This window comes from Anguilla rostrata, chromosome 2 (genome assembly GCF_018555375.3).
Source record: "Anguilla rostrata isolate EN2019 chromosome 2, ASM1855537v3, whole genome shotgun sequence".
NCBI classification, from domain to species: domain Eukaryota; kingdom Metazoa; phylum Chordata; class Actinopteri; order Anguilliformes; family Anguillidae; genus Anguilla; species Anguilla rostrata.
In genome coordinates, this window is record NC_057934.1 from 27,181,153 (window position 1) to 27,325,331 (window position 144,179).

A 144,179-nucleotide genomic window follows, 5' to 3' on the forward strand; every position below is an offset into this window, starting at 1 on the left:
ATTCGCCTAATGAAGACCCTGTTGGATTGAAACGTTGCTTTTTAGTCAATAAAGTATTGGGAGCTGTAATACAGTGTGCGGATATTCATTTCCTTCAATCATGTTGATCTGACAATCATGTTGATTGGCCAAAGCATTTTTCTCAATAGATACATGAATGAAGTCTAGTCTGTAACATGTTCACCTCATATCAATGTGAAACACATTGTCTCCATATAGTTTGTCACCCTTGAGCAACCTGCAAAATTCAGGACCTTTTTGTAATGCAAAGCAATGAATTGATTTGATTGGCTTCTGAAGGGCACATCAAAATAACAGCAACACAATGAACAGCCCCCACCTTACTTGTCATTATTAATAAGTCCATTACCTTTGGTCCTGTTCCTGATTTTATTTTATTTTTTAATTTAAAGCAAGCCATGGTCCAGCCTCTTTTAACGAAACCTGGCGTTGATTCATGGTCCTCTCAAATTATAGACTGATTTTGCTTCTAAGATCTTTTTTTAAAGGTTATAGCTCAGCTGCTTCATTGGGAGGTACTCAATGACATTTTTGATAAATTCCAATAAGTTTTCCGCCAGATGCACAAAACTAAAACCTACTCTGCTTAGAGTTACTAATGACTTGTGCGCATGGACGCTGGTGATATCCACATTTTAGTTCTACTTGATTTGAGTGATGCATTCATTACCATTGATAGTCTCATTTTATTGGATAAGCATACGCATTGGGTTCATATTTCTAGTGGGGCCCTTGAATCCTACTCATCAAACAAAAGTTGTACTGTGTGTATTGGTGGCTGTGTATCGTCCTCAGCAACTCTTTCATACAGGGTCCTTTAGGAATTGATTCTGGGCCTTATCTTGTTTTCATGATATACCTCCCCTCGGACATGTAAGTTCAGCTCCATTCCGTACCACTGTTATGCGAACAGCACATCATATATATCAGTTAAGCCAAACTAAATAACCTGCCTCTTCTGTCTGGCTGTTTGGCTGCCATCAAGAACTGGATGAGATTTTGTTCTTTGGTCTTAAGAACCTAACTAGTGATATCTGGAAGTATGTTGGTCCACCGACAGGTTATATAAAACCCTCTGAAAATCTCGGTGCTATTTTTGATACCCATTTTTTTTCTCACTCCATGTTAAAAATCTTGTGAATCTTGCTTCTTCCAGCTAAGAAACCTAGCTAAAATCAAATCTGTTATTTCCAGCAAAGCTACTATTCTCTCAAGGAAAGAAAATTATTCATGATTTTATACTTCCATGTCTTGATTATTGCAATTCATTACTTACCTGCCTAAGTGTCTCTGTACTGTTGAGACTCAAATTAGTTCTAAATGTTGCCACTAGACTTCTGACTAGAAGCCATTGCAGGTCTCATATTACCCCTGTATTAGCTTCCTTTCACTGGCTGCCAGTAAGATTTGGAATATATTTTAAAATTCTTCTCATTACCATTAAAGCATTGCCTGGCCTGGCTCCACCTTATATTTAAAAATGACTTACACCATACATCCCCTCAAAGGCACTTAGATCCTCCAAAAAAGTCACCTAGTTTCCTGCTCTAGATGTGCCACAAAGGGTGATCATGGATTTGCTGTTATAGCACCCACCCTTTGGAACAACCTCCCATTAATCAGTAGATCTACTGAATCTGTTTTGCATTTCAAAAATATGTTAAAAACTTATGTTTAAATTAAAATTTAATAATTGCTTGTTTATCTACTGTATTTGATTTTATTTTAGTATGGTCATCAATATTTCGTTTCTTATTTGCTCTTAAATATTTTTAATGTTTTACTTTCTTTTTTCATTGTTTTAAATGTTTTCTTTGTAAAGCAGTTTGGATAAGTGCTATATAAATCAAGATTTGTTATTATTATCCCTCTATTGTCAAGTATTTGAATAATAATTCTGTTGGCTATACTGCAATACCATAGATATTAAAATATTCCAATCAATGTGAGGAGTCAGCAACTGGTGGACCTGAGCTAATCATTTCTAGCTAGCCAATAGTCTCCAGTTTTTTTATTTATTTATTTTTAATTAAAAGCTCTCACATGATAGTAACATTCAGTATCATGTGAAAGCTTTTAATCATAAAAACTGCTTGCAAGATATGATTAGCACAGTACTAAATTTGGCACAGGATCCACCAGTTGCTGACTCATAACCTTTAACTTTGTAACTGAAAGACAACAAAGAAATCAAGAAAATATGCAGCATCAAAATGAGGCAAGAACAGACTATTTACATCATTGAAATCTGAAGTGCACACCGAATATGAGGTTGATGAAGGAAGGAAAATAAAGAATTACAGTTGCTGGATTTAGATATACTGGATATTCATTTGTAGAACATTGTGACACAACCTGAAACATTCCAGGGACGGCTGTTGTTACACTCCATTAGACAATACATTTCAGTCAATTCAGTTAACTTGGACTACGTTTACGCAATGTAGCTTGAATATTGATTCTCAAATGCAAATATAAAGACTTACATGCCTCTTGCATGGTTTATTCATATCAAAGTAAAATAATCTGATGGAATCAATGGATTAAGAGCTTCAGAATGAAAATTACTGTCCAACATAAAAATTACAATGCAAAACAAGTAAATCATAATATTAGACTACAATGGAGGTACAGTTGAGGCCAAAAGTTTACATACACCTAGGCTAAAGATATTCACAACTCCGCACATTTCATGTTACCATTACATTTCTTTTGGCAAGTCAATTAGGGCATCTACTTTGTTCACATCAGAGGTAATTTTAAAACAATGGATTAGAAACAGATTTATTTCAGCTTTAATTCACTATAACATAATTCCAGTGGGTCAAAAGTTAACATACACCAAGTTGACTGTCTCTTTAACAGTCTGGAAGATTCCAGAAATTGATGTAATGACTTTGTAGAAGCTTCTGATTGGCCTATTGTCATAATTAGGAGTTAATTGTCACCTGTGGCTGTATTCAAGGGCCTACCTTTAGAGCCACTGCCATTTTGCCCTTGATACTATGGGAAAATCCAAGTAACTCAGCCAAGACCTCAGAAAAAAAAAATGTGGACGTCCACAAGTCCGGTTCCTTCTTAGGAGCAATTTCCAATCAATTGAAGGTACCACGAGCATTTGTACAAACAATTGTATGCAAATATAAAAATCTTGGGACCACACAGACACTGCATTGTTCAAGGAGACACAAATGAACTCCCAGGGCTGAACAAACCTTAGTCCAAAAGGTTCAACTGAACCCCAAGACAACAACAAAGGAACTGGTGAAGGAGTTGGAGGCATCAAGTACCAAAGTATCTACATCCACCATTAAGAGCGTATACCTCCAAAGTTGTAACAAAATGGCTTAAAGACAACAAAGTGAAAGTACTGGAGTGGCCATCACAAAGCCCTGTCCTGAATCCCATTGAAAATTTGTGGACTGAACTGAAAAAGCATGTCCGAGCAAGGAGGCCCACAAACGCAAACATTTTGCGCAAAAATTCTGGCAAAGCATTGTGAGAAGGTTGTGAAAGGCTACCCCAAGCATTTCATTCAAGTTAAGCGATTAAAAGGCAATGCCACCAAATACTAACAAGGTGTATGTAAACTTTGGACCCACTGAAAATCTGATATAGAACATAAAACCTGAAATAAATCTGTCTCTTAGCTATTATTTTGAAATTACCGCTCATGGAAATAAAGCAGATACCCTAAATGACTTAACACAGGAAATGTATGGAAACATGAAATGTGTGGAGTTGGAAAAATTGAGTTTGAATGTCTTTAGCCTAGATGTATGTAAACTTTTGGCCTCAACTGTAGCTGCCTTTATTCTTTCCTGTGAACAATCATCATAAACATGCACTTTGCAAAACAGAAACAGCAAAAAAAAAACTGGACACATTTTATTTAAGATACTATTCATACACCTGTTTACAAAAAACATTTATAGCAGAAATGAAACAGTTCCAATTTTATTTTTTAAAAAGTTCACTCTACCTCAAATGTACAAGGGAAAAAGGGGGCGAGAAGTGTCAGAATTAGAGCAAAGGTAATAAATATAGACATGTCTGCTGTAGACATTAATGATTCTTAACAAGTTTCAAACCAGGAAATGAGATTAAAAATCTCAACGCTGTACCACTTTATATTGACTTTTCTTTACATTATCCAGTATCTATCATAATTAAAAATGTCAAAATATATTTTTTTCAATTTCTCTCCCTAAATAAGATCCCCCCCGCTGCATTATGAATCAGTGACTGGCCAAACCCACACTGGAAATTATAGTTTATAATTTATACAAAAACAGAAAAAAATAAAAAATTATTTACAATAAAGTGTACAAATTGATATGTGAAAATGTTTCAAGTGAACAGTTTATCATTTAGGTGTGGAAACAGTTCGGTATATAAACAAACTGATCAATACAATTAAAGGGGCAGTTCACCCAAAAATGAAATAAAGCTACTGTATGTTTCCCCTTACCCAGAGTGCTATCTATCCATCCAGATAGTTTCTGAGATTTGAAGTTTTAGAGATATCCACCCTGAAACAACATACCTCAACAGGACCAAGTTTTTCTGGCGCTCAAAGCACCAAAAAATTTACATTCGAAAAACTCAACAGCATCATCTTTCCAAACATAAAATGACGATAACTCAAGAACATCCACATACCTTGTTGTGCATGGTTTCATTGAAAACTACTTGCTACCAAAGTACGCCAACTGTGCATACCCACAAAAGTCTCAACCAAAGCATGGCAGCATTCTGAGGCGCAGTGTCAATGTTGTTTAAAAACATTGTTTAAATATTGTTTTAAAAATGCTGACACTGCTGCGCTGGTGAGTTATTAATGTACATTTTTAGTGTCTTGAGTGCCACAAAAACCTGGTCCCGTTGAGGTCCATTGTGTCAGGATAAGCTGCATCGGATATCTCGATAACTTGTAAAATTCCAGCAAAAGATAGCATGCAGATAGCTTGCCGGGTAAGTGAAAACAGCGTCATTTCATTTTTGTCCCTTTAAAACCCAATTTCAAAACATCAGCTTCATTGTAATGGGACACTCACATAATGTGTTGTGGACAGTGAAGAGATGTCTTGGATCTACAAATTTTGTGAGGCAAATGTGGAAAGAAAATAGATGGTCTAGTATGAATGGCAAGGAACACACAACTTTTGCAAGACCCACTGCACAATGATTTTTTTTTTTCACCATGGGTGTTAGCATAGCAAAAAAGTGACACTCTGTCCTCTATAAGAAACCTGATATACCACTATCTCTCATTGAAAGGTCCAAGGAGTCAGCTGAGCAAGAAATTAAAGTTTAAACAAATGCAATCTGGAAAAGTATTTATGAACACAGATGGTGTGATTTTTTTGCACAACAGTCTGCATATTTGACCCCCCCCCCCCCCCACAAGTTATTTACATCTTCACAAAGTTAATATGGCTAAATGTGGTTCTTTTTTTTGTTTAAATTATATTTGAAATAATACATTAGTATGAAAAGGGGTGATGTTTGTGGTTTATCATTCATTTAAAAATGGAACTTCACTGCATGTAAATTTGAAACATGTAAGCTCTTACAACTCCATTCAACAAAGAACAACCAGGCATAAACTATTTAGACTGGTAAATTGAGGGTAAAAGCAGTAACTGCTGCTTTGAGAGTGACTTTCATATTGGAAGTTAATTTTCCTCCAGGAAATAATCCAAATTATTTCTCTCAAGGACCAAAATGAGACTGTGGCAGTCGGTCCACCAGAAAGGCGGATTGGTCTCGGCCCCGAGCTGTGGAGAGCAGCACACCTTTAAGCACCTGGGCTGATTAGCTAATGCAGCCCAGGTGTGTGTGCTCTCTCGACCAGCCAGCGCAGCTGAGACCAATCCACCTCTCTGGCGGACTGACAGCCACAGTGTCATTTTAGTCAATGAGACCACCCAATCATCACCTCTAATTAAACATGTGCATAAAGTCTTGCTTTTGAATAAATGACAGAATTAATGAACATCACCAGATCTAATTAGTGCAGGCAGATATAGACATGTCCAACATTACAAAAAATAAAGCAATTCTACAAAAGCTTTTCTTAAGAATAAACAATCTCTTTAAATACTAGGTTCAGTTTATCTAAGGCAACTTGTAATCGATATAAAAACTAATCTAGTCTCATTGTATACAGCAGGAATGAGCTATACAACATCATGTTGCATTCTTCACTTCCAAAGTCCATAGTTCATGGCCTTCATATCTCGCTTAGCCAACTTAAATTCTGTTCAGTTACCTGTTCAGTTCATGAATGTAAATGTATGCACACATACTTTTTTCTCTTTAAAGGCCCCTCTAAAGGTGTTTCAATGTGAAATTGATCAAAATTTTTATAATAGTGCAGGTTTTTTTTCTTGTTGCTGCATCTGACTGACAAACTGCACTTTATACTTCGCAAAGAAAAACAGTAAATGTGTGACATACTGGAGTGATTGATATTATGGATATAATTCAATATTAGGACATAATCAGAACAATTTTTAAAAATGGAAAAAAATATTAGTAACAAAGTACTAATGTTTTTCCAAAAATGTTCCAATAAATGTAACAAATAAAGCACTGACTGTGGCCCTGCAGGATAGACAAAAAAAAAACTATTGTCAAGAAAATTGGGTAATGCTTTTCATGAATGGTTCATCATAAGAGCTACACAACGCCTCCATAAGCGCTACATAAATGCACTAGTCATTAACTGTAAATAGAAATATGGTGTTATATCTCCACACATTACACCAAGAGGCATTGCCATGACATACCAAGTCACATACACCATATGCCAACTTGTAGTTATTGTCATTGATGAATTGATGAATATCTATGTCAATGGCAACCAACCCGTTCCTGGAGATCTACGGTCCTATAGGTTTTAATTCCAACCCTAACAAAACACACCTCATTCAACAACTAGAGATCGTGTTCAGCTGTTAATTAGCAGAGACTGGTGTGCAAAATTATGGTTGAAATGAAAACCTACAGGATGGTAGATCTCCAGGAAAAGGGTTGGTTACCACTGATCTGTGTAATGTTTATGAAGGTTCTATGTTATGTTTATGCAGCTGTTATATACTGTAGGCCTTATGAAGGACCATTCATAGTAGGTGTTCCTGCAAATAATAATCACAATTTTGCCCAGGGAAGGAGGGTCGGAGTGACTCTTGTAGTCAGTAAGCTGCATGCAGCCTGGCTGTGCCAACAGTACATTAATTGCAATCCTCCATTTGCGAAAACTGTGGTTCAGCCAGAAAACTGCAGATAAAACAAATGCTTCATTCCCCCAATTTGATGAGTGATGGGACAGGCCTACAAATACAGTTTGTCATTCCAAAATGATAGTGAAAGAAAAACTGCAGTAAGTTGTTTGAAAAGACTGGTAATCATGGTAACCAATAGAAAAAGGAAAATGACCCCAACCACAAAGTCTCAAAAGGATGGTCACTTAATTTGTAGCAGAACACATCTTCATATCCAGGGCAGAGCTCACTGGATAAGGGGTATGTCCTTTTCAAAATAAATGGACACATGAAACTTTAACTTTTTAAAAGAATCAAATAGATTACAGTTTACTCAAGAAGGAGTTACCCTTTGGTTAGTAATATATGTTTGTGCAATCCGTGTGCAAGTCCAAAACGTATATTGGAAATATTGGGCACAAGTCGCCAATATTGTATTCAAATTTCTTCTTTGAAGGGGATACAAAGCACAGAAAAAGTACATGCACACACACATTCACACACACAAAACACATTACTAAAACTGTGTCCTTAAACCTTTGGCCAACTCAACCTGGGAGAACATGAGCAAGAAGTCAAGACTATTAAAACCTACTTTTCCTGCCAACTTTCTTCAGATGTTAACAAGACAATGGAAAAAAGGAGGGAGGCTAGACTGAATGATTGGTGGTGAAAAGGAATCTTTCAGAATCTAAGGTAAGCCAGCGGATTCTCCAACAGGGGCCAGCACTGTGGCCAGATATGTTACTGGGATGGAGATGCTAAATTTTAGTGCACCACAGCACTGTCACCGGACATGTTGCTGGGCTGTACATACTGAGCTTTAAAACACTGCAGCAGTGTCTGTTGCGCTGTCACATACAGCCCTCTGCGGAGAAAGAATGCCATCAAACAAAAAATATAACAAAAAACAACACTGGAACAGTTCAAGCCTGAGGGGAAGGCCTAAGCAGACCAAGCAGGCCTAACTGTGTATAGCCGGAGTGCATTTCGGTAACACGCTCCCATGGGACACCACCACTTCTGTTTTCCAACCCCTTAACAGAGTGTTGAAGTTCATGAGGATGTCCATTTCCAGCTTTGCATACACCACACTCGCTGATGCAGAACACCGTTCTCACAAATTCTTTGTATTTATGTGTGTCTTGTAATGCTTGGTGAGATGATCACTCCTCATGAAGCGCTTCTGGCACTGTGTGCATTCAAAGCGTTTGTCTCCTGAAAGAACAGAGACAAAAAAATTATTATTCCAAATCTCTTCCCATTTCAACAGAGCACAGCATTATCTCTGTTAGGAATGGGAATATAATGACATAACTACAGACAGGTGGCAAATCAAAGGAAAAACCTGAATAAATGACTGGAGAAAAATAACAAATGCAGATGCTTCTATACAGGTGTACCGTATGATACAATTAAGAAATTAACATCCTATCATGCTTTTTGGCATAAAAATTCTGAGCAGGCCACGTTGACCTCGATTTTGAATCAGGATGGCAAGAGGAAAAGATTTAAGTGACTTTGAAAGAAGGTTCATTATGGGGGCACTAATGGCAGGTGCTTCAGTCACAGTCAAAGACTGACAAGTGGGTGAGTGCATGTGTGGCGTGCACCAAGAGAATGGTACAGGCCGGAATGCTTGACCCCTCCAGTGAGGGGCTCTGGCTGGCATTTTCCATCATAGTTTGGGTCCACTTGTCCCCTTTGAGAAGAGTCACTGCAAATCAATACAACATTTTTCTGAGTGACCACCTTTATCCTATGATGAAACATTTCCATACAGATGGAAGTGGTCTCTTCCAGGATGACAGTGCCCCCATCCACAGGGCACAAGGATTCACTGAATATTTCGATGAGTTTGAAAATGATGTGAATCATACGCTTTGGCCTTTGCAGTCACTCAACTGAACACCTATGGGACCTGTTCTCCACCACAATCATCAAAACACCTAATGAGAGAATATCTTTTGGGGGAATAGTGTTCCATCCCTCCAGTGGAGTTCCAAAGACTTGTAGACTCTATGCCAAGGCACACTGAAGCTGCTCTGGTGGCTCGTGGTGGTCCAACACCTCACTAAGACACTTTATGTTGGTTGTTCCATCAATTTGTCACCTGTCTGTATATTTCTCAGAAGAAAAATATTCATGTTTACTATACGTCATATATTTATATTATAGTCATTACTAAAATAACTGGCTGTTACGCTTCAGCGTTGGTGAACTACCTATAAAACTGAAGAAGAATAATAACCAGTTACAGACATAGGGGGAAAACTTCTTATTCTCTGACACTCAGTAAGCACAACAACATAAGATTTTTTTTCCTCTACACTTATTTTCTTTTTAGCATTTACAATTTTTATTGTTTTTGTTTAAGTAAAACAGGATACACAGAGGAGAAAAAAGATCAATACATTACATCATAGGTGTTCACAGGGTGCGCATACCAATTACAATCGGTGTAAAATTAGGCAAAATTAGTTGTTCATTTTAAATACATGTAAACAATGCATAATCACACAGAATCAAATGCACAGTAAAGGGAAGTACATTCAAGCGTCACAGGCGGGACCCTCAAACCTAGGGAATGTAGGTATATTCTTTCTAAAGGTAGTTATCTCATTCCAAATAGCATGCTCATTGTTATACAATTCAGATAGATTCGAGGCTGCCTTTTCCATTAGTAAAGATTATAGAAAAGTTTGAAGCCACTTGTCTCTTGTGATACTATCCAAACTTTTTGAGACTAACACTCTCTTGCCCATCATGCAGCCTATAGAGATAATTTGTTTAACATGTTTTGACCATAAGTTGACAGGAGCAAAATTGAGAAGGCATAATAGTGGGTCACTAGGCAAGGCACAATTCACAGTCTCCCCAAGAGAGTGAAGGTTATTGTCCCAATACCCCTTAATAGCAGGACAAGTCCACATCATATGATAAAAGGTGCTTGACTTATGTTCACAATGCCAGCATGAATCTGTCTGTGTAAAACCCATTCTCTTAAGCAATACTGGAGTGAAATATACACAGCAAACAAAGTTATAATTTATCATCCTATTATTGACCAATGTAAATTTTCCAAATTGAGGACCATTCTTCTGGTTCTAGAGTTCTTTACATATCCATTTCCCATAAACCCTGGAGTGCATACCATTTGTGAACTGGGCATTGTTTAATATATTGTATACCTTTGAAACCTGTTTCTCTTTACTTGAGACTATCTCTTCAAATTTTCTTTCCATTTTCAAGACCTTAGGAACAGTCAATGATTGACCTAAAAAAAAGTAGATAACGGACCTAATCCAAGTATCCTCACTAGGCATGAGCTGGCCAATTTCTGGAATTTTCTGCACATAAAAATTTTCTTTTACATAAAGAGCTACACCCCCTCCTCTCTTACTGGATTTGTATTTCCTAAAGATTTGCACCCTTATATATTATATTCATCCCCATCCTCCTCCCCACTATTCAAGGCAGCCTCAAGTTGTAAAAACATATTTTTTATACATCCAGAATTTAAACAAAGACATTTCAGATTATTACTTCTACACATCCTTTCCCGTTCCCTCACCCCCCGACGTCCTAAGCCACCCTTACTACAATTTTGCTTTAACAAGACTTCATTAGTGTTCAGACTATTATAGGAAGCCCTGACAGCTTCCATCCCGGTAGTCTGCACTTCCCTACACTTTTCACTTTCTGGCCTCACTGCTCCCCATATCTCTAGTTTAAATAATCCAGTACTACCTTAAGCATAAACTAGCCCAGTGCAGCAGTACCCCTCCGGTTCAGGTGAAGCCCATCGTGCTTGTACAGGCCCCCCCTGTTCCAGAAGAAGTCCCAGTGCCCCAAATAACCTGTACCCCTCTTTCCTACACCAGGTTTGTAGCCACATGTTAAACCTCCTAATAAAACTTTGCTTCCCTCTGCTTGCACGTGGTAACGGTAGTATTCCAGAAAAAACTACTGTGGAGGTCCTGCTCCTAATCTTTTCTGCTAGCTCCACAAATTTGTCCTGCAGAAACTCAAACCTACCCTTACCTATGTTGTTATTTCCTATGTGAACGATAACCACTGGATCCCTCCCTGTTCTGGCCAGGAGCTTGTCTGCATGCTCCAGATTTCCTACCTGGGCACCAGGGAGGCAACACACCGTATGGGATTCATTTTTGTGCAAACAGACTATCTCTCCCTGTCTGTTCTGAATTCTCACCATGTTCCACATTGTAAGCAGAATGAGTTAGATACTACTCCATTACTGGACACATTAGCATAAATTAAGTGAACAAGTTGTATAAAAGTATCCCCAAAACCAAAGTTCTTAAGAGCACTAATTAAAAAGTACCACTTAAGGTGGTCAAAGGCCTTTTCGGCATCCAAAGACACAGCAATGGTCGGAGTATCTGAGGCTTTAGCATAGTGAATTGTGTGAATCCACTTCCTCATGTTGTCTGCTATTTGTCTGGATCTGACAAATCCTATTTGGTCTCTGTTCATGAAATTTGTTAGAACATGATCAAGTCTGTGAGACAGGACCCTGGCAAATATCTTCTAAAGCATCTGAATTTATTAAAGATATCAGCCTATAACCTCCATACTGTATCGGGTCTTTGTTAGGCTTTAATAAAAGTGTGATAAGTGACGATTGCATTGTATCTGGGAGTTTTTTTTTTGTTGTGCTTAATTGAAAACCCTGAGCAACTTGTCGCTCAGTAAATTGTTTTGTAGAAATTGATACTGAAGCCATTGTCCCCAGGGACTTTCCCACTGGTCAAGGAGTGAATTGCTAGTAAAATCTCTGACTGAGATATCTCCTGATCCAATTTTTCTCAATCTTCCACAGTAAGTGAGGGTAGTTTTTTTTCTTATGCCAATAGTGCATCGAAAGACCCAACGGGGTCTGAGAAAAATAAAGAGAGATTTGGCCCATGGCTGCACTGGTGCACTTTTGCGTTCGAGCCTCTCATATTGCATTGAAGTTACCCATATTCAAAATAATATCTAGCTGCTTAGTGGTCAGGCATAATGAAATACAAATATAATCACACTGTTCGAGTGAAAGACACAAGCAGTTCCATATGCTTATTTAGACAGCATTAAAACCAAAAGAGAAGCTGGAAGTAGCCTTCCATTCGAAACTTGCCCGACACGTCCATTTCATCCTTAGCGCTATGACCTAGGAATCAGCCTGTTGATTTTCTTCTTGGCCTGCTTCGCTGTCGAAGATGTGTTGACTCCTGTTGACACCCGTTGTCGCTATCTTGAGCCGAGCCAGGAACATCATAGAGTATAAAACTTTCTGTCATCTTAAAGCCACTTTGATATCTTTGTACTCCATTCGCTTCTGAACTACCTCCTTCGCAATGTCCTTGGACACACAGAAGCGGCGCGAGTTGTGGAAGAGCTGTTCTTTCTTCCTCGAAGCCCCTAGCAGTCGTTGCTTATCACCGAAGCAAAGCAATTTCAGCAAGATTGAGCATGGCTTGTTGTCGCCTGCATCCTTTGGTCCCTGCTGGTGAACTCGCTCCACTTCTGGGCTCGTGACTATGGATGTCCTGGATCTCTTTCAGCAGGTCAGTGGTGAACTTCAGTATATCCCTTCCTTCTACCCATTCTTGGATATTTGTCAGCTTCAGATTATTGCGGCTGTAATTATTATTATTATGGCTGTAATTTTCCAGCAATTCTACTTTCTGCGACAACCTCACTATTTGCTCTTCATGCCTCCCCAGTCTGCTCTCCAGTGGGGTAACCTAGTCTTCTGTATCAGAGACACATTGTTCCAACTCAGCGATGCAAGTGGCTATGCCGGTCAATTCAGACTAAATCTTTGCCATGTTACGTTGAATTGCCAGGAGGCTGGCTGTGATTGCTTCTTGAACCGAGTTGAGATCATGCATAATATTTTGAGCCCAGGGAAGAGGACGTTGATCTTTGTCATTTGTATCGTCAGCAGCTTTGTTAGCTCTGGTAGTTGCTACGCCATCTTGCAATGGCTGTGCCGTTTCAACTTCCAGTTTTGTTCTGTTGACCGGCCACTCTTTCTTGCTTGTTTTTCTTTGTGTCGTTAGACATGGTGACAATTATTTGAGCAGCAAATTAAGATGATAAATGAGTATTTTAAAGTTTAAATCATAATAAGAGCTCGACAACGTGCGAGCTCACTCCACCAAGGTCATCACGTCACTTTCATAAAGTAAGATTTCATTGTACCATGGCAGAAGACAGAGGTCATACATAGCCATAGCAGGAGATAATATTACCAAATACAATGGTAACATTACCTGCATGTTTTTTTTTGTTTTTTTGCATACAAAATTAGAAATAATGCTAAGATATGAGCACTTTGAGAACAATAGCACTGCACTTGTTAAACCATCAAAATATCTTAATCTACACTTGTCATGTATCTTATCACACCTGCCAGGATTTGAAGTCCCTGAAGAGAATGGGGTAGATGTGGGCCAGATGCTTTACTAGGTTGGATGTGTTGCCTCGCTTGGCAAAACCTTTTAGCATTTTTCACTGGCTTTGTAGGCAAAGAACTGGCATGGGGTTGACAAAAGTGGCATGCAAGTACGCAAGCATAACGAAAAGTATGGCAATGTTATGTCATGAATAGCATACCTAAAAATAGATTGAATAAAATTGTCACGCATCTGTCCTTTAAGGGAGGGGACTGCCTTGTTATCTCATGTGTTATATCTTTAGTTTTTTTTACCAATAGAGACAGGGATTTCTGCATCAAAGTGCGAAGAGTCTTTACAAGAGTCTAGGTAAACGGGTTATAGGGCTGCACCTTGAATCAATGACAGATAAAAGCAATAATTTAATACTAATGTTATTGTTAGATGCTGGCATCTAAAAATAGCCATTGGAGTAACAACAATTTACCTGGCACAGTACAAGGCTGTATTCCTATTTTACAGTAGATAGTAATCACTGTATATTTACACTGTATGTAAATATCGCCATCATACTATCATACACAAATTTTGCCTCCATCATAACTGATTATGATTATTAATTATAAGTATGATGATTATGATTATTAAACAATAAAAAAGTAAAGATGTCTCTTTCAAGATTCAGTGGTCATTTTTGTGGTCTTGAGCAATCGATTTGAGAAATAAACAAGCAAATAGAAAGCGAAGGTAGGTGGTATTTATGACGGCCACGCACAAAACCCAACTTGCTGTTTAGACTGGTGTAACTCTTTTAAGTTAGTTCTGGTATGATACTTCTCTCGCTTTCTAGAGGCTTTCCAAAGCTTTCCAAAGGTGTGTGGCATGTTTCATTTGAAATTTATTGCGAAGATTGAGCTCCCCACAACTGAATGAGTGGTTGCTTCAGCACAGCATTGTGCATTCAAATGAAACATTCTGCAGCAATATACAAGCACTCATTGAAGCGCAATTGTTTTTTTTCCTTCAGTGTTCGAAAGATTTTACTAATTTAGCCAACTCATCAGCATCAGTAAATTCTTGCCATAGATTTGAGGAGTGGGTCAGAAGAAAAGGAGGAAACATGAAGTCCAGCTAGGACGAACATGCAAATATTACTACTTGTAACATTTCAATTATTTACATTGTGTCAAATTTTTTGATATTGTTATATTGGAGACAACAATTAGCCTTTCCTAATAATGTTCAGAACCTCTGTATTGGGGGCTAACTAATAGGTCTAACTGTTAGTATAGGGGCATTGTTAGACTATCCTGGGCAGTGTCAGCATAGTGTAGTGGTTTGTAGTGGCCTGTTTTGTTAGAAACCACACCACTCACAATGAATTTAGTGTCTTTCAATAGGTTTGCACTATTCTCGAATGTGGGCATTTCACATACAGTAGTGGAACGGTGCATGCCCACTGCAGCGTCGAAAGCAGCGTGATTTGACACCTCCCATTCATTTCCTATGGGACAACCGCCAATCTGCCCCGCAATGCATTCTGGTAGCGGCGCGCTGAAGCGACGGGGAGCAGAGCGAAAAATGAATCCGTCAAGCGCATTCCATTGAGCCAATCAGGTGAAGGCTGTGCTGCTGTTTCTTCAGCCAGCTAGCCAAAATCTTGTTTGGTAAAAAAAGTTCCGCGCATTTTGAGGATGGAGGAAAAACTGATCATTTCTGTGGCTGCATTCCCGGTGTTATACGAGGTAGAGAGCAGCTATTACTAGCTTCTAGTTGCGGTCCATGGCGGGTTTGCGATATATTGTGATGTTATCTGGATTTAAAATCGGCGGCGGATTATCTGGTTTGATATACGATAGATAGCTAGCTTGTTAACTTGGTACTAACTCTGCTAGCCCTAACCCAAAAACTTAAATTTAAAAAATTGAGTCAGTTATACTTGGAGAGTAATGTAAATTTTATTCTGGTTATTCCACTCCTTTGCAAGCTTATTAGACAAAGTATATTGTGATGCTCCTATATTTATACACGTAGCATGAACGGGAACACATTTTCAGCAGGACTTTGTTACACCCACCAGCGCCCACCACATTTTTTTTTGACACGCGATGTTTGACGCCGCAGTGGACATGCACCGGAAGCGTTCATAGGTGGGTCGGTCATGTGTTATGTTTGGATTAATGATTCAGAACATATATATATATATATATATATATATATATATATATATATATGTGTGTGTAACAGATATAACTATTAGAGCCCGACCGATATATCGGACGGTCGATATATCGGGCCGATATTTGCATTTTTGGACCATATCTGTATCGGTAGTCAAGGAAGACATGTGGCCGATATGTAGGACTGATAATTAAAATTTTTTTAAAATTTATTTTAACACTGACACATTCGTGACGCCTGGGTACCTTCCAAAATAGCTGTGTGTAATACCACGGGTGTTGTTTACGGCATTGTCGTCCTTTTTAGTATAGTCTGGCTTGATTGACAATCCATTTATTCAGTAGGTGAGAGTATAAGCTTTCTAACGATGTATAACGTCTAATTTTGCTTTTGGAATAGCGTTTTATAGGTCAGCGTAACAGAAAATATTCTTAGCATCGCATTGACTTACGCATTCACTCTGTGGTAGGTAATTCCTTGGAAAATACTACTATTATTGAGGACTTCTGGGAATAGCTAAGCCATATACAGTTGAGGTCAAAAGTTTCCATACACCTGCAAAGCAAATTTATTTCATGGCAGTTTTGAGGTTCCAATTGTTTCTACAAGTCTTATTTTTCTTTGATGGAATGATTGGAGCTTAAACTTGTTTGTCACAAAAAAAAAAACATTCATTAAATTTGGTTTTGTAATATATTTATTGTGAGTTTTCTGAAACAAAAATATACAAACAGGTTCAGAAATAAACATACAGCGCTTCTAATATTTGGTTGCATGACCTTTAGCCATCTTAACCTCAAGTAGACGCTTTTGGTAGCCATCCACAAGTTTCTGGCAAGCTTGTGGTTGAATCTTGGACCACTCCTCTTGACAAAATTGTTACAGTTCGACTAAATTTGTTGGCTTCCTGATACGGACTTGTCTCTTCAGCAGTGTCCACATGTTCTCGATGGGGTTGAGGTCGGGACTCTGTGAAGGCCATTCTAAAACCTTAATTCTAGCCTGGTTTAGCCATTCCTTCACCACTTTTGAGGTGTGTTTGGGGTCATTGTCTTGTTGGAAGACCCAGCTGCATCCAAGACCCAACTTTCTAGCAGATGGTTTCAAGTTGTCCTCAAGGATTTTGAGGTAATCCTCCTTTTTCATGATTCTGTCTATTTTTTGTAATGCACCAGTTCCACTGGCAGCAAAACATCCCCAGAGTATAATACTACCACCCCTGTGCTTGACGGTAGGGATGGTGTTCTTGGGGTTGAAGGCCTCACCTTGTTCCCTCCAAACATCTCTCTGGTCATTGTGGCCAAATAACTCAATTTTTGTCTCATCTGACCACAGGACCTTCCCCCAGAAGGTTGTATTTTTGTCCATGTGGTCATTTGTAAACTTGAGTCGAGCCTTAAGGTGCTGGTTCTGGAGCAAGGGCTTCCTTCTTGCACAGCAGCCTCTCAGACCATGGCGATGTAAAACACGTTTGACTGTGGACTTTGATATCTGTATTCCATCAGCATGCAATTCATTGCAGATCTGCTTCTTGGTGATTCTTGGTTGCATCTTGACCAGCCTGACCAATTTTCTCTCAGCAGCAGGGGAGAGCTTGCATTTTCTTCCTGTTCGTGGCAGTGACACAACCACTCCATGCACTTTAAACTTAGAAATAATGGTTTGCACAGTAGATCTTGGTACCTGTAACAGCTTTGCAATGGCTCCGAGTGACTTTCCTGACTTGTTCAAGTCAATGATATGCTTTTTCAGATCCATGCTGAGCTCTTTTGACCTTCCCATTGTAGTGCAGGCTGGTTGTGACTAACGAGCCCTTTTTAAATTGCCTCAGAGAAGTCATCAGCTGTAGTCAATCATGATCACTCACAAGGAGTTAAGGGGCCATGCCACAAAGGAAATTTGATTGTCACAACTTTCTACATCATCAAAATAGATAATTTAAGTTGCTGTATGTTTATTTCTGAACCTGTTTGTATATTTTTGTTTTCAGAGAACTCACAATAAATATATTACAAAACCAAATTTCATGAATGTTTTTTGTGACAAACAAGTATAAGATCCAATCATTCCATCAAAGAAAAATAAGACTTGTAGAAATAATTGGAACCTCAAAACTGCCATGAAATAAATTTGCTTTGCAGGTGTATGGAAACTTTTGACCTCAACTGTATTTGCTGATAGACCCAGCTGACATCACTTTCTGGTGTAAGACAGAAGCAGATAGAAATATATCATTGATTTGCTCTGTCTCTGTCTCTATCTATTGAAAACAGATAAGATTTCATCATTGCTACGTAAGTATTACTGCTCAAAATATTTCGGTTATATATGTTATTTTTTACATTGAGTGTCTTTACATAGGTTAGTTAGGGTGGATATTTGAGGAGATTTCACACTGTAATGTGAGCATTAGTTAGTAGTGTAATAGTTTTTGTGACCCATCATGTCTTTCTATGATTTACCATGCAAAGCAGCTAATGTTAGCTAACGTTAGCAATAAAATGCTACCTCAATGTAGACCACTTGGCACTACTCACGGTATATTGTTCATCACTAGAACTGCCGGGTCAACTGACCCCTTGCGCAGTAAAATGGGATGTATTTTGTTTATGTTTATTCCACGTCTGTCATTACTTGACTTTTTCTAAAAACTTGCACTTCAACTATCTATGTAAATAGAATTCTAAAACAACACTCAGAAGACTGTTTTTGGGGTCTATCTGCATATGACATGGTAAACGCAGCCTGAGCAAATATGGCTATATTTCCATTTTATTCCCGTTATTTCCCGTTAATTCCCATAAATTCCCGTTAATTCCCATGGAAAGATTCTATCCTTGAATATTCCAGGAATTTTGCAACCCTACCTTTGACCACCAAACTCTAACTCTAATCAGTTCATCCTTGAGTCCAAGTGGACGTTTGTGCCAAATTTGAAGAAATTCCCTCAAGGCGTTCCTGAGTTATCGCGTTAACAAAATCGGGACGGACGGACGGACGGATGGATGGACAACCCGAAAACTTGATGTCATTCTACTGTCAATATCTGCGACTAAATATGGAATAAATATACAACCTTATCATTGGTTTTACGCGTAGAGATGTCCCTTTCCAGACGGAGTGGTCATGTATTGTCTTGGACAATCCATTTATGAAATATACGATCATTTGTGATGCCTGGGTACCTTCCAAAATGGTTGTGCGTAATACCACATATTTCTTTCGGTGTTGTCGTCCTTTGTAGTACAATCTGGCTTGATTAACAGTTACTCGATCCAATGGATGACAGAATAAGCTTTCTAACAATGCATAATATGTCTAATTTTACTTTTGGAATCGCGTTTTATCGCTCAGCGTCTCATTATAGCTACATTACGCATTCAGTCTGTGGAAGCATTAAAAGACACTGCACCTGGAAAAATTTTATTGATGTCTTTCGAATTGAAAAATTCTGAGCATGGCTAAGGCATATGTTTGCAGATATACATTATTATATACATTATTTCTGAAGTGTCTTTAAATAGGTTAGTAGTATTATAGAATGAGGATATTTCACACTGTAACGTAAGCGTTAGTTAGTTTGCTTGTATTTAGAGTTTAATGTATGTACCGGATATGATCTCAACTGGAACATTGCCAAAACATGGTGGACAGTTGTTTTAATGTCGTCCCATCCCCATACAAGAAAACATCTCATACTGTAGAGTACAGAAAAATATATGAGAGTTAATGATTACACATTTAGGTACTGTACCACAGTGTGATAATGTTCTTGCATTATTTTTTTTAATCTGATATCAATGTTTCACCTTAAACCTTCATAAGGGGCACATGTATATGCTTTATAATGGACAAAAAGCATTTTATTCATTTTTGGAGAGATATGTTTCAGGACCCCTAGATATTTTAAGCCACTGTACTGACGGAAAGTTTGTAATTCCCACTTGAAAATGATGCAACAGTGAGTTTCTTCAGTCAAACAGTTGATTTGTAGTGAAATACGTGATTATGTTGTGATTAACAGCAATGCATAATTTAGATGTTTTGGATAGATTTGGAGACACTGGGTACACTGCTTACTTTTTGATTCATATATCTTTAGTAGTTCTGCGTATCCAAATTTAGACTTGACGCACTTGTGGTCAAGGGGTTTTGAACCTGCTGTACTGTATATTTGCAATCTCTCAGTATTTCATTGCAAACTAAACAAGACCAGGGCAAAATCTAGTATATGGCTGGACCGAACTGGCCGACCAATGGTGTAACTTCATCAGTCAGTCACTCAGTCACAGACATGCGCGGTGTAACTTCATCACTCACTCAGTCACAGACATTCGCGTTTATAGGGCTGGCCCCGCTGTTGTGGTCCAACCAAAAACAGCAAATTCATTTTTGCTTTTTTGCCTAGACAATTGCACTAGTGGCGCTTTAGTTTATATTCATATTTTAGGAAGAAATTATTTAAGTTAGTACTGTAAATGGTACACCTGTCTTGCTTCATTTAAGCCATTTTTCAAGTATCTGTGATGCTCACACCTGGAGTTATAAAGCTTTAAATAGGGTACCCCCTTAATGGGAAAGGATTGGCCAGATTTTGCATGTGCGCTAAGGGATTAATACTGTTCTAAGACTATCAACTTACTTCAATAATTATTGAGATTATATTTTCTATCGTGAAAATGCTGGCCAATATAATCGTAGAAATTTTAATATCGACACATGCCTAGTCTCTGTGCAGGTGAATCATAGTTACTAACATTTCACAGTAATTACAACTTGAAAAATATTAATCGTTTAAAATGGGACTCTGGCCTGAGTGAGTAATTGTTGGTTGGCTAGACAGCATGCACAAAATAATACAGTTATTGATGTTAACTTCTAAGATTTATTTTTAAATACCCTGCTGTTCCTTTGCAAAAACAATGGCAAACATGGACCGGACACTGACCTGTATGTGTCCTGGCGTGTCGCTGCAGTTCATCGCTACGTGTGAAGCGCTTCCCGCAGAAAACCCAGTTACAGACGAAGGGACGCTCCCCAGTGTGTAGGCGTACATGTGCCCGCAGCAATGAGGTCTTGCGGAAGGTCTTCTCACAGCCTGGGATGTGGCATATGTGCTTCTTCTTCCCCATTTCCCCTGGTCTGCACAGACACATAGTCAGACCAACCTACAGTGCTACCTTAGGCTACAAGAGTATATGCTCTTCACATTTACTTACCTTTTCTCACTGTCTTTGCAGTTTGGGCAGGTGCAGGCCATACGTCGTTTCTTCTCACCGGGCTGGCCCTGGATCTCCAGTGTCAAGGCTTGCTCCACTTGCAGCTGTCCCTGGGAACCACTCACCCCACCCAGCTGCAACCCACTACTCTGCACAGTCTGTACGGTGAGGTGTTGCTGACCTGGAACATACAAATATACAGTGAGCTCCCTAATGTTTGAGACAAAGACATTTTTTTTTCATGATTTGACGCTGTACTCCACAATTTTAGATTTGTAATCAAACCACTCACATTTGATTCTTAATTGATTCCCATCTTCTTTTATCTTAAAGTATTTTTAGAAATTCTGGTTTCACTATGTAAAAATTACAGCACTTTTCATGCATAGCCCCCATTTCAGGGCAGCATAATCTCTGGGACAAATTAATGTGACATAAATCTGATGAAAAACATGTTTTCAACTTACAAAAATGGCAAGTTACTCACACATACAAAGCACTGTCTATATGACATTAATTCAAACTAGCAAAATGTAGGCCTGCCATTTGATAACAAAATTACGGCAAGTTACAAGAAATAACATTGGCTATTTTAGCTCACACAAATTAAACAAGCTGTATTCCAAGGCATTGCTAAATTGTTTCAAGTAACTTGACCATGTGTACAAGCATAGAGTACATTAATGGGGCAAATATATTCATGGATAGGTTTGTAAGATCCAATATTCATTTAATATGCCTCAATAAGTTTTATCTGTATTCATATATTTGCCTGCCCCAGCCTTTCTGTAGAGTGCATGATTGTACATTTCTTGGTATAAATGTCTGCTTGTACTGTAAATGTGAATGTTATAGGCTGCTAGGGAAATGTCTGCATGGGAATAATGAAGTATTCTATATGTGTGTGTAGGTATGTTATGTCCATCCCTTTTATCCATTATCTATACCCACATATCCTGAGCAGGGTTGAGGGAGGTTCTGGAGCCTATCCCAGCATGCATTGGGCAAGAGGCAGAAATACACCTTGAACAGGCCACCATTCACTCACACTCATTCATACCTATGGGCAATTTAGAGTCTCCAATTAGCCTACCTGCATGACTGTGGGAGGAAATCGGGGCACCCAGAGGAAACCACTGCGAACGCAATGAGAGCATGCAAACTCCACACAGAAAGGCCCAGGCCAGATTTGAACCCCAGGACCTCCTTGCTGTGAGGTGACAGTGCTACCCATTACACCACCATGCCATCCATATCTGTATTTATTGTATTTATTTTACGTTGCAAACATACAATTTGTGGTACATTTTGAAAAATGAACTTGATCCCCAAGTATAAACAAATCATTTGTGGAGGAACATCCTTTCTGTAGGGTATAAATAACAGCACTTTTTATATGTAGCCCCAACCCCCTACCCCCCACCCCCACCCATTACAGCGTGACGCTCTGCCAGGGCTGTACAGCAGCTATCAAAAACTCCTGTTTGTTTTGGGGGCTAGTTGCCTTATGTTTTCTCTTCAGCAAATTAAATAGGATTCAGGTCAGGGAATGACTTGGCCGGTCAAGATTTTATTTTATTTTTTCCAGTTTTTGGCTTTTAGTTTTGCTTCAGCAGTATGTTTTCGATCATTGTCTTGGCTATAGGATTGAAGTGCCTTCCAATGTGTTTGGAGACATTTGCTTGAACTTGAAGTAACAAGATGCTAAGAAGAAAATCCTGCACTTTCTGTGCTATACTGTCTCCAGACAGATTTCTAACAAGAATACAGCCAAGATAGTTTACAGATACCTTGTTACCAATTAACATGTCACCATCTAAAACTTTAGGGCAGTTCTTTAGTCTCATCTTAGATCCAAATAACTATTGACTCTGTCTTCCCAAGGTGAAGAGAAAGCTTATTGTCAGTTAATCATCTACTGACATTCAACATTTCAGAACTTAAAGTGTGTTCTATGACACTTTTGTCTTAAGCTGGCAGTATACTCAGTAAAAAGAAAGAACGTCAGGATTGAGAACCACCGGCGAACATGTCCACGAACACTGTTCTCGGTATACTCAGTGAGAACACCGTACCGTTTAAAGTAACTCCACGCCGTTGGGGCGTGAATAATTACGAATAATTACGAGGCAGCTATTAACCGGGGCTGGAATCTCGCCCAGACCTCCGTCTCGCGGCTACGCCATGGATGTATAAAGAGAAGGGCTACACAACACAAAACAAAACAAAAAGTTTAAAGTGTTTAAAGTGGCTTTAGTTTATCTAGCTATGCAAAAGAAGAAAAAAAGGCGAAGGAGATGGTACTCTCGCTCTCTAAATCAGAGTAGGACGGAGAATGGAGAGTTTTGTCTGTACATTCGGCAAATGCAGAGTTTAGACGAGGGGGTCCACTTTCTCTTATTTCCGAATGTGTGCTAGGCGTTTTGATGACTTGCTGAAATGAGTAGCATCATTCATTAAACTTGCGGGAACTCACAGAATTCCCATCTCTACAGAAGAGAGATTGGTGTTGACTCTCCGTACATTAGCATGTGAAGTCTGCCCTCTGAACTCTCAACCGTGACATAACCAACCATGTGATATTTGGACCAATAGCTGAGAGGGGGAGGTTGGAGAACAAGAAAGACATTTTATAAAAGTTCTCCCTGGAGGCCGTCGCACACTGCACCATGAAAACACACAACACTGCGTCTTTTTGTTCTTCAGTTGTTCTCATTGCGTCTTTTTGCTCAAAAAGTTCAACTTCTTACGAAGTATACTGCCTACTTTAGCTTCAGCTCCATCCTTAATCCCTTCATGCAGATGCCAAATCTGGCCAATCCTCACTACCTATGCAGTGTCCTATTTAAGGCTTTGTAACTCCAGATGTGAGCATCACAGAGACTAGGAAACTGTCTTAAATGAAGCAAGACACTTGTACCATTTATAATACTAAGTTACTTAGATTAGTACATACTCATAATTTAGGCCAAAGTAATGTGCCACAAATGCAAAAAAGAAAATGCAAAAATGAAGTTGTTCTTTAGTTTCAAATGAAATACTGAGAGCCACATATGTAAAACAGGCAATACCATACATGTCCTGGATCATATACTTCTTGACTACCACTGTGCAAAATCAAAGGGTGATATTTCACTACACATCACCTGTTTTGGCTTATGAAACTCACTTTCGTACAATTTTCAATTGGGGAAATTCTATCGTATACATTTGTCTCTTATGATGATTTAAGATGAAAACATTGATATCACACTGAAAAATAATGCATAAACACTGTGACACACTATATTAAACATGCCTAAATATGTAATCTTTCACTATTGCATGTTTTTCTGTACTCTACTGAATATAATCTTTCATTGCATGGGGATGGGAAATTTCTCGCTAATGTGTTTTACAAAAGGTATTATTTATGACCACTTCAAGGGAAATTTCACATTCATCTAGCACACATCTGCACACAGTAAAATTTAATTAGTATTTTCCATGCCCTAAGTGACTATGGAGATACTAATATCTCACGTTATGTACAGTAATATAATATTTTGCATCAGTAAAAGTTGAAGGGTCTAGCTTCATGACAACCCGGTGCATGAGACATGACACGTCTGAGCCACTTATGAATGCTTACACTACAGTATGTAAAATGACCACATTAGAGAATAGCCAAACCTCTTGAAAGACACTAAATTTCATTGTGAGTGGTATGAATTCTAACAAAACAGGCCACAACAAGCCACTACGCTAACAATACACAGGGTACACTAACAATGCCTGACAGCTATTAGCTATCCAGAAATACAAATATGATGAGGATTATTAGCAAAGCGCAGTTGTCTATTATGACCAATGTGAAAACGAAAAAATAAAAAATATGACACGTCTTCACCATGCTGGTATGTACACTCCCTAGACTTCATGCTTCCTCCCCCTCTTCTGACTCACTCCCCAAATCCATGTCAGCAAGGTAAAAATTTGCTTTAGCCATGCTGATGGGCAAGCCAAATAAGTAAACTTTTCCCAAAACCAAAGGAAAACAACAATTATGACTCAATAAATGCTTGTGTATTACTGCGTTACATAATGCTTGAAGCGAACATTTGTGCTGTTGTGGTGCAATTTTAGAATGGTTTCTTTAGCTAGACACCACAAGACATTTGTCTACTGCCTTTTGATCTTCCCGGTCTTCTGCTGTTAAAATTACTGCCCATCAGCTGGACCTTTCTGAGTGTGTACTGAACACTGCATCTGAAAATCATAACCCCTTTGCGCACATGCCAACTCTGGCCAATCCTTGATTTAGGGGGTACGCTATTTAAACCTTTACTGAATAACTCCAGATGTGAGCATCACAGAGACTTGAAAAATGGCTTACATGAAGCAAGACGTGCACCATTTACATTTAGATTAGTTTATATTCATAATTTAGGAAGAAATAAAGTGCCACAAATGCAATTGTCTAAGCAAAGAATCAAAAATGAATTTGCTCTTTTTCTGTTTGCAATGACATACTGATAGATGGCATATATTACAGCAGGTTACACTATACATGTCCTGGATCAGAAACTCCTTGACCACAAGTGTGTAAAATCTAAGGGTGGATATGCAGAACTACTAAAGTCTATGAAGCAAAAAGTAAGCAGTGTCTCCAAATCTATCCAAAATGTCTAAATTATGCATTGCTGTAAATCCCAACATAATCATGTATTTCACTACAAATCAACTGTTTTGACTAAAGAAATTCTGTTGCATCATTTTCAAGTGGGAATTACAAGCTTTCCGTCAGTACAGCGGCCTAAAATATCTAGGGGTCCTGAAATATATAAATATATTTATCCAAAAATGAATAAAATGCATTTTGTCCATTATAAAGCATATACATGAGCCCCTTATGAAGGTTTAAGATGAAACACTGATATCAAATTTTTTTAAATAATGCAAAAACATTATCACACAATGTGATACAGTACCTAAATGTGTAATCATTAACTCTCATATGTTTCTCTGTTCTACAGTATTTGATGTTTTCTTGTATGGGGATGAGATGACATTAAAACAATATTCAACCGTCCACCATGTTTTGGCAATGTTCCAGTTCAGGTCATATCCGGTGTATTAAACACAAACACTGTTTAGCAAACCGACGAACACTTACGTTACAGTGTGAAATACCCTCATTATAAAATACCACTAACCTATTTAAAGACTCTCAAAAATAACATAGATAACCTAAATAATTTCAGCAGTAACACTTACATTTAGATGATGAAATCTATCTATTTATGTCTAGACATAGACATAAACAGAATCAATGCTGCCGTTCCCCAGTTCAAACTTAGTCCAGAAAACAGTATATCAGCTACGTTTATCAGAAACATATGCCTTTGCCATGCTCAAAATTCCTCAAGAATAATAATATTTTCCAAGAAATGACAAAAGTCATTGATAAAATTTAGCCAAGTGCAGTGTCTTTTACTGATATCGGACTGAATGCGTAATGCAGCCATAATGACACAAAACTTTCGTAAACGCTGAGCTATAAAACGCAATTCCAAAAGTAAAATTATACATATCACACATCATTAGAAAGCTTATTCTGTCACCTATTGGATCGAATAATAGTCGATCAAGCCAGATTGTAGTACAAAGGATGACAACACCGTAAACTAAGTGTGGTATTACGCACAGCTATTTAGGAAGGTACCCAGGCGTCACAAATGAGCGTATACTTCACAAACAGATTGTCCAAGACAATATATGACCACTCAGTCTCGAAAGGAACATTTCTACACGTAAAACCAACGATAAGGTTGTAAATTTATTCCATATTTAGTCACAGATATTGACAGTAGAATGACACGGTATAATTTTTTAAAAATTTCTCATTTATTTCAGTGTTCAGTAAGCAAGTGTTTTTCACAGCTGTACTGGCATACCTTCGGCTATTGTTGGCTTTATATTGTTGCTACTATGAAATACAAATTTTTTAATGTATGGCCCTAATTGACACTATTGTCCAGTGTGTTATGAGTGGGGGTGTAGTTACAGATAAGACTGCAGGGAGGGGGTGCTTAGTAAATGGACGACCAGTGCGACAATGGTGGCACTTAGAAACTCCATCTTTGGCATAGTTGTCCTGAATCATGTACTAACAATGCTAGAACACAGAGTTTGTGTTTTCAACTCATAATTTGGTTGCAGGAGCACAGAATGTCTGAATTGTGCAATCTAGGCACACCAACCACTAGGGGAATTGCGCGAAGAGCTTTGCAAGTTCTGAAGGGGAATAACCTCGCCACAATATGTTTACTTGGCCCTGCACATCTAAGGCTAACACCCCCTTCGCTGCCATATTTCTTAGAGCTTTCATATGCCTGTTTTACTTACACTACAGGCCAATGGTATTAGGCTACCTGTGGGTTTTTAAAAATTTAAGAGATATGATCCCTCCCAACCCCCATTTGCAAAATGACTGGATAGACTTCCAATAATCTGTTTAATTGTAATTAAAGGAAGCCAAAGGAAGTTATTTGAGGAAAGTCATGTCTAAGATTATTTTTAGGTAAAACTAATCTTTTTGTGTTATTGTAGGTAGAAACTTAAAAAAGTTTGCACTTTGGTTTGTTATTCAATAAATGTGCATATTGAAATTAATTAGGGCTGTCAATCGATTAAAATTTTATATCAAATTAATTACGATATGTAATTAATTTATCAAATTAATTGCAATTAATCGCATATTTGGTTGGAAGAGCCCCAAAATGAAGATATTTCAACTCAAAAACATTGCATTATTGTGGCACATGAGTAAAGCATTGAATAGAAATATCAAAACGGGGCATTATAAATCAATAAATTGTTTTATTTCCAATGATTTTTCCAAATACATGTATCATTGAACATAAGTCTATCACTTAGCCTAAAATGTGGCCATTAGTTTTTTTATTTTTTTATTATTATTTAATATAAGCTTATCACTTAAGCACCAATGTGGCCATAACAGTCTTTTTTTAACTATTTAACATACTATTTACATGCTAACGCACTGACCGGTTGGAATTGTGCAACGCACGGGGTGTTTCTCAATACCAAGAACGCAAACTCCAGACTTGAGATCTTGTAAAGTCCGTTCTTGTGGAAGACCGCACATGTAAGCTCACAAGGACAGAGAACACTGTTATATGTATTTGAGATACCATGCGCGTTTGTGACATGTGGTTATGCTACCTGACAGTCAATGTCCTCGGTGTATTCTAGTTTCTTTCAAATGCTGCTTTACATTGGTTTGGGGTATAGTTTTATTTAAATTGTAAACTAGTGTTAATTGTAGGCTATTTAAAATATAAAAGGATAAATCGATGCAGCCAACCAAGCGTCACCAAGTTAGCCGAGAAAATGGCTGACAGTGTGGGAAAAATTTGACTGTTGAGTTATTTGACAATATAGGTAGTGTTATTCAACATGCAGGAACTTACAGCAACATTGGTACACCAATTAATTAACATAAATATTAAATAATATTATATGCGCTGTTTTTTTTAACGCATTATTTTATAATGAATGAATTAATCGAAATTAACGTGTTAATTTAACAGCCCTAAAATGAATTATTCACTGCCTTTAAAAAAAAAGCACAGGTAGCCTAATACTTTTGGCCAATACATGGGCTAGTGAGAAGCTTTTTGAAACTGTGGAAGTGCAGTTTTTGTCTGATGTTGTGTTGCACAAACTAAAGCCAGTGACTGCATAGTAGGGAAAAGGGGGGGACCCTAATTTCACCATGAAGCTTGGGTCGGGTCCAGGTCATACACTGAGCACATATGATACAGTGATGTGTAGTCAAGGAAACAGCCCCCCAATTCATCCACAAAATGCTAAAATATTGTTCAAATAACACAATAACACCTTTGTATTTTGACCGTATTCATACCACTGATTTACATTAAAATGGGTGGCTGAGAGACCTATACTGGAGCCAACCACATTGGTGTTAGTGAGAATGTTTCTTAACAAGACCAGGAAGCAAGCTTCAAAAACTAAGCCATTTTTGGCTGCTTGGCTCAGCCTTGCTTACTTTTAATTTATAATACCTTAAAGTGTTTCTTAATGCAATTACCTTTAAAATATCATCAGTCATCCAGGGTTCAGTTCTTTGCTTGATTCTGACATACCTCACATTTTGAAAACATAAAAAAATACCCCAGGCTTTAACTGCTTTAATACATCGCAGAACCCTAACAAAGCACACCTCATTCAACAGCTAGAGATCTCGCTGAACTGCTAATTATTAAAATTAGGTATGCCAAGTTAAGGTTGAACAGGACAGTAGATCTCCCGGAACAGTGTTCGACAGCCCTACCCTACATCAGCATTTCAAGCTAGCTCAATGAACTAGCCTCATTGGCTTGTTAGGTATACAAACACACATTTAATTTATGACAACTCAATAGACTTGTGGATACACTGTCAATGGTGCTAAGCCAACACTTGGAGTCGTCTTTATACATTTTTAGACAAGTATTTAACAATACTAGGCAACCACTTGCAGTGACAATCACATTTTCCTCAATCTCGTTTAAAAATACAAAGAACTGAAAGCACATCCCTTCTCACACCAGACTAGATCATCTCCTATTGGGCTGCTCTTCCTTAAAAGTTAAATCCCGGTGAATTGTTGCTTTGACGGACCACCACAGGCTGATCCATGTCGTTCGCCAATGCATTCCTCTCACGGAGAACATTAGCAGGTGGTGTGTTTTTGAGAAATTTCATATGGCAGTGTGAACAGTTTCAGAATGGAAAAAATCCCATCATTGTGACTGTGAAACTGATGTATGGTTGTGAACCACTCTTTAAAAAGGAACAAGCATACATTTATGCATGCAGTAATGTAAATGCACCTTCAACAATGTTAGGTATGTTAACTATGTGTCAGAGATATTAGCTTTCTCAAAAATTATCCAAATTGTAATCCTATGAATACTGATTTTGACTGTGATTTTGGGCCCATATCTTACTTTCCATACCTCACTTACTATCCCCCATGGACCCAGCCAAAGTATAAGCAAATACCAGTGTATTCTTTATTGGGCTTTCTTTAACCACCAACATTTTCATATTAGCCTAGTCCTATTTTGAGGTATTGACATGTAAAAGCACATAGAATCTTACCCCCTGCATTGGTGATGGTAACAGGCACTCCCTGCACTTGCACCCCGTTGATATTGATGGTCTGCACTGCTTGTGATGCTGAGGACAGTTGGGCTGCATTAAGTGCAATCAGACCTCCTGCTGGGGCAATCTTGGGAAAGGTTCTTTCCTTGCGCCCCCCAGCCAACATCCTCTTGCATCCCCCAGCCGAGGGCAAGGCGACAGTGCCTGAGCTGGAAGTGGGGGGTGGTGTGGACACTGTGGTTTCCTGCAGCTGCACTGTCTGCCACTCTCCTGAAGCTGTTTTAATTAGTACCTGAAAAACACACACAACTACAGGGTTGTACTATATGTCGTAATCACTGTGAGGCAGATATTATATACTAGGGGAGTGCAAAAAGTGTTTGTCTTGGATATGGCTATTTCTGGATTTAGAATCCAAAGGAATGATTTAGCATAATGTTTATTATCAACAGAGATAGGGAGAACCATTAGTTGACATACATAATTACATTAGCCTTCTCTCCAGCGTTTCAATGTTAGAATCTGGTTTTGGGATTTTAGCTCAGGAGGTAACTGTAAAGAAATACAAGCTCTTGCTGGGATTAAGCTTGTAATGTGATATTGGGTTGAGTTCTCCGTCATACCATACTACAAATAAATGGAATTAACTTTGCAGGCTTCTTTGCTTGAGGTCCACATCAGATGATAAGTCTAAACTGAATATATGGCTGACCTGTTGACTATAATGTAGAAGCAATTTTGAATAATGCTACAATAATTGTCAAATATTCTTTCCTTCTTTTAGTATGCATAACATAGGCTGTGCACCATTAGCTATCAAGCAAAATAAAAATAAATACTGACAGGTTGTTTTCTGACTATCTAGCTAGTTACAGAAGCTAACTGGTGGGCACGGAATACTTTAAATATACATTCAGCCAGTCAATGAAAAATAATAGTTCATTCATTTACACATTGAAATAGGCCCAGTATACATTTCAACAAAATTATTGATGTTCCTGCTTGCAGTTACAGAACTGTATTGAGGCGAAAAATGCTAAACATCTACAGATATGCAGAAAACAATGTCCAGATGTGAAATGGTTTGGCATTGCCATGCCTGAAAAGACAATTAACTGGAAATTGGATTTCCTATATTCATCTGCACAGGACAGTCTTCATCAACAGGTGGTGGGTGCGAACTTGAGTGAGAAACATGTTTAAAAGTCTAATATAGCAGTCATTTGGAAGAACACCTTTAAATAGGCTAAAAGAAACATCCAAAACTGTGAAATTGTACAATAAATCCCTATTATTTCTTGGTTAAAATGCAGTTTCCTCTTTATCCAATACATGTGCATTCACTTGCAGGTAAAGGACAATTTTGGAGTGCAGAGTCTAAAGCATGAATATACACTTGAGAGAAACTCCCAAGCAGCTTGCACAATGACATTATGCCTCCAGAGGTTGTGTGTGCATATTACCCAATAGGGGTGTTTGATGATCAATCTTTCTTTGTTACACATTCACGTTGATCAAGGTTAACAATAAAAGATTTATTTTATTTTGGGTCTTCTAACGTTACACCCCTCTATTGGAGAAAACGTAATGATTGAAGTTGTCAACTATATTGTTTTTGTATTTCTTTTTTTCTTATTAAAACAGGACAGGAGTTGGAAACTAGCAATAGCTATAATCTATGTATTACCTTAATCTACGGCGCTAGCTATGCTATTTTTATTTCTCAGCAGACTAGAAAATATCCTAACTGGATTTGTCAACTTAACACAAAAAAGTCGTAACGTTGTATTTTAAATCTAATCAAGTGTCACTGTTATTTGTAGTTGTCTAACAAGCTATATTGTAATCCTCTGGGGCAAAGCAGGAAACATCACATTAGTGTTCAACCAATATATCAGTAAGTTTAAATATCAGACCGACATCGGTCACTTTAAATACATTGGCTATGGCCACCAATCTCAGCCAGCTGCCCATGTGAGGAAGCCTCCCTGGACAACCAGGATCCCACAGCGACCACCGGAGGCCGCACCTGCAGACGCCTCCCTCCCTCCGTCCCTGACTAACTTTCCAACCCTAACGACACCAGATTCCTTGTATAGTCGGTGGTGGGCGAATTGGCTGGTTGCACGTATTGCTTAAGAGCTGAAGTTATGCTTCCCTCTCCGGCACTACCGGGAGCAATACTCCTTCATAGCTGAGTGAAGTTATTTAGTCACGCCAGTTACACTGTACATATATAGACGCGTCCCACACAAACACGACCAACATGACATTTGCCCTTCCCCCTTTCGTCCTCAGACAAAGGGACACGTGCGCACACATAACCGCACACATGCACACCCCTACCTTCCCGTATTTAGCTGTAGTGTAACCAAAAAAATTAGAAAAAATGGTTGGTCAGTGGCTGCACGCAATGTTATTAAGAACCATAGGACAAACTAATTAAGTTGAAGAAATCACATATAGGCTACTTAATAGTGTGCAACATATAATTTTATTAAGCAAATCCAACAATTTTATTTATTTTGTAAATCCAACTATTTATTCTTTAAGTCTACTTAATAAAACAGCGTACAACCACTAGCCAACATTCTATATCTAGTGTTGGGCAGAGCTACTAGCTTAATCGGATATTGAAAGAAAATCCTAAAATGGACCAGATTGTGTCACCACCACGATTGCCCTGCGCCAACTGCACTGACAAAATTTGTTACTATCATGTGATATATAAGCCAAATTGTATAGAAACCTATATTGGCATAATTGTAAAATCATTACACTAATATCATATCTGGACAAAATCCCAGCTTTTAGATTCACGCCATTATTAGTTGGATATTTAAAGTGAAATTCCCTTCCTAAAATGAACCTGCTTTATTGTGTCACCAGAACTGCTCTGCCCATATAAAATGCAAGTTATCGTGTTTCTGTCACATAATATATGACATTCACGTGACCATACCACGATTGAATGGACATGCTTAATGTAACTCAAGTTCTCAACAGCAGCAGATTGGACACATTTCACATCAATCAAGCGTACCTGTCTGTCAGACAGAAGCCGTAGGCAAATTGGAAGAAAATGGGAAGAATTGTACACATTTTTTTAAATGACATGGCGATCTACCAGCATGGCCTCTGTGATCGTGATCAACGTATTGGACACCCCTATATTAGAACATGGCAGGTATTGACCTGGTGGTGGCGCTATAGAGCACGTGCAAAAATTTCCAACTTTGAAGAGTCATAACTTTGGAACCGTTTGACCTACAGACACCATTAGAAGCCCCTGTTCAACAGGAAAAAATGATATTTCTGGGCCAAAATAATGTGCAGGCTACGATTTTTCTGCGATTTCAAAATTTTTGAAAATCACTCAAAAATAATGGATGGTTCTTCTCATGGACCATGATGAGTCTTTGTGTACTGTGCACAGTGTCAAAAAGCCTTGGGTGTATCATAGCCCTGATAATCGTCTGCTATCAGATAGGTCTTATTGTAAAACTTCCAGCAGAGTACCAAATTCGGGCTTGGAGTATCACGTTACTGTTAGTCTAGGACAAAAGATAACATTAACCTTGTTGAACATTTAATGTAATTATATGAATACAATTTTTTGTTTGCTAACGTTAGCTATCTCGAACCAGGTAGATAGCTCACTTTCTATATTGTACATTTTTCTATATTTTTTATTTTTATTTTCTATTCAATTATACCATGTCATTCTACTGTCAATATCAGTGACTAAATATGGAATAAATATACAACTTCACCATTGGTTTTACGCGTTAAGATGTCCCTTTCAAGACTGAGTGGTCATATTATTGTATTGTACGTATGTTAAATATACACTCATTTGTGATGCCTGGGTATCTTCCAAAAAAGCTGCGCGTAAAACCACATTGTAATTACGGCGTTGTCATCCTTTTTAGTACAGTCTGGCCTGATTGACAATTATTTAATCCAGTAGCTGTCAGTATAAGCTTTCAAACAATGTATAACGTCTAATTTTACTTTAGGAATAGCGTTCTATAAGTAAGTGTAACCGAAGGTTTTGTCTCATCATCGCCACCTTATTGCTCTGTGATAGCAGTAAGACACTGCACCCAGTGAAACATTATCGTTGAGTTTCGTAATTTTTTGTAAAATATTACTATTACTGAGAACTTCTAAGCATGGTTAAGGCATATGTTTGCTGATAGTCCAGAAAGTCAGAAGAGGAGAACAACAGCATCGATTCTCTGGAGGAGAATGCCTGTTGAACACAGATAAGATTTCATTCTTGATATGAAAGTATTACTGCTCAAAATATTACCGTTATATACATTATTTTTGAAATTGAGTGACTTTAAATAGGTTAGTGCTATTTTATAATGAGAATATTTCACACTGTAGCTTAAGCGTTTGTTGGTACTTCAGTCATGCTTATGTTTCATGCACCGGATCTCACGTGAAGCTGGAACATCGCCAAAACTTTTCGGTGGGCGGTTGAATATTGACGGTTAATGTCGTCCCATCCCCAGACAAGAAAACATGACATACTGTAGAGTACAGAAAAACATACAAGAGTTAATAATTACACATTTAGGTACTGTACCACATTATGTGACAACGTTTTTTGCATTATTTTTTAATCTGATATCAATGTTTAATCTTGAACCTTCAAAAAACATTTATATGCTTTATAATGGACAAAAAGCATTTAATTCATTTTGGAGAGATTTTGGATATGCTTCTGGACCCCTAGATACCCCACTGTACTGACGAAAATCTTGTAATTCCCACATGAAAATGATTCGAAAGTGAGTTTCTTGAGTCAAAACAGTTGATTTGTAGTGAAATACATGATTATGTTGTGATTTACAGCAATGCATAATTTAGACATTTTGGATAGATTTGGAGACACTGGGTACACTGCTTACTTTTTGCTTCATAGATCTTTAGCAGTTCTACATATCCACCCTAAGATTTTGCGCACTTGTGGTCAAGGAGTTTTTGACCCAGGACATGTATGGTTTAACCTGTTTTATATATGGGATCTCCCAGTCTTTCATTGCAAACTAAAAAAAAAATTATTTTTTGCTTTTTTTTCCCTAGACATTTGTGGCACTTTATTTCTTCCTAAATTATGAATATAAACAAATTTAGCATCTGCTCAAAGGGGTTAATATACTTCTAAAGTGAAATAATTTTTAATGATGTTATCCGTAGCCTTTTCAAAGTTGTTAGCAGTTTTGTTAGTGAGGTTGGCTACAGGTTACATTAGCTAGATGATGCATGCTGTATCAAATTAATTTCCCAAATGCAGTTGTATTAACAAGCTAGCTATGTTGCAACTATAAACAATAACAGCAGTTCCCATGGGGGAAGACACCTTGATAGAAGAACATATTTAAATACAAAAACTACCCAACCTTGGCATCTAGCTGTGTAAGGTAACTACCAAAAAGTAACACTACTTACAGGCCAACTCCACGTTGCTTGGCAAACTTCAGTTGACACTACCAAAGAAAAGTAATTCCAAGGTTGTCTCTAGTTGTTGAACGAGCCCTGTCGGCTTGTCTTTTTGCTCTATCTAGGCTTATTAGGATCTGCAATTGCAGCAAACTAGCAACAAACACGTTGTTAGAATCTGATCCCAAACCACAGGCTCTGTAGCCACGCCCACCGCTGCCCACACAGAAAAGAGCCTAGAAACGTCCCAAACACATTTTAGAATAACAAATACAGGTAAAAGGTGCATGTATTCAGCAAGACATAGATTCCTCAAGCATCATAGATATGTCTTAGCATGGTTATTTTATAATATTTTCAAGTAGAAAACCCTGCATAATCTGCCTTTAATTCTTCTGCATTCAATGTTCAGAAGAATGTGCCTTTCATTTCAGAGCATTTTTCAGAGCCAAGCCTGGAATAAATCAAAAAAAGTGCTGTGTCTTATGATATGCTAATTTCCATATACTGAACGGTTCAAAAGTTATGACTGTTCAAAGTTGGAAATATTTGAATGCGCTCCACCACCAGGTCAATAGCCGCCATGTTTTAATAGATAGCAAATTTCACGCATCCAAAAGAAAGTGGACACCTGACATCCAACATCTCATCCAAAATTATTGCCATTAATATGGAGTTTGTCCACCTTTGCTGCCATAACAACCTTCACTCTTCTGAGAAGGCTTTATCAATAGATGTTTGAGCATTGCTGCAGGGATTTACTTCCATTCAGCCAGAAGAGCATTAGTGAGATTGGAAACTGATTGGGTGATTTGGCTTGGCTCGCAGTTGGCTTTCCAATCGATCCCAAAGGTGTTGGATGGGGTTGAGGTGAGGGTTTTTCCCCACCGTTCTAGAAAAAAACATTTCTATATTGACCTCACTGTGTGCCCAGGGGTACTGTCATTCAGAAATAGGAAAGGGCTTCCCCAAACTGTTGGGGAAGCCCAGAATCGTCCAGAACAGTGGTTCTCAAATTGTGGTCAGAAGAACTCCAAGTGGTCCGCGAGTTGATTTGCTCAACTGCTTGAATTGCTCAACAAAAAAAAAAAAGAAAAATGTGAAGAAACACATGTCGAGGGGGGCTTCACAGTTTTTTGCATTAGGGGAAAATGTGAAGGTTATGGAGGCTTCATACAGGCTTCATACACTGTTAATCACAAAAACGTGAAAACCTCACTCCATAGGGGAGAATTTAGTCAAACCAGCTGCAAAGACTACGGCTAACATAGGGAAAAAGGAAGTGATGAAATGAACAGGGTCACTCCAATGACATCGTCCAGCGTCAAATAATATCCATGGCTGAAAATGTTGAAAGTTAGCTGGTGACACGCTTACGACAGAGCCAGTATTTTTCACTACAATTACAACCCCAATTCCAAAAAAGTTGGGAAAGTATGGAAAATGCTAATAAAACAAAAAGGAGTGATAATGTAAATTCTATTCACCCTGTACTATATTGAAAACACTACAACAGAACATTATTTCATGTTTTACCTAGTTAATTTAATTGATTTTTGAAAATATACACTCATTTCAAATCTGATGACTGCAACACGCTCCAAAAAAGTTGGGACAGTCGTGTGTTTACCACTGTGTAACATCACAATTTCTTTTAATAACACCTATTAAGCGTTTGGGCACTGAAGACACCAGTTGGTTAAGATTAGCAAGTGGAATTTTCCCCTGTTCTTCCATTATGCACGTCTTCAGCAGCGCAATTGTTCGTATTTTGCGCTTCATAATGCGCCACACATTCTCAATTGGAGACAGGTCGGGACTGCAGGCAGGCCAATCTAGCACCCACACTCTCTGCTTATGCAGCCATGCACTTGTAATCGGGGCAGAATGTGGTTTGGCGTTGTCCTGCTGGAAAATGCAGGGACGTCCCGGGAGAAGACGTTGCTCCAAAATTTGTGCATATCTTTCTGCATTAATGGTGCCCTCACAGATGTGTAAGTTACCCATGCCCACACCCCCATACCACGACAGACGCTGGCTTTTGGACCTGCCGCTAATAATAGCTTGGATGGTCCTTTTCCTCTTTGGCCCGGAGGACATGATGGACAGTGTTGATGTATGGCTTCTGCTTTGCATAATAAATCTTTAACTTGCATCTGTAGATGTAGCGGCGAATGGTGTTGACTGACAAAGATTTACCGAAGTATTCCTGAGCCCGTCATGACATCCATTACAGACGCATGACGACTTTTAAGACAGTGACGTCTGAGGCATCAGAGATCATGCGTATTCAGAAGTGGTTTTCGGCCTTCCCCTTTACTCACTGAGATTTGAACGGATTCCTTGAATCTTTTAATTATATTGTGCACCGTAGAGGGTGAAATGCCCAAAATCCGAGTGATCTGTCTTTGGAGAACGTTGTTCTCAAAGTGCTGGATTATTCGCTGACGCATCTATTGGCAAATTGGCGAGCCTCGACCCATTCTTGCTCATGAAGGACTAGGGCTTTCTTGGTAGCTCCTTATATACTGTAACACGATTGCCTCACCTGTTTAACATGATCTGTATCATATCACTGTGATATCGTTATTAGTCCTAAATTGCTCCTGTCCAAACTTTTTTGGAACGTGTTGCAGGCATAAATTTCATAATACGTATACTATATCAAAAAACAATGAAGTTAATTAGGTAAAATATGAAATACCTTGTCTTAATACTGTTTTTGTTTGAATACAAGTCAAAGTAAATTTACAAATATCTGCTTTCTGTTTTTATTTGCACTTCATTTACCGTCCCAACATTTTTGGAATTGGGGCTGACATAGTTCACCGACATAGGGAACAACTCAAATCTCCTGTGTCTCCTGGTACGTTTATGCACGGGAAGTACTTGACGATTTTGATTTTCTGTTGCTCCCTGCCTACAAACACAACAGGAGAAGCTATATTGAACTTATGCAACAATTTAATTGTGCAGAATAACCTTGATTGCACACAAGGTGTTGGTGTTTGCACAGACAGTCCAACTGCATTGACTGGAAAACAGAGGGGGCTATTAGTGTGTGTACTTGCAGTTGCACCATTCGCAACAGTGCCTTTTTAAAGCTCTGTGTGAAGAGATGGGAAGCGAACACACAAAATTTAATTTCCATTACTGATGTTCGCTGGCTGTCGTGTGGTAACGTTCTCACCTGCCTGTCTGAACTCTGTGACGTGGTGAAGTTATACTTGCATGATAGTGACCGAATACATGATTTCCAATGGCTTGCAAAATTGGCATACCTGGCTGATGTTCTCAGCACCCCAAACAAGTTTGATTTAGTGCTGCAAGGAAGAGCTGTCACCATCTTTAATTTCCAGGACAAAACAAAGACTGCACGCCTCAAGATGGAATTACAGTGTGCCTGTATCAATCGCCAAGAATTCAAGTCTTTCCCGAAGCTCACAGATTTGCTCCTCACTGTGGAAGAGGAGCTAGATGGCGACACAGTTGCGGCTTTCAAAGTATAGCTGCAAGGCCTACGCTCGCAATAGGGGAAACATGTCCCAGAATCAGATGCAGGCTTTGAATGGATCAGAAATCCATCTGGGGACAAGACACACATCGAAAACATCAGCGTCAAGCTGTCACCAACAGTGGATGACAACCTTGTGGATATTTCATTGGATGGGACACTGAAGATGACTTTCAGAGAGAAATGTTTGACAGACTTTTGGGTCCAGCCTGAGAATCCTGGGCTGGCTGACACTGCTCTGAAGCAATTAATGCCGTTTGCTACAACATACAACAGTGAAGTTGGATTTTACACACTTGTTGATCTGAAAACAAAAAAGCGAGGCTAAGTTAGGCTATTTCAAGTAGGTTAATTTGTAGCCCGCTGTTGAACCATTGTTTTTAGGAAGTAACAATAGTTTCCCCCACATTTGTGGAGTTAGGTGGTTCACAACCTTTTTTTTAATGGCTTTAATGGCTGGTCCTCCACCTGAAAAAATTGAGAACCACTGGCCTAGAATATCATTGTATGCTGTAGCTAAGGGGCCATGCCCAAACCCATTGGTAGTACTATCCATTCATTTACATGACTGCATTCTAGAGGTTGAGTGATTCCTTTGGCCACAGCTCCGTTTCTGATTGGTCTAGAAACTTGCTTCCCAAATGTTTCAGTAGCCTGGAGTCTGCACTTTGGATAGTTTTATGCTTGTTTTATGTTAAATAAAAATGACAAAAATATAGTTAAAATGTTACAGGCATCTTTCTCTGTGCAACACAAGACCTTTACGAACAAAAATAATTTGACACAAAGTTCTAATTATGATATGTAAACTTCTACTTGGTCTACAGGCTTAATGGTGTTACTGTGTGGAAGCTCCAAGTCTGCACTTCCAACAGGTTTTCCCCTGCTTGTCCTAGGAGCAAGAAGCGACTGTATGCATCCAGAAATAGCATGTGTTGTTTGTTACAGTCAGGGATAAAAAAATATCAGCAAAAACTATTGCTTTATTTTAATGAATGGGGTACCGCAAGTCAGAAATCAACATTCTTAGTCCCCTTCCACAGAGCCATTCATGCTAAGTATCAATGCAGTACAATAAACAAACCTTGGCCTTTTTTCTATATTTCCAGTAAGTAGCCTTAATTGTAATTGTAAACCGGGTAATTCCACTGGATGTGTAGAGATACCTGTGTGGGTTCAGCTGTGGTCATCTGATGGCTGGGAGTGGGTTGTCTCTGTGGGACAGGAGGGAGGGTGGCAGAGGCAGCCTGTACCACTTTGAGGGCCTGTGGAGGTATCTGCACCACCTGCTGATCAGGCTTCTGCTGGACCAGTTGGACCTGTTGTACCACGGCTGGCTGACCTGAGCCCTGCACGATCAGTAGGTTGTTTCCTGCCTTTGAACACAAACAGCAAAAAGATTTTAAATGACACACATCCACAAGAATATTGAAAAGATATTGATGATGCATATAAAGTTAGATTAAAACACTGTGACCTTGGTCACAGATTAAGTATTGTAGTCCTGCAATGGATTTGTATTGTGGCGTTATTGCTTTCACCCATGTGGAGGCCAGTCAACTTCTTCCGCACCGTTCTTGACAAAACCTTTTTTTATGGACCTCGCTGTGTGCCCAGAGGCATTGTCATGCTGAAACAGGAAAGAGCTTTCCCCAAACACAGCATAGAATTGTCTAGAATGTGATTGTATGCTGTAGCATTAAGATTTGCCTTCACTGGAACTAAGGGGCCTAGCCCAAAACATTAAAAAAACAGCCCCAAACCAAGGGGTGTCCAGATACTTTTGGTCATATGGTCTCTTTAAATTGCAGACTGCCTGCTGCACCATCCAACCGCACCAATACGCCACCTTGTATGCCACATCTGTTCAAGGGTTTTTTGGTGCATTCCACCAAGTCTGTGAAAAAAATTCTAGGGAAAACACTGATATTTCAGGAATGCACTTTCAGTTGGAAGAATGCATTTTTAGTTGGATGATTGTGAAGAAATGTAAAAAAATAAATAAACGTTTGTTGCATTACAAACTTTATTGCATTACTTTAAAGTTGTATAATTTAAATTGAATTTATTTTTTAAAAATCAGTATTGGCCAATGTTTTCTCAAAATAATTGGAATTGTATTGGTCAGAAATTTTCATATTGGTGCATCCCTAGTGCTGAGCATTATTAGCAATGGCTAACAGTTGAATCTTACAACCAATGCAAATAAAAAATGTGTCAATAATTGAAATGTTACAAGCAGTAATATGTACATGTTTGTATACATCCTAGCTAGACTTAATAAGTCCTGTTCTTCTGACCCCCAACTCATTTGCTTTAGCCATGCTGATTCGGTAAAATTAGCAAAATCTTCCAAAAACCAAAAAAATAAATAAAAATTACACCTCAATGAGTGCTTGTATATTACTGTGTAATGTTGCGGTTGAATGCCTAATGCTGTGCTGAAGCAACTACTCATGCGTGGGGCTCTCACTGTGTAATAAAATTCAAATGAAACATGCCATACCATTGGAAAGCTTGCACTGTAAAATAGTTATAAAAAAGGAACAAACTGAAACTGAAAGAGTTACACCGGAGTAATCTGTAAAGTTTTTTTCATGTGACCGCTGCAAATACCTATCCCCACTTTCTATTTGCATGTTTATGTCTCAAACAGATTGTTCAAGACAATTAATCACAGCTGAATCCTGAAAGAGACCATCTTTGCATGTAAACTTCCATGTTAAGATTATATATATATTCCACATTTGGTAGCAGATACTGATAACAGAATAATGAGGTACAATTCCACAAAAATCCCTCATTTATTTTGCAATTCCGCAAGTAGTGATTTTCACTGCTGTACTTGCATACCTTCAGGCTATTGTTGGCTTTATCTTGTTGCTACGGTGGAATACAGATTTTTGCTAGTGAAATAATTTTTATGAACTCCAGGATGGATGCTATTCTTCTGTGTGTCATGCTTGGGCGGTATAGTCGCAGATGAGACTGCAGGGAGGAGATGCTTGTTAAATGCATGACCTACATGGCAATGGCGGCACTTAGAAACTCCCTATTTTGCATCATTGTAGTGCATTGTGTACTAATAAAGCATAAAGACAGAGTTAGTTGTTTCTAGTTGTTTCCACTAGTTGTTTTTGGTTGCAGAAGCAATGAATGCAGAAGTTCAACAATCTCGGGATATAGGCATCCTGGCCATTAGAGGGCTGACCTCCCCTGATGGATTAATATTTGCAAAGGACCGGATATTGTTAGTTCAGCTCAGCTTCATCAGTACAGGAAATTCAAATGGGAAGCCAGAGCTTGAGGAGCCTCTCATATTATTCGAGTCTCCTCTTTGGGAACATGGTTTCCCAGTGAAATACAGTAACAATGGACAAAGAATGTTGGACTGGATGAAGACAGTATGCCGGCATAATGACACTGGCTGCATCCACAAAGGTGGTTCTGGTGTACTACGACCCCTTATTGGATACAATCACGATTATGTACTTCAGCACGTTGTTTTACGCATGCATATGTACAAGTTAATGTTACGTTAGTTAAATTGGCACCCTTGTAGACAGGTAGCTAACAAGGCTATCTACCAAAGACAGCTAACAGTCATGAAGATACACTACACTATTAGCCATGTAACTAGCAGTTGTTAAATAGTCAGCTACCCAAATATAGCTAGCATGTGAGATGATAAAGTCACGTTAAATTCCGTTCAATTCATACCGCAGAAATGTTTTTTTAATGGAGATGCTTGCACTGTGAAGATTCAGTTGCGCTTATGTACAATTACCAGTACGTCAGTTATTGTATGTTCCTGCTAAATAGTGCTATCTAGCTAGATGACCACCTAGCTAGAGATAGCAACGTACCCACAATAGAAAGCTAGAAGGCAAGTTATTAGTTAGCTTGCTATCACAGTAATTGCAGTTTCCAATCAAACATTAGTTATAACCCCAGGACAATGCTGTTTTGCCAATTTCATCTTCGCGCTACCATACCATGCTTGCGATACAGGCCTTTCTACAGTTTCAACTAGCTTCAGCAAACTACTACTACAGCACTACAATAACTTCTTTAGTCAGCAGGCTAATAATGGGTAAGAATATCCTACATAGGTCCTATGTGAATAAGCATATACTCAGGCATGCGACAACCTTAAATCCAATAAAGGGTCAGTACACCACAATGGCACCGGAACTGGAAACAGAGAGTTGCAGCCACCGTTGGGGATGCAGCCAGTGTTGCTACGCCAGTATAGAGTGTTACAGTGATGATGCCTTTCTGTAGGCCAACCTGGACGTTTCTTCCGCCATGGGTTCCCTCGGCAGATTTCCAATGCTTTTTCCCATAGGGATTTCGTTTTCTGTCAAAAATAAGGCCTGTGGTTAACCTATGCCTAAGAGACAGTTCATGTTTTGTTCTACGAGATAAATTACACCCATTAATATCTCAACCATGAATTTGGAAGCCGTTATGTGCTTTAAAAAAGTAAGTTGCTAACAAGTTGCTGTATTGAAACTATAACAGTTGTCGCATGCAGGTTCCAGAATGCAACCATTATTGTAGTAATAATATAATATTTAAAAAAAATTTTGCCATCTTTCTCAATTTAGTTATACCAATACCCCGTGTGGACCAGCCACAGTCCTGGTCGATGCACTATCCTCTGTCGGTCTGGGGAGGGTATAGAATGCCACATGCCGCCTCCAATACATGTGGAGTCGCCAGCCGCTTCTTTTCACGCTATCTCCCCCGGATCGCCTCCCCGCTGGACAGGCGCCCAGTAGGACCAACCAGTAGGATGCAGCAATCAGGACTCATACCCTCACCGGTTTCCCACCCGCGAACGCTGCCAATTGTGTTCATAGGAACGTCTGACCAAGCCGGAAGTACCGCTGCCGGGAATTGAACCTGGGTCTCTGCGGTGGTAGGCGAGTGCTTATACCTCTACACTACACAGACGGCCCAATATTTAATTCTTATAGATTTTTGTGTACTGTTACACCCTACATACAACATTGGGCTGGCAACTGAAACCAATGTGAAGTCATACAACTACATGGTTTACATGTTCATTATTCACCAATATTGTTTAAATAATAATATGTTAGTGTAATATTCCAAAGTGCTTTTCTGTTATGTCACCCACACTATACTTAATCTCATTTTAATTTAGTATGATGTGGTGCTGAATCAAATGGTGTTCGGAAATTCAGTGGGCATAAATACCTTGTAAATGAGAGAGGTTGCAGGAGAATAGGCAGACTTTTTTAAGTTACCAGAATGATCACAAATGCTGAAATAGCTGCTGTTTACGAAAGAGGTGTGCAGAGGAGCAACTTTAAATGCACAATGTGTGGAACCTGGAAGCAGATGGGTTACAGCAGCGGAGAACCATATTTTGTCCCACTCCTGTCAGCTAAGAACAAGAGGATGAGGCTGCCATAGTAATGTGATCACCTAAATTGTCGCCCTTTTTAGTACAGTCTGGCTTGATTGACAATTCATGTATTCCGTGAGAGTATAAGCTTCCTAACAATGTATACCATGTCTAATTTTGCTTTTGGAATATCGTTTTATAGGTCAGCGTAACAATGCATTCACTTATGCATCCACTCTCTGGTAGCAGTAGAAGACGCTGCACCTAACGAAAGGTTGTCAACGATTTTTCGTAATTTCTTGGAAGATACTATTATTATTGAGGACTTCTGGGCATAGCTAAGCCATATGTGTGCTGACAGACCTAGCTGACATCGTTTTCTGGAGTAAGACAGAAGCACCATTGATTTACTGTCTTTGTCTCTATCTACTGAAATCAGATAAGATTTAACCCCTTAGAGCACATGCCAAATCTTGCCAATCCTTGTCGATTTACCTTATTTAAAGCTTATAACTCCAGATGTGAACACCACAGAGACTTGAAAAATGGCTTAAATTAAGACATTTGTACAATTTACAATACTAATGCAGATTAGTTTATATTCATAATTTTGGAAGAAATAAAGTGCCACAAATGCAATTGTCTAGACAAAAAATCAAAAATGAATTTGCAATTTATTAGTTTGCAATGAAATAGAGAGATTGCATTTATACAGCAGGTTAAACTATACATGTGCTGGATCAAAAACTTCTTGACCACAAGTTCATAAAATTGGGTACACTGCTTAGTTCTTGCTTCATAGATCTTTAGTAGTTCTACATATCCACGCTTCAATTTTATGAACTTGTAGTCAAGAAGTTTTTGATCCAGGACATGTATACTTTAACCTGCTGTATATATGCAATCTCTCAGTATTTCATTGCAAAACCATTTTTGTTTTTTTGTCTAGACAATTGCATTTGTGGTACTTTATTTCTTGCTAAATTATGAATATAAACTAATATAAGTTAGAACTGTAAATGGAACAAATGTTATAATGCTTAATTTAAGCCATTTTTTAAAGTCTTTGTGATCCTCACATCTAGAGTTACAAAGCTTTAAATAGGGTACCCCCTAAATGGACAAGGATTGGGCAGATTTGGCATGTGCGCAAAGGGGTTAAGGTAAAAGATTGTGATGCTTGTGTTTTGTGTCCATTATTAATTCACTAAAATTGCACCAAAAAAACCTCTAAACAGTGGCATGCAGGGTGGCATATTGGTGTGGTTTGACGGTGCAGCAGGCAGTCTGCAATTTAGACCATATGACCAAATGTATCTGGACACCCCTTAGTTTGGGAATGTTTTTTCATGGGTTGGTCTAGGCCCCTTAGGTCCATAAAAAAAGGTTTTGTCGAGAACTCTGCGTAAGAAGTTGACTGGTCTGAACTCAACCTCGTCCAACACCTTTGGGATGAATTGGTAAGCCACCTGCAAGCCAGGTATAACTGCCCAATCAGTGCCCGACCTCACTAATGCTCTTCTGACTGAATAGAGGCAAATACCTGCAGCAATGCTTCAACATCTAGTATGAAGCCTTCCCAGAAGAGTGGAGGTTGTTAGAGCAGCAAAGGGTGTACCAACTTCATTTTAATACCCATAGGTTTGAATAACATGTTGGAGGTAAAGTGCCCACATACTTTTGGCACGTAGTTTATGTTACTAGTTAAAGTTACAATCTCGAAGATTTCCGTTTCGTTCTCTTTGGCGGTACCAATGGCGAGAAGTAGGAATTGCAGGTGTGTTTTTGGACCTCACTTCCCAACTTCCAAACAGTGTCGCCTGTGTGATGTCAGTCAGTTGGCACCTGGGCCACGGTAACTATAACACTTGCTATTTACTGAATAAAAAATGGTTGTTATAAAAGTAATGTTATGTACATACTCATTCATTTTCTAACATTAGGCTAACTTAAGCTGTCTTTACAATGCAGAGCCGGGTTAAAATGCTGTAGCAGACCTTGGGTAGAATTAGTGATGATCAATTTCCACAGACATTCTTTATCCACCTTTTGCCCAGTATGAACATCTTTACACTGCAGAGAAGAATCTGTGGGATTCGCAGTGGCTTGTGGAATTATGTATCTCGTGCACAATAAACATAGTCTTTCTCGTGAATGATTGTTGTGTGATATTTTTGAAACTGCCTTGCAAAATGTTACCCCTGGTGTTTTTGGTTTTGCAAGCTAAACTGTTTGAGAACAAAGCTGACCTGGGTGTTAAATCAGCAATTAGATCAAGAAGAATAAAACAAAAACAAAGGAGATTTCATCAAAAAAGGGTATCAAGGCTGAAGGAACATATGATGAAGCGTAATAAAATAATAACAACACTAATCCATACTGCCGTATTTTTTAATTTAGTTTTCTCCGGCTTGATATCTTTACATAGAAACCAGACCCGGCTCTGCTCTGCTCCCCGGGGGTTAATGCTCTGTTTAAAGACAGCTTTATTCTGATCATTATAATATACTGATGAAATTGATGGCAATGTAAATAACAGTAACGTTAAGGCCAGTTCAGATCAATGATTCGCAACGAGACGAAACGGTTTTAGAATGTTGCAGAGAAAATTGCAGCGGTGTGAACTGGTTAGTTGCAAAGCATCTGAAGCAGTTGCCTGGGGTCTCAAAAGACCCATCATGTCAAATCGTCAAGTGCAGTTTTAGAACGTTTACAATCAGACATCTTGGAATTTTGCAAGTTGCATCCAGTCTCGTTGCAAATCACTGATCTGAACTGGCGTTTAGTTAGCTACATTGCAACGTTGCAACAAAGTAGCATTGCATTCGAGAGACGGTTTGTGAGGTCGGTAGCGTTAGCTAGCATTTTTTCTAATTGTTAGCTGACATTAGATTATGTTAATTACATTAGCTAGCTAGCTAATGTAATGTTACCTGATATGAGAGATGGATACTGTGCGCAACGTTGTCTAAACTAATGTTGGCTTTCTTGACATGGTCCGGTAGCTAGCGTTAGCTGTGAAATTAGCTATGTAATTTAGTCATCAAATGTAATACGACATCTACATCAACAAATAATATGACCTCTCATGTTACACAAAAACTTTTTAGGGTTCCATACCGCCGCGCCACCCCCCCCCCCCCCCCCCCTGTTATTGTAATGCTAGCAGACACCGGAAAAAAAAAACAGTATGCTGCTCACACACAAGAGAGTTGAAGAGTGAGCCTACCCTCTCTGGTGGACCAACCGCTGATGGGTAATGGAAAACTAACTGTGCGCATCTTGTGATTTTTTCCCGGGAATGTCGCCACAGACACCCAGTTCTTTAATCATAAATTATAATAATAATAATAATATAAATTATTATAATAATAGGCTCAATCACCATTGTGTTACCTAATTCTGCGATAGTGATTTAACAAACATTTTTTTTAATGAAAATCTTAGAGATTATTACTTTAATGTGTTAATGGTTATTATAAACGTTCTGTGTTTTACAATTTTCTTTAAGTAGGCTCTAAGCTATCCACAGCACTGCATTAGTCTTAATATACATCACGCACAGAACAGATCTTGCACGTGATCTATTTTAAATATTAACTGGTTAAAACTCGGAATGCTGATCCTAACAAACACACACCGATAACCGAACGGGTATCCTTAATTTGTTTGGCATGCTTCATGCACCATTGTTTCATCACTAGCTCCAGCTAGTAGTTTCAAACCTCCCATTGTTCATATGCCTCCATTTTGTTTCTTTGTTCTCTTTGAACACATGTCTGTGGTGCGCACTCACTGTGCTGCACAACCCTACACGCAGGAGAACAAACAACACTCCTCACATGCTAATACAAACACACGCACACATGCACTTGCACATAATTTGTTGTACATAATAGTAGTGACTAGTGCTTTGCTCCTTTTCGGTACTTTGTGTTCAATAAACTATCCAATATTGTCTGTATTAATATTACTCGTGTTGAATTAAGTCAGCCACTGCTAATCAAATATCTCCTAGAATATCTTAATCTCTTAGCTGAATCATTAATATTAATTTGGTATTTGCTTAATATACAATATTGTGAGTTTGGTTAAGATTGACTTAATTGAAATTGCCAATTTATAGTTTATACAATTCCTTAATGAAACTGATTTATTATCCTTATATTATGCCGCCATTTGTAGAAAGATGGTTAATTATATCTCCTGCATTAAATGGTGCCCTGCGTGAATAACAGAGTCATTTCCCCAACAGTATCATAACTCACACAACTAATGCTCATTCACTGACTGACAACCAAGGGAGCCAATAACTGCACCTACTGACAAACTGCCTATTCCAGTGGTGTTATAAACACTGATTGATTTTCCAACCCCCAGAAGGGTGAGGAAGAGAGCAGTGACTAGACCCACCTGGATAATGTTGTCAGCTGTTGTTTCTATCAGCAGGGTCTCCACTTGCTCAGCCACAGCCACAGCAGGGGGTGGAGACGGTGCTGGTGGAATAGGTTGTGAGGCAGTCACAAGTTTCTTGCGACCCTTTCGTGCAGCCTTGGCGGGAGAAGCTTGAGCAGGGGCAGTCGTAGTTTCTGCAAGGATCTGAGCTCCCCCCACCTCACTAGCAGTCACACTGAGAGGAAGAGTGAGGCCCCCAGGCAGCCGCACCACATTGGCACTGTTCTGTCGACGCTTCTGTGGAAAGGGCTTTATGGCCAGGGACTTCTGGGTGGTGGCAGGAACAGGAGGGGCTGGGACTGTCACAGGGGAAGTGATGATAGCCTGATTGGTGCCTGGGATTATCTGAATCTGCCCACCCTGGGGCATCATCTGGATAGTCTGCCCACAAGCACCTTGTAGCTGTGGCACCACCTGATACTGGATATTGGTGGCAGCAGGCCGAGCTGGGTTCTGGATGGTGAGCAGGATTGGACCACTGGGGGTGGAGGAAGGAAGGCCTGCTGAGAGCTGGATCACGTTACTCTTGGTGGACAGGAAACCCAGGTTCTTTGGGGGTGCAGGGGCAATAGGAGCAGGCTTAATAGGTAACAAGCGGCGGGTGACAGGCTGGGTAGGAGGGGTGCTGACAGGCGCCTGAGCTGCAGGGGGGCCAATCTTACTGCAGGTAGCAGCCAGAAGAGCCAGTGGGGAGGGCTGTGATTCCTGTAAAACAAGAAAGACATAAATCACTGTGCTACATAATTATCTAAATCTGTGGAGTAGACAGTAAAAGTAATAAAATACTTTATTCTTTTTTTATTTGAATTTTTCAAATTTTTAAATGGATTTACAATTTTGTGCTCATGGAAAGGATGGTTTGGAAAAAAAATTTCATCACTTTTAGCCTGTCAGGGCATGGAGTTCAACCCCCCCCCTCGGGAAGTATTCAGACACCTTCACTTTTTCTACATTTTGTTACGTTAAAGGCTTATTCTAAAATTGATTCAATTCATTTTTATTCTCATCAATCTACACACAATACTCCATAATGACAAAGCAAAAATAGGTTTTTAGAAATTTTTGCAAACGTATTAAAAATAAAAAAACTGAAATATCACATTTACATAAGTATTCAGACCCTTTGCTATGACACTCAAAACGGAGCTCAGGTGCATCCTGTTTCCATTGTTCATACTTGAGATGTTTCTACAACTTGATTGGAGTCCACCTGTGGTAAATTCAATTAATTGGACATGATTTGTAAAGGCACACACCTGTCTATATAAGGTCCCACAGTTGACAGTGCATGTCAGAGCAAAAACCAAGCCATGAAGTCGAAGGAATTGTCTGTAGACCTTCGAGACAGGATTGTGTCGAGGTACAGATTTGGGTAAAGGTACAAAAAAAATTCTATTGAATTGAAGGTCCAGAAGAACACAATGGCCTCCATCATTCTTAAATGGACGAAGTTTGGAACCGCCAGGACTCTTCCTAGAGCTGGCCGCCCAGCCAAACTGAGCAATCGGGGGAAAAGGGCCTTGGTCAGGGAGGTGACCAAGAACCTGATGGACAATCTGAAAGAGCTCCAGAGTTCCTCTGTGGAGATGGGAGAATCTTCCAGAAAGACAACCATCTCTGCAGCACTCCACCAATCCAGCCTTTATGGTAGAATGGTCTGATGAAACCAAAGGTGCGTTCAAATTCAGAGAACAAGGCGAATGTTTGCAAACTATTTCAAACTTTTTTCCGTTAGCTTTGTGTTCGCCGCAAACGTTTGCAAACATAAGCGAACAGTCAGAGGTGCGTTCAAGTTCAACGAACAGAGGCGAATATTCGTGGCGAACATGTTTTCTTTGAACAGTTCAATTTGAATGGCTTTTTACGAACGTTCCAAATTGTTTGCATTAAACATAAACAGACATGGCGACGAGAACGTTTGTACTCACAGCCGCTTCTGTGATCATCGATGATAAAAAAACAATAGCTAGCTAGCGAACAATAATAACATTGGCCAGCGTTAGCAATAACATTATTGAAAAAACTGATCACACTTAACGGCATCTTCAATTGAAACAGCCAACCCATCTGGGAACATTTCCCTCAGTCCAGCGTCCATTTTTGTTCACCGCAAACTACCTGGAACGTTAATAAAAAGTCGTGCAAATTTAACTGTTCAAAGAAAACATGGTCGCCACGAACGTTCGCCTCTGTTCACTGAATTTGAACGCACCTCAAGATTGAACTCTTTGGCCACAAAGCCAAGCGTCACGTCTGGAGGAAACCAGGCATCGCTCATCACCTGGCCAATACCATCCCTATATTGAAGCATGGTTGTAGAAACATCTCAAGTATGATCAATGGAAACAGGATGCACCCGAGCTCAGTTTTGAGTGTCATAGCAAAGGGTCTGAATACTTATGTAAATGTGATATTTCAGTTTTTTATTTTGAAAACAATTTTCCAAAAATTTCTAAAAACCTGTATGTCGTTATGGGTTTTGAGTGTAGATTGATGAGAATAAAAATGAATTTAATAAATTTTTTAATAAGACTAACGTAACAAAATGTGGAAAAACTGAAGGGGTCTGAATACTTTCCGAAGGCACTGTATTTTTTGCATGTAGGTGTGGTTTGTGCGGGTGGGGAGACTTCACTGCATCTGTCACGAAAAACGCGGTAGTCTGCGGTGGGCATTTTAGGATGGAGGATTATATCCCCGGGGATATGATGGAGTTTAGGATGGGATTTTGAAGAAAGACTATGTGATACTGATACCAGGTGCAGTCCCATCTGTTCGTTCGAACATCTATGAACATCAACAGCCTCTGCCACAGGCGCCGGTGGGAAAAGTTCTTGCAGAGCCAACACACATTCAGCTCAAAGGACACGTGAAATGTATATGGCAAGTTATTACACCTAGCTAGATATCTACCAAATAAAGGAGTAATGCTTAGTAAATGTTTATTTACTGTTAACCTAGCTAAACCGACCGATTGGTAGGCATCATAACTACCTTTAGCCAGAAGTCATTGTAAGTGAGGTAACTTATCTAAGTAGCAAGCTAACTAGCTTTTGTGTAACTTTAACTATAATTACAAATGCTTTTGGGATTTGTGACTTCTATTTTCATGCAATGTCAAGTCATGGGAAATAATGTGAGCTGTTCAGGGACTGATGCGCCTAGAAGCCCAGTGTTTGCAGAGCCAGGGCAACAGTTCATCAATTCTCTTTCAAGAATTAAAAAGAATTCCTTGTGCGACAGCCTTTCAGGCCATGGCGATCTAGGATTCTCTCAATAGGGGATGTAGATACTTTGGTATCTAATGCCTCAAACCCCTACACCAGTTCCTTTGTTGTTATCTTGGGCTTCAGTTGAACCTTTCGGACCAAAGTTTGTTCAGCCCTGGGAGTTAATTTGTGCCACCTTCATGAACGACGCAGTGTCTGTGTGGTCCCAAGATTTTTACATTTGCATACAATTGTTTATACAGATGCTTGTGGTATTACATTACAGGCATTTAGCAGACGCTCTTATCCAGAGCGACGTACAACAAGTGCATTAGTTCAAGGTGCAGAGGTGCAAAAGAAACACACTAGAGTGAAGTAAAGATCGTAGTGCCAGAAGTGACCACATAGATCAGGACTCCAACCCTGTAGAGTAACCTGTTCAGCAAACAAACAATCCTGCCAAGTACAAACTAGCACTGAAACCACATTTGCCTAATCAGAATCAGACAAAAACAATCCTGCCAAATAAAAACTAATGTGATGGTATTAGCCTAACTAGGTACATTGAGCTAAACTATAGGCTAGGGAGGGGTGGGGAGAGGTGCAGCCTGAAGAGATGAGTCTTTAGTCTGCGTGTGAAGGTACCTTCAGTTGTTTGGAAATTGCTCCTAAGGAGGAACCGAAGTTGTGGAGGCCCACAATTTTTTTTTTCTGAGGTCTTGGCTGAGTTGCTTGGATTTCCCCATGGTATCAAGGGCAAAAAGGCAGTGGCTCTACAGGTAGGCACTTAAATACAGCCTACAGCTTCTAAAAAGTCATTACATCAATTTCTGGAATCTTCCCGACTGTTTAAAGAGACATTCAATTTGATGTATGTAAACTTTTGACACACTGGAATTCTGATATAGTGAATTAAAGCTGAAATAAATCTGTCTCTAATCGATTGTTTTAAAATGACCTCTGATGTGAACAAAGTAGATGCCCTAACTGACTTGATTAGTAGATGACCTAACTGCCCTTATCTGAACCCGATCCCACACATCCACCCTTCACTCAATCAGCACAACCATGCTCCCACTTCTTTCTCAACCACCCGCCCCTCTTCAAACAACATAAGATGTGGACCTTTGTTAGACAATTTTTGGGTACTTAATAGCAGCCAGTTGACATGTGTGCAGTGGACATTCAGAGGTTGATATCTACTGTTGTCATCTGGGGAATCTGAACCTTGAATGTGGGCCTGGTGTTTCTTGGTGTCTGGTGTGCGCAGAGTCTGATGTTTTCGTCTTACAGTAATCTGGCATTTTTACATTTTCATCACAGGCTTTTTGGAATATTTGGATGTCTTTTGGTTTTTGAACTTTGCTCTAGGTTTTCTTGAGACTTTCAACAACAAGCTTGGTATTTTCCTTCATTCACTTTTTTTGTCACTATAACCTGTCCATGTCTGTAATATTTGTTATTTAAAGTAGTTGACCTTCGTCTTTAGACGTTGAATAATTTGTTGTGACTATAATTTTCTCACTTTTAATCTGGTTGTGAGTTGTACATTCTGATAAAGGCTGATCCAACAGGTTGCTCTGCCTATCAACAAATTTGACATAACAGTAGTCAGGAGAACCCCTCACCTGTGTGGAGGTGGCAGAGGGCTGAAGGTACTCGCTGGGACTGACAGCAACAGTGGTGGCCATACTGTTCTGTTGATCTAGGAAAAACAAAGTGAATGCACAATAATAACAATGAAAAATTATCTGTATTGTTTCAAATTATCACCAGGCACAGACACATGACATCATTAAAATCAAGAGGAAAAATTCTGACTCTGAAATTCTTGAGCTGGACAATACTTCTTTATAATTGACCAGGGATATAAATATGCATTTAATTTTTTGGCAATGGAAAGCTATGACATTATTGTACCCTATCAATTTTCTTTATTACTTCTTCTTAATTAAATAAAACCTAACCTAATTGCATCAAAGACATTCACATGAAAATTAGGATGTAACTTCATCCATGTCACATTGCTGGGAAAATACATTCAATGTATTTACACCCAGAAGAGGACTTAAAGGCACAGTTCACAATTAAATTTTAAAGTTTTGTGTGCAATGAAGGATATTTACAGAAGTTAATGATAATAAAGAGGTCACCTGCCAGTTTCATAATTGCACACAACAAAACAAATAGATTGGTTTGCAGTGAACCAGGGACATATTTGTTGCATTCCATCTCTGATAACTATCTAGATGTCACTGGCACATCCATGTTTCTCTTTGTTCACACTTCCCTTAATAACCGTATGATAATCCTGACTTGCATTCACAGGTATTTTCTTCCTATCTTTGATGGACATCTCATTGTGTCAACAGTGACATCTTGGTTGAAACAGTGGTCACTTGCCTCTCAAATCTCATAGTCAGGAATCAGTTTGCAACTGGTTTTAGAAGAGGGCTTGACAGTAAGGGCTACCAGGTGACAAGGCACGATTTACCTCCCACACAGGCCAGTAAATTGTACATACCACAAAAATATAATTTGCATGCAATTTGTAAAATTCTTGTTTTATTGATTTACCTCAACAAAACAAGCAAAAACAAAAAGCAGAGTTGCTTTTGAGCTGCCTCCTCAGGCTGCCTTTGTGTTTGTCCCACACATAGTCTCACTGCCCTTGTGCTGGCTCACTGAGCACACATTCCTCCTGGAGGTTAGCTCTGGTTTTCAGGATGAAAGTTTCTTGGCAAGAAAAACTCCAGAGCAAGCTAGTCAATGTATACAAACTAATAACTGCATTAGTGCAGATAACATGAGTTGACAAGCTGTTTTCTAGCCCAAATGTTAAAACAGTTTCTACAGCCTCCAAAGCCAGGTCAGGCACATGGAAAGCCTTTTAAAACCAATAAAAAGTTGAGTAAGGATAAAGTAAAAGTAAAGGGTACAGTCTGTGGGGACAAAAAAAGAAAAATAAGGTCACACTGGCCAAAACTGGCCATGGCTTGGTCATGATGGAGACAGAATAGCAAGAATAGCAAGAATTACTGTTTTACTGTATTACTTTCCCCCATGTAAACAGAAAAGTAGCTGGCTAGTTTGCCAATGTTAAACGACTACAGAACTGAGTTTTTCCAGGGCTGCTGGGTGACTCATCCGGTTAAGGTTGTAAAGTTTGTGTCTGCCTCTCCTCATCCCGAACAAAAAAGTAACTTTGACCATTTAAGTGTGCCTGGTTAGATTTTTTGCAATTTTTAATTTTTGGAAACACGCTTAAACAATATATTTTTAAATTAAGAAATTCATGAAAAATCACTGTTGTCTTTTAGACATTTAAACTTGCTGTAGTTATCCATTTACTCATAAGGAACATATATCTTTAACATATATTAGCCTATTTTCCACCGCCACCTTGGACTGCTGCCATTTTGGCACTGCCTGGCTACTTATTAAGTGGCATAAAATTGTCAGTGTGGGCTTGGACCCCATGTATTGTTGCTTGCAGCTATATTTAGGCATGAAGTGCTGGAACCCTGGTTCATGTGTTGGAGTCATTATTATTATTATTATTGTTGTTGTTGTTGTTGTTTTTGTTGTTGTTATGAAATCTTCCAAAGTTTCACTCATTTCTGGCAAGCGTGTCTGATGACTTTTAACAAACCTTTGCACAGTGGTCAAATGTGGCATGCATTAGCTACACCATGAGCGATGCACCAATTGGTGCTACTGTGCTCATTTTAACATACAAAGGGCATAACTCCCACCCCACTTAGCCAAGACACATTAAACCAAAGTTCATTGATGCCTTCCCTCAGAAGGAACAACCTTTGATCAAAAACATATCAGGTAGATTTTCCACTATTCTGAATAAATTAAAAACATAAACATAGACATTAGAAAACATATCTTTCTATCTCCATAGCTAGGTAGCGACATATCTCTGTCATTAGCTAGCCCAATTAACCCCTTAGCGCACAAGCCAAATCTTGCCAATCCTTGCCCATTTAGGGGGTACCCTATTCAAAGCTTATAACTCCAGATGTGAACACCACAGAGACTTGAAAAATGGCTTAAATGAAGCAAGACATTTGTACAATTTACAATACTAATGCAGATTAGTTTATATTCATAATTTTGGAAGAAATAAAGTGCCACAAATGCAATTGTTTTGACAACAAATCAAAAATGATATACAGCAGGTTAAACTATACATGTGCTAGATACGCACCCCCACTACTCAGATCATCACAATGACAGCAGATGGTGCCACTATAATGCATCAGTTTATGTATTGGCTAATAACTGTGGATCCATGTCGTCTAATAGCTAAAATTATTTTCCCCCCAAGATTCAATAGCTCAACCCCAATAACAGAAATAACGCCTCGCGGTTGTATGCCTCCGCCAACGAGCAGCCAGTTTAGATATAAAATGTCATCACTTTATCAAGGCTTCATGCATGTGATAATTTGCTCCTTCCCTGGTTCCTTTTCCTGGCTAGATCAATGACTCTTCACATATTATAATTTCTAGTCACCCAGGGTTGTTTTTCAATGGCTCTCGGCACCTAAAGCCGCGTTTCCACCGCAGGAACTTTACCCCGGAACTAGGAACCTTTTGAGGAACTCGCAGGAACTAGGGTCTAAATTTAGTTCTGGGGGCTTTATTTTACCCCCCAAAAAGTTCCTGCTCGGGGGGTAGTACTTTCCGAAAGTACAGGAACCTTTTGGGTGGAGCTTGCAGCGCTGAACATTTCTGATTGGTCGAGTACTCGCAGCATTTTTTTGTGTTTATTTTCAGCCGCCATGTTTAAAAATATTCAGCCGCAAACCTATTTATTTTCATAATAACTTCAAATCAAACTTGTATGTTATGCGGCGCAGTAGCCTAGTTTTGGTTATAGCCTGCCAACGTCTTGGAATTATAACGTGTGCTCTTCTGTTCTTTTCTTGCTTTAGTATTCGTTTTATAATTTTTTTTTTATAAAAAGCATTCGTGCTGGGACAGCATATTACGTACCAAAACATTCAAACTGATTAATTCGGTTGCTGAATATTTTCTTCCGGATTTTCTTTGTTAGCCCGTTGTAATTGATTATAATATGTGAAGAGTCATTGATCTAGCCAGGAAAAGGAACCAGGGAAGGAGCAAATTATCACATGCATGAAGCCTTGATAAAGTGATGACATTTTATATCTAAACTGGCTGCTCGTTGGCGGAGGCATACAACCGCGAGGCGTTATTTCTGTTATTGGGGTTGAGCTATTGAATCTTGGGGGGAAAATAATTTTAGCTATTAGACGACATGGATCCACAGTTATTAGCCAATACATAAACTGATGCATTATAGTGGCACCATCTGCTGTCATTGTGATGATCTGAGTAGTGGGGGTGCGTATCTAGCACATGTATAGTTTAACCTGCTGTATATATGCAATCTCTCAGTAGTCTATACCTTTATCATGGCAAGGATTCATCAAACAAAATTAGTAGTAATTTTTAGTCCAAAAACCTGCTAACTCAGAGAAACATTGATAGAATGTCAAATGTTAGCAATTCTGCTGAGGAATTATCATTGCCATCCGTTTTTGGCATTACATACACGGCAGAAGTATTGTGTATATGAATGTTACTATCCCTGGTTTGTTTAGACTCTCTGAAACAAGATGAGCACACCAAGAAGCTCCTCTGACAAGTACTGGCCAAGCAGTCTCTCAGTATACAGGGTCTCCCCCAGAAAAGTGGTTAGGCCCAGTGGCAAGTATCTTTTGACGGGGGCCGGTGGCCCGGCGTGGGCCGGTGGCCAAGTGTCTTTTTTGACAGGGGCCCGGCGTGGGCCAGCGACAGACTGATGGCAGCATAAAGGTAGGGCCCTATAGTTTCTGTGAAATCAGAATCACGGACAAAATCACAGAATTGGAGAATTTTAAAAAGCTGTAACACAGATTCCATAGGGCCCTACATTAAGTCATTGCTAAAAGCTGACTGGACATTTGAAAATATGACTACGTAATGTGAATAAATAAATAAGTCATTTATTCAACACATATTTAAAAAAATCAACAACTATTTACAGCATAGCAGTCTTACAAAGAATCTGACAACAATGTACAGTCTTGGAATGCTGTGTTTTCAACAATAACAAAAGAAACTAAATTAGGCCTAAATTAAATAATATCAAAGTTTTTGCACTCTACAAAAAACGTGAAAAAAGTTCTGATTGGCTACTGATTCTTACAGCCTTGGAATGCTGGGCACATTTCAACAACAACAAAAGAAATTAAATTAAATTAAAATAGATAATATCAAAGTTTTTGCACTCTACAAAAAACTTATATTCAAGTCCTGACTGGCTACTGAATCTTACAACAAGCCTTGGAATGCTAGGCACATTTAAACATTTAAAAAACTGTCTAAGGTTTTTTGGCTTTTACCTTTCCTCCTTGACATTATCCCTAAATGTCACAAAGCAAGTATCTGTGTTACTGACTGTTTGGCTAGCTAGCTAAGTTAGCTAAATGACCAAGTTGTCATAAAATTTTTCCTGACTGTGAAAACTGCCTGACTTGTTTACATTTTGGACAGATGTGGCTCCTGAGTAAATCTATCCTTGTTTCCGTCGCAGCACTTTCGACACAAGCAATATCGAAATAAATCCTGAAATTTCTTCTTACCGTGAAGAGTGCCTGACTCTCAACCATAGTGTTTTTTCTCCAAAGATGGTATTTCTAGATATAGCCTAATTTTTCCAATGTGTTAACACATTTCTATGGTTACCGGTCAGGCACTCTCTTCACCGTGGTGACTGGTCAATAATTCAGCGACAGTGAAGGTGACTGATAAAGAACTACTATAGCTGTTTGAGAAACATAAGGGAAATGAAGGTGGGCATAAAACGAATTAGATGCTGCTTGTTTGGCAGGTATTATTTAAAGTTTTCATTTTTTATAAATTGGAATTATGGATATTGATATTCAAACAAACTCAATAATATAAGCTAAGTCTGAAGGAATTACTTACAATTTAGGACAGTTCACTGAGTTTTACTTAGTAAATAAATACAGACCATTCCTGCCATTTTTTTCACACCCTCACTGCCAGACAACAGTCAGGTTTTGATACCTCTGGCCTGCTATTTAGCAACAGAATGATGGAGGAGGGGAGAAGTGTAAGGGTAAATATTGGCTGTTCTAGCCAAAATTCCATTGGTGTACAGGACTGGGGTCGTAAAGATCAGAAGGCTGTAAACACAGCTAAAAAGACAATTGCCGTGGGACAGTCTTGCGACCCCACCAACACTTCTGTCTGTTTTCACATCATAAAAGCACCCACAGGCACTGTTGGGTCAGACGGGAACCTGGTTGACCATTACCCATGCCATGGATTCATGAAAGCATTATACAGTTGGGGCCAAAGTTTTACATACACCTAGGCTAAAGACTTCAAACTCAGTTTTTCACAACTCCACATTTCATGTTACCCTAATTGACTGAACACAGGAAATATATGGTATCTACTTTATTTCCATAAGAGGTCATTTCAAAATAATAGCTAAGAGACAGATTCATTTCAGCTTTTATGTACTATATCAGATTTTCAGTAGGTCAAAAGTTTACATACACTTTGTTAGTATTTGGTGGCATTGGCATTTAATTGCTTAACTTGAATCAATCGCCAGGGGTAGCCTTCCACAAGCTTCTCACGATACTTTGCCGGAATTTTTACCCATTCCTCCTGACAGAACTGGTGTAACTCAGTCAGGATCGTGGGCCTCCATGCTCAGACATGCTTTATAGGTTCAGTCCACAAATTTTCTATGGGATTCAGGTCAAACAAAAGGTGATCGTGCCTTTGAGGTTGTGGCTCCGACACTGTGGAACGCTCTTCCTTCAGACATATGTTCTGCGGTCTCTGTTGACATTTTCAGAAGGATGCTGAAGACCTATTTATTTAAACAGGCCTTTGTTTCAATAAGTACTGCCTAGGATGTGTAATCTTTTAAGGTGTGTGATACTTTTTACTGTTTTCTTGTAATTTAATTTTATTCAATTTTCATCTTTTAATTACTTTTAATTGTGAAGCACTTTGTGACTCTGTCTGTGAGAGGTGTTATATGAAATAAAGTTACTAATTATGTTTGTGTCCGGGCACAGTCCTCCATGCTCTGCTCTACAAACACCGGCTACAAGAGGGAGGGGTTGAGGGCCAGCTCACACAGTAAAACGAGAGTCAGCTGTATCTTGTCTGTCACATTTAAAATAAAAAATAACAAATACAGAAATATAGTATGTGGCCTATAGAAATAAGCAACTAAATACCAAAAATCTTTATGGGCAGGCCACCCAAATGAATTCAATTTATGGGAAACATGGAAAAGTGTTTTAAAATGGCAGCAAAAGACGACAGCTACTGTAGGTATATAGTTTTATATAAACACCCATGCTCTTGGCACTTTTTTGTAATGTATTATAAGTCTGCACACTATACATTTTCCATTCACCTTATGAGTTTGTAATTTCAAAATTTTTACAAGCTAATTATTTTTCTTAATTAGATAAAGAACACTACATTACATACCTGATATATTTCTACATACCTATATTTCTTCAAGCAATAGACAGCCACAATTGCAATGAAAGAATTTTGTGTGATTTTATGTGAAAAAAAAAAATTGTATCAAAGCGTTGGTCATTCAGTTGCTAAATCACATGCCAGAGGAGAGAGCGACTCATTTGCACCTGGCCAGCTACCAAATCCTGCTGCTTATTGTCTGGCAGGGATTGTTTGTGAAGAAAATGGCACAAACTGCCTGTATTTCTTTATGGATTTGATTTTTTAGAATTTTTAAAAATGCAGTAATTCTTAGGAAAAGTCATGGAAGGCGTAAAGTAGCTAATGCGTTTACAGAGTTGGAGCAATTTTATGTAAGAAAGAGAGAAAAAATCCCAAGGCACTAAATCTCCAGATTAGCAATTTAAAAAGGCTTTATTATTTTGGGCTAACCCAACGCATATCAGCAGTAACTGCCTTCATCAGGGGATACAAAAACAGCACACACAGGTCCAAGATATAAGACGTGAGGGGTGCGGCCTAAGCCAATCAACAAACAGCAATTTGTCTCATTCAAGGACCGATTAGCGGAACACAAACACCGCGTTTCCACCCAAAGTACCCAGAACTTTTAGTCCCAGAAACTACTTTTCAAGGAACTAAAAGGTTCCTTCAGCCCATCGTTGTCTGCGTTACCACCGCGGTCTAAAGATCCGCGAAGATTAGGCAAATTAGCCCACTGACGTATGTAAAAGCGACGTCTTCGTCTGTCCATCTGTCCTATGATTTTTTCTATAACCCCATACTACCACCGAAGTATATTATTTTCCAATAACCGGGACAGCCGAAGGGGTTTATTCCACTTATACAACGGGTTACCAACAATGACTATATATGGTTACTTTAGTAGCTATTTATTGATTTTTATCGACTTAATCACCTGAAATTGAAATATTCTTCCGCGGCCGTTTGGGCATATTATTTTACCGTTGTCAAGCAAAACTCTCGTCGGTAGTTCAACTTGGACCGTTGTTATGCAACAAACAGGATATAACAGGCCAATATACAGATTGTAACTGTTTTTTTATCCTCTCAAACACATTCATTATGCTTTTATGCAAACATTCACTTTCATGTCTTGACATCCGAGACGACAGAATGCATTCACATTCTGCAAATAACTGGTAACAACAGCAGAAAACAAGTAGGCCTAGACGTCGTAAACAATTTGCTGTTGAATTGATTCATTTGACTCTTATCGTCATTTCCAATATAGGCTAATCGCAAAATGACAAGAATAAATAGAATGAAAACTCGGACTTGCATGAAAATTAAAATGAATATTGCAGTGGTACAGCCACCGTTTGCTTTCCTTGAAAGTTAGGCTACTGCTAGTGGAGCAGTGAAGTGTGCCCTCCAGATGTGAACCATGCACCATAAATACTCTAGTCTTCCTGGTCTTTTTGTGGAATTGAAGAATCGCAGAGTGAAATTACGGCAGTCTGAAAAAGCAAAAGGGACGATTACTAGAATTAACCTGTTATTTCACCCTGACAAAAAGTGCGGAAGATGATTTCTAGTTTGCTTTCACTGTATCCCCAATGTAAATTACGCAGAACTACCGCATACCTCACGTAACTGTGTCAAACGTTTTGAGTCAATTACAACGGAATAACAAAGAAAATCCAGAACAAAATATTCAGCAACCGAATTAAACTGTTTGAATGTTTTGGTACGTAATAGCCTATGCTGTCCCAGCACGAATGCTTAACATTTTATAAAACGAATACTAAAGCAAAAAAAGAACAGAAGAGCACACGTTATAATCCTCAATCTTAATTTCTCTTCTGTTCCATGACGTTGGAACGCTATAACCAAAAGTAGGCTACTGCGCCGCATAACATACAAGTTTGAATTCAAGTTATTATTATGAAAATAAATCGATTTGCGGCCGCAGATTTTTAAAATGGCGGTTAAAATAAAATACTGCGAGCAGTCGACCAATCAGAAATATTCAGCGCTTGCGCCCCACCCCAAAAGTTCCGGTACTTTTGGAAAGTACTACCCCCCGAGCAGGGACTTTTTTGGGGGTAAAATAAAGACCCCGGAACTTAATTTAGACCCTGGTTCCTGCGGTTCCTCAAAAGGTTCCTAGTTCCTGGGGAAAGTTCCTGCGGTGGAAACGCGGCTAAATATGCCATAAGAACGGCAAACGAGAACTACACAATGGCAGCGCATTATAAGGAGGCTGGACATAGCAGCGCAGATTCACTCAAAGCTAGTGTCATCGAAGTGGTTACTTTAAACAAACGGGGAGGGGACAGGTTAAAACGCCTGTTATGAAGAGAATCGTTCTGGATTTATTCTCTAAAAGCCAGTTAGGCCGGGACTGAACGAAGAATTAGACCTGACACCTTTCTCATAATGTATTCTGTCTTTATTCTAAGGCTGTGCTTGTTCTATTCATGCTGTTAACATTATATATTAATGTCATTCCATTTTTATATCCTCATAGAAGGTTATATTCAATGTGTCTGGCTTACCTAACAGTGTACCCCGGGGTTACATTGGGGGTGGATGCGGGTGGACAGCGTCCACCCACCTTTGGTAAATAAATAAATAATTTTGACAGGCAGTTTTACAAATAACTAGGACAATCCAGTCCATTTTTCATATGCTTCAGTCCATGTGTTCCCTCTAGCCAGTTACTCGCTCAACCAATCAAAAATCAGAAGAAAAAAAACTCAGGAGGAACAGTCGTTTAGCCTATATAGACAGGCACAGAAAGAAAAATATCGTTGATTGTCTTGATTGTTTGGAAGCGGACGCGGTAGGTAATTTCATTAACATGTAATTTCATCTGTGCAACATTTTAAAGAGAGATGAATAAACAGCCCCCACGAACACCAGCTATTATTAACAGCAACTTTGATTGCTTGAGCAAAATCAGCAGCTTGCAGGTCAGCAGCTAAGCTAGGATTGAATATTTCCCACATACATAACGTTTTATTCAGCGGCGACTGGTGAGCTGAAAATTGGTGGGGCGCAAAACTTTCCTTTAAACTAATCATCGATCTCAACCTGTTTTCATTCGTAATTTTTCCTTTATTATCAAGTGTGCCAACGATCGGACTAATCAAATGGAAAGTAGCCTAACACACAGCGTCTTCGTACCGTGTTAGAGGGATTAAATCATAAATTCAATTTATCCGTTAAAAATCCGTTTTAATCACCAAGTAGTCTACACTTAACAAACAAGATACACCAGTCTGTTATATACTGTGTTAGCTTTCAGAATAACCAGCAAAAACGAAACCTGCACTTCAATTTTGTTCACAATCTACGCATCGCAGATATTTGCCATGAATTTGAGTGCGGAGAAAGAAGTCCATGTATCCACAAATAATGTTGATTAAAAATGTGCACAATTTCGTACTGCAAATTAAAATAAATGTAGGCTATAAGGCCTAGGCTACTTGCTAAAACTGCCTATTTGGGGAGAGCTGACTATATATGATAGTATTGCTATTGAGTAGCCTATTTTGTGGATTAATTGCATTGATAATCAGGGAAAATCAGGGGAAGATTCCACCACTGCTTAGTGATTAAAACTGATTTTTCTAAATCGCATTTATCATTTAATCTCCCCAACACAATGCGAAGAAGCTGTGTGTCCCTTTCCAATTGCGTAGTCAGATTGTTTGCATGCTTGTTAATCACTGAAAATTAATTAAAACAGTTTGAGATCAATGATTAGTTTAAAGGAAAGTTTTGCACATCACCAATTTTCAGCTCACCAGTCGCCGCTGGTTTTATTTTGTTTCAATTCGACAGTTTAAGGAAGATGGATAAAGGAGGAAGAAAGGGAGGACAAAAGAGAAGGATGACTGATTTTTTAGTGGGTAAAAATAATTCTCAGCATTAATGACACTCCATAAACTTGAAATATTTTATGTAACAGCTTGCATCAATAGTATACATTCTTTTTAAAACATTGTTTTCCTTAATTACAATTATGTGCACAATACATTAAAGGCTACAACTACTTTGAGCTGAGACATTCATTGATTTGTACCTTTTTTCACCCACCTCCCACCGGATCTCAGGGTCCACCCACCTCCCAAGTCCCAATTTAACCCGAGTGTACCACCAATACATTTCATTTTTCATTTTTTCTTCGTTTTGCTTTTTTCTTATTTTGTTAAATTATATTGGCGCCAGTGTTCTTTTTTTTTTTTTAATTCACGATGTGATTGTTGATATTGTACATGTGTCATTTGTGAATGAGACTAATTGCTGTTTGTTGATTGGCTTAGGCCGCACCCCTCACGTCTTATATCTTGCACCTGTGTGCTGTTTTTGTATCCCTTGATGAAGGCAGTCACTGGCGATACGCATTGGGTTAGCACAAAATAATAAAGGCTTTTTAAATTGCTAATCTGGAGATTGAGTGCCTTGGGATTTTTTCTCTTTCTTACATGGACACGAACCCCACCTCGCAATGAGCACCTCTCCGTTTTAAAACATTTTTAAAGCCAAGGCAGCATTCTTTTTCCTTCTACAGTTTGAAGTAACTTTAATTTCAAAGTCTACACGCCCAATGGCAGCACCTCTCGCCTTACTAGTGTTAAAGTATTTGCTATCCGATTGTGTGGGAGAACAGGATCGGATGTGCCCCATTTAGTTTTTTTAAGTGATTGCTAAGAAACCACTTTCTCAAGAATGACAACATTTTCAAATGAACAACTTGATACTGTCTATTAACTAGTGCTGATGATTTCATTCAGTCGCTAACGTGAAAGGTACATTTTGACTTCAAACAGAATATGTTCAAAGGAACAACTGCTCCTCGGAGTCACTTGTGCCCTTAGATGTGGTCAGTTGTGTCCCTTATCTTAAATTAAACTAAAAGACACAATATGTGATTTATGACCATTTCATAATCATTGCACACGTTAAGACACGTATTTCCATTGACCTCTGCCAATAAAAACAGTTGAATACAAAATATAACAACTAATTTTTATTCGAAAATATTGTGGCGTCAGGTTTAAATTTCCCCTCACTCGCTTGGTGCTGATGTCTCATCTGCACACATCTTTACTGGTCTCTCTCAAAGATGCCAAAAAAAAGTATTTTCTACACATCTATATATTTAAAAATAATTATTTCAATAATTCCCTAAATTGTTTATTTCCCCTATTTGATAAACAAGGAACTAGACGCTGACAGGTGAGACAACAGGCAATTTACCTTGAATAAATTCCAAATTAAAAACAGTTTCACTGTTGCAGACATAGGGAAGAGCTGGATGTAACAGTTTTTAATTTTTCTCATTTGCTCAAAAAATATTTAGCCTAGCACTATAAATTTTCTACCTGAAACAGCTCTGACATGTCAGTAGTCATTACCTGTTTCCATTACGTTCATAACTTAATCAAATAAGTTATGCTGAATATTTAATTCCATTACTGTAAATTACTGCATATAAAAACTTCCAAGTAGCTAATGTCAAAAGTTATGCAAAATAACATGAGGACCTATAGTGAACTGTGATTGTAGTTATGTTTATTGTGATACAATATTGCTAAAGGAAGTATTAATTTGACAGCGGACCATTTCATTTCGAACAAGATTAGGCTATCTTACATGAAATACATGAAAAGTTAAATGAATTTTGCCATTGCCTATTTATGCATTAACCCAAAACCAAATAGCAAAAACGAATAGTTGACTGTACAGACCAATCTGGCGTGTGCTTATTATAAACGCATGTGACCAGGTGGCTGTTTCTTTTCCATTAATTCCATTAATCATTTGGTAGAGGACTGAATTGTGTGTGTACAATCCTGAAATGGCTACTGTAGCAGCAGTGTACAAAACGTTATTGATCGTGTTCCATTTATGACGCGTTACATTTATACCAACTCTCCCATATATCCTAAGTGAAACTAACATGGATGTCTCAGGGACCCATAATCCTACCATTATGGATTTACTTTAATTTTGAATAACTTAAAAAATGAAAAATCTCCTCCCTGAAAATTCAATCAAACTGCATGAAACTTCAGATGAATTAGAATGTGGGCTTAGCTTTTCACAAAAAAAGTAAATAAACCAGTCAGACATACATTGCTGAAGCACGGCGTCAATTGATAATTCAGTCCTGAGGAAACCACAGAGCTGAAAGATTTTTAATGGAAATTATGCAAAAATATCACTGTTTTTGTGGACATGTAGAGTGAAGAATCACCTCATTAGGCATATGAGCAATACATGCATGCCTTGGCTGCTTCCCAGGACAGTCTGATAAAGGCTAACTTCCAACCACCACTGACCATATTTGGTGCTGATTGGCCACATGTACGCTGATTGGTCACATGTACACTGATAGGCTTACTGCTGCAATTTTTTACATAGCAAATAAAAAACAGTTTATCCTATTTACATTCATTCATTCATCCATCCATCCATTTATTCAAACATTTTTAAAATCTCAGAGATGCAGGGAGAGACCCTCATTTACAATGCCACAGAGTTACAATAGAACAACATCGCACAAAACAAGTACAAAAAGATGCATTTAAACTTAAAATGAAGTTCTGAAACTGTTTTAATGACAGCAATAAGTCCGTCTTTAGTGTATTTTCTAAAATATTCCATGTGTATGAGGCACCTAAGTAGAATGCAGATCGACCCTGACTGGTGTTAACAGTAGGAACTCAGAACAAGCCAGTCCTGGGAACATGTATGGTGGGATTCCAGACCAGAAGTAAGGATAAATAAGAAGGTAGCAGTCTGGGCAAGGCTTTAGAAATAAAAACATACCAGTGATGGTCACATCTTTTTGACAGTGAAGACCAGAATGAATCTTAGCATTCAACATCTATAGACCAATCTTTCTGAATGCTGCACTGATTAATTGGTTAAGCAAAAGCCAATGAACAGGCATGTGGGAATGGTTTATTTCAAATAGAGCTAATAAATTCTAAATGGCTTGACATAAAATGATGGCACAATAGAGCTCCAAATATGACAAAAAATATTCAAAATCACTTATTTTACCAATATTCCAAACATACCAAAGCCACATAATGTACATGTACAGAGCCAATTACAGCCATTTAGATTTTTTCTTCATAATAACCCAAATTCTGCAGGTTGGTGACATCCCATAAATGAACACAAGAAATTCCAAATTAATTTGGCATATGAAGGCGATACAGACTACAGTTAATGCTAGAATTGATATGCCTAACAAATATTTTAATTAATCTCGCTACAATTACAATTCACCAAAACAGTTAGGCTATTTCCCATTCCTCATTGACATGTTAATTATATTAATTCTTCAATTTCAGCATAAAGCAGTATTCAAGGTGAACTAATTGTATAAATACTTGTTGTAATCATTTTACATGAACATGTTACTTCATTTGAACACAGAAAGTTAGAATGAATTAATTTCCCTTACATGCCAACACATAAACATTGACCATGTGTTATAGTTCATTTTTGGCCATAGACTTCCACCCTGTGGCCATTTGGCATAAATGCACATATTATGAAATGCATTTTGGCTAAAATGAGCCATTTAGTTGCAAGCACATAGGTATAGAATAGACAACACACCTCAACTCTTTCAAACTTGGGCTCTCTCAAATGATCAATGTCTCACCTTTGGTACAAGTGAAGGATACAATTTAGAAATCACAAAGCACACAAGTTCCATATAACTAAAGACCTACTGCACAGACAACTAAGGCCTCTATATTCAAATAACACATTTCCTCTGCAAGCATAAGAGTGATGTTTTTACAAACTTCAGTAATATCACTACTACACAATTACATTATCTTTACTCATACAATTTGTACAATTTTTTGGGATATCTTAAAGTATATTCAAACTATATGATGTTTCAGATTCAGTACAAGTTATTTCTGGACACTATTGTATTTCAAGCGTTTTCAGAAAATTAACATCTAAACAACAGCTAAAACAAATAGCCTACCATAATATAGCCACAAGTAGCAATAAATGGGGCCAAGCACTACAAGCACCTCCATGTTACCAATTCTGTTGGTTGTTCAATTTAGACCAATTACTGTAATGTTTCACCCAAAATTTAGTTTAAAGTTACAATCTCGAAGATTTCAGTTTCGTTCTCTTTGGCGGTACCAATGGCGAGAAGCGGTAATTGCATGTGTGTTTTTGGACCTCACTTCCCATAGATCCAACCGGATCCAACCAGTGTCGCCTGTGTGACGTCAGTCAGTTGGCTCCTGGGCCACGCCAGCTATTATACTTATTATTTACTGAATAAAAAATGGTTGTTCTACAAGTAACGTTGTGTACCTACTCATTCATTGTCTAACATTAGGCTAACTTAAGCTGTCTTTACACTGCCGAGCCGGGTTAAAATGCTGTAGCAGACCTGGGGTAGAATTAGTGATGATCAATTTCCACATGATCAACATTCTTTATCCACCTTTTGCTCGATATGAACATCTTTACAGTGCAGAGAAGAATTCGCGGGATTCGCTGTGGCTCGTGCAATGATGTAGCCTATCTCGTGCATCATCATCGTGAATGATTGTTGTGTGATATTTTTGAAACAACTGCCTTGTTTCTGGTTTTGCTAGCTAAACTGTTCGAGAATAAAGCTAAGCTGGGTGTTAATTAGCAATCAGAACAAGAAGAATAAAACAAAAACAAAGGAGATTTCATCAAAAAAGGGCATCAAGGCTGAAGGAACATATGAGGAAAATATAAAATAATAACGCTAATCCATACTGCCGTATTCTTTTATTTAGTTTTCTTCGGCTTGACATCTTTACATAGAAATCAGACACGGCTCTGCTCCACCTATACCCGGCTTATATACTGATGAAATTGATGGCAATGTAAATAACGGTAATGTTAAGGCCAGTTCAGATCAATGATTCGCAACGAGACAAAACGGTTTTAGAATGTTGCAGAGAAAATTGCAGCGGTGTGAACTGGTTAGTTGCAGAGCCTCTGAAGCCGTTGCCTAGGGTCTCAAAAGACCCACCTTGTCAAATCGCCAAGTGCAGTTTTAGAACGTTTACAATCAGACGTCTTGGAATTTTGCAAGTTGCATCCAGTCTCGTTGCGAAACATTGATCTGAACTGGCCTTTAGTTAGCTACATTGCAACGCTGCAACAAGGTAGCATTGCTTTCGAGAGACGGTTTGCGAGGTCGGTACCGGTCGGTAGCGTTAGCTAGCGTTTTTTCTAATTGTTAGCTGACATTAGATTGTGTTAATTACATTAGCTAGCTAGCTAACGCAACGTTACCTGATATGAGAGATGGATACTGTGCGCAACGTTGTCTAAACTAATGTTGCCTTCATTGACATGGTCCGGTAGCTAGCGTTAGCTGTGCAAATAGCTATGTAATTTAGTAACGTTACATTGTCATCAAATGTAATACGAAATCTACATCAACAAATAATATGACCTCTCATGTTACACAAAAACTTATTAGGGTTCCATAACCCCCCCACCTTTAATGCTAGCAGACACCGGAAAAAACAGTACGCCGCTCACACACACCTGTTGCGTTAGCTCCGCCTACCCTCTCTGGCGGACCAACCACTGATGGATGATGGAAAACGCGTCACTATCTATGCGCCGCTTGTGATTTTTTCCCGGGAATGTCGCCACAGACACCCAGTTCTTTAATCAGAAATTATAATAATAATATAAATTAGTATAATAATAGGCTCAATCACCATTGTGTTACCTAATTCAGCGATAGATAGTGACTTAACAGACATTTATTTTAATGAAAATCTTCAAGATTATTACTTTAAATACCTACTTTAGTTGGAAATTTGGTGCCAATATACAAAAAAAGTTACAGAAATAAGGCCACTGATCCTTTAAGACACCTTCACCTACACATTCACCGGTATATTGTGGCCAAATGGTTGACCAAGCAACTATCTTCCAATCACTCTTACAGGTCATGGGCCAAAAACACAATACCCAAAACTGCAGCTAGATTGGGCAATAGCTCAAGAAGATGTCTAAATGGGTTTTTGACAAAAATCCAAGATGGCACAAAAAACGAATTGTCTCAACCCCAAGGTCGTATGATTTCCCAGTTAGGATCCCTAAAAGAAATGAGCAGATTTCCTTACAGAGTAATTGGCATATAAAGATTTTTCTTGGTATAGCACATCACAATTATCATATTTCATGCAACTTTCTGTGTGCCCTGGCACAGAAGTAGAGCCCGATCGATGCCAGATTTTTGGGTCCGATGCCGATCCCGATTTTGGAGCCCACCTATTACCGATGTTTTGACCGATATTTTGTCAAAGAGTGCAACATTTTCAAATCACTTCGAAAAACTTTTTTTTTTTTTAAGTTTCTATTTTTAAGAACATTGAACTTATAAGCAAACAAATAAAAATAAAAATGAACACACAAACAACTTTTTAGATAAAAAAATGTAAAAGATGATATGAAATTAAATATACATATTAACACCATCTTTAAGTGTGAAATAAAAATAACTCCACACCTTGCTTTTACTCCTTTCTTTTCTAGCCATCTATAAAAAATTAATTTAAAAAAATCAGTTTTCCAGTTTCAAACATGTATTTTTATGAATATTATTATTATAGTTGTTGTTATTCATTTGTTATTATTATTTCTTAGTATCTATTCTCAGTAAATTAATTATATTTTCTTATTTTATTCCTACTACATGATCTCAAAGAGTAAGACTTTATCTAGCGAGCTTCCCTGTCCATAAGATTTTGGTGGTGAAAATAACTACAATGCGCTTTGACGCGTGACTAGATGACACCTGCTCGCAATAACGCATTGGCTATTGACACAGCCTCATTATTTCTTATTATATCAGTAAGTTAAATGAATTATATTTTCTTATTTTATTTCTACTACATGCCCTCAAAGAGTAAGACATTATCTAGCGGAGCTAATGAGTGAATCAAGTGTAACATTAGATGAAATTAAATTGACTGGATGAAACACGTGAAAAAAACTACAATGCGCTTTCGCGCAGGTTACCCGCGCTAACTGTTGGTTGATTCACTTCTCCAACAGCAATCCTTCTCTCATGTTATCACGACAAAGCTAGATAACATGGCTTAAAATGATCCACGTTAGAAGTGTTTTATCGGCGTTTTCACTGTCTGGTTAAGCTTGCTACAATGACGCGTGACTAGATGACACACTCGCTTGCAATCACGCGTTGGCTATTTACACAGCATCAGGTAGATAACATCATTATCTCAGATAAAAAAAACAAATGTGTGATGCATTTAATCACCATTTTATTTTGGCTGGTTATTTATTTGAGAATACAGCGATGTCCTCTGGAAATGTAGATCCTACGCTGCTTATGTGCTCACTGCCACTTCATAAAGGCTTGCTAGCCAGCTAGCTTGCTAAAGTGAACCAAATATGTTAGCTAGCTCGCTTGCTTGATAATGAGGATTGATAAACATAGTGGTCGTATAAACGCATTTAATTAAAAACTTTCACTAAATATGCATACCTTTATTGCGGCAATCGAATCTGTGCAGACAAGTCTTGCAGTGGAGAATATTGGATGAGGCACGAGTGACAAACGTCATTACAGTAGTAGCGCGTCAGCTGCTGCAGTTCACAGTTGTATTAGAGCTCCCTCTACTGGATAATTCTAGTAAATAGCAATTACAACGTTCGAACAGACAAGTACAGATAAATAATCAATGTTTTTTTTGTTTATTATACTTATTTAAAAATCGGGAAACATCGGCTGCCTAACTGCTGATCCCGATGTCGTCAAAAAAGTCAACTAATGGCCGATGTATCGGCCAAACCGATATATCGGTCGTGCTCTACATAGAAGGGTACCACCAAAATTAGTACCAACACAACAAAGCGTTTCAGAGACATGGCTCACTTCTTGTTTGGTGCCTTTCCCATCAAATTTGTTTATTTACAGTTGCCATACTATTTGAACAAGTAACTGTCTTTTTAATAACTTTTCGTCACAGTACTCTCAAGGTGATTCATGCCAGATTTTCTTGTGATCCATTCAACAGTCTAGGAGAAGATGTATAAAATGTGTTTTTCAAAATGTTCAAATCTAATTTGGCAGAAATTGACAATGGTAGGTGTGTTAACTCAACAGGATCTAATAATCATAGTTTTTAAAAAAAAATTTAAAAATCATGACTAGGCCAATCATCACAAAAGTTATGACCAAAAATCTAATGTCAAATTTGACCTGTACACACTGACACTAGAGGGGTGGATGATCTAAATCAAACTTGGTGTGTGGATACCTTGTCCTGTCTGCTATCAAAGTGCCAAAGTTCACAAAAATTAACCAAGTTATTCTTTGGGCTGCCATCGGCTCCCATGGCAGAAACTATAATAACAATACTGAAAAATTCTAACAACTACAATTGGTGCTGAGGCACAATTGGTGCTTGGCTCCTAACAAGGATTCATTTTTGGCAAAAATGTACTTCATAAACAGCACAGTTAAGTCAAATGACTACAAGATGTCAGTATAACAACAGAAATGAACTGCGGTTGTGCACATCCATCCACATGATGTTAATTTTAACTTTCTGTGTTCAGCTTGAAAATTCACCTGTCTATATTGTATAATTACAATATGTACTTATTCGCATGTAGGTCAGGTTTCACACCTATCGGCAGAATAAATGAATTTGATCTTTTAAATCTTAAACCTGCAATTAACTTCTTCAACGTAGTGTACTGCAACGTTACACTATACTATACTATAAAAATTAACACGAAGCAGTACGATCGCAATATATTTACCCAAAGGTTGAAGGATACCAAATATAATAAATATAATACAAAATAATAAATTAAGGGTTTATAAGTGCTAGGACTGTAAATTGGCCATTTATCCCCCTCAGTTACAGCTTGGTATATTTGAAAGTGAATTTTCACCGAACTTTTAGCATTGCTTTGTCTATTTATCCTTTTTTTAGTTTATCCTTTATCAATATTGTTTCAAACAGTACACAACATAAAGAAAATTGGTATCGGTGCATCTCTAACTGTGGGCTACAGAGTCACTGGCCCTGTTCAGACCTGTACTTTGTATCCAGATATATCCAGATTGTGTCTAGATTCAGTCGAGACGGATGTCAGTTCACACCTGGCATCAGAATGCGTCTCGAGTGACCACTTGTGATCAGATCTCAATTCCCCGCTCAATATGCTAATAAACACGTACATCATTTCCGTTTGCAAAGACCAAATGCGTTGTTTTTAACCACCGGGAGGTAGCAATGCACTGCCTGTGCCTAGTCTGCCGAAAATTAAAAGAAGATAATATTTTTAATTTATACAACAGCTTGGCTGAATGCTCGATTCTGATTGGTCCAAAGGTGGGCATTATTTCTCAGTAAAGGGACACTTCAGCCTTTGAACAGTTCTAAAATCAATGCGCTACAAAATCCAGCATTCTAAAGCAGTTAAAACAGCAACATTATTATATCGATTTTGAATTGTTGTTACGTCCCCTCCCCTTTTCAATGTCCAATTTTGCAATAGATGGCAACATTGAATCACGGTTCTAGTTACTGGCTTCATTTAGGGATGCCAACCATCTCATAAAATATGTAATCGTCCCTTATTTAGACAGTAGAATAGGCGTTCCATATTTAACTCATGGCTACGGGACGCATTTTCATCCATATCTTTGTGAACGATTCTGTTTGTAGTAACTGCTGTTTTGAACAAAATTCAATAGTTAGCTAGCTAGCTAGCTGGAATAACAAGCATGCTGTGAGACCATTCTGACCTAAAACCCAGAATTTTTATATTGGCTAGGTGACAAGTGATGGCGAACCTATCATAAAGCTAACTGGCATTCAAAGCCGGTTTCAGAGTGCCTTGGAAAAACGCAATGTCTACACTGCGAGACTGCAACATTTTAAAAAGCAAGACAGAGCTAGGGAGATTAATTTGATTGAGTTATGGTTTCATGTAGTCTTCTTAAATAATGTAATGACAAAAATGACCAAAATTGGTGCTAATTGTATGGTATAAACAAGAAGGAACTATTTTTCCTTGATAGAATCGTTAGAAACCAACCAGAGTTTTTGCATAACGGTCCAAATAGAACTACCAACCACAGTTTTGCTTGACAACCGTAAAATAATGTGCCCAAACAGCCACAGAAGAATATTTCACTTCCAGGTGATTAAGTCGATAAAAATTAATATATATATAAATATTAAAGTACCCATATATAATCATTGTTGGTTTCGACTTTGCCTCGACCGCATCACCACCCCCATTGTACATTATTTTCCAATAACGGGACAGCCCGTCGTGGTTTATTCCTTACATAAATAACTTTAATATGATGCCGCTGGCGCACGAATGAGTCTGTACTTCCGCTTACGCAGAGGACGTCAGTTGACTAGGCGGTCCTTAAAGGAGTAACATGGTGGTTGAACGTGACACTTCCCAGTTGTCTTTAGGCAACAACAAAACAAATGTGCATAATTTTTTTATTATTCAGTCATTTCAATGTACTTTAAAAGTATTTTTCTAAGCCTAAATTTCCCCACTATAAAAGTTCACCCGAACCGTCTGGGCGTGGTAATGAGAACTGTCAGTTAGGTATGATTGACAGACCGTGCCCCGTTACCATAGCTACCCCCATGATACGTGCTCTTTTTGGGAGACTTTTCACAAGCTAGCTAGCTTAGTAGTATATCAAGTATCGATAGATAGCTAAGGTAAGGACGTTGACTTATATCCAATTATAATTTGTGCTATCTAGCTAGCCAAGTTAAGATAAAAGCACAACTATAACGTCCTCATAAAAGCAAACTAGCTAGCTAACGTTATCGATAACATTGCCTTATGAAAGCAAACTACCTAGCTAGCTAACGTTAAATGAATATAACCAGAAATAATCGAATAGTCCTTAAAAGGCACTCTAATTTAAGTGAACCTAACGTTAGTCAAATATTTGCATTGTGTTGCCTGTAAGCCAGCGGCGCAAACTATGGGTCTCGAGTTATCCATGGGTTTACGAGGCGTGGAAAGGGGAGTGGTTACTGTGTTCGTGACGCACCAAGTTGACAACTTTCTCAACCGGTTGAAAATAGGACGATAAATTTAAAACGCATATCTCTCCAAAAATACAGAACGGACATATTTAATACTTTACTCATTGTGTTTCTTCAATGCCTCTTGTGCAAATAGCACATAAAACCGAGAAAGTGTGAAAATCACCATGGTACTCCTTTAAATGTAGCCCATGACGCATTTGTGTACACACTGCTAAAAGAATGTGGCCATATGCGACCCAGACCACCTCCGAATTTGGTCTGAGTGATCGGATCTCAATGTGTCTTGGGTGCATTCACACCTGTAGTTAGAGCTGTCCACTTGTGATCGGATCACCGAAGACACATTTTAATGCCAGGTCTGAACAGGGCCACTGTTCTATAGATAAGACTAGCTTTACCACATAAAATCTATAGGATAAGTGTGCAAAACATATGCTAAAAGCATAATGGAAAAATGATGGCACGGCCAATGTATGCAATGACATGGTAAAGAATCTGTTTCAATTAAGTCACAACATTATGTATAGAACACGTGGTGAGTATCAAGGTCCAGCTATTTGCACACCCAACAGTCTTACATATTCTTTTTTTTAATGACGGGTAAAAATTTATGAAAATCTATTTACGCAAGTAGATTGTGGGGCCTTGATGCCATTCTCTGACAACTAGTCACACACAATTCAACTAGGGCACTGCATTGGCAAAACAGACAATTTAATGTCCCACACTCTTTCATCTTGAATGCTTATTAATTACTGCAAAATAACAACAATATAGGGCACTATTGGTCATACTGGGCGTGACTGTGGGCGTACCACTAATGAAAAATCTGTACATGCTCCTATAGAGCTTGCTCCATCATCATCCAATCAGCTTGTACTTTGGCAGGGAGACTGAGGCAAAACAATCTACAAAACAATATACTTCCTTTCCTGTGGTTAATGAATATATGTATGCACGAATATTAGCTAGTTCAAGTAATTTTCCAAACCTTGTTTTTTGATATTGGTGATGTGGGGGACTTTGTTTTAGTAAAGTGATAATAAAAACAATATTGTAAACCCAGCGACTTTTGGAAGTGTATGGGGTATACAGCACTGCAGGAAAATGTTGTTAGCTATGTTAATTATGCATTCCTCTCCAATGAAATAAAACAGGTTGTTTGCGACCCTCCATAAAACCAAGTTCAAGACTGCCACCCTATTGTGGATTTTCATTTCCACCTTGTACCTCGCATAATAAAGTCAAATACACAGGAACTGATACAAATGGCGCCAACTACCTTATTCAGCTCTAGGTAGGCGAGGCTCCTGGTGCCTCACTTGTACTGGCAATCCTAAAGAAGCTCTAATAGGGATGTTAGTTATATAGTTTATTTTACGGCTCTGAACCGGATTGAGGATGCTAACGATTCCACAGAAAAAGGACAAATAGATCTTCGTGGTTTGTATGGTCTCTAAATGATATTAGCTACTTAGCTAGCTAGCCGCTGACTAACGTCGGATCTATTCAATGCAAAACATCTCAAGTTTTTTAACGTTAGAGTATATATTATAGCCTATATGTTAATCAGATACAGTTAGCTATAAAAGTGCACAATATTAAACTAGAATAAATCCTGAAACTTGCATAGTCGACAATAAAGATATCGTTTAAAAAATACGCGACTTAGCCGTGATATTGGCTAACTACACATGATGATAGATAATATAGCTAGCTGGTTTTGTAAATGCACTGTTAGTTTAGATATTATTGCTACCAAAATATAACGTTATCGATACTAAGCACCGTTTATTATACAGACCAAAAGTGAAAGCTAACGTCAATCAAAATCAGTAGCTAGTTAACAGGACATGCACTTAAGTCATCTAGCGCTCTAAAGTAGACCCACCTTCAGGTCTACCTTGTTGATGCACCAGTACAACCAGGGCACAGTGAGGCCGACTGTCCCTTTAAATTGTGAACTTCTAATTTCCAAGATAATTATAATTACAGTAGCGTTGAAGCTCGATAACTGCTACAACGCGGCCTGAAAATAGCGCCGCCATCAAACATAGCAAGGAAATGACGGTACAACAGCGAACCTCTCGAAAACCCAGTGCAGCTACTTTGGAAATCAACAAACGAACAACTCTGAGACGTGTCACCTCAAGCGCTCACAATAAATATTTACCAGTTTGTTTCAGTATTTCATAGTTAGCTAGCATTAAGCATCCTGGCCGACCCTAATTCGCTGGCAAGCGAAAGACAAGCGATTCCGCCTTACGGCTAGCTTGCTAACTAGCTAAACTCTTTGATAATCAGACAGATCGATTCGGCAAGTACATAGCCAGTCAGAGGCTCACACTAATTTCAGAAATGCTTACAGCACACATACTTGTCATGTGTTATCGTCAAATAAAAAAGTAACAGTTCAGATAAGAAGCTACAATGCAATAATAAACACCAACGTTTAATTCCTACCCACCGCTCATGACGACATTCGCTCTCGGTGAGTCTCCAAAAGCAAACCCATGTGAGACACCGCCCGCTTGCAGGAACCAATCCAGATGCAGTAGATTGACTGAGCGACAACAATTCTAACCAATTGGTGATCACGACATTTATGATTGAAATTCAACTTGTGCAATAGAAAGATTTGATGCTGTTACGTCTCTCGATTGACGCTACCTCACCCAATAAAGTACCGACGTTAGGGATTCAAAGGCGGGAGCGAATGGAAATGATTGATTATCCGCATGACCACTTAAATTGCTCTACTGTATTTCACAGACATTGCATGCATCCAATCCGAGGTCCTTCAGAATATTCAGTCAAATATAGCCTTTCATGCATTACAAGCGGGTGACCAGGGATTGACGTTCCCCGTGAAGCTCCAGTGGTTACCGGAGGTATTGCAGCCTCTGGTGCCAAAAAGAAAATTTCCCCATTGAAGTCTTTTCAAAACTACCTATGAATTTACCCTGGCCAAATTATACTATTCTGGATAGTTATTTTGCATTGTAACATTTCTTCACACCGAATTAATTACTTTCGAGGGACGGGAATGTTTTTCTGAGCCCCACAGGAGAAGATATAAGATTTTTTCTTTCCAATTTGGTCCGCATGTTTTTATGTCACACTGCGCGTACATGCTCACTCTGGTACTCAGCTATGGCAAGCCCTTTTAACATTTAATAGCTTCAGTTGAATATCCGTAATTACATTTTAGACATCTAAAATCCATTTTAACTAGTCGTAATTACAGTGTGACCAGTATGGAAAGCCCTTTTAACATTTATTAGCCTGACCGGATTCACATTACAGATATCTAATTCATTTATGACTAGTCAAAACGCTAATTTAAGCTATCTCTATTTACATTTTGACTAGTAATTGAAGTTACTTTCGCCATTCAGTTGTATGGAACCTCCAATTAAAGATATCTACAATTCAGTTTAGAATTCCTGATATCTTCATTCAAATTATGACTTGTACCTCAAATTAGAGATATCGCCACATTAGTTCTGACTAGTCATAATTTCAATTAATGATATATTTAATTCCTCGTGATTTAAGATATCTAAATGATCTTTTTTGATATCTGAAACTAAGATAATACTAGTCAAAATACAATTGTATATATCTTGAACTCAGAGGAGGCTGGTCCATAGAGGCAGAGGAGGTTGCTCCTCCTCTATTTTTGGCAAGAGGGAGATCAAAATATAAAAGAGTAATTGGTTGAAATAAACATTACCAAATCTCAGTATCATTTTTAAAATAATTTTTCTCTCTTCTTTGAAAAAAATCCATTATTGAAATTCTGATTAAAATGCAGGGCAGGCAAGAGGGGAAAGGGCAGTCTGTGTGAAGTGGTGGTGGGGGGGCAAAGAAGGACGGGCTCCTGCTGTTCTGCATAGGGCGGGATCTCTTATATCAATTTAATGTACTTCATTTTTTTCATGCTAATCTGTTATTGGCCAAAACACGTAAAATGATGCTCCAACGGAGGACGTCCTCCCTAACCATTCAACAACCTGAATACAATATTGACATTGCGTTGGTCCAATGATCATTTCCAAATTTCATCTTCAATTCTATACCACTGTATTGTATTATAACGTGCAAATTGTGAACTACTTTTTAAACCAATGGGCAGCTAAGAGGTACAGGACCACGATTGTGTTCTTGTTGCATACAATGTGATATTGGTTGACAGATGTCTTCTGCTATTCTGCAATCCATTTCTGATAAGCGACAAATAATTTGAGCTACAGGAAATTGTGAATTCCTTTTCAGCTGCCCCAAATAGTTTTCAAATAGAAACCCTGATATTGCATTTAAATGCCCATGTTCTCTGACATCGTCTGCAAGGTGCATGAGAGCATGGATATTATATGACATATACTGCATTCCATATGTCTCACCAAAATGTGAAACAAAGGTAATGAGCAAAGACTTTGGAAAGTCATTCAAGTCCATACACAGAGTTAGGCTAGCTAAGATGAACATGGCTGTGGAAAACAACCTGAAATTTTGGAAAAGGGCTGAGGAAAGTACATTTCGTAGCACAACTGGTCCTGAATACAACATGAATTGGCGTCACTCTGTCGCCTTCCACCTACTGCTCTCATGCAGCCCTCTTGGTTTTAGAGCAAATTCAGTGGGGATATTGTCTTTCAGTTGTTGGAGATTTTCTGACACTTTGTTTAGGTCCGTTGATTGTAATCTAGTCTTAAGCGGTCCACTTGACCACAGCATGTGGCGGACTGGAGAGTTTAGGACCAGAATGCAGACGGAAACTGAGGTAATAATAAAGCGGAGATTTATTTCAGGGATAAGCACACTCGTAGTCAGTTTAACAGGCAAAAGTTATTGATCCAGGAAATCAATCAGCAGAGCAACAGTACAAAAGGAATAGTACATCTTGTAATCAAAGTCCAGGTAAAGTCCGTAATCCAGTAAATCAAGCAGTGGAGCCACAGTACAAAAGGAATAGCACGTCTCGTAATCAAAGTCCAGGCAAAGTCCATAATCCAGTAAATCAGGCAGCGGAGCAACAGTACAAAAGGGGCAGAAGCAGGTCCGTAGTCCAGTAACAGACGAAGGTCGGTGTACAGGGCAGTCCAAGGCAAAGGTACACAAACGGCAGGTGAAGAATCAGGGTAAAAAAAAAAAAACGAGACAAGCTGGTCAGGAAACGGGCAGGCAGAAACAGGGTTGAGAAACAGGCAAGGATCAAAACGAACAGGAAATCAGAACTAGCAGGTACAAACGCTTGACTGGCTCAGTGAACTGGGGAAACAATCTCGCACTGAGTGACTGGTGAACAGAGACTTTAAACAGTGGAAACAAGTGCACACAATTACACCAACGGGTGAAGGCGTGCAAACGCCTGTTGAGTGAGACACCGGCAACAGCTGAGAAATGTCAGTGACAAACCACGCCTCCAAAAGATCGTACAGAAATAAGAGATTTACGAGGTGAAGGCGCGGCAGGCGACGTAACACAGCACAACTAATTTTCGCATCACTCCTAGACAAGCTAAATGCATATAATCATGTGGGAATTTTGACACCATGCCAATGTATGTATATGTCAGAGGGGATGTTTTTGTATGGTACTCCTCATCAGTTGCCAATTTGAAACTTTCATCAGTCCTCTTTTGAGCTTCAAATTCAGGGAAAACAACTGACTGATTGATTCTTCTGCCACGAGTGACACACTTATCGCATCCAAAATATCCAGTGTGGCCCTTCCTGCCTTTACTAAATGCTCGAGAAGAGGCATCATATTACTGATGAGACTGTTATGAAGAAGGTTTTCCCCTTGAATAAAAATCCGGAATGTAACATTTTTAACTCCTCCACAAGATTTTTTTAGATATTCTTCCAAACATTTTGGCTTGCTAAGTCCACTAAAAATTCCAATTGCAAATGGTTTTGCCGACTTTTTTTCCTTTTAATAACCCTTAACTAGGCTAAAATTGAGTATTTGAACTTTTGAACAGAGGAAGCCCATCAAAATGTAACTGTAGCTTGGATTTAACACGAATCATAAATAACAGGAAGTGTTATGTTAACATTAGCAATAACTTAACACAGTGTTAATATGCCTGAGAAACCCATGTGACGAGTGTTTTGGGTTTGTTTTGTGATAGTGTAAAGGAGAGAGAGAAATGTAATTGTAGCCATTTGATTACTTTCTCTGTTATAATTATTGTTTATATTAGGTTGGTAATATTATGCATATTACTGCATATGGGTGAAATGAATGTATGTATAGGTTTTGTTATCCTTCATTCAGTTGTATTTTTGTTATTCTTTCTCTATAGAAAAACCACACACAACCATAACATCCAGCTGTTATTGCATAAGCACTGGAATACCTGTATGTGTTGCTGCAAAAGGAGAAATAAAGAAAGGAAGTAAACAGCATATCAACCTCTATCAGCCCTTTATTTATTCATACTCCGGAAAACATGACCTTAAGTGGTGTTCTGGCCGACACACCGGGTGAACCTACTGACAAACACCGAACTAGCGCCCAGTCTGAGCATATTATTATCTCCACTACATTTTATGGTCCTTCGAGCCGAATATCACCGGGTTTACGTCAGAGATGGAACCATTTCCCAAGTATGAGGCTCGTGGTGCACGCCCCAGACGACACATTCGTCCCCCTGCGCGCTATGCAGATTATGATATGGATCATCTAGGCTACATCAGTCAGAGATACAGAGAGGAAGTACAGACTACTCACCAAGAGGGTAAGGCCAGGATGACCTCCCTCACCTCCCCTTATGACTCTCCCCCACCAAGTTGCCTGCAGAGGGGGGATGCTATTCTTCAAGAGATGGACTTGTACAATGGAGCCGAGAGCCAACAGCACATCCAGGAGAGTGAGCTAGCCCCCCCACTATTTTGAGAGAGAGCTTAGGGAACGGTTACAAGATCACACTGCACCCCAGACATCCATATGAGGATTGTAGAGCAGAGTTAGAGGACATTCGTCATGAGAGGCACCTCATGCAGCAGACACAGTGGCACATGTTATCAGATCTAGTTGAGCTTAGAGCACTGCAAGCAGAAATGAGACAGTTAGTGGATGATGTCCAGAGCCTACAGAGCCCATCTTCTCTTCATACCCGCAAGCCAGAGCTAATGGTCATGCAACCACAGCCACCGGTTGGAAGTGAACCTGATGATGAGGAAGAGGATGACTGGCCTGCACTGCCACCACAGCCAGACACAGTAGGGGAAGTGTTGCTGCCTAGTGACCCACCAAAGCTACATCACCTTAATAGGAGAGTAGAAGAGCTTCCATGCGTTAGGGAAGAGGCAGTGCCACCCACAACTACTAAGCTGCTTACGCACCTGCCACAAGTTCAACACTCAGCATGTGATGCCCCTCCTGCAACGAGGCCATGGGATAACACTGCCCATTATCCACCTCCCTGGTTCAAGCCTGTTCAGCCTCCACTGTGGCCACACAGTTGTCTTCCAGCTGAGCCCAGGTATCCTACAGCTTATGGTGGTCACAGGAGTGAGCCTGGCTGCAACCCAGCGCCCCCACAGCAGCATCCAGACATGTCATGGACACAGCCACTGCCCTCCAGACTGCCTCAGGGTAAGAATTCCATCTCAGAGCCAAGTTACTATGGGCCACGCCCAACAATCCCCAACTTCTCATGTCGGGATTCAAGTGAGTTTGCACGGCTCAAGATCTCACTGGAGAACCTCTTACCACATGATGCAACCGAAATAAATACCAAGTGTTGGTCGATCACCTGCACCTAGAAGAGGCCATGTTAATAGCAGACGCTTACCTCAACTCTCCAATGGCCTTCTCAGACACAATGGTCGCCCTGAATGACAAGTTTAGCCAACCACATCAGATAGCACTGAGGCGTATTTCTGTTGTGATGGACTCACCGGACGTCAGGCGTGGAGACCTTGCTGAGACCTTAGGAGCATCACTTTTGGGAGTCCTGCTACGCTTCCAAGAGCATGCAGTGGCAGTCAGTGGAGACATCAGAGGCACGTTCCACCAGATTTGCCTCCTCCCAGAAAATCGTGCCTTGCTCAGATTCGTTTGGCAGGATGTCAGTCAAGAGATCCCCCTGCGTTGTGTGAGTGGCAGGTGCTACCGTTTGGAATGACGTGTAGCCCCTGCTGTGCCACGTTTGCCTTATAGCACCACGTCACCGATAACAGCCAGCCAGATGAGGAGGTGAGGATCTCAGTTGAGAAGAGAGCCATCCTAGCATCTGCAGACTTTGAGCTGCTTCAGTGGGCCAGCAATGAAACCAATGTTATAAGTCACCTACTAGAAGAGAGCCGCTCTGCTAGTGTTGAACTATGGCTGGCTCAGATCAAGACAGATGCCCCGGAATCCACTCTAGGGCTAAGCTGGCTCTTCCACACCGATGTCCTAGGCTGCAAGCATCGCCATGTGGACTACGGTGTTCCCACGATGCGCAACATGTACAAAGTGCTGGCGAGTCAGTATGACTCCTTGGGGTTCATCTTACCCTACACCACCAGAGCTAAGATACTTGTCAGGCACCTTTGGGACAAGCACAGGGGATGGGATGACCCACTGCTACCTCAGAAGCTTCTGCAGCAGTGGAAGGCCTGGGAGATTGCACGGGTCTCCTGTCCATAGCTCTTGTCGATTGAGCAGCATTTAAAATGTTCTGTTCAGCCTTTTTGATTCGAGCCAGAGCAGGACACTACTCAGCAGGAAAGCGCCGAGGACAGCGTCATCAAATAAATAAAAACGATGAAGATCTGGGTTTTTATGACATGTTTATATAATTGAAGGCATTTAGACCATTTTAAGGCCTAAGTGTCTTAACAGGCGGGGTTCCCTTTTACAATGAATTTGGCTTCTACTCATTTGGGTATTTTTCTGATCTAAACTCAGCCTTGATATACACCCCTGCACTTGATTCAGTTTGTAAGTATGCACTGCTTCCAGTGAAGAAGGATGCTTGGAATCCCTCTACTTCACACCTAAGAATAGAAGCACGTGTGTACTACGGTTTTCACTTACTCCACAACATGGGGGGGGGGGGGGGGGGGGAGTGGTGGTCTTAGCCCTTGTTATTGTTTTATATTATGGTATAGTGGTATTGTGGTTTAGTGTTGTAGCAATTCATTTTCCTGGAAGAATTTCCGCAGTAGGAATAAGGAACGTTTCCCCTTTGGGATTTCTTCGTTTTTTGTTTGGTAGCTTTGCAGTGAAAGCGGGCAGAGCAGTTGTCTTGGGGGCACATTCATGGTCTCGAGTGGGTCGCCGGTATGCTGGTTACCTCCTCATTCCATTGGTATTTAGTGCATAAATACCCACCGCAAGTACTTGCATGAATACCAGAGTTGAGATTGGATTATTTTGCTTTTGTTTCTGCTTTTGTTTTTCTGTTTTTGAGTGAGTGTGTTTGTGTGTCGCAAGTCTGGCGGTGGCTTACTGGAGGGCAGTCCTGGAGGAGGAGAGACGCTGCACTGGTTCCGTGAGAAAGAAAGGGGAAGCGAGGAGAGGCAGCAATGGGGGTACCCCGGACCCTGGGAATCTTGAAATCACGTTGTGGGGGGTGCGCGAGTCCCGTGCTGGACGGGGGTTCAGGAATTGAACCACTGCCTGCTCCCTTCCTAACAGTGTATAATCACAGCAAGGCTCGAGATTGGCAGCACCGGCGACTGGGACCAAGCCTGAGTGCGGGGCGCAGCAGTGCAGTTCGAGACACAGCCCGGAAGCGGTCCAGGAATTGAACCAGTGCCTGCTCCCTACCTAACAGTGTGGGGTTGCAGCAAGACTCCCGTTTGGCGGCCAGGACCAGGCCCGAAGCCTAGGAAGAAGCGTGGACAGGCTGGAGGCAGTGTGTTTTTTGTTTGGGTTTGGGTTTTTTTATTTTGGGATGTTGAAAGGCCCGGCATAGAGGCATACCCCGGACTAAATCCCACCCTTATTTCTTTTGTTACTGTTCAGGGTGTGTCCTGTGGTGTTTGTGTGGGTGCAAGCAGGCGTGTAAGTGAGAACCCCTCAGCGTTGGTGACTCCCCCCCCCCCCCCTTAGACAGCTGAGTGGGGTCTCCCCTCCTGAAGCGAGACTGAGTACAGGGGAGCCAGAGTGGGAATCACTATATGGTGTGCTGAATGTGAGCACGTGTGCGGGGTAACCTGAAGTAGCTTACGTGTGTGTGCTGTGATGAGAGGTTTGTGCTCTTGCCTGTGCTGGGGCCATAGGCGGGTAGCGGTGTGTGGTAGAAGTAGGGAGGAAGTAGAAAGGGCTGGAGTTAGTGTAAGGTTGTGGCGTACTCTATTTTTATGAACTGTGTAATACCTGTAAAAGAAATAAAGAAATTTGCCTTTTACTTACCTCATCCTGGTCTCCTTGTGGTGGGTGGGTTCCTGTTAAAAAGGGAAAAAGAAAAACCTGGTAACTGTTGGGTGGTAGTGTATGCGACTCCTGACAACTAGTGTATCCAATTTCTGTCTGTTGAGTTAATTAACTGTTAAAACAGTGTACAACTTCATCTTTTTATTAGCTTCACTACCATTAGTCAACACCTCTTTGGGTATGTGGAATTTCTATATAAATTTTATATTTCCTTGCTAATTACCAAAGGTCAGTTGAAAACAGTACAACATTGATGTTGGTGGTAAATGGTTAAAACATAATTGTTACGCTTATGTACTTTCTTGAATCTATTGTATGCAAAGACGTACAACAGCATTGTCTTATTTAAGCTTATGTTTTGTCAGTCTCTTTCAAGAATAAGATAACTTAAGACAAAAGGTTTTTTTCTGTGTGTGCATAGACTCTGTCCACCAGCCTTGTGCAGGATGACCAAGTACCTAGAACAATTGTGTGGGGAGGGCAATCCTATTCATCAGTATAATAGGTTATTAAATTAATTAAACTTCCCCTTAAAATTTTCTTACTCATTTTTAGAACTAAAAACACTGACGTTGCTGTATTGCTTTATACTCAAGAATACTAAACACACCGTTTATAAAACTGTTATCAAATATGATAATATAGATACAGTCCAATTAAAACCGTTTTTATTAACATTACAAGAATAATTTACAAGAAAGTAGTTCCCGGCTGCCCGTACGTAGTGCCAGGTGGTTGCTATGCAGCGTTAGTAAACTCTCTTTTGTTCCGCTAGCTAGTGAGCTAACTGGAGTTTATGCCTTATTGATGTTTATTTGTACTTTCCCATTGTGCAACCACTGAAAAACTGTCCAACATTAGCGGGATCCCGTTGTGTAGGTCTATTCTTTTTGTAATTTGGAGGAGGCGCATTGCTCGGTGTTGTGAGCGCTGCTCCAACTTCTCCAGTCCCCGAGTTTCGGTCAATAACAGCTCTGGAAAGGGCTCTCGCACTTGTGACTGATTACGGACATAAATCTCTCGCCTCAAGACCCGCACCAGGTAGTTTCTGGATCATGGTGCGGCAGAGGCAGTGGTTAGTGTAGCTCTGCATCCTTGCTTGCTTGGAGATCCTGGGCAATATTGTTGCAAGGTGATTGATGCAATGTTGCCCATTGGCTACATGTTAGTGATGTTACGTTCATGAACGATCCGATTCTTTTCAACAGCTCTTTGGTACGAACAAAGGGAGTCGTACTTGGTGAGAGTCGTATTGTTGTGCCCAAATTTCACTGCCTGTCCTAAATCCACTCCCCTTTACGTGAACAGTGAGAATCAGCCAGCCACAAGAGGTAGATCTGTTTGGAAAAAAAAATGAGCCAAACTCGAAAACGCAGCAGCATTTGGATGCACTTCAGCAATAAAAGCAACGATAAAGCGGAGTGCAATATTTGCAAAGCAAAAATATCATTTAAAGCAGGGTCAACAAACAATCTTCACCACCACTTAAAAACACAGCATCCAACGGTGCAAGTGGCCGAGGTGAGACCACAACGTTCCAACGATAATGATGACCAAGATAACGACGGCGCCAGTGCTTCTGCTGAAACCACTACCACATCAGGTACAAGTCAGTCATCCACTGTCACTCACACCCATGCATCTACCTCTGAAACTAGCACTAGGCCTAAATCATTGCCTGGCCAGGCACCAAGCTCTCATAGAACCACTGGCACAAGACCTAAAACAAGACAGACATCTCGCCACAATTGTGCAGTACATGTCATAAACCCATTGAGACAGGGGAAGATAGATGAAGAGCTTGCTAAAATGATTGCTACTGACTTCCAGCCATTCAATATTGTGGAAGACAAACAATTCAAGCGATACAGCAATGCTCTCAACCCTTCCTATACTCTTCCATCAAGGAAGACAGTATCCCAGACAGTTTCAAACATTTATCAGAGAGAAGCAGCATCACTGAAGGAAAGGGTGTCTAAATTGTCAGCAGTTTGCTTAACCACAGATTGTTGGACATCAAGGGCTACACCCTCATTTATGGCAGTAACATGCCACTTCATTGAAGATTTCAACATGTCCTCCTGCATATTGGACTGTTTTGAATTTAGTGACCAGCACACAGCAGAAACACATTGCGTGTTGTGCATTCAAACGACAATGCACTTCTCGTCACATTCATAACACTAATTAAATCAACCAGCAGAAAACTGCATCAGAGAATTTGCTGTTTCAACCCATCGCTACACAAATCACTGCACAAAAAATGTATTGCCAGTCATTTCATTGTCACCCGGTGCGGTCCACACCCCTCACAACCCCCTAGTGACGCCTAAGGTTGTGGACATACCCGTAGTCAGACGGACTTTTTGACATGGTTGAGTTGCAGGTTTGGCAATTGCTTTTTTTAAAAGTCGTCAAACTATGGCAACTTGTCTACCTTTCTCTCCTGGTCCTTTTCTCTTCTGAGATCCACCTTTTGTGTTTATAAGGCACTTTGATATGCTTACAAGGACTGTACAATTTGAGTGCCAAAACTGGCTAACAGTTGTAACAAATAGACACTTGACATTGGACAATAGCATACAGAAATATTTCCAATCAATCTTTGCTTATCAGAAAATAACAGTAGTGTCAAAGAAGTGACCATAAATTATTTAATTGAATAGTTTTCCGCAGAATGGACATATAGATTACGGACTTTTACAAAAAAAAGTACTAACCATGGCTACGATGAGTTTGCTTATTTTTTGACGATATATAAAAGACAGCACCATGGAAGTCAACTTGTATTCTGTGATGTTTAGTGTGCGAAATGCAAAGGCCCATATGTAAATGTATTTTATTTTTCACATACTCCTAGTTATGAATGTGTTTGTCATATTTTTAAATTTAAGTATTTTTAGGGGGTGTTGTAGACACGACAGACCTAAGTATGTCGGTAGAGGATAGAGTTAACATCAATGTAGAAACATGGTGTTTGCAATATAGCTACAGTTGCCTAGTAAAAAAAGTAGTTAAACAGTAGAAACACCACAGCAGTCAGCCGTTGTCACTTTTTAAGAAAATCAATAAATCCGTGATGAAATGCATTGGGTTCCCCGTTCATGACTTTTGCTCGACACGTATGCATCAAACACTCCAATATAATTTGAATGTCAATATTGCATAAGAGAATAAAGTTATAAACACCTTTGTTAAATGGCCTTGAATGACTTGACTTTGAACTAAAAAGACGTTCTTTAATGTTGCCATTTGCTCATTCTTTTAATGTGTGCACGGGGAGCAAAGATTAGCAAATAGATTTTGTCTGAAAGATTAAGTAAATGATAAATGTAAATATGACGTTGTTCAACGACATTGTTAGCTAGCTACCCAGCATTGCATAGCTCTGCCACGTTATGAGTGCTGCTCACTTCCACTGACAGCACATCAGCACATGCTTCTCTCATTTATGCTGAGAGCAATAACATTATGGAATAATATTTTCCTTATTTGTTACATCATTAATATAACCCTGGACGGCAAACTGGGGCCCCTGCTGTTGACATTTGGATTAGATGAGACCCCTGGCTCCAAACGTGTTCATTAATAGTCAGAACAGGAGGGATGCTCACTAACTAGCTAAAGTGAACTTAAATAAAACTTTTCCCCCCTTTACATACAAAGTTTAACGGCTACAAATATGGAATTTTAACTCAATGATAAGAGAATGAGGCATCTGACAACCTTGACTGGAGACAACTTTGGGCACCATGGTTAGCCTACCTAATGTGAAATTGGGAGAAAAGTAGCCTACACAACTTGAACCTTTAAAGAGGTGGGAGCACAAACAGAAAGATATTATTTGACTTGATTACCTGGAAGCACTCCTATGTCCCTAGTCCACTGGTCACCCACAGTACAGTAAGCACAAGGCTCATTTAAAAAATGGATCCAATCTGTTCAAATGTATTTTTTGTCCATACATCAAAAGTCATTCCTGCTTGGGTGAGCTTAAGTGTCCTCTTGGGGCAAAATTGACCATATCAAGCCCCGCACTCCTGAAGTGTTCCTTATTCACTCAGGCTTTTGTTTCGGAAAGCAAGCTTTTAGGGAAAACCCATTGAAAGGACCCACCAGTTATAATCACAGATATTTGTGCAGACTTTCAGATCAAACAGACTACCCCCTTGTTAATCAAACAACTCCCAGGTACGTTAGTGTACGGCAATGATTTTGCCGTAATCGTGAAAAAAACAGCTTTTTTTTCCTGATTAGCCTAAGAGAGGCTACAGTTACTGTATTTGAGTAATGCTTCCAGTTTATTACTGGTATTATTACACAGCTCAGTACCCTGTATGCCAGAGCTGAGTGGCCTTCTCTGTACGTATGTAGGCATATCCACTGGTACAGCATCATCTACAAGTCCATCTCAGGGTTGCTTCCTCCTTACTCGTTCATATTTGGTCAGAGACCGTAGTCACTGTGGCCGATGCTCACCGAATGTTTTCCTGATGTGTTCCCCATGTTTGGACAGAGCAAAAAAATAAAATAAAAAAACCCTATAAAGGTATACTATGCAGGGATTGTAAGCCTTGCTGTGAATCTCATGTTTACAATCAATGTCTCCTCCCTCCAGCCCCAACCCAGCCCGCTCACCCCTCCTCTCCCTCCCCCCTTCCCCTCATCTTTGCAAGCAGTTTTGTTTTATGCTGCCCCTATGGCCAGATGACTCTTGTTAACAATACTTAATCCATACTTTATATCAATGATACTTACTTGGTTAAAAGAGACTTTATATATATTTAAAAATAATAAAAATAAAACCGTACACCAGAGATGTCAAACTCCAAGTCCTGGACAGGAGATTTGTGGTTTCACAAATCAGCTGCCAATTAAAGCCTTCAGAACTAAGTATGAGAACACGAGCCAATCAATGACTTAAATCACTTTGCTGCTAGCTCTTTTGGTGAACTGGCCCTTCAAGTACTTTGGCACCATGTTTGAAAAGTAGATCCTCATTTTTACATACATTAATTTGACACCTTAAGAAAATTCCAGCTTTGTAAAGTTTTTATTTAACTGAAATATTGGTGATTTATTTTTTTTTTTGAAGGGGGGTGGTGCTTAAGCAATGCTGCCGGCATTGGAGGCGATCCTGGGCCATAGGTCAGCACATTCCTTGGCTACAGGTCCTGTGATGGCAGAGCCTAAAGACAACACAACAAAAAACCAGCATGGATTATAATAATAAACAATGGCAGTTTGTCTCAATGTCTCAACTTGCTATTGCTGCAAAATGCCCCACTAGAGGACAACTCATTTTCACATCAACCTCAAACATCAATGCCTTTATTGCTCCCTTACTAGGAGTGCACCGATACCATGTGCTGTGTCCCAATACGAGGTCAGCTGCCTTAGAGGGCAGCATTTTAATTTTCCCTAAACTTGTCCTTTGTAGGAATGTCCCAAACCAAAGTCATCAAAAATGCATCCATCGAAGAAGTCTTATTTGGGTGAAATTTGAAGGCAAACGTCTGACGCATCCTTCAGCAGGACAGCTATCCCATAGGTCTTTATGATTTCCTCAGACGTCTCACTTCCGTTAAATTAATGGCAGCTCAAACCAGCAAAGCGATGGAAATACGAAAATATACAGTGAACACGATCATTTGTTATAGTCACATCTAAAATAATACACTGTAATAATGAATTTAATGTTTTTAAACCTCGGTCAGTGGAACAGAACTAGCCAGTTAACTTGCTTGTAAACACATTACTTCCCAAATAGAACATAGCTAGAGTTAACTTGGCTTAGAACATACAGCGAACAACTGAAATCATGAAAATCTGGTTAAAACCAAAAAATAAATAGCCGAACTAGTGGCTAGTTATGTAGGTAGATGAACATAAAACAAATTGTGTTTTCTCTTAAACAGAGAATCAGAACAATTATGGCTATGACAGAATCCATATGTATTTGCGTTGAGTCTGTCAGTTGTAAAGTTAAAGACGTCAGATGTAACAGTAAACACTGATCTCGAGCGGGCACAAACTCTGTGACGTCATCCTGCCTTACAAGTGTGTCCCAAATTCGTTGCCTTTTGAGGTTCCTTTACCGTTAGGATAATGCCTGCAGAAGAAGCTGCCTTCTAAGGCTGCAGGCACTGGGCAGCTGACTTCGTATTGGGAAACAGCCCATTTGTGGATGGGCTGATACACAGTACCAATCCAAGTACTTAGATTAGTCATACCAACGTATGTATACCATGAAATAAAACGGATGAATTTGCACGTCAACATTTATTAAATTATGGTCCATACAGTAGCATATCCTGAACAAAACATTAACATAGCGAACAAAATAGCCTAAGCCTACGGTGCACAAGAGGATAAGGAGAGATTAACTGAATTATATCTGCCAGCAATGGCTTTTGAAAATAAAGCAGCCATGTACCATTCTGGTAGAAAAAGAAAAAGGGGTTGATTCACGTAGAACAAAAAAAGTATCTAACATTCAGTATCTCACTTAAAATAAAGAATTGACACTCCATGGTAACCAACTGCCTGTGGAGGTAGCCCTGAACATGATTAAAAACCTCTGCTTTTAAAAGCACAAAATTGCAAATAAATTCAAATGAAGCTGAAAACAGTTGGTCATCTCATTCCATGAATACTGCAATAATGACAGTAATTGTCAAAGCTTTAGCACTAGCGTTCAGAAGATATGCGCCTATGCAGCGATTGTTGTAGTTTCATTTGCTTTGCCCGTCTGGCGCTTGTTAGTTAGCTGCAGTTTCATTACAGTGAATTCATCATAGTTCTTTTGATGGCAAGTCTTCAGACATTTTATTAGGTTCAATGTGCAACATGCGTTCCCCCAGGAGACACCAAAATCTGTCATGTTTGCAGTCTCAGCCATTTTAGAAGAATCTTCAAACCAGACACCCCCCCCCCCAAGAATGTGTCATTAAAGCATCAGTTGTGGTGTCTGAAAGACAAATAAATCTGCCAATGCTGATTATTAGTATGAGGGAGCTGTATAAGTGGTTCTTTCAATGCTACAGTTACAACTCACTCTGCCTCTGATCAGAAGGAAGTTCAAGAGAGGCAATCAACATCTGGACCAACCTTTCATTTCTCCTTTATTGTTCACTATGACTCCTGCATTGTCTTCGAAGTACAAGAACACCCCGTCTTTTCTCCGGTACGATTTCCGCTGCCGTATCACCACTGCTGGATGCACTGTAAAAAGAAAATGAGATGTAGCCATTTTAAAATTTTTGAAAGAGGGTTAATCATCTGAGGAGGATACATAGTCTCATGGTCAAATATATAAAGCTTTCCAACTGACAACAAGGTAGCATGTATAACATAGCGCCTACTACTTAAATTGTTTCAATTTTGGTTAATTGTCTTATTTATACTTTATATATTCAGATTATTGTAAATTGTTAGGTTTTATAAACATCTGCGTTGACAAACAACATTGAAGGAACTGGCTGCACATTAAGCACACAAAGGTGATTATATTAATTTAGTAAAATCAACATTGAAGCACTACTAATGCACTTTAATAGATTTACTTTTAGTTCACTTTTAAATCAGAATTACAAAATACAGGAATTGACAAAGGGGAGATAATTACACCACCACAGACTCCTGTAGACCTGCATCATGCCCCCATTTAAACCAAACACTGGCTTAGTTAAACAATTTTCAGTTGTGCCATTAAGGCAAATTAAATCTAACTTTCTTTTTTTAATGACTGCAGAATGTCAAAAAATTTAAGCCGACAGGAATTCCTAAATTTTTACCGCAGATTTCTGGAACGGGCGAATAGTGCCAGACCTAACAAAAGTCCCAGACTGGAGTGTAAAAGATGCCACAAGTTAAAAGCACCAGTCAACTATGGCAAGCAAGACCAAATACAAATTCTAAATACATAAGCATAACATAGATAACTACGTGACAACACGGGTTATGACTGGTTCGGCGCTTTTGTAATTTAGCAAAGTAGCAAATGTATAACAAATCCACTCGACTAGGACTACTGTATTAGTCAAGACCGCTCCCGACTCAGTTTTCAAATTAAACAGATTTTACACACTTATCTTCAAGGAGTTTTTGATCCAGGACATGTATAGTTTAACCTGTTTTACATATGGGATCTATGTATTTCACTGCAAACTTTTTTTTTTGCCTAGACAATTGCATTTCTGGCACTATTTTCTCTTAATTATTCATATAAACTAATCTAAATAAAGTTAGTATTGTAAATGGTACAAATGTCCTGCTTCATTTAAGCCATTTTTTCAAATCTCTGTGATGCTCACATCTGGAGCTTTAAATAAGGTACCCCCTAAATGGGCAAGGACTGGGCAGATTTGGCTTGGGAGTGAAGGGGTTAAAATCTGGAGGAATAGCTTGTAGAAATTTAGGCAGAAAGAAAATAAGAATAATAATTATACAAGAGAACAGACAGTGGGCTGCTGAAGCAACAACACTAAAAATGCCTTAACAGAACCTGCTATTGACACTCCTGCTACTGAAGTGCCAAACTGAAATGGAGCCAACTTATTAAATGATTGACAGTTCTAGAATACGAGTCTGTTGCCACCTTGAGGCAGACACATACTTCAGTGATGTATGTGTGTGTGTGTGTGTGTGTGTATATATGTATGTATATATGTATGTGTATGTGTGTATATATATATATATATATATATATATATATATACACACACACACACACACACCTCATATACTATATCTAACGTCCTCTTACTGCACCCCATCGCACATCTGCAAGAGGAAAATTAAGTAATGCATCACACTAGGTGGAAAAACTCACCTTTCTTCCTTAGTTCTGGTTTGCCTTTCTTTACGGTAGCCATGACCATATCACCCACACCAGCAGCTGGTAGTCTGTTCAAGCGTCCCTTGATACCCTTCACAGAGATGATGTATAGGTTCTTTGCACCTGGGCATAGAGCAAATAACATTACAAACAAGATTCACTCTAACCTAACAAGCTACTGAATGCATTTAGATTAATGACTTTGATTTCTTGTTGGAAATGACTTGGATTGTGTAATGTCTTTTGGCATTTTGACTTGTGAATGCATCCCAGCTGGCTTGGGAACACGCCCCCCCCCACCCTCAGTTCAAGGCTAAAAATGAAACTGCCTAACCAACATAGGTTGGTTATCAACAACAACATTGGGACCTAAACATTGATTAGGGGGGTGTTGGTCTGAAAAAGTTTGAGAATGCTCAGCTTTAGATAAAGTTGTGTTTACTTTTATACAAATGAAATATTAAATTTTGGGACAGTGGGACCCACAGATCTTTTACTGACCGACTGCTCTCACCTGCATAGGCCAAATATCTCCCACTAACCTGCAGAACTCCCACCCCATTGCAGACCTCAAAATACTACTATGAACATGTACAACCTGAGTAACCAGAAACTGAATACCAATAACTTACTGAACAGCTCAATTTCACAGAACAAATTGCACATTTAATCATCCAGCAGCTTTCTGGATCACTCACCTGTGTTGTCAGCGCAGTTGATAACCGCCCCTACTGGGAGACCCAGTGAGATGCGGAACTTTGCTCCAGATGAACCACCACGTCCTGAAATAAGAATTCAGTTGTGCAAATTTAATACAGCAAAATTACTTTAACATACTTCCAGGCCCCATCTTGAATGCACACAGTCTGCCCAATTACAAATATATCTAGCTGGATCAGTTAAAATCTAACATTTTTGAGAACTGCCAATACCTAATGTAGCCTACATTTCAAAAATGTAGCATAAGGAACATTTTAAAAGGTTACGGTAGTTATCATAAATTAACTAATGTGCTTAAAAAAATTAAAAATAAAAACGTTCAATGTAAACCTGATCTAGCTACAGCTTGAATCTAAATAACAAAAAACATGGGTGATTTTGGGAAAAAAAAGTCTGCATGTCCTTAAATTCTCATTTATAATTTCTGTTAGCTTACAGACTTCCTATGTTAAATGTGCATCAACTATAACTCCAAATTCACTTATTACCAATGAAAAATAGTTCAGGGGTCTGCAACCCTGGAGCAACACAAAACCTGCAAGGGTTTTTACCTCAAAATCACAACAACTTTTTCCGAAAACAAGAACCCTAGTTGGGCAAATTAATAGTAGACTATTTAGTCAATCAAGTAGAGCAGTGGCTCTCAACCTCGGTCCTGGGGGAACACTAATTATGCTTTCCAATGCACCACAATTGCACAGAATTTTAACAAGCCCTTTAAGTGTGCATTTCAAATTTAAGGGACTTATTTACCCACTTATGCCACATTGTCAGAAATAACTAAGCAGGCATGAAAAATAAAAGTTCAATATTCACATTGCGCTAAATTGCAAATGATTAAGCTGTTGCCCCTGCTGACCGTTATCATCATCACTTCCCTTCCCAGGTGTCAGGCTCCCAATTCACTTTCACTCATTTTCAGGCCCATCTAAATTAGCAGTTTTAAAGTAGAAAAAAAAGTTAAGTCGTAAAAACAGATACCTTTTGACCTTAGTGTTCTTATCAAGTGATTATCCTCTAAAGTCACTATTCATTTTGACGTCCAGAAAATGAACATAAGAGAGTTGGTAGCCAGACAACCAGGAGAAACAGCAATGCTGTCAAGGGTCAGAAGATGTTGCTAGTATTCATGCTATGTAAATAGAATGGGGTAGTCGCCACAAAATCACAAAGTGTAACCATCCCTTACGAGGGTAGATAATCCACCTAAACACAAAAAGCACAAAGAAATGTTAGAAAATGAGGGATTGCAGCAAGAATCATCAGTTCCACAGGACCAAGTTTGAGAACCACTGAATTAGAGTGCAACAAAAACCAACAGGCCCCAGGATTCTAGTCAGCATGGCAAACCCCAAATAACAGCTTATCAGCTTGCTAGAACAGGGGTGTCACACTGCAGTCCGGGAGGCCCTCAATGTATGCAGGTATTTGCGGCTGTCTTTCAATCGGTAGTCAATTAAATAATGGAGAATGAGGTGTGGATTCTAGTCAATCGACACCGGAAAAAAAGGAGTTCAAAGACCGTGTGCTTAACAGCTTGGTAGTTCGACACCGCTGAGCTTTAACAGGTTGATAACATGCAGCCTAGCTAATAAAATACTTGAGAAATCCTGTAATTTTTTCCACAAACGTTATTAAACTTACTGAAAAATTAGCCAAAGTGAATCTGATGTTCAGCTGTCAACCAAGTATTTAATGTTGGCCTAACCTAAGACGTTAAGTTTTGTTAGCTAGGCTAAACAAGAAATTTAACTGGAAAGTAAGCTTTAACTATAAGGTTACATTAACAGTAAGGTTAAGTCGCAGCAATTGACCATCAAAACCCGCGAAGATGCATTTCAAAGGCGTGCAATGTCGGCCTATTTGTTGGCCAAGTTATTTCGGCCAACGTAATGTAAAATTGTTCTAAACGTCAGACGCAGCAGACTTGATTAAAAAGTTCGCCAACGTTCCGATTACAAGATCATACGGTTAAGTTAGCTTTAACAGATTTCACTTATACCTTAGTCTAGTTAACTGGGTATTGCCGTGACAAACCACACATTTTCATATTTATCGATAGCCAAGACCGCGACTTAGCGATTTTTGCAGAGGTTATCCTGAGTCTAAAGAGGCCTAAACGCAAACTAACGTTAGACTGAAAATGGTTAGCCATTCTACGCAACTAACCGCGAACATACTTAATAACAATACTAATAATCATGCGAGCAGTAAGTAGTGTGTACTCCTGTGAATCTTGTGCAAGTGTATGGTGGTCAAATCCTCGCTAGTACAACTGAATCATCATAGCATCCGCCACTTGCGTTTCATTAAATTTTATTTGTACAGAACTGAAATTAATCACCTACATGTAAAATTACCACAAAATAATCTTTAAATGTTTAATTCAATGTGATTTCTGCCATTTACAAGTCATACATTACATGGATGTGCGTGGATTAACTTCCCTCGGCGCTTGCTTACCTCTCTTCGACATTTTGGATCGAAAGGGGAAAAGGAAGACAAAACAAAGAATTCTGGGGTATGAAGAGCCGAAAATGCCTTCGTCACGACCATAGAGTTCAATGGTCACGACAAAGCGCTGGAGAGTTACGTCAAAAGAGTGTTACAGTTTGTAGTCCTAAAGCACGGAAGTAAGTTCACATGTTGAGCCATGGGTTCCCTCGGCAGATTTCCAATGCTTTTTTTCTGGTAGGGATTTCGATTTCTGCGGAAAATAAAGCCTGTGGTTAACGTAAGCCTAAGAGAGTATCACATCTGCTTCCATGAGGTAAATGACACCCATTGATATCTCAGCCGTAAATTTTGAAACCGTTGCGTGCTTTAAAAAAGTACGTTGCTATATTGAAACTACAACGGTTATGGCGTGGAGGCGGGCTTGAATGGAAACTTGAGTGGTGCCTGGCTAGCGTTGTTGTACTTTCAATATAGGAACTTGCTTGTAAGTTACTTCTTTAAAATACATAACGGCTTCGAAATTCAAGACTATTATTATTATGTGTTCATTAATATGTGTAATTTATCTCGCAGAAAAAATATGAAAAACGCTTATCTTAACCACAGACCTTTTCCATATAAATCGAAATCCCTATGGAAAAAAAGATTTTATTTAACGATTATAAATGTACAACAATTAGGGGCTTTACAGTTGCTTCAATACATATAATAAGGGGTCACACAAGTTTATATTGTGAAAAGAGAAATAATTATTTTTGAGCTCGTTTACTTTTTACATTTTTTTAGATTTAGAGAACAAAGACAGATCCTTAAAAATATTGAATACAGGAGGACATGAGCTATTTACATTTGTGAATAAAAATGTAGCCAAAATAATAAGATGGGTCTCTTCTATATTTTACCTTTTGATTCACCATGGCAATACCAAATTTTATCATCACGAAGTTGTGTTAATACTTTACTTTTTGATTGGACCCACATACGAAAAGAGGAAAAAAAGGTTTGAACCATTTTACTGATGTTCTGCGGTTTCAGCCTCCCACAGTTATGGCAATGGCTAGAGACAATTATCATAATTTCAGTCTCAAAAACTCCTTAAAGGGATAGATCTCATTAATTATTTTAAAATGCACTTCTTTAGATTTAGGAGAAATGGGAAAAGAGAGAAACCTAATTGCACAAACCTCTACATTTGTGCATTCTTAATCAACCTGAATAGTGCTGATTTGACAAAGTTTCTCTTAACAAGGTGCTACCACGCTTGTTCTTTTAAAATTCAACCCCTTCACAAATTGAGAGTATTTTATAGGCTTCAGTTTCACATATATCGTAGCACTTTTGATTTGTAAAATAAAAGAAAGAGACTAACTCAAAATTTATATCATCATCCAGTATGTTGCAAGAGGGACCAGAACCAGATACCTTTTGGAAGCCAATGTGTTGCATATATATCTGAGTTTAAAGAGGATGAATCTGTTATTCCAAATCGTGTTGTTAATGTTAAAGGGGGAGAATTTATGTTTGTATATTCATTTCCAATAACGGAAGACCTCTTGGTGAAATGTAGAAGGGTATACTGGTAGCTTATATATGGAATTCTCCAAATGTGGTGGCATATGCCATCACTCACCTTTGCAATTCTAACAAAACAAAAAAAACACAAAATCATTGGATACATATGAATTTGATTTGTTTCTGAATTGTACAATGAATTTACATGGTCTTTTTTGTTTATTTTATTTTTAAAAAACACTGCAAGAAAAACTATAATGCTGATGAAATGTGTAATGACATTTTTGTGATATATATATATATATATATAAATAAATAAAATTAATAGCATGTTGGAATAAAATTTATATATATATATATATATATATATATATATATATATATATATATATATATATATATATACTGCATGGATAACAAATAAATCAATCATCTAAAATAAATACATAAATATTTTTAATAAAACCATTGTCACTGCATTTTGTGTCATTGGTGTTACTGTCAAATAGGCTAAATATTCCATTAAAATAACATACAAGGTTTTTTTGATGTACTTCCTGTGGTAAGAGGTCATTGGAGGAGGAGCTAACATTGACAGCCAGAGCACCCCACCCTGCTCAGACAGGTTTGCTTAGGGCCACCAAAATCCTAGGGCCAGCCCTGTGGACAGCACATGGTGAGTCTGGACACTTTTTTGACATTTTGTCTCAAATCTCAAATTTGATGATGTATTGGGTAATCTTGCAAAGCTCACTTAAATATGACAGTGGTGTTACCATTTTTATGTGAAAGAGTGGAATTGTAATAAAATAAATCAAGCACATAGCTAATGCGTTCTTAATAGTTTTATGAATTTTGATCTGAGAGACTGCAGCCTCCATTTTACAAAAACCCTGATTTCCAGAAATTTGTGTTACCATCTTTGGTGTTACTCTCTTTTTGCTAACACCAAAGACAATCAGTAACTAATGACAAATATAGTATTTCATAACATCTTCCAGCTCATGATAAATAAGTAATAAATAAATAAATAGGTTCTAAATGAATGTACACCCTTGTTATTGTTGCAATATCATAATTCCTTCAAATTTCATTACTTGTTAGGTATGGCCAAATGGAGTTTTGCAGAGAAGCAGATCCAGTTTGCAGGGCAACATATCTTGAAAAGAAGCATCAGACAAATGTGAAGGAGGTAGAATCCAAAACGAGAGTGAGGGTACATGACCTTTCAGAGAGAGGAAAGAGGCTATTGCGATCAAGTTGGCGGGTCAATCAGGCAAGGCGTAGGGAGAGGCTGAAGGCAGGACAGTCACTTTTGACCCCCCCCCCCCCCTACCCCAGTGTCTCCAGATAGTGTCCCCAGTATGTCAAGGTCAGTTACGAGATTCAGAGATTGCATGAATAGAAGCATATGGTAAAATTGGATTGTATGACATCTGGTTGTTAGAAGAAGCAGAGAGAGGTCCGATAGTTCATGCAACATGGGGGTGGGGGAAACGTCATTCACACAACATGGGGGCGGGGGCTCCGTACACAGCCCTCTAAACCATTTCTCTTTGCATGTGTGCCTCAATTAAAGATTTTTAAAAATTACCACCAGACAGAGGGCTACATTTTCTGCCACTGAGATTCTGTCACAGCCCTTGGAGTGCGAAAGTGATTTAAAGGAGGATTTGTCCGAGACTGAGGGTAATGTTGAGGAGGACCCTAATTATGAGGCATCCTCCTCTGATGAGAATGAGGCCCTTGGGATACCACAGGTTGACCTCCCTGAGTCCCTTGAGATACCACATTTTAACCCTCCGGTTGTCTCAACCACGATGAATTGACATGCTCACTTTCAAAAATGGAAAGCTGCTATGGTCCCGCACCCCAGTTGACAGAAAGGGTAGACTTAGTGCTGCTAATGTTATCAAAATGGTTCTAGGCCCCACCAGATATGCTAACAGGCATGTACTTTATTTCAAGCTTTGAACCATGTCTGTCCTGTATATCATTTAGGAGATAATGCGGTTTATTTAAGATAGGGGATTCTTACAAAAAGCCCTGGACTGTAAGTGAAGTTTTAGGGGTTAAATTGTTGGAAAATTGCACATTTAAAAAATGAATGGCTGTTTGTGGTATTGTAGACCAGTTCTACATCTGATCAAATAGGGGGGTGTCTGGGACTGAAGCACAGTTTTCTTCTTGAATATATTTGCAGGAAACAACAAATAAGGAAATGTTACTTTTTAAGTTATGATTTATGTTATTTTATGGAGGGTGGATAGAAGGTATTTCTTTCTAAGAAATATTTAATATCTTTCCTGTTTTTGGCATTCAGTCAATCTGTGTAACAATACCTTTTCCATTAAAATACAAAAAAAAAAAAAATTTTTTTCCTCACACATTTATTTGACAATTTCAATTTGACAAATGTTTCAGTAAAAAATAAAGCAGTTCTGGAAATATAAATGTCCAGTCAAGTAATCTAACTAGTCCATCCGGGCCTTCAGGGTCCGAGTGGTGATCTTGTCTTTCTCACTGTGAACACAAGATAGATCAAATTGTACGCACTTAAAAACAACTGTAGGAAATTACAAAGGAATCTCAACACCTTTCAGACTGAAATTTGTAAATAAAAAATTTCAAGACCAATCTTTTAACTTCTGTAACAATCTGTAACTTACATGACATGCACAACAACTCCCATGCCAGACACTGCATCTCTATCCACAGCATTCAGCATTGCTTGTGAAATGGTCTCAAACAGGTCCTCCGGCTCCTGTAGAAGTTTGCAAAAGGACAAATAATTATTTTGATTTAAAAGGCCCTCTTGAGTAATGAAACCGGTATGACAGTTCACTTCAACACTCACAATTTTATAAAAAGCAATAACACATATAGTTTGACACCACTCGCAATCTTTATGGCAATTTAACTTAAAAGCAGATATATTTAATGAACATTTAATGCATGAATAATTATTACATTGAGGGAGAAACCAGGCAAGGTGGGGAGCCTGGGGTCTTAATGGAAATACATTCAGTGGTCCACAAAGCCATAGCGTCTCTAAAGCCGGGAATACACCAAGGGGTACAGTATAGTCGGGGTACAGTCTGCCTGATGTGTGCGTGTTGTCTGCCATGGTCGGCCCTTGCAGAAGTCGTCTGGACCCTGTCAGTGTCAATCAGCGTGCAGTATAGTTTTTGCTTGAGGGATGTTTGGGTACATTTAAATCCCTGTTTTCCAGTGATAATGTGGCGTGTCCACCTCCACCTAAATTGTTTGTAATGTAACCACACATACAGTGAACTCTAAAATGTCTGTCACAAAGACATTTTTTCTCGATTACCCTCTGTACTCCACAATTTTAGATTTGCTATCAAACAATTCACTTGAGAATAAAGTGCAGATTCTCAGCTTTTTTACATTTTGGTCTCACCATTTTTATACATAGTCCCCCCCATTTCAGGGCACCATAATGTTTGGAACATATTAATGTTATGTAAATGAAAGTAATCATGTTTAGTACTTTGCTGCATATCCTTTTCATGCAATGACAGCTTAAAGACAGAGACCAACAGACATCAGGTGCTGAGTATCTTCTCTGGTGATGCTCTTCCAGGCCTGTACTGTGGTTATCTGCAGCTCCTGCTTGTTTCAGGGCTGTTACCATAGGTTTTCTCTTCAGTCTGTGAAATGCATGTTTAAGTGGATTCAGATCAGGTGAGACTTGGCCAGTCAAGAATTTGAGATTCCTTCCTGGTATGAAAGATAAAAGCTATGGGGAAAGACTTAAGATGTTTAACCTCTTCAAGCATAGTAAAATGAGACTCAGGGGTGATTTGATTGAGGCTTTTAAATTAATAAAGGGGACAAACAAAGTGAACTACAAGAGATTCTTCAGGTTGAGTTCTGTTAGTAGAACAAGGGGACATAAATGGAAATTAACAAAAGGTAGATTCCATACAGACATTTGGAAGAAGTTTTTCCACAGAGAGTAGTCAATGTGTGGAATAGCCTGCCAGGTCAGACTAGGCTTGATACAGTGTTATATACTATCTAGTCTGTAGGTAATCAGAGGACTAATTTAGTTGAAAAATGGCGAGCCTTGTTGGGCTGAATGGCCTGTTCTCGTCATTATATTACGTTATGTTATGAAAGCTCCCTTATACCTGCATCAAGAAAGCAATTGAACACACCTGAGTAATCAGAATCACCTGAGAAGCCATTTTTCCCAAACATTTAGGTACCCTATGTATAAATTGCAGTAACTTCTACATAGTGAAACCAAAATGTATAAAAATACACTTTATTAAAAGCTGAAAATCTGCACTACAACCACATGTGAATTTCTTGACTACAAATCTAAAATTGTTGGTACAGAAAAAAAACTATTGAGAAAAAAATGTCTTTGCCACAAACTGTACCAAGCTATAAACAGTGAGCTCCATATTGTTTTCAAATCAGAACCTGCATGCGTGTGTTCATGTGTATAAATGAGGATAAATTAGTCTAGAGTAAAGCTTTGTGTATTGTGCTGCTGTTTGGACCACGTCGACAGCAGTTTGAGACAACCAGGAGAAATTCTTGAAATCTGCAATCTAATGCACCTCTAGTTCCTGACACAAATTCCTAAAGGCGCTCTGTGCTTGTCACTGAGGAAAACCATGACTTAATCCCAATGAAATGCCTCCTACGTTTTCTCTGCTTCTTTTTATTCTTCATCACAAACAAGATTACACTTGATAAAGCCAGTGCTAACTGCAGATTATGTTCAGAATCAGACATCAAGTTCACTCTTCTCTTGCTGTCTATACTCTTCCTGTGTATACACCAGACAAGTCAACTCTTCAGCCTTCATCATGGTTTTGCTTGCTTCCTATCCAGCAAAATTCTAGTCACTGCCCTAAAATTATGTCTTGTGCTTGCTGAGGCCATCTCCTCGGCTAGAGGTTGATTGTCTGCCTCGAGCAAAGAATGCAAATAGGTGCAAATAAGGCGGCAACTGTTGGCGCAGTGTGACCATTTTGTCAGAGCTGAGACGGCTCACTCCTGACCAGTGCCAACGAGACCCTCCACTGTTGTTGGTCAACTATTGAGCGTCCATCAGCTTTGTGTATTCCTAACTTAAGAACTGAGGTGATGCAGTGATTGAGGAGGAATAACCATAGCGTGCCCAAAGAGCCTAGGTCTAAGACCCTTGCTGCTCAGATACAAATGAAAACCAACACTGGGTGTTGTACATGACCATGCTCTCAGGTCTGCAATGATTTCCCAGCCCAGAAGAGCTATCATTTATTGTCCAACTACACAGACACAATTATTTGTGCACAGAAAGAATAAAAATTATTGAACACAATGACCAATGACTCTTAACCTGATAAATTAATGTATTTTTTCCAACAATATTATGGCGCAGACTCTTTTAAAACCCACCGCCAAATGTTAGGCAGGAGAGGCCACCAACATTCCCATTCGTGATCTAACAATGTGCCTGCGGGATGTGTACATGCACTTACAATGCATGATATGCGCATGCATGCACTTGCATTCATAGCATTTTTACATTACAGATGTAGATATACATTTCTTAAACTGAAGTGTGATCAGCGTAATCTTTTCTTGCAATTCGTACATGGATCACCCAATATGGATACTTAAACCCAACAGTATGGCTTTTGCATCACATTCCTCGTTTTATTTCAAATCCCATGTGCTGGAGTACAGAGCCAGAACAAATGTGTCACTGTTTTAATACTTTAGCATTTTACCGTGAGTGTAACACACACATATTACGCAAATTTCCAGAAGTATGTGGACACCCCGTATAATTAGTGGTTTCGGCTATTTCAGCCACACTTATTGCTAATAGGTGCACAAAATCAAGTATACAGCCGTGCAATCTCCATTGACAAAGATTGGTCGTGGAATGGGTTGCACCGAAGAGCTTTACCAATGTGGCACAGTCATAGGATGCCACCTTTCCAACAAGTCAGTTCATCAAATTTCTGCCCTGCTAGAGGTGCTCCAGTCAACTGCAAGTGCTGTTATTGTGAGGTGGAAAAGTATTAGGAGAAACAATAGCTCAGCCATGAAGCAGTAGGCCACAGAATCTCACAGGATGAGTCCGCTGAGTGCTGAAGCATGTAGAGCGTAAAAACCATCCGTCCTCAGACGCAACACTCACTAGAGAATTCCAAACTACCTCTGAAAATAACATCAGCACAAGAACTGTTTGTCAAGAGCGCCATGAAATGAGTTTCCATGGTTGAGCAGCCGTACACAAACCTAAGACCACCGTGCGCAATGCCAAGCATCGGCTGGAGTGGTCTATAAGCACACTGCCATTGGACTCTGGAGCAGTGGAAATGTGCTCTCTGGAGTGATGAATCACAGTTCACTATATGGCAGTCTGATGGATGAATCTGGCTTTGGCGGAATGCAGAGTGCCAGCTGTACTGGCCCGAATAGTGCTGCAATATCTAAAAGACAACAGTGAATTTTCATGAACTGATTAAATATTGTGCTCTACAGCATGATCACGAGACTCAATTCAGCAAATACTTCTGGGCTGGGCTTGAGACGCGAGTGCCAATATAGCTGCCAAATTTCAGGACTTTTTGTCAAACCATTTATTCACATTTTTGTGAATTACTGCACTGCACTGTTTTTTTTGGAGTATCAACTTTATAGAAACTTTTTAGAGGACGGGCAAATTTATGTCCATGTTCCATGTTCATACATCAAACAGTCTAGGAGGACATCTCCTCCTGGACAGTTTGATGTACTGTATAAACATGGAACATGGACATCATTAAAGGTTTTCAAGAAAATTCAAAATGGTGAAAAATCAGTGTGGGCACAATGGTTCTTGAGGCATGTATGTCCTCCAGGCCAAGACACATGTAGTAATGTGAAGTTCATGTTGGTATGTTGAACAGTGTACGAAATAAACTTCTTAAAATCATAAAGTTTGAAACATTATTGCAGTGCCTCCTATTAGCCAAATTTGGTGTTGTGGCACTGATCGCCGGTCTGTACATATATAGAACATTTCCTCCTGATAGCTGGTAAGTGTGTCAAATGAGCGCTGAAATTTCATTGCCTGATGGCAGCTATATTTTTCCACTGTCAACTTGTCTATTTAAGATTCAAAAGGAGCTGTAACCAAGACCCAGCAGGTCCAATTTGAACTTAATTAGCCATCATGTTTAGGAACATTTTTCTAAAATTCTCCATAATAGTGCCACCTATAGGGCCAAGAATGACCTAATTGCGTGTCCTTCCATAAAACCATATACAGATCACATGTGTAAGTTTTCATTACGATCAGACATTGCTTTCAGGAGTTACAGGTCCTTATGCAAAATATAGCCACGCCCTTAAAATGCATTGGGTTGTAGAATCCATTCTGTTTGTCCAATCATCTTTCCTTTTATAGCTTTTAAAGAGCTCTGATCAGAGTATATTAAAGCAGGAACTATTTTTAGGGAAAATTATTCAGTTCAAAAAAAACATTGCTTTTGTCGATTTCAATGTCATGTAATCCTGCAAAGGGTAGTGTCACCAAGCTTTGTGTCTTTGTAAGGAGTGTGATCCTTTTCTTGGCGTGTGATTCATCTACACATTATAGCACAGTGGGTGTGTGCAGTTATCAATGCAAGATTATCTAATCAAATCCTAAATCACGTTCATGAAATGGAGTAAACCAGAATTTAATTAATGAGATAATTATGTACACATTAAATTATCCTGGATAGTTGAAGTGACATATGTGAAACAGGGCCCTGGTTTTCCCCAATTTTCCTTTCCACTTAAAGAAAGAAAGCATCTTTGTGAGTGTCTCTGTAAAAGCACTATACAGCAAAAACTGAACAACATTGAAATTGAACTTTAAAATGTCAGTTCAAATTGAGTAAGTGAAAACCTTACCATGTCAGGTTCCCAAAGGGACTCACACATGCCGTACATCTGTTCAGAGCAGGTACCGCTCACCACAAAGTCCTCTGTTACCATAGGACAGCCAATCAGGTCCAGAGAGCAGATGAATGGTTCAAAAGTCTTAGGATCAAGGCCAGCAATCACAGGTTCAATGTAGTATGGACCAAACCTGAATGGAAGGAGGAAACAGTAAAAGGGTATACTATGAGGTAATTTAGAACACAATTTTAGAAGATATGAGAGAGGAGCGAAAATAAATGACAGAAAGTAATAAGGGGAGAGTCTGGTTTGATGGTAACCATGTTATTCAATGTTATGGCAGTCAGACTGACCTTCTCTCATACAGCAGGTTGGACACCATACTCATGAAAGTCTTGGGCTTGATCTGACGGCCTTCCTTCAATTCATACAAGTTTAGGCGGAATTTAAGACGCTGGGACCTGAGAGACAAACAACAAATAGTTCACTTTTTCAGTGCCATAAATGTACATGAAAGTGGTCTTTCACTATAAAAGACAAGGCAAAACAACTCCTTTTTTAGGACAAGCTGAACTCAACTCAACTCTTGCACTATTAAACTGATTCCAAAATAAATAGCAAAGCACAGGTTAATGAAGAACCAGACAATATGTAAATTTATTACCAAGCGTCCTTTTGGGGTCTCCAAATGGCCTTTTTGGAAACCCGCATAGAAAACACAATGCAGAATACTCATTTTTGGTGTCATTAGCTGCGTCCCAAATCACTCCCTATTCCCTATATAGTGCACTACTTTTGGTATCAGCCATTTTGTACTGCGTCCCAGCTGAGAAACAAAATTATAGCACAATATATAGTGAACTACTTCTGCCCCACAATGCACTGCAAAATGTAGGGTACAAGCTCTGTACACTATCTGGAAGCCCAAAATCCCACAATACACTGTGGTAGGGCTTTACGGTTTTGTTTCAACAAAGATGGCGGTTGGAACAAGCGAGCGGTAGCTACTTGTATAAATGCAAGTTGTCCATAGTTATGTCAAATCATGAATTCAATTTGCATATTCAATACAAAAAAGTCACCAATTTTCGTTAGAGTGCCACGTGTAACGTTAACAGTTTTTCTCCGGAGAGCTGCTTGCTAGCTAAGAAGCTAGGTAATCTCGGTAGCAGTGCTACTCACGCAAAACGTCATTTTCCGTCCGATAAAAGATTTTTGAACGGTATATTGCTATACGTTTTGTTGATGCCAATATTAAAGAATATTTAACCGAGAATTTCACATATACACATACAGATTAAGTTCAAAAAATATTTTATCAGTGACCGAAGACGAAGTTGCTTTGTCGCCACATCAATAACGAACACAACTTCCGTTATTGTGCGACAGATATTCAAAAGATAGTAGCGGTGCAGGGTGATGACAAGTGTCCCAAAGCAAACGTTCGTTCTGCCGCTCACTCCCTATGTAGTGTGCTACATATTTTCCACTATATAGACATTAGTGAATGAGTGAACAAGTGAGTCATTTGGGATGCAGCCATTATCACATCTGAACCAGGATTCATCCAGTGTTGTGGCCATGGCTCCATTGTGCTTTTAAGCTGATCAGACACAGCCACAATCATCTGCATCCAGTTAAAAAAAAAATCATTTAAAAAAAAAAAAAATCTTGTAGGTCAGAACAAAACAAATCTTCCACTTCCACTGTGTTCGAGCTTCTGTTACTTTTAGTAATATTTAGAATAATTCTGACTCATGGAAAACAAACTCCCAAGGGTTACCTTTCAGAAGAGACCAGGATCATGCCTGCAGCCAAAAAGGTTTAAGAACAATTTTGTTTTAGGCATGTCATTTTCTGTGCGTGAGAAGGGGTTAATTTGTCTGACAACAATTAATCCACATTACCTTCGACAAAGACACTTACACAGTTTGCACATCAGTGGCAAGGCCAGCTAAGCCAATGTAGAGGCGCTCTCCCATGGGGAAGATCTTCTGAAAGTCAGTGGTCACCATCTGTGCCTGGACCCCAAAGCGTCGATCGGAGGCTATTGCCACGCAGTCCTTTCCACGCATCGCCATCACCGCTCCTCCATTGTATGACATAATCGACTGAATAAGGAGGAGAGGAAGAGGTATTCACAAGTTTTTCACTATTGAAAAGAGTTTTATTATTAAATGAACTTCTTTACATATTCCATCCATCCATTATCTATGCCCGCTTATTCCAGGGCATGGTCATGGGGTTGCTCGAGCCTTTCCCAGCATGCACTGGCTGAGAGGCAGGAATACACCCTGGACAGTTAAGACAGATTAATTCTATGTCCAACAATATTAAAACAACTATGATTAAGATGAAGATTGAGGAATATTTTGGAGATCCTTGATAATGAAGATTAAAATTAGGCAGAAAGAAAAACATTAGCCCAATTGCCTTTCTTATGCTGTTTGCTGTCATAATTACGGTACTGTCCGAAGTCGCCTATAAAGAACGAACAAATTAATTAATTAATACTATGATTTGCCCTGTCAGCATCCCTTACAGGATTATAAAATCTAGAGACTAAGGCTGAAATTCTTTGGTTCCCTTCATGTTTCCTCATGGCATATGCTGCAATATTAATAAAAGGTATTTTAAAACTTAAGAAGAGTGTCTTCGATAATTTTTTTCTTGAAACCAAATAAAATAACAGGCTGTTAAAGTAATAATCTCGAAGATTTTCATTAAAATAAATGTCTTTTAAGTCACTATCTATCACTGCATTGGGCAACACAATGGTGATTGAGCCTATTTTTATATTAATTTATACTATTATAATTATCATAATTCATGATTAAAAAACTACAAGCGGCGCACAGTTAGTGACGCGTTTTTCATCACCCATCAGTGGTTGGTCCGCCAGAGAGGGTAGGCGGAACTAACGCAACAGGCTCGCTCTTCAACTCACTTGTGTGTGAGCGGCGTACTGTTTTTTCCGGTGTCTGCATGCGTTACAATAACAGAGAAAGGGGGGGTTGGGGGAGTTATGGAACCCTAATAAGTTTTTGTGTAACATTAGAGATCATATTATTTGTTGATGCAGATTTCGTATTACATTTAATGACAATGTAACTTTACTAAATTACATAGTTATTTGCACAGCTAACGCTAGCTACCGGACCATGTCAAGAAAGACATTAGTTTAGACAACGTTGCGCACAGTATCCATCTCTCATATCAGGTAACGTTGAGTTAGCTAGCTAGCTAATGTAATTAACACAATCTAATGTCGGCTAACAATTAGAAAAAAACGCTAGCTAACGCTACCGACTGGTACCAACCTCGCAAACCGTCTCTCGAATGCAATGCTACCTTGTTGCAACGTTGCAGTGTAGCTAACTTAAGGCCAGTTCAGATCAATGATTCGCAACGAGACTGGATGCAACTTGCAAATTCCAAGACGTCTGATTGTAAATGTTCTAAAACTGCACTTGGCGATTTGACAAGGACGGTCTTTTAAAACCTCAGGGCAGGCAACGGCTCTGCTACTAGCTAGCCAGTTCACACCGCTGCAATTTTCTCTGCAACATTCTAAAACCGTTTCGCCTGGTTGCGAATCATTGATCTGAACTGGCCTTAACGTTACCGTTATTTACATTACCATCGAGTTCATCAATATATTATAATGATCGGAATAAAGCCGGGGTATGTGGAGCAGAGCAGGGTCTGATTTCTGAAGATGTCATGCAGGAGAAAACTAAATAAAAGAATACGGCAGTATGGATTAGCATTGTTATTATTTTATTACGCTTCCTCATATGCTCCTTCAGCCTTTATGCACTTTTTGATGAAATCTCCTTTGTTTTTGTTTTATTCTTCTTGTTCTGATTGCTAATTTAACACCCAGCTCAGCTTTATTCTCGAACAGTTCAGCTAGCAAAACCAGAAACACCAGGGGTAACATTTTGCAAGGCAGTTGTTTCAAAAATACCACACAACAATCATTCACAAAAAAGACTGCTTAGTGTGCACGAGATACATAATTGCACGAGCCACAGCGAATCCCGCGAATTCTTCTCTGCAGTGTAAATACGTTCATACTAGGCAAAAGGTGGATAAAGAACGCTTGCAGAAATTGATCATCACTAATTCTACCCCAGGTTTGCTACGGCATTTTAACCCGGCTCGGCAGTGTAAAGATATCTTGAGTTAGCCTAATGTTAGACAATGAATGAGTATGTACATAACGTTACTTTCATAACAACCGTTTTTTATTCAGTAAATAGTGTTATAGTTGGCGTGCCAACTGACTGACGTCACACAGGCGACACTGGTTGGATCCGGTTGGATCTTTGGGAAGTGAGGTCCAAAAACACACCTGCAATTACCGCTTCTCGCCATAGAGAACGAAACTGGAATCTTCGAGATTGTCACTTTAAGAGTTTATTGTCCTGTTAATTTTAAGGCAATAGCCTATATCCTGATTGGTTAAAAATCTGCGACATGTCAGCTAACTTTTCTGAGTTATTCCATTAACATTGTTAAGTGTTAGTACATTTATGATATGTAAGCAATTTTTCCAAAACGCCAGTTTGTACTGCTTACAACTGTAGCTACCAATTGCTCAGACTCAAACTCGGGGATACACTTTTTCAGGTAGGCTAGCTAAATTTAGGACAGCATGTGAAGCTGGTATTGTTACAGAATTCCCTTAATATTCCACTTAAGTTGAGCTCAATTGATTCATAAAATGACAGGCCTATAATAACGTTTCCCACAGTAGCTAGGCCTCACATTAACATTGTTTCCTTGTATCGAACATTGAATTAGCGCCTTTTATTGTTTTGGCCAATTCCATCATAGCCAACACAAACAACAGTAAAATGCTCTTTACTGTCTCTGTACATAGGCTTGCTAATTAGTTGTCGGTGCACATCACCATGAGGTCGCGATCGTCAGGTTCTGTATGATTACCGTTTTTTATCTGTGAGGATAAGATTTGGTCAGCCATGCGAGTAGAACTAATTTTAGCAGTCCGATGATGCTGAAAAGTCGAGGAGCTCACTAATGTCAGTTTTAACAACATAAACTGTTTGTCGTGGTCAAATTCCCCGACATGACAACTGGTGTTTAATTATCACCTGTGGAGAAGGGGGGTGGGCTTTGAGTAGTCCCAACATCACTGCTCTGCACTATCCTTGTTGTACACGTGATTAGGCATGTGACCAAGGACACAACTGTTGAGCGAAAAAATTGTACTTCCTGGTTCTGATGTGCTCCCCATACGCTTGTACTGACGTCGCTGTCTCTACGTTGCAAGATGCCAAGTTACATCTTAGTGGGGTGGCATGCCCCATACCTATACAGCACAGAAAGTTTGGCACTTTTCAGGGTTCCCTGATAACCTCCAGACTCTCAGCCCTTAAAACAATTCATTTCTGTACCTTCTGACCCCATTTCAACAGAATTCACAAACAACTTCACATGTCCACACAACAAAACCCCAAACTTAAGGGATTTTGCATTTTTTCCTTCTTCTTCTACTTCTTTTCCCTGCCCGATTACATCATCAAAAATGCTCAAGGCCCATAAAAAAATTTGTCTCACCAAATTTGCTGCCCTGATGTCAACTTGCCTTGAAGCTCACTGAGTAGTGCTTTTCCCTTTGGAATGTTTTGGACGAATGACAGACCAAGGTTCAAATCCCCCCTGAAGCAGATCTCTAACTCATTACATTAGCTTGATAGCTAACTAAAAATAAAACATTTAAACTATTGCTTTTGCATCTGTAAAATCTTTGCTGGAAACTAATTCATATTTCTGAAATCCAAATAAAATACACCCACATTTTAGACAGTTCTGCTTTCTGCATTTTTTTCACTGAGTTTAACATTAGCTACTTTGCTAATGACATGACAGACCAACTGTATAACGTTAGTACAGACGCCTCTGAAATTAACCAGTAACGTTTGCGTTACGATTCGGTCCAGTAGGTATCGTTACTGGTCTTTTTTTTAAACTTCTGAAAGATAATGACTTCTTCACGCCAGGTAGCCTATATCAATTTCCAAAGTCCAAACGGTTCACATTCACCGCTACTCCTATTAACTGATAACAACTTTTTAACTAGGCTATTGTAGCTACCCTACAATGCCACATTTCTGAATTAATGTTACCTAGCCCTATAGATCCTCTACCAACATCCAAACACTTAGTAGGTCTGTTGTGTACAATAGCTCATTAGAAACACTCCCATATCAAAATATGACATACACTTTCATTAATTTGTTGTTCATGGTAAAGGAAAATTATTGAATCCATGCCTGTGAGTTTCTTTCAGAATCCAGGCATTTATGTTCATGCATGTCTGCCATAGCCTACATTTATATATGAATTACTATTATCACTTATAACAAACACAGTACAAAAAAAAATGATCTGATGAAAAACACGTTTTCAATGTACAAAAATGCCATGTTACTCACCCATAGCCTACAAAGCACTGCCTATAAGTCATTATTTCAAATCGAGATCCTGCCATTAAGGGCGTTTTTACACCTATAGTTTGTTTGCTCTGGTCCAAATCAGTTGATGAGTTTGTAAACTTGGAGCGTTTTCCCCTTGGTTCGGTTTCTTTTCACACAGATAAAAATCCAAGCGAACCAAAATGCATCACTACAAACCACGTGAGAACGTTCATTCCGCTTATTGGTCAGATGTGTCTGGGGCGGGAGCAAGAAAGTAAATACAGGAAGATGGTCCTGTGTTCTGGACTAGTGCATATTTCTGTGAGAGAAACACTGCTATGCAATTTAACATAGAGCAACGGCAGAGTTGGCATTTGCTCATAACCGTGGTAATTATCTGGGCAATATACCAGGCAAAACTATACCAGCAGAATGCCGAATGCACTTCAAGGAAACGTCTTGGAAATACTATACTGCTTCACACTTTGCAAAGACGACGTGCTGCCTTCAGATGACTGAGCAGAACAAGGGAGCTAATGTAATAAAATATAATAAAACGGCTACAGGAGCCGTTTAACTTGCGGGGTACACCTGGTAGTTGGGTCGGATCGAGGTCGGATCACGTTCCCACCACAAACAAACCGCTCCAGAGTTCTTTTGGGACCGGACCTAGACCACCTCCTCTCAAGGGTCTCGGTGCGGGTGTTTTGGTCTGCACCCGAGTGCGATTACTGTGTTCACACCTGCCCAAACGAATCACACCAAGGGAGAAAACGAACCAGAGTCCAATTTAACTGGACTAAAAAGCGCAGGTGTAAAAACACCCTAAAAGTATTGATATCAAAATTCTGTCAAGTTACATGAAACAACATTGGCTAATTAAACAAGCTGTATTCCAAAGCAATGCAACCCAATGTTTCCTAAATTATTTCAAGTTACTTGGCCCTGTGTTTTCAATCTTACCACCTGAAGACTATCATCCCATCTTGGGTCACGTCAAAGTGTCAAATAACCAAAACTGCCTCATGCAAGACATTTAAATGAATGTATGGAACTGCTGGGCAATACCTAAAGAAAGGATATGTTTATACTCGGTTGTCAAGTTCATTTGACAAATTAAAACCACTAGCCAACATTGTGTGTGTGGGTCTGTGTATAGTAGAGTTCTCCTTAATGTATGCATCATAGTAAAGGCTTTTTATCTACATGTTGTTCAATGGACTTAAGTGGACTTGATCCTGAGTTTGGTTACACTGTTGTAAGTCGCTCTGGATAAGAGCGTCAGCTAAATGCCTATAATGTAATGTAATGTAATATATCTAGTGTTGGGAAGAGCTACTATCTTAACAAGCCTACGTTTTCCAGTACTTCTAATATTTATAAAAAATCAAGTAGGTAAAATTGTAGGCTAGCTGTATTGGCATAAAGGTAAAATCGTCAGACCAGCATCATTAGTGGACAAAGAAAATCCCAGATTAGATTTAAAACACCATTGTCCGATATTGAAACCAAAACCTAAAATGAGCCAGGTCGCGTCACCACCACGGTTGCACTGCGCCAATTGCATTGGCAAATTTTGTTACTATCTCCTGAAAATACAAGACAAATTGTATAGAAACCTATATTTGCATAAAAGTAAAATAATTTCACCAATATCATATCTGGACAAAATCCCAGCTTTTAGATTCATACCATTATCTTTCAAATCGTCAATCGGGCGTACCTGTCTGTCAGACAGGAGCCGGAGTGAAATGGCATCAAAACGGGACGAACTAGACGCATTTTTTGTTTTTGACACGGGGATCTACCAGCATGGCCTCTGCGATCGACGGATTGGACAACGCTGCCTTAGACCAACTCATAGTATTACGTGTTACCCGAGCCTAATTAAACTTTTTTAGTTCTCATTTCACCAATAAATGTCACAAAAATCTTCTAAGAACGCGTGAACTCCACGAAATTCACAATGGGTACACAGCTCTCAGTTGAAGGAATAGGAATACAGTGGTTCTGTCAAACTAGCAAATCACTGGCTATTACATTACCTAACATCAACCTTGAGACAGAAACAAAGATCTAAAACTGTGAACCAAATTACAACGCATCCGAAGGCAAGCTCGGCAATATATTACTATTTGGAATCTATACTCACCATTGTGAATAATTTTGTCTGCCGTTTATTCGGATTACAATTCAGAGTGACTACACAGTTTTGTGTTTCTTGTGAGCTGATCACCGTACCGCTTCACTATGTAACGCTTACTTCCGGAGAGAAGGGTTTTAGACAAACAGGTATTGGACAAATGTGAGGAACCGAGCACTCAGAGATGCCTCCTATTGGCTTATACGCGAAAGCACCACCTCAATAAAAGTAGTTTGATTGACGCGTAGAGACCGTGTATGACGTAACTTCCTGAGTCGAATGGTGGAAACCATAGACATACGGGCTGTGTCCCAAACCGCTTAGTTTCATGCTCTGATTGCGCATAGCGAGCATGCCTCCATTTTGGAGTGCGAGTCCAAACCGAAGTACTTGGAGCATGGAAGTTTGCGGTTTGGGACCAAGCGGCCAAAACCGGACTTCGTTTTTGAAGCTCATTTCCTGGTGTTGTAGTTCCTGGTTGCTCACTAGCGCCACTACGGATGGCTCCAGTATAGGTGTTTTCATATCCGGTTTCCATGTAAGTCTACGGTACAAATGCGATCAAAATACAAAGTCAATAATTTTTTCTCACAAGAACAAATAGTCATAATAGGTGTATTGTATTCGTCTTATGACTGTCCATGGGTCGATTTCATGATTTATTGCGTCATTTGGGCACAGTGCCAATATTTGTTCTGGACCAATGAGGTACAGCTTGCGTCACTTCCGGATTACTGCAGAGGACTGAGCTACAGGCTACAATCTGTGGTCACTGGGGTGGGAGGTGGCGTCTCTTGGCCTTGACATTGCGGCTCCGACCACGGTCCACCTGTGCGAAGTCAGAAAATGCAGGCATCCCATTTTGTAGTGGTTTCATTATAGCGTGTGCTATTTACAGCTGCACTAGACGACCATAAAATAATCCTCCTCTGAAGTTTTGCGGTAGCCGAGTCATTTTTACTATTTCCTTTAGCCCACTTAACCAAATAATTAGTTGGCAGAAAGCGTAATCAGCTAACGCTTATTTGCTATATGTGGTAGTCCAGTAGCCTATGCTAAAACAGTTCGCAACTTCGGCTACCAAGCCATTTGACTAGCTAGCTAACCCTAACCGGCAAATATTCCATCTGTCAAACGTGTTTGACGGCTTGTCAGTCGTGTACATTCCGTAAATGTCTACCTGGGCTATGCTGCACGAATGTGACAAAGCTAGAAGCTAGCAAGAAAATAATAATAATTAGAAATTCATTGTTTTTGTCTTTATGCAACAGGTGGAAAACTTGCTCTTCAAAGTGCGTTGTCATATTTACACGCCTGTAAATCAGTTATTAAAATACTTGGTAGATTTGTTAATCACCGCTGACAGTGTTAATTTTTAATCGGTAAAAAGTGACTTGCGAACGATCGGTCAGCTAGCGTCACCCAGCAAGTATATGTATATGTATAAACATTAACAGGCCAAACATATGTGTGGATGGGTTTGTAAGAGTCAAGATTGAATGAATAGGCCACAATATGTCCAAATTGTCAGATTTCATTTCTTTTTGCATAGCGTTAATTATGAGAAAGTGAGAACAGTAATGCATATAAATGTACACTATGAAAAGTATGCATACATATACATACATGCAAACATGCACACAGCTTATGCAGTCCCAGATGTAGACTGGTTTGATTGGGTGGCAGAGGTAGATTTTGGGGGGCCAAGTTGAGGACATGATTTGTGATGAGCAGCGGAGCGGACCTGGGTGTAAAAAAGCAAAGTAACCCTTTAAGAAACGGTTGTGGATTATGGCTATCCTTGTGTGAATTTGTACAGTCTGATCAACATGTACCGTTTAGAAGTTTCGCTTTGCTATATATGTAAAACAATGGCTGTGACAAAGAGTGCGGTGGTGTAAGTATAAAAGAGGCTTGCACCATCAGAAAAGCAACAGAAATGTCCCCAGTGTATGTACTCACTGATTTGATGGCCATCCAACGAGCCTTCATTGACAAAATTATCAGCAAGCTCGTAGAATTAAAGCTCCCTAGGTCGCAACTTGTGTACCCTCCTGTCCTGCTCCGTATTCTGTTATTTTGTCAAGATGCACTTTTAGTGTTTATCAGGTTTATAAGGCATTTTGATATGCTTAGGACTCCTCTGTGCAGTTTTCCTTAGCTAGATCACAGACTTTATGTTAGAATTCGAGAAGGAAAACAGGAACACTTGACAGTGGAGAACAGCAGCACAGACATATGTCCTAGCAATTTTTGCATATCAAGAAATAACAGTAGTATGAGAGAAATGAGGAGAAATTATTAAATTGAGCAGTTTAAACAGTATGTTTTTAGCAGAATGGGTATGTAGGTAACGTTTGACATGATCAGAGACTATAGTGCAAAGAAAATAAAGTATTTGTGGGCTTGGAGCAATGTTAATGTTTTTAAGGGCTGAGAGTCTGTGGCTGTTGCTGTTATTTCTGTGGGGAATCCTGAAAAGTGGCAAACTCGATGTGCTGTATAGATATGGGGCATGCCCCGCCAAGGCGTAACTTGGCTGGGTGGTATACCTGCCATCCCAATTTCATTCCAATGTGGCCTACATGGTTTTACGTCACATTATGCACACCGGCTTACACTATGAAGCTGTGATTGACTCATTGATGTTGAAAATGGTTGAACTGAGTTTCCTTCACAGAACCGGCGTATCAGAATACTATAATTGAGAATAATTGAGTATTAAAAGCTTACCCAGGATTACGTGAATTCACCGTCATTATTGTTTTGGTTATATTGTTATTTTGATATTACTATTAATATTACTAATAATAATGTTACATGCCATTACTTTCTTGTGTCCTTTCCTCATGGTGAGGAATCATGATGAATAAATAAATAATAGGCTAATAAATAAGTAATAAAGCTGGTATGGTAAATAACCTGGTACCGGGTTTAGCACTGTCGCCTCACAGCAAGAAGGTCATGGGTTTGAATCTCTGCTCAGGGCCTTTCTGGTCTAAAAATGTCATTAAATTAAAGCTGAGAATATGCACTTTAACCACATGTCTAACCACAATTGTTTGATTAAAAGTTCTAAAATTGTGGAGTACAGAGACAAATCAATAAAAAACTTTGTCCCAAATAGTATGGACAAAGCAGGAACTTTACCCCGGAACTAGGAACCTTTTTAGGAACTCAGTGCGTTTCCACCGCAGGAACTAGGGTCTAAATTTAGTTCCGGGGGCTTTATTTTACCCCCAAAAAAGCTGCTTGGGGTTTTTTTGGTTATAGCCTGCCAACGTCTTGGAATTATAACGTGTGCTCTTCTGTTCTTTTCTTGCTTTAGTATTCGTTTTATAAAATGCTAAGCATTCGTGCTGGGACAGCATATTACCTACCAAAACATTCAAACGGATTAATACGGTTGCTGAATATTTTCTTCCGGATTTTCTTTGTTAGCCCGTTGTAATTGACTCAAAATGTTTGATTCAGTTATGTGAGGTAAGCGGTAGTTCTGTGTAATTCACATTGGTGATACAGTAAAAGCAAATTGGAAATCACCTTCCGCACATTTTGTCAGGGTAAAATAACAGGTTAATTCTAGTAATCGTCCCTTTAGCCTTTTCAGACTGCCGTAATTTTACTCTGCCATTCTTCAATTCCACAAAAAGACCAGGACGATTTATGGTGCATGATTCGCATCTGGAGGGCACACTTCGCTGCTCGGCTAGCAGTAACTTCGAAGGAAAGCAAACGGTGGCTGTACCACTGCTAATTTAAATTTTCACGCAAGTCTGAGTTTCCGTTCTATTCTTGTCATTTTGCGATTAGCCTATATGGAATTGACGATGAGAAAGTAATCAAACAGCAAATTGTTTACAACGTGTGCATGTTTTCTGCATGTTGTTGCCAGTTATATTGGAAATGTGAATGCATTCTGTCGCCTCGGATGTCAAGACATGAAAGTGAATGTTCGCATAAAAACATAATGAATGTGTTTGAGAGGATATATAAAACAGTTACAATCTGACTATTGGCCTGTTATATCCTATTTGTTGCATAACAATGGTCCAAGTTCAACTACCAACAACAGTTTTGCTTGAAAACGGTAAAATATGCCCAAACGGCTGCAGAAGAATATTTCAATTCCAGGTGATTAAATCGATAAAAATCAATAAATACAAAAGTAACCATATACAGTCATTGTTGGTAGCCCGTTGTTCATAAGTGGAATAAACCCCTCCGGGCTGTCCCGGTTATTAGAAAATAATGTAGGCTACTTCGATGGTAGTATGGGGTTACAGAAGAAATCATAGGACAGATGGACCGACGACAACGTCGCTTTTTCATACGTCAGTGGGCTAATTTGCCTAATCTTCGCGGGACTTTAGACCGCGGTGGAAACGCAGACAACCATGGGCTGAAGGAACCTTTTAGTTCCTTGAAAAGTAGTTCCTGGGACTAAAAGTTCCGGGTACTTTTGGTGGAAACGCAGCTTATGTATATACATAAAACAAGCAGAATAGCAATATATTAAAAATGGTCTGATCTCATACTCACACACACGCACACACACGTATACGTCAAGAAATTAACAAATTATTTAAACAGTTTTATCTTGCCTGTCCCCCACCCTCTCCAGAATTCTTCCTCACTGCAGCTGAGAGAGATCAACATTGCTGTATAGCCTTTTGGTATGGAGGAATATTTTGGACAAAATTAAATAAATAAATACATGTGAGCATAAATAATTAAAATTTTGTGGCACGAAATGTACGTATTTATTTAGTGAATTATTTATTTATTTCAATGACACTACGTGTGCGACATGAAATAAGGCTTGAAATTAAAACCGTCACTTTCACCCATCAAAGTTGGGAGGGCGGGCTCTAGAGAGCACAGTTTTTTGATTGGTGCATCGACCTGATTCGATTGTTCATGCCTAATTCAACATGGCTGTGCTGGAGGTGTGTTGTTGGAGCCTCCATTTGGTGCTAATAACCATGCTACCTGTGCTGTTGAATAAAAGAAGCAACACATTTGAATTTCTGACATGTAGCAAAGAAGGAAGGAACATAGGGCGCGGGAACATCAGGCTGAGCTAGCATAAGGATGATGCCTGAGAAAGCTAGCTCGGCACACTGAAAAGCTAGCTTGGGGCCACTGAAATTACCTTGAACAGAGGTGAGTTCAAATTCAGCGAACAGAGGCGAATGTTAGTGGTGAACAAAAACACAAAGGTAACAGAAAAAAGTTAAATAGTTTGCAAACGTTCGCCTTGTTCACTGTATTTGAACGCACCTCAGGAGTAGTGGAGTGAATAGATGGTACATTTACAAAAGATGATTCTGGAGTTGATTGTGCAGAGACCTGCAAGGAATTCAGTGCCTCTTGAATCAAATTAGCCACGTCGCGGAGTAATTGTGGGCAACTTTTTCTGCTTATGATGACCGCCCCTGACCGCCTGCTGGCACAACATAGTGTGCTGCTGTGCTTTGCTTGCATTAGGAATCCTATCACTCATCGCTGGATTGCTGTGGACTGTAGCCACTAGAGGCGGGTCTCTCAGAAATACTCAACTCAAATCTCTAAGCCTCCTGTGTTTTGTGTACTTGCTAGAGCCCACCCTCCCAACTTTGATGGGTGAAAGTGACGGTTTTAATTTCAAGCCTTATTTCATGTCTGCAACGTCATCCTGCTCATCTGAATAAATAAAAAATTAAATAAATAAAAATCACAGTACTGCATTTGGTTGGCCACATTCAATATTATGCTCCATCATCGATTTTTATTTTGAATTGTCTAAAATTCACTCAAATTTGGATCATAAATAGTGAGGGTAGTGAGAAGTGGCCAACAAGTTACCAAATCAGGCAAGGGTGCTTTTGGTTCAATTGTGCAATCACAAATTCGCCCAACAATTAATGCCGGGTCCATCCATCACATTTTTATTTCGCCATTGATACCAAAAATCAGTGGAAGCTAGTGGAAGGCTACCCCAAACGTTTGATTCAAGTTAAGTAATAAAAGTCAATGCCACCAAATACTAACAAAGTGTATGTAAACTTTGACCCACTGATATAGTACATAACAGCTTAAATAAATCTGTCTCTTAGCTATTATTTTGAAATGACCTCTTATGGAAATAAATTAGATACCCCAATTGACTTAAAACAGGAAATGTATGGTAACATGAAATGTGTGGACTTGTGAAAAATTGAGTTTGAATGTCTTTAGCCTAAGTGTATGTAAACTTTTGGACTTAACTGTTCAACTTTGACATAAGGTACAGCTCAGGAAAATCTAACAAAGATGCTGATGGACTGTCTAGGAGACCACATGGTGTAGTGATGGAGGCAGAAGATTCCCAGAAGCATGCAGAGAGAGTGGCAAAACTGATGTCCAGGGTAGTGGAGGATCCTGAATATGACACCCATTCACCAGAGGTCCTGAAAGCAGCTGGTGCCAGGTATGGAGTTAAGACACATATTGGCATGCACATTGTCTCTAAAAGTGCGGAGGATTTGGTGAACGGCAGTGAAAAGGAATGTTGTGCCATTGAGACTTTGGATACTAGACAGGGTACAGAGGGTTTTGGAAGACCCAGAACCTAGGCCCGGACAGCAAGTCTTACCTGGTTTAACACTGGAAGATTGGAGTCATATTCAACTAGAAGATGCCACCCTAAGGAGGGTCATATAGCTTGGAAAAGATGGTCAAAAACTCGACAAACGAGCAAGAAGGTCACAACATGTATGTATCTGAGAGAATGGTCTCGGCTGATGTTGAAGGCTGATGTCCTCCATCGGAAGGTGATTCGGAATGATACACCCCACGAACAGCTGGCAATTCCTGTTAATCATCGTTCCTGAGCCTTAGAGGTCATCCGCGATGAAGTAGGACATATGGGGTGCGAGATAACCCTCGATCTAGCAAGGGCTTGGTTCTATTGGCATAAGATGACCAGAGATGTGGAGTTGAAATGCAAGACCTGTGAGAGATGTGTACTGCGGAAACCCCGAGCACAGAAAGCTGCCAACTGGTGAACTAGTCCCATGAAGCTCCTTTGCATGGACTTTTTCCTTTGCATGCACAACAATAGGAATAAGGGAAAATCGATTGGATTTTGTTGATGTTGTATTGAACAGCGGAATATTACTGTTCTGTTAATCACTTCGCTAACGTGGCATGTAAAACTGTCATTTTCATTGGTACAGAAACATAAATTCAGTTCATGATTCAGTTTCGCTGTGCTGAGTGTTATATAATTACAAGGAATACACAGGCGTTTTATTTAATGAATCCAGATCCCAATTGAAAGTTACAAAGTGACAAGATTTGCAGAAGAAGTTACTCATGGAACCGGTAAGCGGAAGCTGTCTCCAGTTCTTGTATATCTTTATGGTCATCAACTACCTACAGGATCCAAAGTTACCAACCATTTTATGACAGGTTACCGGGAAGTGGGTGAATTCTTCAATTTTGAGGGATATTTTCATTGAGGAAAAATAATTACTCTCAGGTCAACATGACTGAACAAGAGCAGGTTCATTATAATCAACTGATGCTCTCCTTAACAACCATGCAGAATGAAGTAGAGCGCAGAGCCCAAATAATACAGTAATGTACAAATATGTATACACCTTCCCTTTGTTCTACATTCTATGTATTATGAAACCTAAATTGTGTTGGACCAGTGCAGAATGGGCATCGTTGACCTTTGATCTTTGATTCTCGTGGATCCAAAATTATAATTTTTATTCACTTATGATTTTGAGATAAGGCATACCAAACCTGTCAATTTAGTGAATTATGCTTGACCTTAATTGACATGATAGGCTATTGTCACCCCTAGGAAAATGAGAACCGCATTCCAAACTTTCCACTCAGAAATACTTACACTCATTATTTTGAAAACACAGCTTTTTTTGTTTGCAAAGCATTTTCCCAACTATCCAAATGATTCCCAAGTTCTCAGAAGCTCAATATCTCTCCAATTCTGGTATTTCTGTATCTAACTTAACCTAAAACTAGGTCCAGAAATGTAGTACACATAATGGCAATGTAATGGTGATCATGCCACAAACACCTACACACAGAGTATGTGACACCTGCTGCTGAAAGTGTAGGTTTAATGGGTTAATAGTGTGACATCAAATTGGTTTCTTTGAAAAAGAACAGTTATACAGAGGAATTCATTTGCTAATGTTATTTAATGCCAGAACATTTCTGGAAGAATTGGTACATTTGATCAACAGAAGTATTTTGCTATACCCCTATTGTTCCATGTTGGTCATTTGAGAGAGGGTTAGTTTGGAATTTGCAATTATTTAGGCCAGCAGAGTGTCTGTACTCTATTCTAAAGCTGCACAATATAGTTTGCAACTATGCAGTAAACAAGATTTGGTCCATGGTGTACATTTGGTCCATGGTTATCACTCAATCTATAATTATCTCTTTGTCACAACAAAATAAATCACAATACAATATGTATATAATATCACAAATATATACAGATAGCCTAGTGGAAAAGGCCCTGGGGCCATATTTATAAACATCTTAAGACTAAAAGTGGCTGCTAACCTGCTGATTTAGGAGAGAATCTTAAAAATATTGAGTGTGTCAGTGCTTTGGGGCTCCTATAGTTTTTGGTCTAAGAGTAAGCTAATTCACAAAGCATTTTAGCACCAAAACCAGCTCCTAAATCTGCAAGAAGTTTGGGGTAGTCAAGAGGATTCCCAAGTCACTAGGACCAAAATCACAAACAGTCCTAAAATTAGCTGCTGGCGGCAATCCGCCCCGTAACTGGGTCAATATTTTTTAAACATTTAATAACATCAAGTTTCTAAAAAAGGTATCGCCCTCAAACGCGAGGGCAGTATAATAAGAGTGGACAGAAGTGGGTAAGTCGCAGCTGTGAGGAAGCATATATGTTCCCATACTTCAGTCTTTTAAAGCCATCCCGACTCCAAACTTCCCTTTAACCCGTTTGCGCACATGCCAAATCTGGCCAATCCTTGCCCATTTAGGGGGTACCCAATTTAAATCTCTATAACTCCAGATGTGAGCATCACATATACTTGAAAATGGCTTAAATGAAGCAAGACATTTGTACCATTTACAATACTAAATTAGATTGGTTTGTATTCATAATTTAGGAAGAAATAAAGTGCCACAAAGGCAATTGTCTGGGCAAAAAAGCAAAAATGAATTTGCTCTTTTTTAGTTTGCAATGAAATACTGAGAGATCCCATATATACAGCAGGTTAAACTATACATGGTTCTGGATCAAAAACTCCTTGACCAAAAGTTCATAAAATCAAAGGGTGGATATGTAGAACTACTAAAGATCTATGAAGCAAAAACTAAGCAGTGTACTCAGTGTCTCCAAATCTATCCAAAATGTCTAAATTATGCATTGCTGTGAATCACAACATAATCACGTATTTCACTACAAATCAACTGTTTTGACTCAAAAAATTCACTTCATCACTTCATCTGCATTATTTTTAAGTGGGAACCACAAGCTTTCTGACAGTACAGTGGCCTAAAATATCTAGAAGTCCAGAAACATATTCAAAATCTCTCCAAAGATGAATGAAATGCGTTTTGTCCATTATAAATAATATAAATGAGCCCCTTATGAAGGTTTAAGATGAAGCATTGATATCAGATTAAAAAATAATGCAAAAACATTGTCACACAATGCAGTACAGTACCTAAATGTGTTATAATTAACTCTCGTCTATATTTCTGTTCTCTACAGTACGTAATAATTTTTGGTATGGGGATGGGACGACATGAAAACAATATTCCAACTTTGTTTTCCAACTTTCATGTCATCTGGTGCAAGAAACACAAAAATTACTAAGCTACCAACGAACGCTTACATTACAGTGTGAAATACCCTCATTATAAAATACCACTAGCCTATTTAAAGACACTCAATTTCAAAAATAATGTATATAACCAAAATATTTTGAGCAGTAATATTTACATAGTGATGATGAAACGTTATCTGTGTTAAGTTGATAGAGACAGAGACAGTAAAATCAATGCTGTAGTTCTCTCCTCTTCTGTCTTTCAATGCTGTAGTTCTCTCCTCTTCTGTCTTACTCCAGAAAATGATGTCAGCTAGGTTTATCAGCAAACATATGGTTTGGCTATGCTCAGAAGTCCTTAATAATAATAATATTACCCAAGAAATTATGAAAATCATTGATAACGCTTTGTAGGGTGCAGTGTCATTTACTGCTACTATGCGTAATGCGTAAGTGAAAAAACTTTTGGTTACGCTGATCTATAACATGCCATTCCAAAAGCAAAATTAGACACGTTATACATCGTTAGAAAGCTTATAAAAAAGCTTATACTGTCACCTACTGAATAAATGAATTGTCAATCAAGCCAGACTGTACTAAAAAGGGCGACAATTCTGTAAACAACACGTGTGGTATTACGCACAGCTATTTTGGTAGGTACCCAGGCGTCACAAATGCGCGTATATTTCACAAACGGATTGTCCAAGACAATATATGACTACTCAGTCTTGAAAGGGGAATCTCTATGCATGAAACCAATGGTAAGGTTGTGTATTTATTTCATATTTAGTCTCAAATACTGACTGTAGAATGACATGGTATAATTTTTGTAAAATTTGTCTTGTTATTTTGTTATTCAGTGAGCAGTGTTTTCACTGCTTTATTGGCATATCTTAGGGCTATTGTTGGGTTTATCTTGTTGCTATGATGAAATACAATTATTTGAGTAGTGAAAGAATGCTTTTATGAATGCCCAGAACCCAGATAGACACTATTGTCCATTATGACATGGGTGCGGGGTGTAATTGCAGATGAGACTGCAGGGAGGGGGTGCTTGTTAAATGATCGACCAGCACAACAATGGTGATGCTGTGAATCTCCGGATTCGGTATAGTTGTCGTAAAACAAAGCGTTTCTGTTTTCAACTCACACTTTGGTTGCAAGCGCAATGTATGTCTGAGTTGAGCAATCTAGGCACGCCGACATGCCGACCACTGGGGGGTTTGCGCTAAGTGGTTAATAATGTCCTTCCTTGCATGATCTATTTTTACATTACATTACATTTACATTACAGGCATTTGGCAGACGCTCTTATCGAGCGACGTACAACAAAGTTTATTACCATAACCAGGAACAACTGTGTTGAAAACCCTAGAGGGAAATACAGTTCCAAGTGCAGGGAACGACCGCATAGTTTAACTTGGACCCTGTAGGTTAATCTGATTAACACAAACAAAAACAGCAACAAAGCAGTCTATGCAAATAAAACAAACAATAGTTGAGTAGGCACAAGGAGACGTGACCGGGAAGCGCAAGTGCGAAGAGGGGGAGGTGCCAGGCGTCCTGAGGTAGCGGAACGGAGGAGTCTGGCTGGCATGTAGGGTTTGAAGATCTTGTGGAGGTATGCTGGGGCTGATCCCTTGACTGCCTGGTATGCTAGGACCAATGTTTTGAATTTGATGCAAGCCATAACGGGCAGCCAGTGGAGGGTAGTGAGCAGGCGGGTGACGTGGGAGTGTTGAAGACCAGACAAGCTGCAGCATTCTGAATGAGTTGCAGGGGTCTGATGGCAGATGCCGGTAGGCCAGCCAGAAGAGAGTCGCAGTAGTCCAGACGGGATAGTACCATTGCTTGGACCAGGAGCTGGGTTGAGTAGGTGGTGAGACAGGGCGGATTCTCCGGATGTTGTACAGGAAGAATCTGCAAGCCCGGCTTACCGCTGCGATGTTCTTGGAGAGGGACAGCCTGTTGTCCATCACCACTCCAAGATTCTTGGCACAGGGTGATGACGTCACTAAGGTGTCCCCTAGGGAAATGGAAAAATCAAGGAGGGGAGAGGTTAGAGCAGGAATGAAGATTAGCTCTGTCTTACCCGGGTTGAGCTTCAGGTGGTGATTGTCCATCCAGCTCTGGATGTCCCTCAGGCAAGCACAGATGCGGGCAGGGACCTGTGTGTCCAATGGGGAGAAGGAAAGTAAAAGCTGTTCTTGCATCCAGTATGGTTTTTTTATCGTTTGAATGAATGAATGAATGAAACATTGCATTTATATAGCACTTTTCTAGATGCACAAAGTGCTTTACAGTGATCAGAGGGAAACTCACCTTGACTGCCACCACCAATGTTTGGAGGGCAATGCACATCACACTTGTTGCTATCAGCCTAATAATTAAAAGCTGGTTTCATATACCCAAATTATTTTACGAACTGCTAGACGTGTAATAAGCTGACCATTTATTAGCAAAATATATACTTGACTGATCAGTATATTACTCAGTATGGTTTTCTTCATTATAAAGGTGTCCTATCTTATTTATCCTGAATTTAATGAATAAATAAGGCAATTGATCATAGGCTACACAAGGGGTTTAACATTTGAACCATGTTTATTTCAAATTCCTGTGCGCATTTCAAAACATTTAGCCTATGTAAAAAAAAGATATGTTTAAAAGGATAGCAATTGCTCTTGGATCCTAAGCACTGTCTGACAATGCAAATCATGTGTATTCTGAGAAATGCAGTTTAACCAAAAGTTGCACAACGCCATAGTCAAGTGGTTGTGAAAAGGTTTTCGCCAGAGATTTAAACTGAGCGGTTTTCTGCCCTGCCCCGCCTCAAGGAACTGCTACGTAATCACAGGGAATTGACATGCTTAAATCAAGTGGGAAAGATGTGGGGGTAGTCATCACAAGGATCTCACGCTGATGAAGGCATACTTTAAGAGGTACAGTGCCTTCAGGAAGTATTCAGACCCCTTAACTTGGTATTTCTGTTTTTTATTTTTAATAAATTTGCAAAAAATTTCTAAAAACCTATTTTCACTTTGTGATTATGGGGTATTGTGTGTAGATTGATGGGAATAAAAATGAATTCAATCCATTGTACAATAAGGCTGTAACGTAACAAAATGCAGAAAAAGTGAAGCGGTCTGAATACTTTCCGAAGGCACTGTACAAAAGTACAAAATTGTGCAGAGTACAAAATTTTTTGGAAAACGTTAAGCCAAAAAAATGTTAGACGTTTTCTACATTTAAGTTGGAAGTAATCTGGGTTCTCCTTCAGTGATTGCAGAAACATGGTTTTCAGTAATGAGTCAGGACATATTAGTAAAGTATTGCTTTTTTAGATGTCTGCATCTAGAAAAAAGATGTAGACATCTAAGAACATTAAAGCAATATAACATGTTGTTATGCAATGATACCATTCTACGGAAATAATATTTCCCATTTAACACTGAAGAAAAGATGGATGTCTCTCTCTCGGAAATGAATTCTTGGTTAAAGAAATATTAACCAGTCATGGTGGGACTTACAGTATTGACAACAATAACCCTGTGGTAAATCAGTGCAAGTTCTGTAATAATTGGATGAATGGTAAATGAGTTATGACCATTAATATGTCACACCAAAAGGTGCAAGCTGAAAAAAAAATTCACATACAAATAGGCAAAAATTCCAAAATGACCGACTTTCATGATCTTTGGCATGCACGTATGAGTGCTTCCTGAGAATACTCACACCAAATCTGCTGTGAATTGGACAAAGGGTGTGAGAGTTATGCCTAGTGCACACTACATGATTTTAGCCAGGTTTTTGTAGTCACAGACTAATTTTCAAGGTCTTAAGAGAATCTGAACAAAAATCCCCAGTCTTTGCTTGATTGGTGCGCGCACCCGTGACCAACAGTCTTCTAATCTGACATGGTCACGGACTCACCCGATTCAGTCGTAAGCTCCTCTGCGACTCTTGCGAGAATGTCAAAAATGGTTTGATTTTATCTCAAGTCTTTAGGCATGGTTCATGTAGTGTGATACACAAACTCTCGTATTCCCACATGGAAGCGTCAACAGCCAATGAGATTTCAACATACAGCCTATAGTTATTGGGTTATATAGTGGACATGGTGAAACAACTAGAGGCAACTCTTTTTGCCATGTGTAGTGATTTTATTGAGCTTTAATATAATGATTCTTATGTCTGAGAGGGAGATAAGGTGATATCATTGCTGTAGCCTATAACATGGTTAGATCAGATGTGATATTTTGTTTACATCAGCACATCTGTGACAATCAGCGTGGCTCACCCCAGGCGAAGATCCTCGGATGCACATGCACTGCACGTGTTCTTGCAACAACACAGCACACCAAGATCTAGTTTATTACAATCATGAATCCTGTAGTGTGTGACTCCCTGTGATTACCAGTCTTTTGTAAGTCGTGTAGTGTGAGCATTTCTTGGATAAAAATACCAGTGATTTTTCGGAAAGTCATTGAGTGTGACATGCTCTCCATTGTTAGGATTTTAAGTGTGTAGTGTGCCCTAGGCATTATGACCTTTAAAACAGCAATAACTTTGAGCTTTAATTATAGTGTCCCCATGTGACCTATTGAGGTGATATTTCATGTCTTGATTACATATATTTGTCAAGAGTGTGTCAAGTTTAGAGTCTCTACAATTTACCATCTCACAGGAAATTTAGCACATCTATGGAGAAAAAATAAAAATCAAAGGAGGACAGGGGATACACTCAACAGGCTACACCCATTCCCCCCCCCACCCCCCAAATAAATTCTTCAGGTTGAGTTCTTGTCAGTAGAATGACGGGGCAATGAGCATAAGTAGAATGAGGTAAATTCTGCACAGACATCAGAGAGTATCTGTGATGTTAGAAAAGTCTGAAGATTTTCAGTATGTTGGGCTGAATTGTCTGTCCTCGTCATTAATAAAATGCATTTTACAAAGCATCACTGAACCAGAGGCTTGCTCATACCACAGTATTTAGACTAATAAACTTGAAAACATGAGAAATTACAGAATTTTACATTCCAGGTGGCCACAGAAACCTTTTTGGGAAATAAGAAGAGGAAAAAAGCCAAAATTATATTGCAAAATTACATGGGACTATTAAAAAAAACACTAAACAAGAATAGCCTAAACATTTCAAATGGAAAAACACCTATAATGTAATTGACATGGCTCCTTACCGTGGGATTCAGTAAGAGATTTCCTTACATCTTGATACCTCAGGCCACAGACTTGGACCATTTTTCTACTCTAAATAGTAAGGACAGCACTTGTCCTGCTTGGTTTATTTTTCCAAAATAACCTTTGTTGATCTTTCAGAAACAATGATTTAAAGCAATTTGCTGACCCAAAATTGCAATGATAGCTAGCTTGACCTACAATGGGTCCCTATTCAGAACAGTGACAGAAGTGGGATTGTTTCCCCCCTTGCTGGCTCTACCTACATGCTTATGACTAAGCTAATGTAATGTTACTGACTATCTGCGTTAGTACACTAATGTAAATATCCAAACGTATCTCAGTCAAAATATCAGAACCTGGTGGGCATTTTAGATCACATTTTTTCTGAAAGAGTGTCGCAATGTTGTGACCCAAAACTAAAATTTCTTATCGACATGGATGTGTAATGATGAATAATCAATCATCGATTAATTAATATCCTCAATTTCTGTGTAATATGCTTGTATAATGAAGGATTTTTAAACGTGTTTTTCACAATGCAGCTGTAGCAATAGGAAGGCAAGAAACCTTGGAACACAGAGGAAGTAATCCTCATTGTTCAAACCACCTTTGTAAAGACCACCTTAATTTGAGCATTAAGCACCCAGTCTTCTCATCAATATTTCAAAAGCATTAGCACATGGAAACCATTTCTGGACATCAGGGTTTCTGATCAATCCAATCGATTTAAAATTGGATGGCAACATGACATTCGAAAAAGAAAAATCTCTTGAATTCTTGTAATCTATCTGTTAAGAATGAGCAGAAAGCATGTGCAAATATCTGTACATTTATTTATTTGAAAAAAGAATGTACATTCGCATCAGAAATTACCAACACTTTGTTTGGATATCAAGTATGGATAAAAATGTAAAAAGTGTTCATGCCATAAACCAAAAAATATTGGCAATGAGTACCAGTGACTCCTGGATCAAAAATATTTAATAGTAATAATACAGTTAACCCACTACAGACACAACTAATTATCATACATTCAAAGACCTAAATAATCTCAAGTGTGGTTACTGTGGTTACCAAAGATTTTGAAAAGAAAATGTATGTACATAAATTTTAAGTCCCGACTTGTCCTCTCAAATCAACAGCATGAGTCTGCAATAGCGTCATCATTTACAAACTTTACCAATATAAATGTTCTTGGGGTTCTGTGGAAGGAGGTGCACAACAGCAGATGCCACATCATAATGGGAGGGAGACTGACATCATGGCAGACCGGTGGCGAGGATACTGCCCAGGAGGGTACGGTCCTTCAGAGCATTTTCAACATCCCTCTCCTCAATCTTCAGGGACACCTACAGGACAGAAAGCCAAATTACATCCAGACAGGTGTTGATTAAACTCCCCAATGCACTGACCTCATGTCAGTTGCAGGTATGAGTAGTTTGTCCTAGCAGAGTCAAATCATGCCAAATCAAATAAGATTTACAAGTTTTGCATGATTTGGTCTCAAATGGTCCTTATACTTCCATTCAAATCAGGCCACGTTGTACTTCATGGCGATTAGCTATCTTTAGATGAATGCTCAGCTCTGATTTGGCGATATCATTCACATTTGGGAAAAAATAAAGCCCCAGCTAATATTGGGCTGGTACCAGCATAGCCTCCATTCAAATATATATATGGATCTGGTAACTCTCTTATCATATTATAATAGTTTGCAAGATGGTTAATGTATCTGCTGCAGAGCTGTGGTCAGCTTGTAAACCCAGAATGTCTCGATGGCTGATGCGAGTTCCTCTTTGCTCTTGGGTTTGGCTTCACGGGACACATACTCCATCGCATGCCAAATGAGCTCAGTGGGATTCCAAACACTCATTTGCAAAACAAAAGCAGGGTGAGTGGAGAATTTTCCACACATCAAAATGTTGAACAAAAATAGTTTATTTCAATAATTGTCTGTTTTACTGTACAGCTACTTGTTGCAGACATTGGGAAAGTTGGTATACAAGTAACAATTTTTGGATTTTGCTCATTTACTGAGAAAATATTTTAGCACTATGAAACTTTTTTGGTATAGGACTGAATGGTGCGTAGCCTACACAATCCTAAAATGGCAACTGTAGCAGCAGTGTACAAAAAGTTATTAACCCTGTTAGATTTATGATCATGATTTACACATTCTGAATGTTGAATATTGCTTTAATATCATCCCGTCCCCATACCAGAAAACATGAGAGGTAATGATTACACATTTAGGTACTGTACCATATTGTGTTATGTTTTTGCACTATTTTTTCATCTTAAACCTTCCTAAGGGGCACATGTATATGCTTTATAATGGACAAAAAGCATTTTATCCATTTTTGAGAGATTCTGGATAGGTTTCTGGACCCCTAGATATTTTAGGCAACTGTACCGACGGAAAAAGCTTAGACTTCCCACTTGAAAATGCCATGAACCCCTAATGAAATAAAAGACAAGAGAATGTAAGGCTAAAATGTTTTGTTGTTTTCTTTGTGGAAGCCCCACTTTACCTGTATGTTTGATTTGCATAAGCTTAGGTAAATTAAATAATAAAAATCGAAAAGCTTCCCTGGGTAGAATACATCTTCAGCTATTATGCTTCACTCAAACTTCCCCTAGTTGCATTTTCTAAAGACAAGCACATGCACATGAGCTGGGAGCAGTCTGCAATGGGAAGACAACATCCCTTGCTATACCGAAAGGTTGCTTGAAACACTGGTTGGGGAGCAGGTCAGAGCCACATGAGCCAGTCCTGTGTGTGTCATTAGCCAACAACAACCGTTTACTACGTACTACTGCTACACTGATGGCTAGCGGCGTCAAACGTATCCAGCATTACAGCATCAATTTCTGCACCAGCAGCAACTTAATTTCATAAAGATTATGAAACCATGTGGCAAAACTATTATCTTAAAATAAAGGACACAACTGAATCCATATCAACGTTTATATATCCAAATTATAGCGGCTTTCTTAATATAGGTTAAGGGAAAATGCATCGAGGCACATTACAGGAGCACTGAGAAAAGCGCTAAAATGTACATGACAAACACAAAATAAGTAGTGAAAGAAATACAAGGGGCGATTAAAAAAAAAGAAGTAATTTCTTAGTTCATTCAGCACATTTCTCCCTGCCTTATCCTGGGAGTGCAGTTTATATAGCCTATGTACCATCGCTCTCCTCTTATCAATTCCACAGAGAATGCACAGCTTTGGTGGTTTGCTGGAAACACACACGCACGCACGCACGCACGCACGCACGCACGCACGCACGCACGCACGCGCAATATTTCACGCAGTTGTCATGTAGCTATTCTATTCAGTTTATTCAAAGTCTCAGTTACAGTGAAAACCTGAAAATTTGTCGGTGGCGTTCTCATCACAGAGATCTAAGCCTATCATTTTTATAACAACAACATTCGCAATTATTCATCCCCACCCTAAAAACTTTACCTACTTCATCACAATTGCAGTGAATACATTTTGTGTGATTATGTGCAAAATTAGTATTGATAACGCTTCATAGGGAAATTCGTAATAAAACACCGGTCATTCCATAGCATGCCAGAGTAGACAGCAACGCGTTGTAGGTACCATGGACTACAAAAGACACAAAACTACAAAGTCCATATATCCACCTCAAAGGGACTCATTTAACCACACCTCCTACCACAGCCTTCCTGTTACAGTATTGGCTTACTGTAAATTTGAAACGTGCAACCTTCAATAAAACTGAGGTTGCCGTTGTTTCACACTCTCTATTCCATTTTCCTTTCCCAGGATTTGCCACCCTTCTCCCATCTCCCTCTCGCGTGAGTCCACACGCCAGGAAGAGTTCCCAAGGCCTGCAACCAAGCAAGGTGCGTATACCCTCGGCTATTGGCTGCAGGAGGAACAAGGCGCTCTGAAACGGTCCTACATGATTAGCGGTGGTCGAAGAACCAGGAGAGTCACGCACAACCGATGTATCCTGCAGAGCAAGTCCCACCAGGCAAGCGACCTGCGACAAGGAGCAGGCTGCATGTTTTGGAACCAGAAACGGGTGAGCGGCTTCTCCTTTTTTTACGACAACTCCCACAGACTTCGCACTGGAAACCAGGAAACATCTCTAACAACCAACCAAAAGCGAAGGACTCAAGTAAGGATGTTACTCTGGGCATAGCATAATTAGCAACAGACTGAATGTTGTAATGTTTAGGACTGAATGTACAAAACGGTGCTTATAATGGTTATGGTGTTTGAAGGGTTATTATAAACGTTCTGTATGTACGCACAAAACAGATCCTGCATGTGATCCTGCATGTGATTCCCTGATGGACAGGGAAGCTCGCTAGATAGTCTTACTCCATTTAAATACTAACTGATCATAACTAGAGCCCGACCGATATATCGGTTTGGCCGATATATCGGCCATTATTTGACTTTTTTGACGACATCGGGATCGGCAGTTATGACGCTGATGTGCCCCGATTTTTTAATAAGTATAATAAAACAACAAAAAAACAATGATTATTTATCTGTACTTGTCTGTTCGAACGTTGTAATTGCTATTTACTAGAATTATCCAGTAGAGGGAGCTCTAATACAAGTGTGAACTGCAGCAGCTGACACGCTACTTCCCTAATAAGACGTTTGTCACTCGTGCCTCATCCAATATTCTCTACTGCAAGACTCGTCTGCACAGATTCGATTGCCGCAATAAAGGTATGTATATTTAGTGAAAGTTTTTAATTAAATGCGTTTATACGACCACTATGTTTATCAATCCTCATTATCAAGCGAGCGAGCTAGCTAACATATTTGGTTCACTTTAGCAAGCTAGCTGGCTAGCAAGCCTTTATGAAGTGGCATGAGCACATAAGTAGCGTAGGATCTACATTTCCAGAGGACATCGCTGTACTCTCAGATAAATAACCAGCCAAAATAAAATGGTGATTGAATGTATCACACATTTGTTTTTTTTAAATCTGAGATAATGATATTAGCTACTAGCCTATATGATGCTGTGTAAATAGCCAACGCATGATTGCAAGCGAGTGTGTCATCTAGTCATGCGTCATCGTAGCAAGCTAACCAGACAGTAAAAACGCAGATAAAACACTTCTAACATGGATCATTTTAAGCCATGTTATCTAGCTTTGTCGTGATAACACGAGAGAAGGATTGCTGTTTAGCGCGGGTAACCTGCACGAAAGCGCATTGTAGTTTTCATGCATTTCATCCAGTCAATTTAATTTCATCTAACGTTACACTTGATTCACTCTTTAGCTCTGCTAGATAATGTCTTACTCTTTGAGATCATGTAGTAGAAATAAAATAAGAAAATATAATTCATTTAACTGAGAATATATAATAAGAAGTAATGAGGCTGTGTCAATAGCTAATGCATTATTGCGAGCGAGTGTGTCATCTAGTCACGCGTCAGAGCGCATTGTAGTTATTTTCACCGCCTAATTCTTATGGACAGGGATGCTCGCTAGATAGTCTTACTCTTTGAGATCATGTAGTAGGAATAAAATAAGAAAATATAATTAATGTACTGAGAATAGATACTAAGAAATAATAACAAATTAATAATAGCAACAACAACAATAATAATAATAATATTCATAAAAATACATGTTTGAAACTGGAAATAAAAAATTTTTTGATCTGAAAGTTTTTCAAACTGATTTGAAAATGTTGCACTTTTTGACAAAATATCGGTCAAAACATCGGTAATCGGTGGGCTAGGACTCTCCAAAATCGGGATCAGCATCGGACCCAAAAATCTGGCATCGGTCGGGCTTTAATCATAACACAGCATGTTGATCTTCAAGAACGCACACCGATAGCCATATAGCCAATATCCTTCATCTGTTTGGCACGCTTGATGAGCCATTGGTTAATCACTACTTCCAGCTAGTTTCAAACTCTGCTCCATCTTAGATCCTTTATTCTCCTGGAACACGTGTCTGCAGTATGCAACTCCACACACAGGAGAACATCCAACACTCCTCACACACATACACACACGCACACACATGCTCACATAGTTTATTGTACCTCATTGTAGTAAATTGTGCTTTGCCCTTTTCGGTACTTCGTATTTAATATACTTGATTATATTTACAAGGTTGTCTGTATTGATATTACTCGTGTTGAATTGAGTCAGCCACTACTAATCAAAAGGACTTAATAGAATACCTTCACCTCTTAGCTAAATCATTTATATTAATTTAGTATAAGCTGAATGTATGATATTATGATTTGGTTAAGATTAGTGTTGCACAGTGTACCGAAACTTCGATAGAATTTTCCGACGTTCGGTACTTTTAGGTCAAAGGTAAAAGCCAGGGAAATGTGTCCACCACATTACTGATTGAGAGGATGAAAGGTGTAATTTGTCTGAATCTTTGCTAGATGGCAGTAGCAACTAAGGTAGCCAAGTCAGGTGGTGTGCACTTGTGCATTCGCCTCGTTGATGCAGCGCAAGCTTTGACTCAGTTCACTTCAGTAGCGACTAGCGGGAGAGAGACAGAAAAGTAATGCCTTTCTGTTATGTAAGATTTTATTTCTGTTATTATTATGGTGTTGATCCAACACTGTTCTAATTTGGAAATATTTTATTATAGGAAGATGCTGTATTGTTATTAAAATATGCTGTTTTTAGATCTATTTTAAAGTGAAAGACCTGTTTAAAGATTCTTTAGTTTACAATTGTTAATTTTTGAAATATATTTAATATATTTTTCTGTTTAGTGTTCAAACACTATAGGCCTATGCTTATTAATATGTTGAACAGGCTTCAACTTGAAGGTTGTTAATAAACCAGGTTGTTAATAAACCGAAAATGAAGTCAACCCTTGTGGACAATACGTTTCTGGGCTGCGTTTCCCAGTTTCGATGTACCTTAACGTTTTACAAAGGTTTCTAAGGTATACCTTTCAAAGGGAAACCGCTTTTTTTTACGAGTGTTTCCCAGACTATACCTTAACAGCTGCCTTAAGGGACACTTCCAAAAGTACATCGTAAGTTGGAGCTGGCCTTCATTGTGGTGCTGAAAAGTTTATCAATCGATGCCAAGCGAATTGATTGTCTCACTTGTAAAGGCTTATGAATGAATGTTTTAATATAACAAGTGTTGTCATAATCATTTTACATCAATCTAATATTGCAGAAGAGGAAGCCATGCCTACTAAAGATCATCTGCTAATCTCTTTAAGAGTCCGTTAAGACGAGACCTTGTGGATAAAATAAAGAGCATCAATCGGGACATATAAGCCATAGTCTGGGACTTTGTGGAAGCCCAGGAAGAAAGATATAGGCTACATATGGGTGAATTATTTTGTTCTTATTGAAACAAAGGTCTAATGTTAATTTGTTTTTGTCACACAATATATAGGAAACTGTAGCAGCATATCCACCGATTTCCGCGGACTGTTCTCTGCTGTGCAAAAATGATCGTAGATGAAAGGCAAAAGCGCGTCTGTGGAAATTGATCATGATTAATTCTATGCTGGGTAGGCCTACCTGTTAAAGTGATGTTCATCCACCTTGATTTGCTATTGGATTATCTTAAGTTTAACCAAGAATATCATTATCGGGTTGTTTACCGAAAATCGTAAAACATGGTAAGAAAGAAATGTTCTGTAATGTTGATATTTACCCAGTGCTATTTTGTTTTATATAGGAGGTGTAAGCTAAAGGAAAAGGATGTAGATCATTTGGCTATGTTTGTTCATTATGAGCCACCGCACCTGTATGTGTGTTTATGGCTAGGCCAATCAACGTGCTCTAGTTCCCTCTAGTTCGGTCATGCAAGTAGACTCATTCAACGTCGGCTTTGCTCACAGGGTTTTATATTCTTAAATAAACCGGCGGTTTGTTCCAAGTCAGAAGGTATACCTTAGCTAAGGAGGCGCTGGGAAACGAGACCTAAAGGAAGACCTTAAGGTATACCTTACGATGCACGTAGCGCTAAGGAGACTCTGGGAAACGCAGCCCTGATCTATTAAGGTAATTTTGTGTGAAGAAAATAGCACAGACACAGACTTAACTTGGTAAACGTAAAAATAACTGATGGATATCTTCTATAGTTAGAGAAAATTATATCTGAAAAATATCACATCAACAAAGCATGGTCATTCTGGACCTTATATAGCATAAACAACCTTCATACTGCAAAAACAATTTCAAAATCAGGGCCTAAGCTTCATTTTCATTCATATGGGCGTTTGGAACAATGTGTACAACAATATACTGCTTCTGAACAATAGTCACATTAGCCTATCTGAGAAAAAGTATCTGGATTCCTTAACTAGTTTGCTTAATTTAATCTCTGGTGCTGAAATGCACTGAAAACAGTGTAGACAGTGCATGCCTCCAAGACTGGATTCTGACACCTGTGATTCAAATGAATCAAGGAACTAGAATCAGTGGATTGAAAAGTACACTTTATATTTCAATCCACCCACAAAATAAAAGCCATTCATATGGCATACTTTTGCAGTAAGGCACTACGTATGCCACACTCAAAGCAGGGGCAGTACCTTGGTAAGACGTGCTTCCTTGGCTTTCTTCATGGAGAAGATGCCTCGACTCTCCAGCAGACTGCAGAGGGACAAGCACTCTCCCTGGCCCACACTTCCCACCTGTCTCTGGACACACAGACGGCTGTACACTTCGTGTAGCTGGGAAGAGAGGGAAGATGGTTAAGAACAGGCTATAATATGCAAACTAAACCATGAATGCATGACATACAGCATTCCTGTCCTTGTGATTTGGGCTCTGATGGTTAATGAGCACACACAAATTCTCAGATGTGCAGAGCAGTGAAGAAAGGTGCCCAGTTCCACAAAGCACAAGTTATTTAAGACAAATCTGTCCTTATTCAACATTATGGTAAACCTTAAATTGCTCAAGTGATCTTAGAAGACCAGAACGTTACATTCTAAATGTTGCCACATACAGGAAGACGACATGTCGAGCTAATAATTGCAGTGAAGCCGGACCAACCGCAGTCGCTGTCACACAAAGTCACCATCTAAGCCCTATATTGTCATGGTGCTGTATTTGTCATGCCAAGTTATTCAGTGCTAAGGCAGAGTGAGTGTGTGTGCCCACTGTCTTTTTCATCATCCATAGAATGTCTCTTTTTATAAACCAGTGAAGGAGGGGATGGGCTGGGGGCTTCATGTAGGCAGTCATGCACATGGCTTTTCACTGTTGTATTAATCATATCAGAGAATGACTGCTGCAAAAATATAAAAACTCTTCACTTTACCAGTGTTTATTATTATTTTTGGAAACACAGTCAAAGATAATAGGTTTTGAGTCAGGCTACTAGGCTGGTCACAACGTTTCGGAGGTGGGAGAAAAAGAACAAAATTAACTGTCGTGTGTAAAATTTCATTATAAGCGGTTCAGGAACTGAACTTTATGTTGCAGAAGGAACAAAAACGGAAACTACAATTGAGATTCTGCTTGGAACAAACAGAAAAAAAGATTTCATTTTCAAGTACTGATCGATACTAGGTGAAATGGACCTTAAATTAGAAAGCAGTGACATCTCAGAGTGAGTGCATATGTGTCACGTGTCCTTACCTTCCCTAGAGGTATCACGCGACTCTTCCCATGCTTTGTCAGCAGCAGCAGGCAGCAGACCAGGAGTTTCTGTTGGAGGGGGAAGTGTTCTCCTTCTCCACCTCCAGTGGCCATGCGGTCCCCATAAACCTCAGAAAGTACCCTTGCCACCTGGGGGACGCTCACATGGGACCCTTCAGAGACCCAGAAGGAGGAAAGTGTTGCTGTCCTTTAAACTATACAGTACAGGCAGCATAATATGGACAAAAAGTTATACTTCCAATTTTTTTGCTACATACAGAAAATAATAATTTATATATGGCTAGATATAGCAATAAATTCCCATTGGACATTTAGCTATATCTGCCATCTACTCTTGAAACTAGCCAATGGCAGGACACGCAGATACAATGAACAAAAAGGCACATCCCATTGTTTGAATCCTTTTAGGTAAAATACAACTGCACTTACTTTTGGCAGTTTGACCAAGTTTAGCTAGCTTTCTAATGGTACAGACAGTGTTATGTTAGTGAAGAACAGTGATGCAGACAGCACTGAAATGAACCATAAAAATCTGCGCCGCGGTAGGCAGGCCTACCAGTGAGATGCGAACCAGTGCCATAGTGCTACCCAACTCTATCCATGACTCAGACAAGCTATACATGACTACAAGGTAGGCCCTAAAACCTCGAGCTAATACTGCAGGCTTAGTCTAGCCATGGCTTGTTTGGATGGCCTGCAGCTGGGTACTATTGGAGTCCTTTCATTACAAACATAATCAAAATGCTCAAGCATACTGGCACTATAAATCAGTAAATATGACTGTTCATTGCCATTTTATTTCCTTAAGCATTATTGATATTCAAATTAAATCTGAATATGCAATTCATACGTTTAGGAAAAATCCCGAAGGGGGAGCCATAGGCTATGGGTTTCATAATTGCAGATTTATTGATTGTCTTTGTGACAATGGTCAAGCTGACAGCTGGGGCATTTCTACTGTAACAGATTTAACTAGCCCACTGTAGCGAATACCCATATTTTTTAAGTAATGTTAGCTAGGCCTACACCATCTACGTACAAATAATTAGAAGGTCTATCGTGTGTACAATAACCCATTAAAAACCCTTTCCATACTCCATTTAAAAATATGACACTCATTTATTGTACTACATGATAAAGGAGAAATGACTGAATAAATTAGGAAACAGTGGGTAGCATAGCTTGGGGATATCGCTTGTTTAATTTGTGGGAGCCAAGACAGCCAGTATTAATTGTTGTAACTTGACCTTTTGACATCAATACTTTTAATAGCAGGCATATATTTTGCCAGTTTAAGTTAAGGACTTATAGACAGTGTTTTGCGTGCAAGTAACTGTTTGTACGTTGAAAATGTGCTGTTGTTGAGATCTGTACTATACCAACAAAAAATATCCTGGGTACAAAATTGCTTCCAACATTTTAATCACCTGACCAGACTATTTAAACCAATCTTTACAGCTGAACAATACTGCTGCCATCATCTAGAATGTATACAAGAGACAACACATTTTTTTCTCTACAATACAATGGTATATGTTCTTACTTGGGATGGGTCATAATATTTGTATTTCACATGAAGGGTGAAAATCTATTTTTGATGTCATATTTTTAGAATTTAAATCAAGGGTGTACTCATTTTTGCAACCCTTGATTTAAGAAAGTTGCCTAATTTACTTATTTTACAGTTATTGATTACATATTTTTCTATGTTGTTATTAAGTATACATTTAATAATTTTCAATTTTGTAATCTTTCCATGAATTGTAATGGTGATCATTTAGAAATAGAAATGTGTGCGCGGAGGGGATGTACTCATTTATGCCGTATAATGTACGTATTTGGTTGTTACGAATATGCTTGGTGGCTTGCTTCGCAGGCACAATGGCACCTTTTCAATTTTCTGCGTCCTACTAGCTGAATTAGCATCACACGTACTATGCAATTCTCTCAATGAAGAATGTACAAAGAGTTTCTGTTGAGGGCATAATTTTCTTAGGATCTGACTGCTCGAAAAACTGCTCTGTTTAAAAAAAGTAAATGCTATATGACTTGATACTTTATTGATGAGGCTACAGCTGTTCATAATTATTTCACCTTCACACTGGAATTTGAGTGACGAGGGAAAAAACATGTATTGGATGATTTTGATAATGTTCGACTATAGGATATAGTTTGTATAGTCCAAAGGTCAGTCTCTTAACTTAACATTTAGTCCCTCTCTGTTTAGTTAACGTAAAAATGCAAGTGTGAGTAATGTAAGAACAGCAAAGACATGCAAACAGTGCCAGTTATTTTCTGGCAACAAATAATTTATTTTCACTACTCTTACTTTACCCAATCTACACTTCCTCTGGAAGGCAGATTGCGACTGGTCAGAACATGCAGCGTTGGTTTGAGTGTGAAAAAAGTCCCAATTGCAGCTTTTAGCTATTTTGAAATCACACATGTTGTTCAAATTGTACTTTCAATATGAATTTGATTAATTACTCTGCCCTACTATGCAGTAGTGGATTGTGCAGCAGTCCGCATAAGTGTACATTCAGTACACAAAGATCTCTCCACAGCTGTTGCTTTTACCTTTAGAGTCAGAGGTCAGGTTCAGCTTCCTCCTCCTTGCATCAGACTCCACAATTTCCACAGCTCTCCTTCAGAAAGGTAGAAGAGACTTTGGTCAAGTTAGTCCATTATCCACAATTATATCACAGTATTTTCCATATTATTGACAATAAACCATATTTGAATTTCCAACACCAATTAAAGTAAACTGAAGCACAGGCTACTGTAACTGTAGAAGAAAAAGAAAAGAAAATGCAGTTATAATCAAATTAATTTCACTATTACTTTATAGGGCACATGAACACTAAACAGTGTGAAATATGCAATAACATCTAAAAATAGGACAATAGGTTAAAACATTAAAAACCCTAATATACCCAGAAAATGTGTGTATACTATACAACATATTCAATTTTCAATTTATGATTTAAAAAAATAAAAATCCAAGCTTCTAGGTTAGGAACAGATGAGACAAAAAAAGAAAGTATTATATTAAATGTATATATGCAGATGGCACTCCACGGGCCAGGACTTGATCAGGAGCAAGGACAAAACAGACCCCCCAAAGCAGGATGAGAAGACAGGTGATTGAGGTCATGAGCATGTGTGTGCTGCACCATGCCATTTTAATATGCTGCCATTTTTTTT

The 144,179-nt window shown here is 39.1% G+C and overlaps 4 protein-coding genes and 1 long non-coding RNA gene across 14 annotated transcripts in view; all 5 read right to left on the reverse strand.

The window, feature by feature from the left end:
• Positions 1-3,891: 3,891 nt before the first annotated feature.
• On the reverse strand, positions 3,892-78,489 carry sp2 (sp2 transcription factor). Of its 7 annotated transcripts, none has more exons than XM_064324478.1 (8): positions 78,409-78,489; positions 53,911-53,987; positions 49,032-49,778; positions 40,408-40,617; positions 30,271-30,565; positions 21,100-21,280; positions 20,829-21,022; positions 3,892-8,507 (listed from the first exon to the last, which is right to left on the reverse strand). In XM_064324478.1, the coding sequence occupies exons 1-8, from the start codon at positions 78,413-78,415 to the stop codon at positions 8,407-8,409; spliced, it is 1,812 nt and encodes a 603-aa protein (XP_064180548.1). In that variant the 5' UTR covers positions 78,416-78,489; the 3' UTR covers positions 3,892-8,406. The 7 variants fall into 7 exon arrangements, with proteins under 7 accessions (XP_064180548.1, XP_064180552.1, XP_064180549.1 ...); XM_064324482.1 differs by having other exon boundaries at positions 78,392-78,429; XM_064324479.1 differs by lacking the exon at positions 78,409-78,489 and adding an exon at positions 78,319-78,340.
• A 6,864-nt stretch (positions 78,490-85,353) lies between these two features.
• On the reverse strand, positions 85,354-90,978 carry LOC135249178 (uncharacterized). The gene is made up of 2 exons (XR_010328611.1): positions 86,301-90,978; positions 85,354-86,155 (listed from the first exon to the last, which is right to left on the reverse strand). It is a non-coding gene; the product is annotated as an uncharacterized LOC135249178 (long non-coding RNA).
• A 377-nt stretch (positions 90,979-91,355) lies between these two features.
• On the reverse strand, positions 91,356-98,497 carry rpl23 (ribosomal protein L23). Its single transcript, XM_064324518.1, has 5 exons — positions 98,344-98,497; positions 95,859-95,942; positions 95,155-95,283; positions 93,432-93,545; positions 91,356-91,510 (listed from the first exon to the last, which is right to left on the reverse strand). Exons 1-5 carry the CDS (start codon positions 98,354-98,356, stop codon positions 91,428-91,430), a joined length of 423 nt encoding a protein of 140 aa, XP_064180588.1. The 5' UTR covers positions 98,357-98,497; the 3' UTR covers positions 91,356-91,427.
• Positions 98,498-102,209: 3,712 nt separating this feature from the next.
• Positions 102,210-116,512, reverse strand: psmb3 (proteasome 20S subunit beta 3). Of its 3 annotated transcripts, none has more exons than XM_064324515.1 (6): positions 116,353-116,512; positions 109,681-109,865; positions 108,108-108,215; positions 107,767-107,944; positions 102,519-102,613; positions 102,210-102,372 (listed from the first exon to the last, which is right to left on the reverse strand). In XM_064324515.1, exons 1-6 carry the CDS (start codon positions 116,353-116,355, stop codon positions 102,324-102,326), a joined length of 618 nt encoding a protein of 205 aa, XP_064180585.1. In that variant the 5' UTR covers positions 116,356-116,512; the 3' UTR covers positions 102,210-102,323. The 3 variants fall into 3 exon arrangements, 2 of the variants coding, with proteins under 2 accessions (XP_064180585.1, XP_064180584.1); XR_010328603.1 differs by lacking the exons at positions 102,210-102,372; positions 102,519-102,613 and adding exons at positions 103,316-104,795; positions 104,858-106,316; XM_064324514.1 differs by lacking the exons at positions 102,210-102,372; positions 102,519-102,613 and adding an exon at positions 103,316-106,316.
• Positions 116,513-132,167: 15,655 nt separating this feature from the next.
• Positions 132,168-144,179, reverse strand: part of cdc6 (cell division cycle 6 homolog (S. cerevisiae)) — a 22,187-nt gene continuing 10,175 nt past the window's right edge. For both annotated transcript variants that reach the window (XM_064324487.1, XM_064324488.1), the window contains exons 9-12: positions 143,553-143,620; positions 140,955-141,127; positions 139,901-140,041; positions 132,168-132,697 (exon numbers count right to left, since the gene is read on the reverse strand). In XM_064324487.1, the coding sequence (XP_064180557.1) occupies positions 132,608-132,697; positions 139,901-140,041; positions 140,955-141,127; positions 143,553-143,620 (472 nt within the window). In that variant the 3' untranslated portion in view covers positions 132,168-132,607. The remainder of the gene's footprint in view (positions 132,698-139,900; positions 140,042-140,954; positions 141,128-143,552; positions 143,621-144,179) is intronic.

Bases quoted from the DNA above. Each gene is read 5' to 3' on its own strand.
- sp2 (XM_064324476.1), bottom strand. From the start codon at position 72,458: ATGACGTTTGTCACTCGTGCCTCATCCAATATTCTCCACTGCAAGACT. The intron at 49,779-53,910 runs GTGAGGGGTTCT...CTTGTTTTACAG, and splicing joins CCTCTGCCACCTCCACACAG to GAATCACAGCCCTCCCCACT. The intron at 8,508-20,828 runs GTCAGTGTCCGG...CTGTTCTTTCAG, and splicing joins ACACGCCAGGACACATACAG to GAGACAAACGCTTTGAATGC.
- rpl23 (XM_064324518.1), bottom strand. The intron at 95,284-95,858 runs GTGAGTGATCCA...CTCTATGCCCAG, and splicing joins CAACTGCGCTGACAACACAG to GTGCAAAGAACCTATACATC. The intron at 93,546-95,154 runs GTGAGTTTTTCC...TTCTTTTTACAG, and splicing joins ACCAGAACTAAGGAAGAAAG to TGCATCCAGCAGTGGTGATA.
- psmb3 (XM_064324514.1), bottom strand. The intron at 108,216-109,680 runs GTAAGTGTCTTT...TTTGTCTCTCAG, and splicing joins GCCACTGATGTGCAAACTGT to GTCCCAGCGTCTTAAATTCC. The intron at 107,945-108,107 runs GTCAGTCTGACT...CCTTCCATTCAG, and splicing joins AACCTGCTGTATGAGAGAAG to GTTTGGTCCATACTACATTG.